The sequence below is a fragment of the Cricetulus griseus genome, chromosome 3 (genome assembly GCF_003668045.3).
Source record: "Cricetulus griseus strain 17A/GY chromosome 3, alternate assembly CriGri-PICRH-1.0, whole genome shotgun sequence".
Lineage (NCBI taxonomy): Eukaryota > Metazoa > Chordata > Mammalia > Rodentia > Cricetidae > Cricetulus > Cricetulus griseus.
The window spans coordinates 168766277-168910455 of NC_048596.1; the positions used below are offsets into that span (position 1 = coordinate 168766277).

The following is a 144179-nucleotide window of genomic DNA, read 5'->3' on the forward strand; positions in this document are numbered from 1 at the left end:
TCATATATGTAATACTAATAATAGAAGGAGGAGGAGGAGAAGATGAAGTCATGAATTAGAAAGGAAGGGGGCATGAGAGAACACAGAGAGGAGTACAAATGATGCAAATAAATTACTCATGTACAAAATTATCCAAAAATTAAACAAAAAAGGAATTTGTTATAACTCCTTATTTGGTACTCTGCATTTATGGTTCTTTCCTCTGGCTGCTTTCAATAGAACCTGTCTGTGTAAGCTCTTCCTATGATGCTTTTAATCCTCCCACCCCAGGCCTTAGTTCTGACTGTGGTGAGGTTCACTCTGCATTTGCTTCTAATGCTTAATCTGTCTCTTGTTAATATGTGCTTTCTTGCTTTTTTGGGTTCTCAATAGGGCATTAAATGTTTTGCATCATGTTTAGGAGTGTGGAAATGGGATCAAACTTTATGAGTGGAAACAGGCATGCCTTCTTGGGAGTACTAAGATCCTTGCACTCACAGATATCACTAGGGGAACCAGGAATGTTAAACATGTAGGGCTGTCTTTTCAAAGAAATAGATGTATAACCTATTTTCTACTGAGAAGGCTGGGAATGGAGGTGGCTAATAGCCTATGTAACTCTTGTACTATTTGTAAGGCCAGGCCACACATGGCTTCTCCCCAGCTCCCCAAAACCAGGCCTGGGTGTCTAATATTCTAGGTGACCTTTGAGCTACCTGTATGGCCAAGGGCTCCCTCAAGCTCCCACAACCAGGTCCAGGGGCGGCTAGTATTAATTCCAGTGGCAAGAATAAGACCACTACCACAGTTTAAAGTCAAATTTAAAGCAGATTTTAATTAAATACTGGCTAGGAAGATGGACTCTAGTCAGGTTCATACCCAGGTCCCTGGGAAGTGGCCCAGAATCAAGTATGTCAAGGGCTTAAGAATGAAAACTCATAATTCATTGCATTTCCCATGAGGTCCAATCTGAGGCAAGCACACCTTCTGAAGTTCTTCCAGCCTGTAAACCTCCCGCCCACATGTGATCAAGTACATCTGGTGCATATAGGTCAAACAAACTTGTTTAGGGGAGTGAAAATGTTGTGACTTGTTATCTCCCATAAACAATAGCCTCAAGTATTTCAGGAACTATCTGTCCTTGGACAAGGGCTTGCAGATCAGAGGCGTTTTTGTTTCATGGATCTCTTAGGCACAGTAATTTAAAGTTAAAATGCAACTTTGGCTTTAACATTGGTAGTCTAGATGGCTTCTGTGCTAGCTGCATGACAGAGATCACACCTGATCCTCCCTTAGGCCCTTAAGGTAACACATGTGGCCTATCTTCAGAACTCATCTTCATGAAAGAAATGTACTTGGAGAAGAGTTTCAAGGTAATTATGCCCCATTGTGAACATGGGATTGTGTTACAGCAGGAAACTGTTTCCAGATTATATTTAAATATGCCTAAAGTCAACCACCCAGTATCAGACTCTATAAGTTTGAACCAAAACCAGCTACTGAGTCGTGTTGAACCATATTTTCTTCCTACCTCACTTGGAATGTTACTCTGCTGGCTGTGGCATTGTAGAGACCCCCATACCTTCTCTTCAGCCGACTGTGTGTGCATGGGTGTGTGTACTGCCTGTACTCATCCCTATTGCCTTGGGTATCTGAAATACAAGTTGATTCACAGTTTTTAGTTTTACTCCATGCTCTGCATGTTTTAGTGTGCTTGTGTAAGGACTGGTTTCTGAAGGGTTTTTTTAATGCATTGTTCTGTATTCAATTTCAGGCTGCTCTGTGTATCTGTCTTTTACAATATCTGCTGACTCAGTCAGTGGTAGTGTCAGTTTTTATTGTCTGGTCTAACTTCAACCTTAGAAGGGCCTTATAGACAGGACATTCTTGGAGATCATACCCATCTGCAACATTGAAATATCTCTAGTGACCTTGACCCAAGACAGTTTTCCAATTTCACACTAAAAGTAATAGAGTTGAAGTGTTGCTCTGTACAAGATGGTTGAAGGATTTTCTTCTTTAAGGGAGAAGGATCTGCATGAGCTTCATGCCTACACTGGAGGCAGGGTTTCTCTAGTCTCTTTCATGAAGTTCCACCCAATAAAGGTCCATGGAGAAGAATTTCTAGAGATGTCAACTCTTCCTTGGCTCTGTGGTTCTATGATCTTATAGTTCTAGACTTTATTCCTGTTTTCTGATATAAAACTTAATCACTAGAGCTATTTGTGCTGGTTAGTTTTATTTCAACTTGACACAAGCTAGAGTTATCTGAAAGAAAGGAACCTCAATTGAGAAAATACCCCATAACATCTGTTGTGGGCAAGCATGTAGGGTATTTTCTTAATTAGTGATTGATGTGGGAGGACCCAGCCCATTGTGGGTGGTACCATCTCTGGGCTGGTGGTCCTGGGTTACATAAGAAGTCAGACTGAGTAAGCCATGGGAATCAAGCCAGTAAACAGCACTCCTCCATGGCCTCTGTATCAGCTCCTGCCTCCAGTTATTTTCCTGCCATATTTGAGTTCATGTCTTGATTTCCTTGGTGATAAACAGTGATGTGGAAGTATAAACTAACTATACCTTCCTCCCGCAATTTCCTTTTTGGTCATGGTGTTTCATTGCAGCAATAGAAATAGAAATCCCAAGACCATGTGTTTTTGTATACTTATGATTTGACTTACAGGATTAGAGGGTGGGATTTAGGGCTGCATGGCCCAGCCACTTGGGGAAGTGAGTGAGACTAAAGGTTGAGTCATCATTTGTGGGCAGTGGTTTAAGAATTTATGACTAACAAAGAAACAGAGGGTCAGGGTTTGAATATGGCTGGATATGTTTAGGGTCTTTTGATTCTATGATTCCTGGATGTGGTGTTTTTTAGGGATTCATAGTCTGCACCTCCCCTCCACACTCCTATAAACTGTTTTCAAGTTCCCTTCTGTGCCTAGTTTTAAGTTCCTTTATATACAGCACCAAGAACTAATGAAAGAGATTCTATATACAGCCCCATCCCTCCTAGCATGATGAGCCCCATATTCTACCTTTGAAGAGAATGTAAGGCATTTCATCTGCCTTCCAAAGTGTCTGTCCTTCCTTGTCTTCTGAGTAATCACTGAAGCTGTAACTTCAGCTCTTCCATGCAGGAGGTTATGGTTTGGGTAGTAATACAGCTTTCTGGGATGCTAGGATAGAGTGAGGCTCCTGAAGTGCACATGTCCTAGGGAATTCAAAATTCTCTCTTCAGAGTTGTTTTGAAGTTTACTTTAGGGAACTACTGCAGTGGAGTGTTTGGATAAGAAGCCCTTCCAGATACAGAAAGGTTCAGAACAGTTGTAGAAGAAATAGCTTCAAGTGCTGCATTCAGGAAGGGACTGAGGAACCATGGCAGCATCATGAAGCAAAGATGGAATCATGGAACCATGAAGCAAAGATTCGACAGTCACCACAGCATCTCTCTATCCTCCTCTTCTTAGACAGGAGGTCAGCTCTGGCAGGGACTTACTGAAGGTCCCTAAAATTGCACATAAAGAGCTATAGGGGGCTCTCTCAAGACCCTGAAACAAATTATAAAGATAACAGTGGTGGTAAACTGGTAACTTGGGACAGATCACAGGGTCCCTAAGACTAGAATGTGAAGAACAATAGAAGGTCATGGTCTCTGACTGGATCAAGGACTTCCCTATTAGGGCATATGAGCTGAGAGCTCCAACCCTTATCCTAGTGAACTCCAAGTCCCTATTTCCTGTCTTATATGTTTACAGACTGAATGCCTGATAACATGAGCTTCCAAGAAGAAACCATCTCCTTCTTGGAAGTTCCTACCCTGGAGGAAGAAGGAGGAAGGGGAAGTGGGCAGAGGGGAGCTATAAGCCTCCTGTCTGTTGGGAAAGGGCCATAGCTTAGCTCAGCACATACTTTTCCTAAAGAGTATATTTTTGTTTCTTTGTTTGTTGTAATTAAACTGAGTACATGATCTACTCTTGTAGTGTGTATTATCTGAATTAATTTCTTTGGAGAACATGAGAACAGAGATTGCTACTGAAGTCAAGTCTAGAGGAAACAGACCTTCCCATAACCATGTATATTGTCATGCTGTCATATCCCATCTTCCCATGTTTCATTGTTCAGTGTTGGGGAAGTCCAAAGTCCCCATTAGCATCTCCAGGCAAGCTTGGATTCAGCCCATATATAGGCCAAGCTATTCAAACAGAGTGGTCTCCCCACCAACGGTGACCTCTCTTTTCACCTTTCTGTCTCTGATGAGGATGGGCTCATCTGGAGTTCAAGACACAGACACTGACATGGTTCCACCCATAAAAACCATCTCATTTATTTTACAAATTGAAAACAAACATTTCTCTTTCCTGGCTTCTGCTCACTCCCAACACACAGTTCTCCATCCTCGGTGATGAGAAAGCTCTTAGAATTATAAACATCTTCTCTGGATGCTTGCCTCTCCCTGGTTGCTAAGGCTTCCCAGGGCTACACCACTACCTACTCATTTCTCAGTGTCTCCTTCACCTCCATAGCTCGGAGATCAGTCCAGAAAGCTACTTCCTTTTCTTTTAGCTTCTGGGCTTGCTGAGTGGTGGCTCCAATCTGCAGGTATCCTTCCTTCTGGTCATACTCTGGCCAGTGTGTCAGTCCCTCCCCATTGGGGTTCCTGAGAACAGAGTCAAATGGAGGTCCTTAAAGCCTCTGTGTGGTCCTCAAATTTCTCTGAGGGTTATGGGAATTCCTTGGCATATAACTAAATGCCAGGCAGTCATATAGCCCCAGAGACACCTCCCATCTTTTGGGGGCAGCCCGTCCATTTTTAGGGTGTTCTCACTGTAAGAACACTATAGCTACTGCTTTGGTCACTCAGACTTTAGAAACGACCCCTTCCCATTGGGAGTCTCTCCAGCACCCCACATCACCCATTAAATCTTCTCCATCCTTTTCATCAGCCTCACCCATTTCGAGCAAAATTGCCCCAAAACTTCATCATCATCTTGCTGAGGTTGATCTCCTCCTCCAGGGCACCCTCTGTGGGGAAGAAGACATAAGACCGTTCCTAATCACGGTGAGGTGCATGAGCAGTGCTAGCATAGTCTGGGGGTGTTTAGAAATGTAGCCTTCACTTCTACCATACACCTGCCGAGGAGTAATCCACACTTGTAGTAGAGTTTGAGTGTTCTTTTAAAGCCTGGAAATGACTAGTCTAGGACTCACAAATGGGCATGAGTTTGTACATGAGCTGGCTGCCTTTGTTTCTCATGGTGGCCTGCTCTTCCCTCCCTACTCAAGGCTACAGTGCCAGAGCCCAGTTTCCTTTGGCTCATAGGTTGCTGACTTCGGTCTTCTCACATTCTCTTAGACTCTGAAATATACCAGAACTGTTAGTGTTCTAAGGATTCACCTAAATAGGAGACAGTCAGAGATACTGGTGTGCTATGAATAGCCATTGTTTGATGAGTCACAGGTCACCTACACATGCTGGACATCCAGGTGCTGAAGATATTTGTGAGAAGCTTTCTTTAAACATTGTTATTAAAATGTATTGATTTTTGATATTTTGGCATATAGGAAGAGATATGGAAAGATATATATATATATATATATTATATATATATATATATGTATGTATGTATATGTATATGTATGTATATATATTAGACCCTACCCAAGCTTAACACCAGCATGAATTCTCTCTTCTCTCACATTCTATAGACCCCTGCAATTAGAAGGACAAACAGTTCTCTTCAAGCCTTGGGTGGAATCCTACAGATAATACTCCACTTGGCCTAATGTTATCATAGGTTAGGATCATAAGGTCCCCAATTTGCCTAAGGGTTCAGCTTCCTGTATGCCTGTTAGAGGAGGAGAAACACTGGAAATTGCCTAACATAGTTCTGTCTTTGTTGTAGTTTGGATGTGAAATGTCCTCCTTAGACTTGTGTGTTAGTACCCTAGGTTCCTAACTGGTAACACTGTTTGGAAAGACTGTTGGAGCTTTTAGGATATAGAGACTTGTAGTGAGTAGGTCACAGTGGTGAGCTTTGAGATTTATAGCCTGACTTCACTCCCTAGTCCCTCTCTGCTTCTTAACTCCTAATGCCTCGCTTTCCTCACTGTGGTGAACTGTGACCCTTTGAAATTGAGTAGGAATAAGCCCTTGCTTTGGTCAAGTATTTTGCCACAGAAATGTATAAAGAGACACTTGCTTAAGACCACTGAATCAGGACTAGAATCCAAGGCTCCTAACTTGAAGTTCAAGCCAACAGAGAGCCATTACCTTTTAAAAATGGTGTCCCCCAAACAGAGTAAACTTCATCTCCATGGTCTGCTATCACCATCTTGGGTCTCATGTCAGACACGAAGCTTGGACGATACGCAAATTCATACATGTAGGTGGGGGCTCCAGCATCTGAGAAGACATGGATTCATGTGCAGTGCATGCTACCAGACACCCATGGGTGATACAAAGGCCTCTGACTGTGCAGAAGCCCCTGCTCACCAGATCAACAGCTAAAGGAAAACAGGGACTTATGGGCTCCTAGGGACTTGCTGCTTGAGTGGAACTTGGATTTGAACAGGATTTTATTGAATGCAGTGAGAGAATACAGTGCAGACAGTGTGTGCCTGGATGCATGTCAGGGAGGATCTCCTGTGCTCCTTCATTCTGAGAAGATCTGCACCTAGTAGGCATCTTCTGTCAGCCTGCTTTTAAGCATCCCCAGTGCTTTCCTTGATCATCCAGAAAAGTGATGTGAACCCAAGCCAGCTGCCTGAGCATGAGAACATTTAAATACAAGTCTTTGAAGACAGCAAGCACTCTGTTTCTTAGGATTCATGCTTCTATGAAACTTGGGATTCTTATTTGAGTCGTGCATGAATGGAAGTGTTAAGGCCTTCAGGTGTAAAGGGAAAGTGAGTTTGCCTCTCCCATTTACCTTCCTCTCTCACCATCAAAGACATCATGTCTAAGCCCCATGGCACCATTGCTCCTGCCGGCTGGATCATTGGATCAAGTAATTACTTCTGCTTATACATCCCATACATCCAGGGAGCTCGGTACCAGTGGTCACAGTAGGGCATAGATGCCCACAGAGGAGCTCATGACTCTGAGACCAGAAGGATAAGGCCCTGAATCAGGGGAAAATATCTGACTCCTTTTTTTTTTTGTTTGTTTGCACATAGTAGGGATATTGGAAACTAGACAAAAAAGAAACAAGAAAGATTTTCCTCATAATTTCACCACTCACAGTCCCTTAATGTTTCGGCACAAATCCTTCTGTATATAAAACTGGGACAATATTATCCAACACATCTTGAAACATACTGCAATCATTTTCCATACTATTAAATATTCATCCATAAAATAGCAGACAATTCTTTCTCCTTAGCATGAAGACATAGAGTGGTTTACTAAATTACCCTCTCAGCCTTCACCACTGTTCCGTGGTTTAGCAAACTGTTTCGAAAAAGCATCTCTCTGTGGGCCATGATCCACTTAGTTAGCAGTCAGTTCAAGATCATGCACAAGAACGGTAACCTAGCTTCTGAGACTGGAATGATGGTGGAAGACACCCAGATCCCCAACACTTTGTGTATGAGAACATTTTAGTCAGTGTGATTGGTTGTAAGCCTCTTGACTAAAACCAATGAGATGAGATCAGTAACATTTCTACAATTATAAAACAAGTCTTCAGTGGAAAGCTGGACATAGATCCTTGGTTAACAACAATCAGGGACAATCTAAGAGGTAGAAAAACACAAAGACACACAAACACTCATATACATGTGCACACACACACACACACACCTACACATATACACATGCACATACCTGCATTCACAGACACACACACACACACACACACACACACACACACACGCACATATATACAAACACACAAGATGCACAGACATACACATGCACAGATAAATACACATACACAAGTACATACATGTACACACATACACAAAATATACACACAGACATACACTTACACATGCACACATAGACACACATACATATATGCAGATATTCACACAGGGTGGGGCACAAAGGGGGAGAGAAGGAGGAAGGAGAGGGAGGGACAAGGAGGGGAGGGGGAGAGAGATCAAACTAATCAACTGTGTGTGATTGTCTTTTAAACTCTTTTTGAAGGGGAAAGCATAGAGATTCAATTTACATTTTGTTACTTTATGCTTGTTTTACCACATGGTACTGAGAGGTAAGAAGCTCATATTCTTACATATGGGAAAGCAATTTCCAATGCATGTTAAGAGCTTTAAAGGGTTCCTGTGATCCAGAATAGTAGTTTCACTTCTAAAAGAAGTCAAAACATGACTAGACACATAGTTAAACATCTATACATTTACATGTCAACACAGTGTTATCTGTGTTCCTGAGATGTGAGCCTCCAGCCTGAGTAGCCAATGGGCCAAGGAAAGTAGACCTCATGCACCCATTCCTGAGCTTGGGGTAGATTTTTCTTCTTGATATATTTTTATTGTTATTTGGGAATTCCCATTATATAGTGATCTCTGAGCAAAACCATCATACAAAAATAATTTATAAATGATATATAAGATGTAGAGAAATTATTAGACAGTACAGAAAAAAATCATAGCAGATGCCTCCAGGTGAGGAATTATGAATGATGTCTAGTGTCTTCTTCATGTGTTAGTTTATTTTTAAAAGTTTCTACAAGTGTAAATACATTAATTTTATAATTAGAAAAGTTATTTTTTTTGTCAAGAAGGGTAAGGCACTATAAGAAAATAACCTGCACTGTTCTGGTTGAAATAACTGAACTCATAGTCATAAATACCAGCTGAAAGACTCAAGTGCAGTGTGGTGGGGAGCACGGAACATGCAGGAGGCACATGCTGGATCCATTTTAGCTAGTTGTGCTGCTTAGTTTTATGTCAACTTGACACAAGCTAAAGTTATGTGAAAGGAGGGAATCTCTACTGATAAAATACCTCCAAAATCAGTGATTGATAGAGGAGGGTCCAACCCATCGTGTGTGGTACCATCCCTGGGCTGGTGGTCCTGGATTCTACAAGAAAGTAGGATAAGCAAGCCATGGGGAGCAAGCCAGCAATCCACATCCCTCCATGGCCTCTACATCAGGTCCTACCTCCAGGATCCTTCCATTTTTGTTCCTGTCCTGACATCCTTCAATGATAGAATCAAATAAACCCTTTCCTCTTCAACTTGTGTTTTGTCATGGTGATTTATCATAGCAACAATAACCCTAATGATGATACAGTGTATATCATGTTTATAAAATACTGAATTAAAAATAAAAACTGAATGAAAGGGAACCAGAGAAATATTCCTTGAAATGAAGCAAATGAGCTGGTAAGAAGAAAGGGTCCTGGAAGACTCCCCAAATGGCACCTGGGAGAGCACATCTCATTTTTAGGTGGCTCATGCATTCATAACATCATACTTTACCTGCAATGCACAGCTTTGAGGGCAGTGTTGGAAAATCCCTCAACCTACCCATACCTATATTACTGAGTTGTACAAAGCCTAGGCATGGAAAATAATCATCTGTAGACACCCTCTCCTCATGGCCTAGCACCCTTTGCCTCTAAGCTTTGGGTCTTGTATAGCCTTTGATACTATGTGTCTCGTTCTACTTTTCCTCCAGTCCCACTACTGTAAAGGGAGAAGACACCTTACAGCAACCTCTGATCTTGAACAGGGTATCTGAAGGTTAGTTTCAGGTATCAGTTTGAGTTAATGAAGGTCTTCTGGAAAACCAGAGAGCATTATTTAGGGTGTGAGCAGGGTCTTTCCAGGGCATACAGGAATGTGAGTTGTTACACTAATGGGGAAGGTCTAACCCTTAGTGTGGACAGTTGTCATCAGATCTAGTAGGCATCATAGAGAATAAAGCAGAGAAAAGGTGACATTCTCTCTCCTGGAGCTTCTTCTCTTGCCCCTGAACTTGTGCCCAGGACTCTAGGATATTCACATTTGGACTTTGAGGCTTACACCAGGTGTCCTCAAGGGCCTCAGGACTCCTGAGAAGCACACCATTGTCCTCTCAGACCCCAAGGCTTTCCACCTTGTGATCACTTTGCCAGAACCTCCAAGTCTCTGATCTGCTCTGGACCCAGAATTCTTGGCCTTAATAATCCTACTAGTCAATCCCCCCACCATATCTCCTCTCATCTGTCTGTCTATCAGTTATCTATCACCTACTGGTTCAGTCTCTTGTCAGACTTGGTCAAACTTTCCAAATGTTTATACTTTATATAACAGCGTGACATCACATAAGGATCCCAAGAAGATGCTGCTCTGTCTCCCATACATCCCATGGTCACAGGCAGGTCAGCTCCAGCACCTGTCGTCTTTGGATGAGGCTTTGTTTCTAGCTATGGATTACCTTGCCCATGTGTGCAAAAGGTCAAGGTGTCAAGGAACTAACCCCTGAAATAGCTTGCTACTGATGGCAAGTGTGTGCTGATGGGTATGCCTACCTCCTTCTCTACTCAGATGGGTCAAGCATGGGATGTGTCCTCTGCATGACAGAACTCTTAGCTCCATCCATTGCAGTGGACACATGCTTGGCAATGGACCACTGACTGGCCTCTTTCCAGTATCATACTCTCACTCCTTAGGAGTGTTTATGAAATTAACTCCCTGTTTTAGAGATTCATGTAAAAGAAAACAATTTAGAACACACCCCATATCACCTCTGGGCCATATGGAATGAGCCTCTGAGTCTTGACCCTCAGCGGTTTCCACAACAGACTATAATGGGAGCTAGTGTCCCTCTTGTGTCCATCCTTGGGACTCACCTCTATGATAGCGGGCCACAATCACAGATGGCACAGTGAATAACACATCTCCCATCATGTCTAAAAATAGGTTCTTCATTTTGTAAGGGCTGTCTGATCCTCCCAAATACTTCTCGGTGGCCACTGGAGTCAGTTCCTTAGAGATGTTCTGTAATAAATCAAGAAAGAGCCCGCCCCCAACAATGAGCAATGTAACTTTTCCAGCCCATTGAGGGGACTTCAGTTGACTATGGCCATCTTCGGTGCTGTGCTAATCTTATCTGGGTTGGGGACTCCATATTCCAGTTGCGTTTACTCTACCATTTAATTGACCTGTGACTAGGGAAAGCTCCCAGCCCTTACTTGAATCTCAGTTTTTCCCCATGATACCACCAGCACTTACAGTAAGTGGGTATGACTTCCATAGGAGGGATGTGGCTGTCTTCTGGTCCAGTTTGCCTTCAGAGAGTGGATAGCCCATCATCTGTTAAAGAAATGGTTAGCCGTTTGTAAATCATTGGGAATTAATGGGAAAAACCTAATAGGATAATCAGTCAATGAAACTGATGCAGAATGAAGGTGTTTACAGGTGTGTGGGTTCTGATGAGTTAGACAGCAGTAGTTAACTTGCTGCATTTATCCAGTAAGTGAAAGAACACAAAAGAAATTCAAAATATGCATAGAAGAAGCTGATTGTGTGTGTATGTGTATACATTTGTGTCCAGTGTGTGAATATGAGTGTTTATCAAGCTGGAACACAGAGACCCTCTATGCAGTGAGGGAAAGCTAAGAAAATTGAGGATCCAAGAACTCAGGGACAGAAGGTACAGGACATGCCACTACAAAATCTGCAGCAACCATTATGGTTGTGTCATTTGATAATTTCTGAAAACCTTTACCAAGACCTGCAGAACTCTTATCATGTATCCATGTGTGCAAACCTCTGCAGCCAGAGACAACCTAACATCAGCATGGCTACAGAAGCATGACCTATCTCTTGGGCATTCTTACTTGGGAAGTTTACTGCTGCCAGGAGAAAACCTGGGGTTGAGCAGACTGTCCCCAACCTCTGCTAAAGCAGCTACTATAGAAAGCTTTCATTTAAAAATCTTTATGATGCTCCTTGAGATATTAATGTCTCAACAAAAATAGTTTCCTCAAGGACCAGGGAGTGATTTTCTTTGAAGTAAGAACATTTGGGGAGATTACTCTTGTTCCCTCTGCTAGTCTTTCTGGAAGGAAACATTCCTGACTTTGGTAAGCGCTCAACTTTAACTTCTAGCTGAGTTCTTCCACAAAGAGAAGGCTGTTTCTCCGGCAAGTAAGTGTGGACTAACACTTCTGTATCTGGCCACACTGAGTCACCCTTTCTATCACAGTGACTCTTTGAGAACATCACAACATTGAAGCCTCTCCCATTATTGGTGCCAGTGAGCCTAGTTAACTGCATACTTGATATCTTCCCTAGTGAGCTCATACTAGTAAATGAACCTCAGCATTCTACTTGAATGTGTATTTTTCAATGTTTATTTAAACAAATATAATTTTCTTTTGTAAATTTTCTTTTGTCAATTTTCACTTGTGTAAAACCAGTCTTCCCTGGTCTTAGTTAGTGTGCCTGTGGAGATCTCAGGGCATGTGAGTTCAAATCCAATGTGGAAGCTGCTGAGTCCCAGCCTGACTTCCACACTTCAGCTTCCTCTCCTTTCTAGGCATCCTTTGTTATTCCATCTGAACAATTGCCATCACTTCTTGCCCTTGGGACTAAGATCAAGAGCAATCTGGACAGCTTTTAATCACTACATATCTCTTACTTGGAGCTTTTCATTGTTATTTAGAGGAAAGCAAACAATGTGGAGAGAGGCACTCCTACCACTGTACTTCCCAGGGAACAGTTGGACCATCTTGGAGAATAGTTCCATGGATATGTCCACTTGTGACCATGGGGACAGCTTCCCTGGATTCAAATAGAAATTTGGAAAAGGCAGAAGTCCTGGTCACAGGTGATGATGGGTTTGGGGATTAAGTCTGTAAGATGGCTACATTCTCACCGTGGGAATAAACCAGCCGAACTCTTGCTTGTTGATTCCCACGATGTAGGGTACAGTGTTGAAATTCTTTTCAGCCAGAATCTCTTCTGGTGCCTTTGGCAGCAGCACTCCATCAATCACAGTGGTCAGGAAGGGGTAGCTCTGGAGAACAAAGTGGCATGTGGTTATTTGCTCCACAGATACATGCGTTCTTTTTGCCATCTGTCTGATAATCAAGTACACACTGCCAAACTGCGTAAGCATGGGCAGTGGGCACAGAAGCTCAAGGCCTCCAAAGGGACAAAGTTTCTGTGAAAGGATAGAATTCTGACTTGTGGTGTCTCTGGTAAGGTGATGGGGAGGTGGAAATTCTGGAATACTTGTATATACATAATGGAGTTCTATAGAGATGTGATCCAACTAAAAACATGAAATTCATTGATATGCTTTTTAAAGATTTAATTTTAGCTATGTGCATGTGTCTATGTGAAGGTATCTTGCTTCTTCAAATAAAGCCTGACTGAAGGTCAGAATGGAGCTTGTCAGAAGCTAACCATAAAGGTCTAGAACTCTGTACAGACAGACAGGAAGTGAGATAGCTAGACAGAAGCAGGATATAAGCAGGGAGAAACAGGAACTCACTCTCTTGTCTGCTGAGATGCTAAGGAGGTAAGATGTGCTATGGCTTGTTACTTCTCTGATATCTCAGCATTTCCTCAATATCTTATTCTGGGTTTTTATTACATAGACCAATTAAGAAACTCTAGTTATAGGGTATGTACATGTGAGTGGAGTTTCCCACAGGGGCCAGAAGAGGCACTGGATCCCCTGGAGCTAGAGTTAAAGGTGGTTGTGAGCCACCTAACACTGGTGCTAGGAACCAAAGTCAGGTGCAACAGTAGCAAGTACTCTCAACCTCCAAGCCACCCCTGTGACTCTCTCATGAATGTTTGATGACATCTAACACATAACGTTTGACTGTTATTTGTGGAATTTTTACTCCTGACACTATGGCAGTGCTCAGGATATTTGGGATTGTGGAGCATAGTGCTATTTAAAGGGGTGGATCACTTTGCACTGCCGTGGGAAATGTGCCTGAAGGAAGGGCTTAACCTGTTTCTGACACAAGGAACAAATCTGTAGGTTTCTCTGGCTTCGTTTTCATAACCATATTGTCTACTGCATGTTTTAAATATTCTCGCCCATGTCATAAACCCACAGATTCAGCCTTTCTCCTCGTTTTGCAGCATCGTCAGACATCACAGCTGTCATATTAGCACTCTTCAGAATAACCGCACTTACACGTAGACAAGTCTCTTCTTGTGGGTCTAATGTGTTGCTGACACTGTCACCAAACTCATAGCCAATAGTTCTGTAACTGAAACTTGAAGGACACTCACTTCACACACACACACACACACACACACACACACACACACACACACACACACACACACACACACAATGCACATTACAGCATTAGTGTGTTCAATTACACCTTCTTCCCTGTTCCCTGGAGCTTTTTAAACCAAGAAATCAGTGACAGTAAAGGAACTAACAGTAAAGGAACACTTCCTAGTGAGGTAGATGGAGAAAGGGGTATGTTGTTTTGATTTCAGATGGAATTGGGTGTCATGGGTCTCAGACATTCACCACTCTACCTGTGAGCAGACACAAAGTTCTTTGAGTTTATTAGAGCACTTAGAAACACATGCTTACAAATGGCTCAACTCATAAGCACAGAATCCATGGTTAAGATAGACCACCTTCACCCACTGGTCTACATTCAAATATGAGTTCTCTCTCCCTGAGGACCAAAACCCCTTGCCTCCAAGTCACCTTCTGAGAGCCACCATAACTGGAATTGACTCACACTACATTGACAGATGTCTTAATTTTATTTCTTACCTTTGATGAAAAGTAGTTGAATGATTAAGTGGAGCCTGTTTTACACATTGGCAGTTGGAAATCTGGTTGTGGGTTTGGTTAAATGCATAATCTAGATCTCTGGGATCCACAGAAGTAAACAATTGAACACAGACAATGTGTACTTGTACCTGGAAAAGGCTCGATAAGTGCTAGATATTATTTTCATTGGCAGAGTTCTTTTATCAGTTCAGTCATTGTGGAACTACTTTTTTATGCCATATTTCTAGCTCCATGTTTCATGTACAATATTACCCTCCTTGGAGAACAGATGGAGCTGGCAGATGCCTAGAGTGAAGATCCTGGTTTCAAGGACCTATGCCCAAACTGAAAATATAATGCCTGACATGTTAGCCCTTGCTGTATGTGGTTCATGAAGCAAAGCAGACCCATCACCAAGGCCCAGAATCTAATCCATGCTAGTTAACAGCAGAGAGTAGGTTCTGGGTGCAATTACTGCTGCCTTAGAGGAGGTGTAGAATGCACAGAGGGCTGACAAAGAAGGCTGCCAAAAAGGACCAGATAATGTGAATGGAACAGGTGTTTTTGTCCTTGACAGTGGACTTTGGTAATGAAAAGTGTTGAAGGTGAAGAAGGATTGGGGCATTATTACTTCTTCTCTTTATCTCTTACTCTACAGCTTCCACCAGCAAATCCTGTCAATTATCCCTAGAAAAACATTCAACTCCAAAACTGCTTCTTGCCACCCTTCTGTCCAGGCCTTGGTATAATTTGCCAGGATCTGGGTAGGCTGCAGTGCAGCCCTCCTGGATGGTCTCCGTACCTGCATGGCCCCTTGGCTACTATCTGTTTCCACTTTGTGATCAGTGGATACTGGTAATATCTAAGTCCACATCAGCATATTTTATTTGCTCTGTAGCACATATGCCTCCACTTGGAACAGAAGGCTTCAGGAAGGTCCAGACTGCTATCTGTTTCACAATTGTATGCCAGCTGCTGAACTGGTTCTTGCCTCATAAAACCTTGAAGAATGGCTGAAAGAATTTCACAGCATTCTCATAGGATCATTAGGGAATGGCTGGGATACCCAGGGAGAGAGCATAGAACTGGACTGTAGACACTGCACAGCAATGTCAGAAGACAAAGTCCACTGCTAGGAGGTGGGCATGCAGGACAGGGTGGGAGGGCAATGTTGGAGTTTCTGCTGAGTGCATCCATCAGTCTTGAGCTCCTCAGTGAAGGCTCCTAAGAACCTTACCCAAACATCTTTTCCCCTTGACATTGGAAGGTTCTAGTGTAACTTCAGCTTCCTCTTACAGGACCATATTGTGAGCAGGAAAGGTAAAGGAAACACCTGAGCCCAGGAGACTGAGCTACTTATTGGGGACACTTCCTGTGATGAAAATCTCTGCTTGTGGTTTTCCTGGTTTCATTACTCTAGCAAGTGAATACCTTCTATGGGCCTCTGCAACATGCCCGCAGAGCATAACTGCCATCTCACAAGGATTAATAGTTAATTGAAGCTTAAAGGCATTAAGACTCAGCACCTGTAATGGAAAAGCAGGGACCCTTACCTCTCTGGGGTCACCATGCAAATCAAGAGCAAAGAATTTCTGTGAAGACAAAGGCAGACAATGTGGTGAGCAGGCATCCTTCTACAAAGACCCCCTAGTTACACTCCCTGAGTTGTCAGGTTCTCTGTACTGGTCCCTTCTTGGCTTGCCCCAGTGTGGGAAGACCTGAGCTCTACCGCACACAAGCACATGGTTGTGGAGTAAGACAAGGCAGGCAGGATAGGCACAAACAGAGACAGACCCTGAGATCCAGAGTGAGGCTCCCTAGCTTTGGAGTTGATACTGCCAGTGTGCCCGCCTTTCCTTTGCCTTTTCTTTCTGTGTCACCAGGAGAATAACTGAAATGTCTATATCCAAGCTTTAGAAACCAATTATATTTATTCTTAGTTGGATCATTTTGTGAGAACCTGGTGTGCCAGAACTTATAGGCAGTGCCCCATGTTAATAGGATGTTATGGGTTCCAGTAGTATCTTCCGGCATTTTGGGTTGAGAAATAATGAAAGCAAGAACAAAGGGTAGGGGAGTCAAAGTTTCAAGACCTCCTGACATTGTACTCACGTCTTCCCAATGAAGGGAATAGGTTACATGGCCCTGGATGCTGTGTTTTCTGAGTGTTTGTTCTGACAAGCCTCCCTATGATAACAGAGCATCGTTATCACCCATCTTCTGTGTCACCTTCCTTTCAAGTGTCTTAGCTGGATGTAATGAATGTGTGCTCTCTGTCTTTGCACCCCTTCTAGCCCATTAAGTACCTGGATAGACTTCTGAATGGATGGATAGTCATATGGTACACTGCATATTGGTGAATCTGATGAATTCATTCATAGAAGATAATGAATAGGTAATTGGTAATATATTATTGTTTTTTTTTTGGAATGCATTGGGAGTATGTATAAACAGCTGGATAAGGCATAGGCATTAAAAAGGTCAAGAAAAGTTAAAACAGTATAGATGAGTTGATATTGCATTTGTGGAAGTATAACATGCTTAACTAGATGGATTTGTGGTTGGATAAATGGACGATGGATGGAAAGATGGATGAATGTATAGTTATGCTAGAATCATACTGCTACTAACTTATAATTGATATTTTCTTGTTTTTAATTATTAACTATCTCCATTCTGGACTCCTCCTGATTAAATTCTTACAGAAAGTATTTAATTAACCAACTGTTAGACACATTGTAGCACTTCTGAAAACCTTTGTACATAGATAGTATCTCCAGCCATAAAATTAAGATGGTTGTTGCTTCTGTGAATTGAAAATGCTTAACCTAGTACAAACATCCACCCATAACAATGCTAAAATTAGTATTTTGATAAAGCTGGGGTACTGTTAAGCACTTTTTTCAACAAGTTACTTTTGTACATTTTTGACATTTTAATTGTTTCACAAAAATACTAACTTGTATCAGAAGGCTGACTCTGTCCCTGAAAGGTCCCCATGTAGTTTGTTCAGGGCATGAGGACGGCTGCACCAGGACAGCACTATGGGGGTGCTGGGGTAGACACACCTACCATTTTCAGTGTTGTTGCTAAGAGTTCCTCCTCTGTCTTCTCACGCAGACAGTGAACTATATCGGCTGATGTAGCGGCCTCACACCCTGTAGCAATGGCGACTTGCTGCAGAGATCACAGGCAACAGTAGAGTTAAATGGCATCATCGTTGTGCTCCATGAATACAGAGAGACGGGCTCTATCTCAAGATTGTTGATGTGGGATGTGGTGGCAGAAAGTGTTCTATACCCGCAGGTGAAGGCTCTGGCTGAGCAATATTGCCCCTGTTACCAACTTGGATTGTGATATGAGTCACTTATATATTTGTGTCTTAGTTGCCTTTTTTCTGATAAAATGGGTATGGCTATCTGAAAGTCTACCATTTTGAGAATGATAGTGTGCAATGGTGGCTTGAAATCCCAAATTCTAGCTTTTGGTTTCATACCCCATTGTTACAAAGAACTGTCAAAGCAATAATGGCCCCCACCCCGATCACAAAACAAAACTACCACTCTTGAATCCTGAGGAAGTTTGTAATCTTAGTGGCAGTGGCAGGTGTGGTACCCATGTGGTCTGGAAATGAACTGGCTGGAGGAGGAGGCACAGATGGATACAAGCTGATGGTGGTTAGCACAGGCTACATGTAGGATCAAAAGTAAGAGATCCTTGGCTCAGTCTGTCCTCTGCTCATTCTGTCTATTTTGTCCACACCAGCCTTTTCTCACTCTCTCACACAGGATTCCTCTTTTCACAGGACATTTGCATACTTACTCCTACTTGGGATATCCTCTGCTCATCAGGTGAATATCTATCTTCTTTCTGAGCTTTCTGCTTACTGATTATGATGGTGGATGCCCTTCTGTATGCTGTTAAGGTATGTTTCTCTTATTGGTTGATGATTAAAACACTGATTGGCCAGTAGCCAGGCAGGAAGTATAGGCAGGGCTACCAGTCTAGGAGAATTCTAGGAAGAGGAAGGCAGGGAGGAGCCGCAAGGCAGACACCATGTAGTTACCAGGAAGATAGGACACTGGGCATTCTCTGGTAAGCCAAGACCATGTGGAAATTTTTAGATGAATATAAATGAGTTAATTATTAAGAGAGAGCTAGCCAATAAGAAGCCTGAGCCATCAGCCAAACAGTTTACAACTAATATAAGTTTCTGTGTTTATTTGGGTCTAAACAGCTGTCATGTTTTCATTATTAAACATTCCTTTTGGATTCTTGCAATTCCATCATATTTGGTTATTCTCTTTGCTCTATTCATTTTTCATTATTGAAATAGTGCCATTAGTTTGATTACATAATTTCAAAAAATCAATCTCTCTCATAAGAATGTATGCTTTCTAGGTTACACACACACACACACAAAAAAAAAATATTGAGTGCATGCGTGTGTGTGTGTGTGTGTGTGTGTGTGTGTGTGTGTGTGTGTGTGTGTGTATGTGTGTATGAATAAATGCTACCCAGGTGACCTACCTCAGCCCCACGCCTGGTATTCTCCCTGAACAGACATGGAGTGAGGGCAACACCACTCTCAGAAATGGCCCTGTGGAAGAGGTTCTTGGTCAAAGGAGATAAAACCTAAGAAGGAAGAGGGAGAAGAATTTATGCTCAAGGGAACAGTGTGTAGAAGGGGGGAGGGAGGAAGATTGTAAGATTAGGGAGTTTGCTGTGAGACTGTATATTCTATAATGTCTGAAGCAACACCTGCAAAGTCTCATCAGCATGACTGCCTGAATATGTGCTGGACAAGAACAACGACAATAGACACGTGGATGGGGAAAAGCCCATGAGACCCCATCCCTACACAAAGAGCTACAGGAAAGTAAGGAATACTGAGAGTGGAAGAAATAGTCTTCCACAGGGAAGAGCACATCAGTCAGTTGTCCAGTGCCAAGTGGTCAGTGCTGAAAAGATACACACAGAGAACATTGTAAGGAATGAGCGGGTTGTGTTTAGCAATGTATGTGCATATACATGTGCATATACATCATACACATATATGCATGTAAAACAATGAAAAAAGAGGCCATAAATTTGAATTCTTACTTTTTTATATTTTAGGTTGTGAGCATAGCCTTTAATAGCTTATCCATCTCTTCAGCCTAGTCATTAATTTTAAAGACAACAAAGAGGGGTTTAGAGTTTGGAGGGAAAAAAGAAAGGGAGAAATAATGTAATTTTATTATAATCTCCATAAGCAAAATAAGTAATAAAAGCAATTTGAAAGAATTTAGATAAATAAATATTCTATTTTACAAAATTTTTCATAAAAAGAAAACTTGTTAGCACTGACAATTTCAAGCCAGACCAAATCTGAGCACAGAGAAGGGGAAGTGGGCACAATGTCCCACTCTTAACAGTGGAAAGCTGCTGGGAGAGATAAAATCAGCCTCTCCAGTGGAATGACAATGCAGGCCCCATGCTCAGCAGTAGTTGATCAGAACAGAATGAATTATATGGCTTTTGTGTGTGCTTTTTATTGTTGTTTGGTTTTGGTATTCTTTGTATTTTTTTTTTGTTTTGATTTTTGTTCTTTTCTCTTTTAAGAAAAAGAACATAGAGTTGGGTAGGTATGGAGGTGAGGAGATCTGGGGGGAGTTGGGGAAGCAGAAAGAATATGATCAAAATATATTGTGAGAAAAATATTTTATAACAACCAACAAATACAAAATAAACTAAAAATAAGGAAAATTCATGGTATATATGATAGTAAAAATGAAGGACAATCTAAGGTTCTAATATTATTGTAGTGGGTGATAAACCATGTTTTATGTTTACCATAGAATGCTATGGTGTTGTAAAAGCAAATATTAAAGAAAGGCATTTAGCATTTAGGGAGTTTACAGCAGTCTAATACTAAAGAAAGTTTTTCTTAAAATGGTGTGTGATACATCAAGAAATAGAGAGATAGGATAGGTAGATGATCAACAGAGACCTGGGAGACAAATAGTACTGTGGAAAAAGACAAGGGAAATACAGGTTAGGATGTCATAGTGACAATGCCTGGATGGTGGGATCATGGATGACTTCTTTCTCCTTTGGCATTATCGGCTCTTTTGCTTAGTTTTAAACTCTGCTTTGAAAATATAAAATATTATCCTGTGTGTATTCAGGTATGAAGTTTATACATGTTTAAAAGATAATGGGGCTGACCCTCCAACTACAGCTTTCTACCATTCCCAGTGCCTTCTATAGCTTCCTTCAATGCACACCCATCTGTACACGAGAAAGACCACCGATGCCTGTAGGCTGTGAGCTCCTTCCACTTTCTACTCTCTCTCTCTCTCTCTCTCTCTCTCTCTCTCTCTCTCTCTTCATCTAAAGTAGGGTGCCTTAGGCCGAAGACTGCTGCCCACCACTTTGGTATGAACAAGCCACATGTCAACCTCAGGGGAGGCTGCACCTGCTATCAGCACTAACCATCTCTTTACCTGTAAATCTGGTCTCCAGACAAACATGGACTTTTTACTGACTATTGGCAAAACCACCTTCAAGTCAGGTGAGTCACAAAGCTAAAATGATTAGGAAGAGGAGAGAGAGACTCAATCAAGTGCAAAGACTAGGAATGCCACAGTCCCAGGCTCAGCTGGACATTCTTTTGGTCCTCAGGACACAATGCTGATGTCTGAGCTTTTTGGGCACTCCTGGTCTTTATTTCTACACTGCCTGATGCTGAGCCATGAGTAGTGTCAATCTGAATGCAGGTCTTGCTAGCCAAAGTGCCTGTGGCTGGATTGAATGATCTCCAAGAGGTCTTACCAGCAGCCACATCAACCTTGGACATGGAGTTGGTGCCAGGAACACTTACAAGGACAGAGACACTTTCCCCTCCTGCTGACTCGCCAAAGAGGGTCACAGAGCCTGGGTTCCCTCCGAAGTTTGCAATGTTGTTCTGGACCCAGTGTAGGGCAGCTACTTGGTCGAAGTGACCCCAGTTCCCTCTGCTGTGTTCATCTCCTGTGCTGTAAGAGAAGGATGAGAGTAGGAGTCAGAGGCACTGTGGCTGGCCTATGATGGGTCTGGATGTGGATCATCCCTCAGTGTTTCATGTGTTAAAAGTTTGGTCTTTAATGTGGGGGTGTTGGGAAGTGGTCTAACATTTAAGAGGGGGAGTCCATTGTTAGGTGATTGGGCTATGGAGGGCACTAGGAAGGATGCAGTTCTAGTAGCATTCTGCTTAGTTCTCATGAAAAAGTCACAGAAAACTGTACTTGCTCCTACTTGCTCTCTGGCTTTCTGCTACTCCCTTTTGTCACAATAGCAGCTGTTGGAATGAACCCAGAGGTCTTTGCCACAGCTGACGCCATGCTGCTTGGACTTTCAGCCTTTGAAGCTGTGTGATAAATAAATCTCATTAAATTTTTTAAATATATTCTATTATTAATTATGTGTGTGCCTGCATGGGTCTGTGCTTTTGAGGATGCTGGTGCCTGCAGGAAGCCAGAAGCATGGGATCTCCCGGGAGCTCAAGTCATAGGCAATTATCAGCTGCCCAATGTGGGTGCTAAGAATTGAACGTGGGTCCTCTGCAAGATCAGTATTCACTCTCCGCAACGCAACCCCAGATTTTACAAAATACTAAGCTTCAGGTGTTTGTTATACCCATGGCAAGCAGCCTAAGACAGAAAATTGGTACCAAAGAGAGAGTTTGTCTGCTGACATCACTGTACTAGAACATGTGAAAGTGGCTTTGGGAAAAGTCTAAAGTGTTTGCAGGAGCAGGCTGGTCATCCTGAAGTGTTGTATGGGAGAGTGCTATAGATGACTCAGGTACAAGCTATGATTAGAATAAAGAACACTCTGTGCATCTTTGCAGAGAACTTGAGGAAGCCATGTCCACACCTGAAAGCCTTACATGAGGCTAAAATTAAGAGTGGTGGAATACTTGACATGGTGGAAAAATTTCTAAATAGCAAAGGCACAGTGTGGTCATTATTGGCTGCTGATAGTGAGATTTTCAGCTGAAGAGTAAAGAGAAACAGAATAGAAATATGTGGGAAATTATTGTGTGGCTAGAGAAGGAACAGATGCAAAGCATTTAGAGTCAAGAAACAACTGGCTAAAGACACTGGCAGGTGGCTGATGATCAGGATAATTGGAAACGGCCTTGAGACCATCTACCACTAGCACAGAGGTCTGCCAATATGTGATGACTTCAAGAAAAGGACTCAAGACCTCTTCTTGGACTTCCTATCCAAAGCTATCTAAAGGTTTTACTCCTAGCTGGCACAATCTCCAACTATAAGCTATAAACACTCTTGTTTGGAAGGTGGATGTGTGTTTTCTGTAAGCACTCGAGCCCAATGAGGAGCAGCCACTGCATGAAGGAAGCAGAGAAAAAGCTAAATGGTCACTACAATAATGTAGACCAGACACAGGGCTTTTATCTTGGTAGAAACAAGGATTAAACCAATGATAGTGCTCTGAATATATTTGGAGGGTAGAACCTAGGCAAAGAGACATGGTCCCTTAAAGGGTGATGTATTCGTTCCTGAGTTAGACCAGAGCCAACTTCTAGATCCATAGTTTCCTCAGTAGTGGCTGCAGCTCAGCTAGACTACTTGGCAACCATCTCAGGGATGCATGGAGTATGTAGAAAGGCCTGCAAGAACTATAGTACAGGAAACCTGGTCCTGACCTCACAGAGTTGATGGAGACTCTAGTCTGGACTCCAACATGTGCCAGATGCTAAGGAGGGAGTGAGCTGTGAGTCCTCTCTGCCACTCTCCAGATAACACTGTTTCCTTGGGTTAGGTCCTCTGACAGCTTCCATCCACCCTGGCCACTCCATTCCCTAATACACAAGCATTGTGCTTTCTGTCCCAGGAGATGTGCAACATTGAACTTCTGTGTTGGTCAGTGACTGATGTCGGGAATGCAGCGTGTTGGGCATAACAGGTGAAAGGAGACACGGGTTTCATAACTGATAAAATAAGAGCTAGGCTTTGAAAGATGAGTGAGATTAAAACAGGCCTTCCAGGCAGAGAGAACAGTATACACAAAAACCCAGAGCATGTGTACAAGTGTGGTTGAGGAAAGAGAAAATAGGCAGGGTCCAAACTGAAGAAACACAGATACTTTAATGAATGCAGATAGAATTACCAGGGATGGGTCCTAATGTTCTGATAAAGGGTTGTTAAAGTACTCTGCAAAAGTCCATTATCTTACCTGAGAAATCCCCAGATGCCCAGGCGGTATTGAATGACTACCACCACCACTTTTTCATGTGTAGACAGGGCCAGGCCATCAAAAGTCGATGCCCCACCAGACAGTAAACCACCTCCATGGACCCACACCATCACCTGGACAGGCATCAAGAAACCATTCAGGTTATAAGACATAGAGAAGGACCGACATTGGATGACCTAGTTATTTCTTGGTTATGACTAAGGAAGCCATTATCCAAAGTTCATGAGTGTCTCCCATGACTATAAAAGGCCCAAATCCCTCTCAGCTCTTTAAACTTAGTCCCAGACCACAATCCCACTCAGTGCAGCCTAGTTACTCATTATCATTACCCTTCTCTCCAGTCTAAAGGACCATGTCTTTCAATAGTTCTTTTTGTTTGTTTCGTTTTGTTTTTCGAGACAGGGTTTCTCCTTGTAGCTTTGGAGCCTATCCTGGCACTCGATCTGGAGACCAGGCTGGCCTCGAACTCACAGAGATCCACTTGCCTCTGCCTCGTGAGTGCTGGGATTCAAGGCACGCACCACCAATGCCCAGCTCAATGGTTCTTCTAACTGAGAATGCTATTATGGGAACAGCAAAACCAAGGATGTCACTTTGTCTCCAGAACACCACCCATCTCATGCCTGATCATAACAAGGGGTGGTGCTTACATTTTGCCTTTACCTCAGTGCAGGGGTGAGCTAACTTTCCTTTCGACTGAGTATTATCTCAGGAAGTACACATGTCCCCAATGGTACCCCTTCTTTAGGTGTCTCCCCTCAACCTTCCTCAAGCCTTCCCATCTCCTAAGCCTAGATACCATCTACCTTTTCAAGAAGTCTTTAGATACTGACCTTAACTGACAGCCTACAGCCCACCAGACACTGCAATATGGATTAAGGATTGTGAGAAAAGGAGTAGGTACAAAGGTACAATTTCTGATTAATTGCTCCCTATGTCACAATTCAAGGAAGAACTAAAAGGCTAAAATCCTACAATGTTGTTAATAAAATAAAAAATAGCTCATGAACTGTGAGATAATTGCTGTTCAAAGTATTTTAAAATTACCTATCCATGTATCAGATAGGCTTGAGGATCCACAGCTCATCAGGGGTGGAGGAGGCAAGACTTGACCTAAGCCCTACCTCTCTATAGCCTACAGCTGCAGCTCAGTGAGTTAGCTGTCGGGGCTATGAGGGCAAAGGGCAGATGCGCTTGAAGCCTTGTGTGTGCTCATCCATGTCCAGAACATGGCTTGAAAGTCAACACTGCATGCTCACATGGATGGTGCCCATGTGAAGAAACAGACTGAAAAAGTTAGAATAGCGGGTCATTCATCTTCTCAAAGGCATGCCCAGGATTAATCCACACTCTGTTCTCTAGGACCTGTGTTTACAGCTGGACCATCTCCTGTCTTTAGACTCCCACATCACCTGATTCTCCGCCCCCTGGCACCCTGACACCCCGAGAGAAGAACTGAGGCAAGAATATCTCAGAGTGAAGGCTGGTGGGCAATGACAACCTGAAGAAACTACTATATGGCATTTTCCATCCTAACTTTCTCCAGAAGACCATCTTCTGTCTATCTTGAGACTTGTAACTAGCAGCCTGCCCCATCTCTGGGCCTTTGTTTGTATGGAAATGCTGACTCACTGGGTAATTCGTCTTTGCCAAAGGCAACTAAGGAGTGAAACAAATTATAGTGATGTCCCAGATGTCTGGCAAAGGAAAAGCTTCTGGGACTGTCCCAGTCTGCATCCCACACACCTTCATCATGGGATCATGATCGTTTTCACAGATGGAACCTGGAGTACTTGGAAGGCCACACACTTGTGTGATTTCCAAGTCCATGTTAAAAGACATGGTTTGAAGATTGGGGCCCTAAGTTCTTGGTCCATTAGCCCATAATTTATAGCTTCCCCCATCTTTACTTTAGTTGCTCCAGCCATAAAAGTGGGACTAGATGAATGTTGGGCTGTTAATTCTTCCTACTTCCTACTTTATGGAGATTATGTCTTAATTCCTCAGTGTCAGATTCCTAAACAGAAATTAAGACAACCAACATTGGTTTCCTAATATGACTGTGAGAGAAAACAGAAGAATTAGGATCTGATTCCAGATACACTGCATTCTCCCACATATGCCGAGTATCATTGGGGAAAACTGAAATAATGAAATAAATTTTTCTGCAGTCAAGGGAATTCAGAGGCCTGGCTAACAATACCTGCACCCCAAGCATCCTTCATCCTCCTCTAAACTGCCTTGGAAAATCCGGGATGCTGAAGTCCCAGGGTGCTTACCGGCAACTTGGCTTTGGTGGTCAGGTCAGTGGGTGAGTAAATATTTAAGTAAAGGCAGTCTTCAGAATACTCAAGAGGAACGCCTTCTAGTTGGTTGGTGAAGACATCAGAGAGCACTGGCCCCACCCCAGTAATCTGGGAGCACCTGAGAAGGTGGGAAAGAAAGAAGAGCCCCAGAGTCAAATAAAGTCCAGGGAGGGCTTTCTACTATCTGATTTAAATTCACAAATTGCATTGACATTACTAGGATTGAGACAATGGCATGGATAGGAAACTATCTGGGTACCCGGGTAAGAATCCCGGAACCCCATGAAGACCATGCAGAAGCACAGACACTCATTACAGTCACATAGCAGATCCAAGGGGGACCTAACATCAACTCTAGGCCTTATTTTGTGATGAAATAGCTGTACAGGTCCTGCAGGGGGATGGATGCCCATCAGATCCCATGAGACAGTGTCTCCACCATCTAACTCACACAGATATTGAGGTGGCACAGTCTCCTCAACTCCAGATGCTCTTACAGCAGTGGGCATGTGTCTCTTCCATTTAGGGAAGTTCTGGGAGGATATCCTTGCCTGGCCACTGGGACATGTTTCCAGGCTTGAATGCCCGGGGAAGCATGGTCATGCAGCACTGGAATTCTCATATGTGCTCTGGGGCCATCTCATCTGGAAAGCCTCAGGACCTACAGCAAGCCTGTGTCAGCATGCCCTGTGTTGAAATTTAAGAAAAGTGGTGCACAAGAGAAAGACGCCATGTGATAGGGTTCAAGCAGTGGTTTTTTTTATTAGGGAAAGGGATCATAAAAAAAGGAAAGGGAAGTTGGGGAGACCAGCTGCTGGAGACAGCAGCAGCAGTAGAGAGGAGAGAGAAAAGAGGGAGAGAGAAAGGAAAGAGAAAGAGGAGGAGAGAGAGAGAGAGAGAGAGAGAGAGAGAGAGAGAGAGAGAGGGACAGAGAGAGGAAGAGAAAGAGAGAGAAGGGTGGGAAGTAGGCAGGGCCCTTTTAAAAGGGAACATAGTGAATATGCATAGGTGGTGCTCTTAGTGGCTGCAGCTGAGGGCATATTCTGTCAGAACCCCAAGGACAGGCCAGTACAGATGCCTGAATGCTAACACTCTGTACTACTGATATGGGTACAGTTGTCACCAGCTTGAGAAACACAGCATCCAATCTACTCTTGGAGATTTCAGGTACATAACTGACTGTAGAGACTAGTAGACAGTTTGGCCTTCAATGTGTCGATGTTGTACAATGACCACAAGCATCAGGAACATTCAGGACTTCACAACCTCAATAAATATACAAAATAGGGCAGCAGAGATGGGCCCCCACAATGACAGGGATGTGGGATCTCTCAGAGCTCTGACTCCAGTTGTTTTTCTGTTTAAGGAAGAATAACAAACTTTAAGGGAACACAAAGAAATGACTCATAAGTTCATCATAGAAGTTTTGTTTGGAAAGAAGTAAAGTTGTCTATGTAGAGATATTTCTATTTGCTTTTTGTTAGCAGATAGAGTTGATACCGCTGTGAAAGAAATTTAACATAGAGATTAAATGTTAAAAAAAATTAAACATGGATGTTGAAACTGAAAACTACAATGAATGAAGTGAAAAATGAACTAACATCAAAGGCACCAAACAGCAGATCAGTGCTTGAAGACGTTCATACTTCCTTTTGTCATTTTTATGATGCTAAGGGCTTTTGAACTTGCTAAGCAAACAGTTTACCACTGAGCCATAACCACAGTTCCAAGGCAGTTTATTTGAAAGTACACATACTGAGAAAAGAATGTGGATGGACAAGAAAACTTGGGAGACCCATCAGAAACATCAAAAGAGCAAACAGGGAGATTATTGGAGATAGTTGACAAAGACAAGGAACAGGGCAGCTTATTCAAAGAACATAACAGAGACTGTTTCAGCCAGGAGGGAGATGCTAAGATCCAAATATAAGGACATATATCACAAGTTCAATCCAACCCAATAAGATCACCTATGACATATTATAAACACACTCAACAATCAAAGGTAAAAGAAAAAACCAGTAAGAACAGCAAGTAACACATAAAGGAGTTCTAATATGCCTGGACAAACAAAAGGGAAGGAATTTATTGCTTTGAGCTTTGCCATACAAGAACTACTAGAGTTTCCAGATAGAAGACAACATGTAACAGGGATTTTAACCTTTGCTCACAGTAAACACAGAACAATTCCATTTGTATTAGCATTGTAAGCATGTTAAATATTCACGCCTACTTTTAAACCGACAAAACTTTTTATTTAATAAAATAATATCTATTGAATTTGGTGATAATATGCAAGACAAAATGTGACATTAAAAATTCAAAATAGAAGGACAGAGTTGAAATTTAGAGTGTCAGTTTTCTTTATGATTGAAAGTGGGGTCTTGTCAGGTTAATACTGTAAGTATAAGGTGTTTGCTGTAAGCTCTGCAGTGACTACAAAGCAAATGCTTATCATGGAGGTACTGGAAAAAAGTCAAAGGATCAAGGGCTACCACTTGAAAAAACTACCTAACTACAAAGGAAGACAGTGAGAGGGAGGAAAGGAAGGAGGGACAGTGTAAAAGCTAGGTGCCTTAGCTGAGAGGCTACCTGGGAACTCTGAGCTGCTGGTCTCAGCTACAGCACTCACAACATTGCACCCCCAACACTAGCAGCTTCATCCATGGAAAGTTCAAGACAGCAGAGATATGATCCCTGTGTTTTATCTTCATATCGGTATTTTATCCACAGTAGATCACCAATCATTTGAACACACCACAGAATTCATTCTCTTGCTTTGTAATTATTCTCTCTCTCTCCTCTCTCTCTCTCCCTCCTCTCTCTCTCTCTCTCTCTCTCTCTCTCTCTCTCTCTCTCTCTCTGTGTATCTCTTTGTCTCTTTGTCTCTTAGAACACAAATTCAATTCTCTGTGTCTTCTAGAATACAATCTCAATGAAGGTAGGAGATCTTTATTTGTTCACTGATGTGTTAACAGAACCTAGAATATGTCTGGAATATGACAGGTGCCCAACAGATACATCTTTGGTAAAAGACTCTAGGGCACTCTAACAGTTATGGACCATCTTTGAGATCTAACAGTATGTTAAGGATATGTAAACAAAGTATAATCAATTAGAGAACCCTCTCAACTCTTTCCTATAGCTCTCTGATGCAGATATCCTTCTGAAAGAGACCCAGGCTCACCCCAGCAGCTTACATGGGAGGGTAGGAGGTGGCATTCTTCACGAAGTTCCAGGGCTCTGGAGGCTCTGGTGGAGCAAACCTCAGGGATCCAAGAGGAGGCTTGGCAAAGGGAACTCCCAGAAAGATGGCCACAGGCTGTGCAAATCCTTCTAAGCTGACATACTTCCCCAGGACTTTGCCATGAGCCGTGTCCACCACCGGTGATGAGGATGGGTGTCCTGATGATCATGGAATAGAAATAAGAATGCACCAGAAGGGTTATCTTACTTTCTACTTTTAGATATGTGGTCATGAATAAGTTACCATAGCCAGGTAGGCATTGTTTCTAATATAAAATTAGGGTGAGAAAAACCATCCTTCCCAATTCAGAGGGATATCAGAAGAGGTAAACTAGAACTGGAGGCAGAAAAGCAGCCATCCCATCGGTGCTGGAAGAAAACTAGCAGGGAACCCCGGAGGCCACACCCCAATTTCATCTTCAGGAAGTCCATTCAGGATTCTTCCAGTCCCTTGGTTTCCTCATCTGTGACATGGTCATGTTAGGGTCTACTTAGGTAGACTTCTTTGGGAAGTAATACAAAATGTAATGCACATCTGGCACATAGTAAGGCTCCCTGTGTTTACATTCCATCTGACATAAGTTGTAGCATTTGCATTCATTTTTGTTTTTTATATTTCCCATCCCAATTGCACATTTTCCACCCTGGCTACTGGCTTCTACCCACTCCAAGTCTGGAAGAGCATCACTGACTAACACAGGCCACAGCTAGTGATTTTGGCTCCTCTTGTACTTCTCCCTTGGTATTCTTTCAGCTCCTCTTGTACTTCTCCCTCGACTTCTCCAGTGCTTCACCCTTCCTTCTGCCACCACTTTGGTGGATGTCCTCAGTTGTGACTGTTTTCATGTTTTGGACTGGCCACTTTTGCTACTTTGCAACCTGGGGTTCCATAAAGACTTTCTAGGGCCATTGGCTGTTCTTTGGTAAGACCAATTTTGAATTATTATTTTCTTCTGACCACACACTTGAGTGGAGATGTTGACACATTGTCTGTATTTAAATGGGGACATTGGAGGATGAGAAAATAGAATCATGTTCTGGGAGGGCTGCTCTGAGATATTAGCCCTCTCCCAAAGCTCCATAGGAGAACATATGATCCATGGTTGTCATCAAGTCCTTCAGCATCAGGGAAGAGGGTCATGGTGGCTTTTTATAGTGCTACACCAAGTAGGACCAAGACAGGGGTGAAGCTGTAGGAAATTGGGAGAAGGATTGTATTCTCCACAAGAATGGAGCCCACAGGATAGACAGGAGCCTGGCCAGGGTGACTGTACTAAGAAAGACCAGAAGAATATTCTTGACTCCAGAATGGTCCCTGCTGTGTACTTGTCTACTAAGCAAAACTCAGTTCCTTAGCTAGGGATTTGCTATCCTTCCCATCATGAACCTGTATATTTCAGGTATCCCCCCCCACCTGCCATGGACCCTACTTAGCAGTATTTGTAGCCCATTTATCCTTCCCAGACAGGGTTTGTATTTTGGCATCTGAGTTGTCCCTGAACTCTTTGCTTTCACTTATGTAACTCCTTTCTCCCTCCCTCTATTTATAAGTCCAGAGACCACAAGTCCCAGCTCCCAATGGTGATCTGAAAGCCTTATTCTCTCTTCCAACTCCTTGTGGTTCCTTCCTGTTTTCCCTCCCATCTAGGTGTATCTATGCCTTCCTCTACAAGGTCAGGCCCCTGCATCTAAGGGCTACCTCTTATTCATCTACTCACCCAGCATACAGTTCAGCACCAACACCTCTTGGGAACTGAGGAAAAAATTATCTTTTCTGTAGGTGGCCATTGGCTCTTAACATGCTGACTTGACCATATTTCAAGTTGTTATTTATATACCCCATTTCAAATACCACCTCCTTAAACCCATCCATTTTTTATGTGCTTCTAGCCCAGACAGTATGCTAAGTGCTACAGAAACAACCACCTATTTCACCCTCACTACAGCCCAGTAAGGAAAACTATTGTTTTCCTAATGCCCAGATTCGTGACCCAGGCATACATAGTAAAAGGGCCTTGCCCAAAGGCACAGGGCTGAGAAGGGCTGAGCTAGGCTCTAGTTCTGCACCTGAACTCCTGGTTTGAGACTGTTAAAACTCTGCTGAGCCTCCTTCCTCATCTGACCAGGGCTGGAGCAAGACCTAGGAGATAGCTCAGGGCTCCCTTAACTCCTCATGTTGAAGCAGAAGGTTAGCTATTGACTTTCTGGCACTTGCAGTCAGAGTATCAGGGTGTTTTCCTTCCCTGCATCTCTGTGGTGGGTAGATCTTGCTGGACTCTGATTCTCAGAGCCCATATTGAAATCCAACTGGTGAGCAGTGAGTCAATATGGAACCTGTCATATATTCTCTTATACCTACCTTCACCCTCCTCAGCCTAGGCCAAGGAGCTTCAGATGTGCCCCAGTGTTTGCTTTTTAGAAGAACTCACCAAAAGCCAGGCAAGTGTTGAGGGATGCCAGGACCAGAGCAAAGAGCCACATGGTGGAAGGCAACCTGCTCTGGCGCCCTGTGAGGTGGTCTTGAAGCTCTTCTGGGGTGCTTTGAATACCCTTCCTGAGATGGTGAGGTCTTGTGACCACCCCCATCCATGTGCAATCCAGTTGTCTAATCATGAGAGGAAAGGCGCTCTCACTTCTACAGAGTTCCTAGGGGTCTGATGACAACCCAGGACAGGCCCAGTCTGAATGCCAGTTCTTATAATTGTTTCCAGACTCAACTATCAGATTACTGATGATCTCAAACTGGTCCAACAACTTCTTACATAAGGTCTCTCCCTTGTGGCTCTCTAACCACCAAGAGCTTCTCAAAGGCAGGCACAGTAAATGGCACCTTCAGGCAGGGCTCAGCTTTGTTCTGAGACCCTCAGAAAAAACTGGAAGGTTTGGAGCAATGCAGAGCTCTAGAACTGCTGTCCTGGGAGTTAGCACACATCTGCAACTTCCCTGGGCTAGGGTGTCAAAGAATTCTGTGTTCTCAAGCCTGCAAGCGAAGTCAAATCTTACACAGTTCCCTTTCTGATGCCTAATTACTTTTTCATGTTCCTGCCAAGTGGCCTGGCCTGCTGCCATCTACTTCTATAGTCAGAAAACTCTGCTTTTTAGCATGTTTAGGATGAATGCTCCTATGTCAAACAAACTCCCTCTCCACAGTCTCCTGCTCTGATCATCCACCTGCCTATTCACCCATAATTCTTCAAGTATTTGTCAAAATATGTTTCCCTCCACTGTAAAATAAAATGCAAAGGTTGGGAAGGAAAAACTTCTGCTCAGGTTTAGAGCTGCCTGCACCTTTCCCCTCTTCTACATATTCCAGAGAAGACATTTGGTATTGGTTTCTATTTTTTGTTTTCTTTTGAGACAGGGTCTGGTGCTGGTCTTGAACTGCCTGTCTGATTTTCCTGCCTCCACCTCCTAAGTGCTGATATCACAGATATGTGCTGCCATACCCAAGGTTTAGTTCTGTCTTGTCTTTGTGTTGAGATTTCTATTCTTGTCCAGATCTGTCCTTCTCAGCCTAGTAACAACCTCCCAGGATCTCTGGAGAGAAGCGGTTCCTTCCTTCCTGTGCTGCCCTCTGCTGGACATTACTCAGGTCAATGAGAGTTTGTAACTTTGGCTTTGATTTATTTCATGGAACAATGGATCAACACCAACATTTGTTGTAGGTAGGGGGAGCTTTCTGAGAAAAAAGAAGTCTACAGTCATGGAAAATATAACAAGCTACTGCTTGATGAAGTGAGGAGGCTCTTTAGGGACATGTGCTTGCAGGATTTAGGAGTGATTGAAAGAGGGCCTGGCCTTGCACTCACCCCATCTGTTGTTGAAAATCTGAATGCCTGAAATCACATTGAAAGATGAAAGTACCAGTTTAAAAGTTGTTCATTAAAGTGCATCTTCTATGTCAAGGACTTTAAAGCAGTAATTTGGATAGCTTCTAGAAATTTGGAAATATGTATACTATTCTTTTCAGACAGTGAGTGATCATAAATAAGAAGTTTGGGTCAGAATTCCTGAAAACTAAAATGATAGATGTCCAGGTCTCATTCAGGAAGATTCCAGTCAGTTGGAATGGGCTCTTACCTGGTCACTGGGTTTTGGGAAAGCCTAAAACAATTCTTCAACTGTTACCCGATAGGAAAATTTTAAAGTAAGCAAGAAAACAGAAAATTGGATGGTGTTATTTATATCTGAGCACCTAGAAAGCTACCTGTGACATAGAGAACTACACTCAGGATTTGTAGGGCTGTGAATAGGAAATACACTGCAGCCGTGTGCATGGGCTGCCCGACTTTCCCTCCAGTATCTTGGTCCTTTCCCTAGGGCCATATAACATCCCTTGATTCCATGTAGGTGGGAGCAGGTACATATATCACACACCTTCCTCTCCTTAGGGGAACCCTGTTACGATAAATCTGTCTGACAAAAGCCACCAGAGCCCTACTGCCACGTGGGCGCTTTCCTCTGGCCAGCCGCCAGAGTTCTGCCAGCCGAGTTAGGGCCCCAAATAATATACAGAGACTTCTATTAGGTACAAATGCTGCTTGGACAAAGACTGGGATTTCTCATCTGTTAGCTCAGTCTTAATTATCACAAACCTATATATTTTATAAGACTTATCTTATAGAGGATGCCTTCCGCTGGCGCCCTCTCTTGCTGGTGGATCACATGGTGTCTCCAGAGCAGAGAGCAGGAGGGAGAAGGAAACTCCTACCATATTATACTGCCTCCTGTTGGTCCCCTATGGGCTGCCTCATTCTTCCACTGAAAGCCTGCTCCCCTCACCTTCAATGGCTGACCCTGGTCTAGCTGGTCTCTTCCCTCTATGACCTGAGCATTTCCAAAAATTACAACAGCACTCAAATTTGTGTTGGGATTGATTTGTTTGTGTGTAGGGTGGAATGGGGGATGGGCAAGGATAACTCGCAAGGTCTGTGACACTACTTCTAGCTATGTGAACACACGCTGAGGACTTCGATGTGTTGGCGAGATTTTTATTCTAAATTGTCCCCCTGTTTCCTCTAGGTGTCTGTTAACCTATATCCATGCAGCCATCACATGTCCTTTCACTATGTGTTTGGTGTCCCTGTCTCCTGCTTTTGACCTATCACTATCTTTTTCAGTGCGTCTCCACTGGGAGTGAGTACTAACCACACCTCCCCTCCCCCAGAGAACTGTGTAGTCTTCTAACATGCAGGGCAAGAAGTCTTGGCCTCCGAGTCAGAGACAGGATACAACTTTCAATCAGGAAGGCAAGGCCATTGTATTAGGACTTTTATGTGGTTGGGGTGGGGCCAGGGCCAGCTTATGAGGCTGGGATCTTACTCTGGCACCAAGGAAGTCCCACGCTTTCTAATCAGCTTTTCCAGATAAGGAGCCAGAGGGGATGGTGATAGGTGAAGTTTAAAAGCCACCAGCAGTCAAAGCTCGGGAAGTGGATCCGGACTCCACATCACTCAGCACATAATTGGGCTTTGCCTTTTAAATCCCAGTCTCAAGATCTTTGTTATCTAATGTGTTTCAGGCAGTTTTATTTATAGGAATTATTCACGAGGTGAACTCTACTCATTATTTTCTGAATGTTCATTTGTTCCACGCCCCATTTTCCATGTCAGCTTGCTTTGAGAATGACAATTCCATTTTATCTCCAACACTGAATTACTATATAGACCTCTTGTGAAAAAATCTAATGCCCAGCACTATAAAAATCTTTAGCAATTGCCTTTCTGCTCTATCTGCAAGCAGCTTAGCATCAATAACATGAGTAGAAAATCACATGTCACTATAAAGTATTCTCTTCTTTGTCCCAGCTTTTCATATGTTCTTCAGCCTGTTGACCTGTGGCTCACAGAGTCTCTCTCCATCCTTTCACTTTCCACTAAAAGTAGACTTCTGGTAGATGGTACCTTGTATCCGTTGACTCAGTGTCAGTATCTGGGGGCAATCTCTTTAAAGAGATTAACTCTTAGATCAGAGTTAACTCTGATCTAATCTCAACCTTAGGAGGACCTTGTATTCCCAGTCATGGAGGTGGGGAGGGGGGTCTTCTCAGCAATCACACCTCTTTCCAGTACAGAAAGATCACTATACAGTTACACAGAACCATGTTCTATACTCTATTAAGGGACACAGAACATCACAGCTCTCCTTCCTTGGCCTCAGTGGGTCTTCACCAGAGCTCTGGGAAGAGAGGGTCTTTCCTTTTTTCTGAAGAGGTTGTATGATTTTGTTTCTTCATGTAAAACACATGTGTGGTGTGGTGTGCCTGGACCCTTAGAGACAGGCTTGGTTTTATCTTCCTATGTGCTATCAATCTTAGTCATGAATTTTGGCAGATAGCCTTTCCCTGCACTATCATTCTTAGTCATGGACACCTGGCAGAAGTTCATGGATATGAGTCAGTGATGGATGCAATCTCCCCCTGGGGTTTGTAGTTATCAGGGGTGTTATACTTTCACAATTGACAATAAGCGTCCATTAGCACCACAGTATGACAATGTTGCAGACTTGGTGGTAAATCATAAGACAATAATCACATCCCATCTTCCCTCCAATCAGCAGTCTCCCTTCAGACTCCAGCAAACATTTCCTAAAAATTTTTAAAAGGGTGTCTTTATTTTTATTTTAAAATTTCCATTCATTTTTGTATACCAACCACAGTTCCTCCTCCCTCCTCTTTCCTAGCTAACCGCACCCACCCCCACCCTACTACCATCCACTCTTCAGAAAGGGCAAGGCCTCCCATAGGGAGTCAACAAAGTCTGTTGAGGCAGGAACAACCCCCTCCCCCCATCAATACTAGCAAGGTATTACACAACATGGAATGGGCTCCAAAAAAGCCAATTCATGCACCAGGGATAGATCATGGTCCCACTGCCAGGGCCTGGATAAACAGACTAAACCATACAACTGCAGAGGGCCAGGTTCAGTCAAAAGGCTGTCTTTTTAGGTCAGCATCTCTCTTCATCCTTCTTCCTTCAATGAGCGTGGATTCATCTGTGCACACAACTCTTGATTTGACTTCCAAATGAAAATTTATCTTCCATATGAGGTACAGATATTCCCTTTCCTTGGTCACATCCTTCCCCCATTATTCAGGCTTGCAGTTTCCTCTGTAAGATCCATGCTTTGGGAACACCATCTTTTGTAGAATAGCCCCATCTTGGCTTCTCTGGTCCTGAGGCTGGTAGAGACTACTGTTCATAGCTCAGTGTGTTCTGTTTGATGTGCCTTCTTAGCCAGGAGTTCAGTCCAGAAAGCAACTTCCTCCCCTTTCAGTCTCTGGGCTTGCGGGGTGGTGGCTCCAATCTGCAGGTACCCTTCCTTCTGATCATACTCTGGCCAGTGTGGCAACCCCTTCCCATTGGGATTCCTGGGAACATAATCAAATAAAATTCCTCAAGACTGCTATGTGGCCCTCCATTTCTCTGAAGTTTGAAAGGATCTCTGGCTTATCTCATTTGAAAGGCAGACAACCTCCACAGACAGAGAGCTTACATCTTTTGGGACAGCCAATTGATTCTAGAAAACTTTTGCCATAGAGCATTATGGTCAGGGCTTTCATCACTCTGACTTGAGAAGTCACCCTTTCCAAAAGTTTGCCCAACTACACCCTAGCCACCCTTTTCACCTTTGCCACCAGGCTCACCCATTTCTAGCAAAGTTGACCCAGTATTTCATCACCATCTTGCTGAGGTTGGTCTCCTCTTCTGAAGTGCCCCCTGTTGGGAAGGTGAAAAGTTTTTGTTACTCAAAGTATGGACCAGATGAAGCATTCTTTGGAAGCTTGTTAGAAGTGGATCTACATACTCACTCTTCAACCACTCAGTCAAATCTTTCAGTGTGAAGATTCTGGTTAATTACTGTGCACATTCAGGGAAAGACTGATAAATGATTCAGCAGTGGGATGTGTGTGCCCATGAGCCAGCTGCCTTTACTGTCCATGTTCATCTGCCTATCCCTCCTTCCCCAGGGTCAGAATGCCATATTCCAGACTGTCCTCTGCTTTGGGGAAGTGCATCTGTGTCTTTTCTCAGTCACTCAGGCACAGTACTATCCACAGGCTCTAAAAGATACCTGAACTACAAAGACTGATGAGCATTCCAGCTAGGAAATGCCCAGGAAGAGCCCTGCAGTTCATTCATGAACTTATGCAAGTGTGGAGAGATAAGGCCCTGTTCACATTTGTGAAAGCCTTTCTTTAAATTTCATGTTGTGGGACTGGAGAGATGGCTCCTTGGATCAAGGCACCTGCCACAAAACATGAGAAATCTGAGTTGTATTACTGAAACTCACAATAGAAGGTAGGGAACTATTCCCAAAACTTGTTCTCTGATCTACACACACACACACACACACACACACACACACACACACACACACACACACACACACGCGCGCACACACACACACACACAATTTAAATATGTTAATAAATATATCATAGATTCCCTAGGAAGATGCCACCTACCTCTCTAGGAAAGGGAAATAGAATAGATAGTTATGGAAAGATGGGGGAGGGGCCAACAAGCTGGGAGATGGACCCCCAACTGACCATCTCTTATCACTAAATGAAGCTTACAGTACTGGGATTGGGTTACATCTAATTGAGACACTGGCCAGAGGTCCCATGGAAAACCCCAAACAGCCCATGTTGTCATCAAGACAATAGGTTGCTCTCCACAGCTGATGGCATGCTCCATTGCTGAAGACATCACCTACACAACTCATTGAACCTGGATAAGTGGAGCTGGTGCCTGCATAGAGACTTCACCCCTACATTCTAGTGCCTTTGGTACGGAAAGTACTCTGCACACTCCCAAATGAGCAATGTAAACAAGGTAGCCACAAACCCTTTGATCTACAATGGTGTCTTGCCTGCAAGATTCCATAAACCTTATTCCAGTAACCAACCAATATGTGATTTGACATAAGTCCCACTCCAGGAGATAGAGTCCATACCAGACACTGCTTGAACGACTGAGAACCTAAGACTAGATATCCCAGAGACCAAGGGCAAAGTCTAATGCTACTGTTGCAAAAAATAAATAACAATTAAAAAAGGTAGCAATAAGTTGACTCCTAATGACATTGTTCTAAATTCATATAGCAGTATCTTGCTCAGCCATCATCAAAGAAGTTTCCTCCTGAAGATGGGATCGAATGCAGAGACCCAAGCCAGACAGTAAGTAGAGGTTGTTTTGTGGGAAATCAGATAGTAGTATTCTAATACTAGATCAGGGAGTTTTGGGTGGGTGATCTACAACCTCTTTTCTGGATCCATAGATCATATTCACAGAATGCCCATGACAGGGACACATAAGCCATCTTTATGTGTGTTAGAATAAGGGAAGGTTGGGGACTGCCTACTGTAGCTCCGTTCTGCCACAGAGTGTCAGGAAGAGAGCGCCATCAGGAGAGGAGGAGAAACTTGCTGAAAATCTCTCAACTAAGACTAGGACCCACTCCTCCTGACTCCCAGATCACACCCAACATAGAGCCAATACCTTTTAAAAATGGAGCCCCAAATACAGAGAAGATTTCATCACCGTGGTCTCCTATCACCATCTTGGGTCTCTTTTCAGATACGAAGCTTGGCCGATATTGAAACTACCTACCTACCTGCATCTGAGGAGACATGGATTCATGCACAGTTCATGTTAGTAGACAGACACCAGGGTGGCACTGAGGTTTCCATCCCTCAAGGAAACTGCTGTTTCTTAGTGCAGGAGAGAGGCAGCTTCTGGAAATCCCAGTGATTGCTTTGTGTTTGCACAGCTGTTTGAAGTAGAGCTGGGATCTGAGTCAGGTGTTGACAGAATGCAGAATGAGAGGATGTAATTCGGTCAGTGAGTGCTTGGGTGCGTTCAGTGACAATACACAGTGCCTGCTCATTCTGGAGAAATCAGCACCTAGTCAGCCTGGTTGTGTGCATCCCCAGTGTTTTCCTCAATCATTCAGCAGAACCATGAAAATCCAATTGCTTGTTGAAATAGGAGGGTATTTAATATAAACACCTACAAATGTATACAAAGACAAAAATCTGCCTTTGGATTTAAGGAAATCACTAAACTTGAAGTTCATACTTCTGTCACCTGCATTACCTTGTTTCCTGCTTGACCTGGAAGAGCTAAGATCTTAAGATATTATAGTGGAGAAAACAGGTATACTTTTGCCCATCTCTACCATCTCCTCTCACCAGCAAAGATGCCTGTTCAAGCCTGAAGAAGTGACTCTTTTTCATGCTGGGTGCATCATTGGAGACACCTGATTTTTTAAGGATACCACTCACTTGGATGAGCCACCAGCCTGGGAACTCTGCCACTGTCCAGTAGATATCTACATAGATAAGCATGTGTATATCTGGTGCTATACTGTTTACGATTTGTTAAATACACCTGAGATCAAAATAACAAAGCAGCCATTTAGTTCACCATAGGAGACAGGCAGTAGTGGCTCACATCTTTAATTCCAGGACTCAGAAACCAAAGACAGAATGATTTCTCTTAGTTCATATCTACCCAGGGCTACACAAGCTTGAATCAGTCTAAAAGAGTAATGGAGTTCATGCCTTTAATCCCAGGACTCATGAGAAGTATTTAAAACAGGAACAGGAGCTCAGAGCTGGCAATCATTCTCCAGCCACATTGAGGATAGGAAGGCATTGATTCTCCAGAAAATCTGAGGCTTTGTGAGGGCTTTTTGCCTCTCAGGATAAGTGGAGACAAGATTGCTATTTCATTTGCATAGAGGTAAGACATACTGGCTTGGCTCCTTTGCTTCTCTGATCTTCAGCTTGAAGCTTAAACCCCAATATTTGTCTCTGGGCCTTTTATTTTTCATACAACATGTATGTGCATGTGAATGGGTATATGTGTATATATATACACATAAACAATACATATGTACATAATATATATGCTCATAAATTTGCATATATGTATGGATGTATGTGTATACACTGGACTGAGAAGTGGACAAGGTAGAGACTTGTTATTGTCTATGTCCTTCCATTCCACACATAAGACTCACCTCTGAGGCCACGGGACATGAGAACAGATGGGATACCCACAAATACATCTCCAAACAGGTCCAGTAGAAGGTCTTTCTTTTTGACAAGGTCATCTGTTTGTCCCAAATACTTCTCAGTGACTGCTGGAATCATATTCTCAGGGATGTTCTGAAACAGATCAGAAAGTGACCACCTGCAGACAGTTAACAAGACTTCGTGGCTTATAAACCACCCAAGTTCTGTGCCAACCAGCTGGTTATACCAGGGAGGATCCACTTGCAGTATGTTATAAACTTTGAGTGTCAGGCATCTGAAAATTATGTTTTCTCCCATCATGTGGGAGAAAAGATCCTTTTGCTTGACAGCTTGGACACTGTTGTCTAGTGAATGCTATCTTCAGCTGTTTTTAGAGGAAATTGCTGTTCTCTGTCTCCCGTGGAGAGAATTAAACCTCCAGTGTCTCTCCCTGTTCTCTATGGGGAAAGACACTGTGAATCCCAGCAAATAGCTTTAGAGTAAGCTATTCCTAGGAAACGAAAGGAAGTCCATGCATCAGAAAAGAAGGAAACCTCCAGTGTGCAGCAGCCACAGAGCTCACCTATCTGATTTGCCTTCTAACTACTAGGTCTTAGGCCTCCAACATGTAAATCTGATGGTCTTTGTTGGTTATAGAATCAATATTTTCTGAGTATAAACTCTCCAAATAGCTTATTATCCTGGAAACTTGTCCTGGACATATGGGAGTGTTTGATTGGTGAACAATGACTGTGAGTTTATTACACTGGGGTGCAAAGTGGAAGAGTAGAAAAGTTGGAGGTGAACCCCAGTCACCACTATTGCTTAGAGCCATTGAATTTGTCTGTGATTAAAAGAAGGCACTGACTGACCTTTGTTTCCCAACCAATTCCCATGATTCCCAAGAGCCTTACAAGGACAGAGTGGAACTTCCACACGAGGGAACTGGCCATTTTCTCATCCATATTTTCTTCAGAGAATAGATCAACTATCATCTGTTAAACAAATAATAAAACATTTATGAATCCCAGGAAATTAAGAACCCAACAGACTAACCAAGGAAACCAAATGGAACAATGGAACTAAGATGCTTGATGTACTTGGGGGTGTTAACAGACGTGGTGGTTTATGTTCTGAAAAAATGAAATCAACAAACAAAACAAATGGACCTCCATAAATAAATCTAAGCAATACAATCAAGTGAGTCTATTTATTACATTGGAGGAACAGTGTTCCTCTAGGCAGTGGAACATTCAGGCCACAGTCAGGTAGAAGCTGAGGACAGAGGACACACCTCTTCAGATTCAGGTGACAGGGAAAACAAAACCAAGTATTATGTCTGTAAGTATGTCTCCCTGTGATGCCCTCTGAAGTCCTTCTGTGTGAGAGCTGCAGGACTCTGGGATGTGCTGACCTGTCCAAGTTTGCACTCAGAACTCTGGTCTGGTTTCATCATGTCTTTGAGGGCTGGTTTCAGCACGACTTCTAGTACTGAAAGCCAGTCCCAGGATGATACCAGGGACAAAGATGCCTGCTTGGAGAGTTAAGCATTGCAAGTGGAAAGCTTGTGGTGGGCAGATAGGGCCCCAAGCCCTATGTTCAGTAGTTTCTTTAGAAGGCTTTCAATTGCTTATCCTCTTCTGCCCCAGGAGGAATAAATTGGCACTCTAAAGGGCTTCATCAGGGACTCTCAGTGCAAATTTACTTGGAAAGTTTTAAGCTTATTTGAAATGTAGTTTATTCGGGTATATAACCCTTGATCAGCGCAGGGAGGATGCTGGCTGAGCCCCTGTGGATTGCATCTAAGAGATCTGTACATTCTCACCATTGGAGCCATCCAGCCAAACACTTTCTTGTTGATGCCCACCATGTAGGGGACAGTGTTGAAGCTCTTCTCAGCCAGGATCTCTTCTGGAGTCTTTGGCAGCAACACTCCATCTATCACAGTGGAGGGATTTTCCTGGGGAAAATAGAAATACAGTGCTTATGAACACCCTACCCTAGGTTTCCTCCATATGTTCCCTTTTTCCTGGCATGAGAGTTTGCCAAGCATAAAAGCCCTTGTGATTATGGCCACAGAAACCCAGTATGCTAAGAACGATGGTTCATTCTGCTTTCTTTTTGTTGGATCTTTAGTATCAAGTTCATATTATTCTAAAATATAAGGATATAATCAAAATCTCTGTTAATAACCCTAATAGTAGTCACAAAAGCAAAATCTATAGTGGCTAAACCATGAGGAATTAGTGAGGAAAGAAAACATGCTGGGTAATATAGCATATGGTAAATCACATCAGGCAGAATTCCCTTCCTCTGAGTTCTATAGTTACTCCCACCAATCTCTGATATTACCGCCCCTACACAAACTACACTCACACTTTGCATCAAGGCCTGCTTTTAAAGAACCACACACAAGATGTCCTGTTGGGCATCTATGACTCTTTTATTAGATGTCTGCATATTAAGGATTGTCATGTTTTCCCGGTGAGGTGACTCTTTAGTCATAACTAATAGTCTCACTTTTTCCTCTATACTGTATTAATTTTCCAGAATTAATGTTGACACTTGATTTTCTCTTTAAGTTTCTATAGGTTGTGTCTGGTACATTTCTTTTACTTTTAACTTATCTAGAACTCAGTGTGTTGTATTTGCATTGCTTTAGAAGGCATTGTTGATGTACACACACACACACACACACACACACACAAATACTGAAAACAGTTTTCTTAAGGCACTCTAGAACTTTGTGAGGGGCAGGACAGGTCTTGTTAGCAGTTTCAAAAATCTCTGGAAGGGACACTGGCCAAAGTGCCCTATGTGGTTAAGGAGGGGGATTTTGCATATTCTGCTGGCACAAAAATAAGAATCTGTCTTGACCACAAACTTTTCTAGAGAAGTGGGGAAGGGATGAGGGTTTAGGGAAACCAAATATCTCTAGCAGTCAAATATCAAAAGTGGAGTCAGACTCATTACAAGTTACATCACTGGGTTGCAAGAGCATAATTGGTCACCATTTGGGAGAGCCTTGACATTTCCCTATTCTTTGATAACAAGACACTCAATCTCTTCAGTTGTATAATTATGCTGTTAATGATAATTTTGAAAATTTATCATTGCATGGCTCTAACTAACTTAGTGCTTTCCCATGCTTTTGTCTTACACTAGAAGTAGCACATGACCACTCTCCAGCATGGCATCTATTACAGCTAGGAACATCTCTCTCTGTTTGGATACAGTGATGTGTTGATTCGCCACCACAAACTTCATAGCCAAAGGCACCATAATTCACAATGGAGAAGCCTATCTACCACATGTGTTGTTTTCATAAGGTTCCTCACAGGCTGCTGTGCTTGGGGACACTGGACACATAAGCATCACTGTGCTTGAAAGCATCTTAAACAGAAAAAAATGGCCACTTAAAAATACTGTAGAAGTGGCAACCAAATAGACCACAAAAAAGATGTATGTGAGTCTGGAAGATGAGAGAGGAAGATAAAGTCATACTCCAAATTGAAGGTGTGGGTGTAGATTTCACTACACCGAAGATAAATGATAAATGGGTGTTTATTGGGGAACACTTACACAGATAAATATAAAGAACCATGGGAGTGCTTCTCTGCCCTTCCTATTGGATCAGCTGACCCAAGAGAAAGGACTGTGCAAAAGCAAGCCATGACTCAAGCTTCCCTCTTTCTGCTTCCATCTGCCTGAAGCCACGCCCAAAGGGGTGTGGCCACCATTACAGGTTCTCTGGCAAGACCGGTGCACCAAATGGGAATGCTGGGACCTCATGACTCAGACTTGCTTCAGACCTTCACCTGCTCTGTGTGAATGTTCATGGGAGCATAGAAATCCCACAAATGTTGGTTTGAGCATTATTAGTGCACATCAGCAAATAAGTTAACTCACAAATGTAGCATCGGTAACTATGTATTTATAAATATTGGAAATGAACTATTTCAAAAATATTAAAAGAAAACATTTATATGGGTGTGTGTATCTGTCGTGTGTGTGTGTGTGTGTGTGTGTGTGTGTGTGTGTGTGTGTGTGTGTGTGTGTGTGAATGCTCATGGAGGCCAGAAGAGTGTATAGGATTCCCTGGAGCTGATGTTACAGACAGTTAAGAGCTGCCCAATGTGAGTGCTAGGAACTGGTTCTCTGAAAGAGCAGCAAGCTTTCTTAAATGCTGAGCCATTGAAATGACCTATTTAAAAAATATATTTGAGCAGGTTGAATAGAGACTAATTGTAACCAAGGGCTGCACAAACAATGGGCAGAGAGAAACAGGATGGCACAGGTGTGGATTGGAGGCTGAAATGTGACCATAAACCTGAATTGGAGATTTTCCAAAGTGTTCAAGGGCTTCCTCCATCACAGCACTCCACAATGACACTGCAAGAATGCTGCTGTAGAGAGGCTGGCAACCAGGGAAAGCATAGCTGTGAATAGAGACAAATCAGACCAGGTCAAGCTGTGAGCCAGAAACTGAAATGCCACACCAAAAAGCCTGGAGCATAGATTCTCTGAGTGCCTGACTGCTCAGGCCAGTGATACCCCATGGGCAGAGAGACTTGGTATCAGCAGAGGCAGCAAACAAGGAAAGGCAATGGAGGGACACATGAGCCTGAACCTGTGCCCTAGGGAGGGTCCTATCACTTCTTAGGCAAGTGAGACATAAACTGGGCAGCTAAAGTACAGAACTCAGCACAGCTGTGGCAGAAACTCAATACAAAAGACAGTTTGTCTAAACTGCTCTAGGAACCTGTTGTCTCCCAAATCAAGTCTGGCAGGTTTGAACTGGAGCTGCTGTGCACAGGCACAGCCTCTATATGACACTTCACAGGGAGACGGGGAATGCAAAAGATATTTCATCAAGGAAGATTGCAGCTGTGGCCCTACTATACTTTTTAAACTCTATTGTACTTTTTCTCATTTTGTGTTTTATTTTGTTTTTTCGTGTCTTCCTTCCTTCCTTCTTTCCTTTCCTTCCTCCTCCTCCTCTTCTTTACTTCTTCCAGGACAAGTTCTAATATGTGTTCCTGGGTGGCTGACAATTACTACATAGACCAGGCTAGCCTTGAAGTCTGCCTGCCTCGTCCTCCTGAGTCCTGGGATTAAATGGCCTTATTTTGACACAACTCTAGAGTCAAGACCCCCTCCCACTTAGGACTACCAACAGGCACCACATAAAGCATTAACCATGGTATGAGGCCTATCCTAAGGCTCATTCCTGGTTACTGTCACTTATCAGAGCATCTCCTTCTGGAAAACATTGTAATAGACCCCAAATTTACTGGGGTTGAACACTACAAGCAGATGAAGGGGATCCAGATTGGTCAACATAAAGTCACTGACCTTGTCTTTCCCAAGTGCATGGTCCTGTGAAGCTTTGTTGGGTGTGGAGGTCCTTTCTGAAGAGTCTGCTGCCTCCTGCCTGGAGCTGTCTCTAAACATCCTTCTTAACCAGCCCAAAGGGGTCCAAAGGCCTCTTCTTAACCTGGAATATTATTTGTTGAGATCTCCTCTGGAAGAAGAGTCTCTCTGGACCTTCTCTTGAAACCCTGCTTCCACAAGGTTACACTTGCTATGAGGACTGATTATTCTTGAGGAGCTGGTTGTATACCTGCTCATGCTCTTTCATCATGCGTGCTGGATTAATCCACTGGGTCTACAGCCCCAAGCATTTTCATCTGCAGGACAGGGCCATATGTATTGACTTGATTTTGCTGATTAGCCTGGGTTAGATGGTCTAGCCTCTAGCCAGTTCCACTCCCCAAAACATTTGAAGACAGCAACTCCCAACAGTTCTGGAAAGCAATTATCAGAGGCTGTATGTACTTATAACAATTTTATTGTTCACCATCACAATCATCAATACAAAACCAAGTGGAGGCTAATTTCACAAGTTTTTTTTTTTGTTTTTGCTTATAAGAAGAATTTCTGTCCTGGTTCAGATAATCATAGTCAAATAAAATTTCTATCTAAAAATCTACAGCTGTATTAATAAGGATGGCAACTGTGTATTAATTATAGTTTCATAGCAGTCACAGAATAAGAAATGGACAGGAGCTGAGGTGTATACTCTACCCTAGACTTTTATGCTTGGAAATGGGGGTTGGACATTTATTGGACATGTTCCTTTGTACCTCAGATTCACTGATTATTGAAGTCTGGGCACTTGCAAAAGTGCCCAGACCTCTGGTTTGGGGAGTATACCAAAGTCTGAGGTTAGGCTGCACATGAACAGAAATATGATCTTCTTGTCCTTCAGTGGCTGGTAGTGTTCAAGGGTGGTGGCGTTTCCATGGTTACCATGCGCATGTCCATGTCATGGGGTCAACTTCTGGGAGGGTTTACACTTCTGTCTTTGTGGATCTCTTTGATTCTCCCAGGATAACCTTGGGCAACTCCACCACCTGGGATGTAATCCTTCCCTTTTCCTGCCAAATAGTTATCTTCTTCACTCAATTATTGAAGGGAAAGTTCTTAATGGCCCACTTGACATGGCCACAGACACAGCAGCATGGGCAATAGCCTTGGCAATGTTGGCCTTGCTGATCTTGGCAGGTCCATAGGGTTCAACCATGTGGTGTTTCTCCTTCCAGAACCCTTCTATCACCATCCTATTAGAATGCTGGGTCATAGCCATTCAGTTAAAAGAGTCCGTTGGAATGCCACTCACTTGCCCTTTTATACCCACAGCATGGCTAAAAATAAACCACAAACATTTTAATCTCACTGGCTATGAGTTGGGGCAATACAAATGATGTCATTCTACAATTATCCTGCCTTCTAGATGCTTTCATCTTTCCAGAGCATGAAGCCTTCCCTACCCGGGACTCTCCAGAAGGAGAGAAGTCACACCTTCAACTATTTGCTCTTTTGCTCACTTGGACTGGCCCCACAAGAAGGGAAAATTAAAATGTGAGGTATACACACATCATTTATATGATATGTAAGAATAAAATGATGTGCTTTACAAAAAATGGAACCAGAGAACAATATATGAAGTTATGTAATCAGATGAAGAAAGACAAGTATCAAAGTTTGAAGCATAAATGGTTGTCTTGAGAATTCAATACCCACCTTTGATTGTCATACTGTTACATCAATATCTGCTATAGTGTAACTGCAATATTACATGAAATTTTAAATTCTGCCTCACACTTTTGGTGCTACTCTGTCTGCCTTGCTTTCTCACCTCCACAGAGTCTTTCCCCCTGGCACACCCAACTCTGGTTTCTGCCAGTTGGTACAGGATATGTACTGAGTCAGCACCAGTTCTCTAGTCATTGTTACCTTAGGACCCTGGGTGGTTTGGTCTTAGATACATAGTCTTTAAGTGACCCTGTTTCTCATCAGCTGTAAAGTCTCTCTGATGACTTGGTCCAGAACTGTGTCCTGTCCACATGATGGGTTACAGAACTTTACAATATTTTTCCTCTGGGGGAATAAGCCTTCGTGTGGTATCTAAGCATTCCCCAAAGTGTATGGAGTACTGATCCTTCATGGAAATGGGACAGTGCTGTCCCATATGCCCAAATGCCACATACACATTCTATAGAGGTCTTGCTACATGTCCCCAGACTTTATTTCTGAAGGCTTGAAGAAATCCACGGATAAATCTGTGCAACCCCCTCCTTGGGTCTGTGGTCCCCAGCAATTTTGCATTCTTAATAGATCACACATTGCCTCTAACATTTAGAAAACTCTCCAGCCTTTGTCTTTTTATTATTAAAATGTCTCCCTGGAGGGGGAATGTGAGACATGTTCACATCTGTTGTGACAGAGTGACCCCTTTGCACAACAGCACTTACCCTCTTGATCAGAGAGTCTAAGAATGTCTGCAAATGACTCTTACGAGACCCTTTAAGAGAACATTCTCTTGTAGAGAAGGCTTGGGGAAGGTCATTAGAACCTCATCCATAATTCCAGCCACTCTATCTGGACTCCCATAAAGTACAGTTTACATCTATGCAGTGATGGGGACTTCTTCTACAACAGGAAGGGCATATTCATAACTCAATTGCTTTCTAGGTAACCTTGGAGGTAACACCTCACCTATGATCCAGTCAATGAGCCAGATACACTCACTCACTGGTTAGTCAAGGTGGGCTTGGTAGAAATAGTTCACTTTTCTTTTGTTCTTTCTCTATCTGGGTGAGTAGATGCTTCTTCATGTCTTCCATAAAGTATTTAAACAACATTGCATGTGTCATTGTTTGTCTTTCTTTAGTTCTCTGGGCAATCATTTCTCCAGCCATCTCCTATAGTGACATCTTTTTTGATGGTTCTCTCTTCATTTATGCTTCTCTGGAGGCACAAAGATTATTGTTGAGCTAAAGACGATATATACATTAGATTTCTATAAGTGTGATATTGACCATGACTAAAAGTAATTTGAAGAGGAAAGGTTTATTTGGCTTAATATCCTGAGTTACCGAGACCATGCTAAGTACTATAGAAACAACCACCCATTTCATCCTCACCACAGTCCAGTGAGGAAGGTACTAATGTATTCCTATTGTCCCAATTCATGATCCAGGCATGCACAGTAGAAGGGCCTTGCCCGAAGGAACAGGGCGCAGAAGGGCTGAGTTAGGCTTTAGTCCTACATGCTTGACTCCTAGTTTGAGGCCATTAAAACTCTGCTGAGTCTCTCTCCATATTGACCAGGGCTAGCTAGAGTCAGTCCTAAGACACAGCTTAGAGATCCCTTAACACCTCACACAAAGGTAAGGGGTTATCTTCACAACTTTCTGGCACTTGCAGTCAGAGTATCAGGGTGTTTTTCCTTTCTGCAAGTCTGTGGTGGGTGGAGCTTGCTGGGCTCTGATGCTCTGAGCCCATATTGAAATCCAGTGGGTGAGCAGTGAAACAATATAGTAATATACTCTGTTATGCTCACCATAACCCATCTCAGTCAAGAGCTTCAGATGTGCCCAAGTGTTTGCATTTTAGAATAACTCACCAAAAACCATGCAAGTGCTGAGGGATGCCAGGACCAGAGCAAAGAGGCACATGGTGGAAAGCCAGCTGCTCTGGGGCCCTGTAAGGTGGCCTCAAAGCTCCTCCGGAGAGCTTCTTATATACATCCATAGATTGTGAGGCCTTGTGACCACGCCCATCCATGTGCTCTTGATCTACTCTAGTTGGGAATTCCTACATACATAAAACATCTTCCTCTCTTTTGGAGAACTCAACCACTTTATACCACCTCCTGGTGTTGTTGTCCCTTGTAGTTTGTCTAATTCTTTAAATAAAAGCCTGCTCTGCTCACAGCAATGACTGAGCCCTGATCTATTCTGTCTCTTTCCTCCATGACCTCAGTATTTCCTGAAATTACAACAGCAATCAAAGTTGTCTTAGGATTGATTTGTGTGTGTGTGTGTGTGTGTGTGTGTGTGTGTGTGTGTGTGTATGTATGTATGTATGTATGTATGTATTCTGTGTTTGTATCTTGCATTCAAAGATATTCACTACACAAGGCCTTTGTGACACTATGGGTATGGAAACACACACTAAAGACTACCTTGTCTTTTGGTGAATAGATCCGATTTTTATTCTTCAATGTCCCCCTGTTTCCTCTAGGTGTCTGTTAACCTGATATCCATGCAGCAATCACATGTACTTTCACTATGTGTTTGGTATACCTGTCTCCTGCCTTTGAGCTATCACTATTTTTTTTTCAGTGTGTCTCCACTGGGAGTGAGTACTAACCACACCTCCCCTTCCCCAGAGAACTGTGCAGTCTTCTAACAGGTATGGCAAGAAGACTTGGCATCGGTGTCAGAGACAGGATACAACTTTCAATCAGGAAGGCAAGGCCATTGTATTAGGACTTTTATGTGGTTGGGGTGGGGCCAGGGCCAGCTTATGAGGCTGGGATCTTACTCTGGCACCAAGGGAAGAAGTCCTAGGCTTTCTAATTGGCTTCTCCAGATAAGGATCCAGAGGGGACGGTGATGGGTGAAGTTTAAAAGCCACCAGCAGTCAAAGCTTGGGAAGTGGATCTGGACTCCGTATCACTCAGCACATAAATGGGCTTCGCCTTTTAAATCCCAGTCTCAAGATCTTTGTTATCTAATGTGTTTCAGGCCCTTTATTCAGAAGAATTACTCATAAGGTGAACTCTACTCATTATTTTCTGAATGTTCATTTGTTCCACGCACCATTTGCCATGTCATTTTGGTTTTATAATGACAATTCCATTTTATCTCCAAAACTGAATTGCTATATAGGCTGCTTTTAAAAAATTCTAATGCCCAGCACTGTAGAAAAAAATCCTGCCAGGCTTTGGTGGCATATGTCTTTGATCCCAGCACTGAGGAGGTAGAGGCAGGCAGATCTCTGTGAGTTAGAGGCCAGCCTGATCTACAGACTTAGTTCCAGGATTGGTTCTAAAGCAATAGAGAAACCCTGTCTCAAAAAACCCCAAAACATAAAGAAAAACCAAAACAAAAATCTTTAGTGATTGCCTTTTGTAAATAATACCAGACCTTTAGATATTACATGTTCTACCTTCAAGCAGCTTAACATCAATTACATGAGCTGAAAGTCCTAAGTTACTGTAAAGTATTCTCTTCCATGTTTGTCCTGTTTTTTCATATGTTCTTCAGCCTGTTCACCTGCCCCTCACAGAGAGTCTCTCTCCATCATTTTCACTTTCCACTACATGTAGACTCCTGGTAGGTGGTACCTGGTATCTGCTGAATCAGTGGTAGTATGAGGGGACAATCTCTCTAGTGTTTGGGGAATTCCATCCAACAGCCAATTGTATTGGATGGCTTGGCCAAGTGGGCCTGGTCTTTTCTGGGAATAAGTGACTGGATAAAAACAGAGGGCATGGGTCTCTTGCTCTCTCTCTTGGACTGTGGAAGATTCTCTGGAATCAGCTTTGGGCAACAGATGCTTGGTGACCTTCCCTGGACCTCCGCATGTCCCTTGGGAATGAGAGGATCAGTGCCGAGGCAGCAGCACATTTGCAGCCTTCTGTATTGTGAGAGTACTTTTCATTTTGTACCTGTTTAATAAACCAGACTTAATCACAGCGATCCACTGCTCTTTACTTTAACTCTGATCTAATCCCAACCTTGGAGAGACATCTTGGAAGTAGGGTCTTCTCAGCAACCCTGCCTCTCTCCAGTACAGAAAGATCTCTATACAGTTACCCAGAACCAGGCCCTATACTCCACTAAGGGGCATAGACCATCACAACTTTCCTTCCTTGGCCTCAGTGGGTCTTCACAAAAAAGGGGTCATCCTTTTTCTGCAGAGGTTGTATGATTTTGTTTCCTCATGTAAATGAGTTTGTGTGTTGTTGTGTGCTTGGACCCTTAGACACAGGCTTGGTCTTACCTTCCTATATGCTATCATTCTTACTCATGAATACCTGACAGATAGCCTTTCTAAGTGCTATCATTCTTAGTCATGGACACCTGGCAGAAATTCATGGAGATGAGTCAGTGATGGATGCAAACTCCCCCTTGGGTTAGTAGTTATCAGGCATTTTATACTCCCACACTTGCCAACAAGTAGCCATTAGCGCTGCAGTGTGACAATTTTGCCCACTGAGAGGTAAATGAAAAGGCAATAAATCACATCCCACTTTTCCTCCAATCAGCTGTGTCCCTTTAGATTCCAGCAACTAGTCTCCAAACTTTTCCCTAAAAATGTTTTTCTTTGTCATCATTTCTCTTCATCCTTCTGCCCTCATGAATGCAGATTCATCTGTGGACCAAGGCACAATACCTGACTTGATATACAAAAGAAAATTTATTTTTCATATAAGGTACAAATATTCCCCCTCTTTGGCCCCATCCTTCCCCCACTATTCAGTCCTGCATTTTCCTCTGTAAGATCCATCTTTTGGGAACACCATCTTTTGTGGAATACCCCAACTTGGCTTATCTGGTCCTGAGGCTGTCAGAGACTCCCATTCATAGCTCAGCGTGTTCTGTCCGAGGTGTCTTCTTAGCCAGAAGTTCAGTCCAGAAAGCAACTTCCTCCCCTTTCAGTCTCTGGGCTTGCTGGGTGGTGGCTCCAATCTGCAGGTACCCTTCCTTCTGATCATACTCTGGCCAGTGTGGCAACCCCTTCCCATTGGGATTCCTGGGAATATAATCAAATAAAATTCCTCAAGACGGCTATGTGGCCCTCCTTTCCTTTGAAGTTTGAATGGATCTCTGGCTTAACTCAGTTGAGAGGCAGACAACCTCCACAGACATTGATTCTAGAAAACTCTTGCCATAGAGCACTATAGTCTCACAAAATGGTCAGAGATTTCATCACTCTGACTTGAGAAGTCACCCTTTCCAAGAGGTATGCCCAACCACACCCTATCCACCCTTTACACATTTGCCACCAGGCTCACCCATTTCTAGCAAAGTTGGCCCAGTATTTCATCACCATCTTGCTGAGGTTGGTCTCCTCTTCTGCAGCGCCCCCTGTGAGGAAGGCAAAAAATGTTTTTGTTACTCAAAGTGTGGACTAGATGGAGTATCATTTGGGAGCTTGTTAGAAAGTGGAATTAAGTGCTTACTCTTTTACTACTCAGTGTGAAGATTCTGGCTAATTATTGTGCACATTCAGGGAGAGACTGATAAATGATTCAGCAATTGTAATGTTTGTGCCATGAGCCAGCTGCCTTTGTTGTCCATGTTCATCTGCCTTTCCCTCCTTCCTCAGGGTCAGAATGCCATATTCCAGACTGTCCTCTGCTTTGGAGAGGTGCATCTGCATTATGGGAGTAACCAACTAATATGTGATTTGACACTCCAGGAGATAGAATCCATACATGACACTGCTTGAATGAGTAGAACCTAAGACCAGATAGCCTAGGGACCTAGGGCAAAACCAATTACTATTTTTGCAAAAAATTAATAAATAATACTTAACTATTAAAATGTAGCAAAAAATGATTCCTATTGATACTCTGCTACAGTCATAGATCATACCTGGTCCAGCCATCATCAAAGAAGGGAGCCAATGCAGAGACCCACAACCAGACATTAAATAGAGGTTGTTTCATGGGAAATCAAATAGTAGTATTCTAGTCCTAGATCAGGGCCTTGTGGGAGACCCACCATCTCTCTTCTGCATCCACAGGTCATTATTTACATAATGAGGATGACAGGGATACATAAGCCATCTTCATGTGTGTTAGAACAAGAGAAAGGTTGGGGACTGCCCACTGTATCTAAGTTCTGCCATTGAGTGCCAGGAAAGTAGCATCAGGGGAAAAGGAAAAGCTTGCTGAAAGCCCCTCAACCAAGACTAGGTCTCACTTCTTCTGACTCCCAGATCACACCCAATATAGAGACAATACCTTTTAAAAATGGAGCCCCAAATACAGAGAAGATTTCATCACCATGGTCTCCTATCATTGTCTTGGGTCTCTTTTCAGATACAAAGCTTGGTCGATATTGAAACTCATACATGTAGGTAGGAACTCCTGCATCTGAGGAGACAGATTCATGCACAGTTCAAGTTAGTAGATAGACACCTGGGTGGCACTGAGGTCTCCAGCCCTGAAGAAAAAAGCTGGTTCTTAGTGCAGTTCAGTGAATGCTTTTGGTTTGTACAGCTGTTTGAAGTAGACCTGGGATCTAATCCAGGTGTTGATAGAATGCAGAATGAGAGGGTTTAATTCAGGTAGTGAGTGCTTGGGTGTGTTCAGTGACAATACACAGTGCCTGAGTATTCTGGAAAAATCAGCACCCAGTCAGCCTTTTTTGTACATTCCCAGTGTTTTCCTCAATCATTCAGCAGAACCATGCAAATCCAGTTGCTTGTTGGAATAGGAGGGTATTTAATATAATCACATACAAATGTATACAAAGACAGAAATATACCTTTGGTTTTAAGAAAAGCCCTAAACTTGGAATTCATACTTCAGTCACATTCATTACCTTGTTTCTTGCTTGACCTGGAAGAGCAAAGGTCTTAAGATATTACAGTGGGGTTCAAAAAGTCACACTCCGAAGGCAAACATGCCCATCTCCTCTACCATCTCCACTCACCAGAAAAATGCCCATTCAAGCCTGAAGAAGAGACCCTTTCTCATGTTGGGTGCATCATTGGAGCTGCCTGATTTTACATAGATACCACTCACTTGTATGAGCCACCAGACTGGGGAGACTACCACTATCCAGTGGTCCTTGTAGGGTATAGATATCCACAGAAGAGTGATTAAGAGGGCAACTGTGAGACCACAAATTAAACTAGAGGAGAAATTATTCAACAATTCTCCATGAAAGGAAAGGGTTAAGCCTTGCACTCACACCTGCACCACTCAGAGAAAGCCTATCCACATTTTGGCTCATATGATTTTATTTATATGAAATTGGAATAATATTGTGCATGCTACTTTAAAACACTGGTATCTGTATTTTGTAGTATTATATATCTGTGCAATTTCAGTTATTCCAACATGAATATGAAGAATGATTTATTTCATCATCTCTCACAGGCCCATGCTTGCAACCTTAGAATTGATCCTTCTTCGCCTCTAAAATCCACTAACTCAAAAGATGCCCATGTGTCAAGCATATTCATGTTAGCTTTAATGATCAACTTGACATACCCAAAGTCACCTGAAAAGAGAATCTCAATTGGGAGATGGCCCAAATTACATTGTCCTGTGAGCAGGTCTGTGGGGAATTTTTCTTGATTATTAACTGCTCCAGCCTACCATGGGGAGCATGGTCCTTAGGCAGGTGGTCCTGAGCTATATAAGAAAGGTAGTTAAGCATGAGCAAGGAAGCCAGTAAACTCCCCCTCCATCATCTCTTCTTCATGTTTCCATCTGAGTTCCAGCTTTGACTTCCCTTAAAGATGCAGCAGCACATGGACTTAGAAGGCAAATAAATTCTTTCTTTCCCTACATAGCTTTTGGTTGGATTTATCACAGATACAGAAGAAACCTGGAGCACAGAGCGTGGTGAAGGAGTGTTTGCACTTGCTCTAACACTCGTTTAATCAAAGAACCCAGACTGTAATTATGGAACAAGGAACTTTCCTGAATGAAAGAGCATTTTCAGTCAGGTTGCTGTCAAGGTATTTTTAGAAATGTTTTCTTAAACCAGGAACATTTATAAAATTCCTGTAATTACATGTCTTGAAAGTAAGTAGGGCATACTTTCAGGCAAATGTAAGAACAACCAAGAAAATAGACACAGTGGTTTACCATTAACAGACTAGATATTTATCTGATGAGAGTAGCTGAGGCAAGTACCTGGCACAAAGCCCATTTCAAAAAGTTCTGGCAAACATGCTTCTTATTTGGGGTTGGTGTTCATGAGCTGCAGAGGACTCCAGTCAAATTCAACCAGATGAAAACAATCAAACCATCAAAAATCCAAGACAAAGGAAGTAATCAGGAGCATCAAGGGATAACTTATATAAAGATGTGTGGTGCCACTGAAAAAATCCTGCAAGCAGGGGAGGGCAGGTCGATTTATTCATTAGCCACTATGTAGAACAGTGTACTAAGATGCCTTTCAGAAATGAGGGAGAAATAACACTCCTCCCCTCTAAAGAAGCTCTTGGAGCTCATTGTCTCTGCAGCTGCCTTGTGACAATTTGATAGAGTCCTTTAAACTGAAAGCTAAATATGCTAATTAACAACATGGAAGTCAGTGATGTAAACTTGTGAAGCCATGTTCAGGCCACTGTTGGACTGTAATCGTAATAGGTAGGGGATTTTATCCCACATAGTACTAGATTCTGTACAAAAACACTGCTAACAACTAACAGTAAGATAGTCATTCAAAATGACATGAATTCTGGCAGCAAAATGAAAAATGTAAAAAGTGGGGCTGCAGAGATGGATGCCTCAGTGGTTAAGAGAACTGAATGGTCTTACAGAAGACCTGGGTTCACAGCCCAACATCCACATCGGGGTTCATAACTCAAGGTCCAGGTACTCATGCCCTCTTCTGGCCTATGTGGGCACCAGGTGCACAAAGTTCACAGACATACACAGGCAATTAAACCACACACATAATATAAAAACAGTAAATTTTATAAAAAGGTCAAATGTAGATAAAATGGTAGAGTTGTTATAGGAAATCAAAGTTATATTGTTATCAACTTAAAGTAGGTTTCATAGGCACAGGGCATCACTGTAAGTGATTCTCATGGTAGCCACAATGTGAAATTTCTTAGCAAAGCACACAATCAAAATAAAGACTCAAAGCATGTAAGTCCAAATACCATCCAATCACCTGCATGGGGCCAAGAGGGTGAGGCTAAAAGAGAGTATTTAAAAAAGTGGTCAGAAAAAAACTCAAGAGAATGGCTTTAATAAGTCTTTGCCTGTCAATAATTCCCTCCAATATACATTCTCTAGTAATGGTGTATGTAGTGACTGAATGGTTTTTTAAAAGATCTGAGATTCTGCAGTCTTAAAACTACCCCCACCAACTTTTTTTAAGACCTATGCAGACTGCCTGTGAAGGGAAATTACATATTATGCACAAATAGGAACCAGGGCTGAAAGAGCAAATTATAGTTACTTCATAAATGGAGTTTAAGTAAAAAAGTACAAAAAGAAAAAAAAAAGACATTTTCTATTGATGAGAAGTAAGTTCATTAATGGAATATCTACACAGATCTAATGCAATGTACATCAACAGATAAAACAAATATGGAAGTGTCAGGAAGGAGAGAGAGAGAGAGGGGGGAGGGAGGGAGGGAGGGGGGAGGGAGAGAGAGAGAGGGAGGGAGGGAGGGAGCGAGGGAGGGAGGAAGGGAGGGAGGGAGACATATAGAAATTATAATACCAAAGCAGAGGTGGATTGCAGTACCCCATTTTCTACAATGATCAGGTCACACAGACAGAAAATTCACAATAAAACACTGAACTTGATCAATGGTTTTTGACCAAGAGTCATGAAGGAACTGAAGAATAGTTAGAATCGTTCACAGCTAACCCCAACAAAATGTGTATTCTTTCAAAGCACCCACAGAACAATTGCTGGAATAGAGCACCCATAGGCACAAGCAATTCTTGCTTCATTTAGGAAGAACTATGTGTAGCCTCACACTCTATCTGTCCAGGCCTACGTCATTGACAGACAGTTCTGTGATGGGTAATAACCCAATTCCCACATTCTCTAACCAGGGCTCACCAAGATGGATACAGGAGTAACAGAGACATCAAATATTTTTATACCTCCTTTCCTTACTGTTCTTTCCATTCTCTCTTTTTGGACTTTCTCATCTCGAAGTAGTTCTTTTCACCCAATCCTATTCCTGACCCTGGGTTTTCATTCTTTTTGTTGCTTTATAATAATGTGTTTTGTTTAGCCCAGGCTATCACTGAACTCCCTATGTAGCCAAAGAAGACCTAACCTTCCTTCCCTGCCTCCCAAGTCTGGGATTACAAACATGTACCACTAGGTCTGACTTATATAGTACTCATGATTTAACCAGACCATCCTGTGTTCTAGCCAGGCTTTCTACTAACTGAGCAACATCCTAGCCACATGTACTATGTGTGTGAGTGTGTGTGTGAATGTGTGTGTATCAATGTATATACAGGTATGCACATATATGTATATACACATGTATATACCCAAATACACACATATAAATGAATATACATGTATGCATGTATGTATATGACCGAATGAGAAGTTGCAAAGTCAGAAACTTGTTGTTGAGTCTATGTCCTCTCATTCAACATGTAAGACTCACCTCTGAGGGCACGGGACATGAGAACAGATGGAATACCCATAAATATATCCCCAAACAGGTCCAGGAGAAGGTCTTTCTTTTTGACAGGGTCGTCTGCTTGTCCTAAATACTTCTCAATGACTGCTGGAATCATATTCTTAGAGATGTTCTGAAACAGATCAGAAAGTGACCACTCCCACCTGCTGACAGTTAACTAGACTTCATGGCTCATGAACCACCCAGGCTCTTAGCCAACCAGGTCATTTTACCAGAGAGGATTCTTTAGATCCACTTGCAGTATGTCATTAAGTTTGGATGTCAGGTGCCTGAAAATTATGTTTTCCCATTAGCTGTGGGAGAAAAGATCCTTTTGTGTGACAGCTTGGACACTGTTGTCTAGTAAATACTATCTTCAGCTGTTTCTAGAGGAAATTGCTTTTCTCTGTCTCCTGTGGAGAGAATTAAACCTCCAGCGTCTCTCCATGTTCTTTGGAAGAAAGACATTGTCTATCCTAGCAAATAGCTTTAGAAAAAGTTTTTCCTAGGAAATGGAATGAAAAAGACATGGCTCAGGAGATTTTCTAGTCAGAAAATCCTTTGTTTTAGATTTACAGAACCCAGACTATCTATCCAGTGATCTATTGACAACAGAAGGCAAAGCAGGAAACCACCAGTGTGTAAAGTCCGCAGTGCTCACCTATCTGATTGCCCCCTAACTACTAGGTCTTGGACCTCCAAAACATAAATCTCATGGTCTTTGTTGCACATGGAATCAATATTTTCTAAGTATAAACTCTCCAAATAAATCTTTCTCCTGGCAGTTTGTCCTGGACTCATAGGGGCTTTTGATTGGTGAACAATGATTGTGAGTTTCTTACACTGGGGTGCAAAGTGGAAGAGTAGAAAAGTCAGGAGTGAACCCCTGCCACCACTATTGTTTACAGTCATTGAGTTTGTCTGTAATTAAAGCAAGCCACTGAAGTTTGTTTCCCCCCAAATCGCCATGATTCCCTAGAGCCTTACAAGAACAGAGTGGAACTTCAACAGGAGGGTACTGGCCATTTTCTCATCCATCTTGTCTTCTAAGCCCATCATCTGTTAAAAAAATGGTAAAATATTTGTAAATCACAGTAAAACTGTAGAACTGTAAGACAACCCAAAATGGAGCAATGGAACAAAGATGCTTCTTGTGTTTGTACAGTTTTAACAGCGTGCTCTGCCGTCTCCAAAATCCACACATGGGGCCCCTAGAGACCCCAACACTGCAGGACTCTGACCTGTTTAGGTTTGCACTTAGAGCTCTGGTCTGGTTTCAGCAGGTCTTTAAGGTCTGGTGTCAGCATGTGTTCTAGCACTGAAAGCCACATCCCAGGCTGATACCAGGTCCCTAAGATGCCTTCTTGGAGAGCTCAGCATTGCCAATGGAAAGCTTGGTGGTGAGCAGACAGGAGTCTAAGACCCTGGTCAGTAGTTACTATGGGAAGCTTAAAATTACTTATTTCTCCTCTGCCCCATGTGGTACAAATTCACACTTTGAATGGCTTCATCAGGGACTCTCAATGCAAATTTACTTGGAAAGTTTTAAGCTTCTTTGAAACATAGTTTATCTGGGTGAAAAATCCTTTATCAGAGCAGGGAAGATGCTGGTTGAGCCTGCAGAGTGCATCTAAGAGATCTGTACATTCTCACCATTGGAATGATCCAGCCAAACTCCTTCTTGTTGATGCCCACCATGTAGGGGACAATGTTGAAGCTCTTCTCAGCCAGGATCTCTTCTGGAGTCTTTGGCAGCAACACTCCATCAATCACAGTGGACAAGGAGGGATTTTCCTGGGGAAAATAGAAATACAGTGCTTATGAACACCCTACCCTAGGTTTCCTCCATATGTCCCCTCTTTGCTGGCATGAGAGTTTGCCAAGCATAAAAGCCCTTGTGACTATGGCCACAGAAACCCAGTGTGCTAAGAACGATGGTTAAATCTAGGAATCTTCAAGGTCAGAAATATGAATTGGATTCAAATGTGTCAATGTGATGGTGGTAGGGAATTGTAGAAAATTTCGACTTATTAATGAGGACTACTTAATAATTTTTACTCATTAATGCATCTGTCTATATATATCTAAACCTGGGGGTGCTTTGGCATTTATACTTGGCTTTGAAATATTGAGCTTATCCCTAGAGGTACCTATCTTGATCTTACCCCTACTTTGAGAAATAAAAGATCACAACAAGAACCAAATCCAACAATAGAGAATACCATCTGGGTGTGTTTACTGCCTGGGTGTGAAAGGCTGAGTATTGAGGAGAGCTTGCTCTAGATTCTGACAGGAGGAGCTACCTATCTGAAGGAGGATGACATGCTAACCACACAATGCTGGTCTTCTTGAAGTCTGGAGAGGTATCTTTGCAAAACACTATAATCAACTGAAGAAAAGCAGGAGAAGGGAATAGATCAAGTTGACAGAGGAGTCTGTGCACAGGGCTAATCACAGGAAAGTCACAAAGACCTGCAGTGAAGACTTCCCTGCAGAGTTGGAGAAAGAGGGCCTCATGTTTCCTTATGTGAAACATTTTTTTCTTTACAATTACTAAAATTCCATCGTGTAACAAGCTACATTTTCATTTTCCATTCTTCTGTTGATAAACAGACATGTGATTCTGTTTCTTTGATATTATGAATAGTGAGTCAAAAATGTAGACATGGAGAGGCAGAAAACAGCAAAGTAAATAGTTTGACAATATTTATAATAAAACCTAATTCTTCACAATACTACATAATAATGTATATATTGGTTTAACAGCCTAGGGTCACCTGAGAAGGGAGTTAAAATTGGAGAATTTTCTAGATCGTACTGGATTGCAGGCATGTCTGTGGAGGAATGTTTTGCAACACCATTTCCTGGGAACATGTCCTAAGCTATGAGTAATGTTAGCTAAGTCTGAGCCTTCCTGTGAACCAGCAAGCAGCCTTCCTCCATGGATTCTGCTGTGCTGATTTCCTGGGCGCTTCAGAGATTCTGCCTCGAATTCCCTCAATGATGGACTGGGATCTAGATCTGGAACACAAAGAAACCCTTTCCTCCACCAGATAGCTTTGGCTCCCAGTGTTTAGTCACAGAAACAGAAAGAAAAAAACCAGAAATATATATGGCACCTTCTGGGAACTCAGGGCTCTTTTGTGGGGACTATCACAATGGAGCCAAGGGAATTAATCCTATGAGCAAAGCCAGGTTTTAAAGAAGGGAAATGGTGTGGGCCAACTTGTATTCTCAAGGAGGAATGGAGTGAGAAGTAAGGTAGAGGCAGAAAACTTCCAGAAGACAGTCAGGGCCAGCATGGATCAGCACCTGAGATTCTGAGGAAGACTCTGATACCAGCAACTGTGAGGTCTACGGAAGCAAGTGCTACTGCTGCCTTGAACACTGATAGCTGACTTTGGAGGCCAGGTGCTTTGCCTTTTTGAGTCAGAGAAGCCAGAGGCATCTTTCCCTCTTCTATTTATCTCATGCTCCACAACTTGGGTGTCAATAAGTCCAGTCAGAAACAAATATTCTCACTTCAGCCACAACTCATCACTCCACTGCTCAGTCCCTGATCTGACCTACAAATCCCTACAATGTAATCTCCCTAACCACCTCCTGGACCTTCTCTGCCCCTTGTCTATACAATGCTTCTCTATCTTTTACTCAGTTTTATGGCTTAGACTTGTAATACTGACATTTTGCAGGCTGAGATAGGAGGATAAAAATTTCTATGCTACACAGTAGGACATTGTCTGGAAATAAATGAAATAAAAACAAGACATTAAAAAAGACCAGAGTTCAGAGTCCACTGACCATCTATCTCATGTTGAATTATAATCCAACCTTTTAGCAAAACTGCACCTCTCACTTCCATAACTTTCTCAAGCCTGCTCCTTCCTCACCACCTCCCTCTAAATGTCTCCTGCTACAGATATAGGGAGGCACAGACCTGCCTTGTGTCAATGGTTTATCTCAGCCATGATTCAGCTCTTCTCACACAGAATCTCATTTCTTCCTTATAGGGTCTTCAGAGAATGTCTGTGATCTCCAGGGATGGAGCCCAGGACAAGGCTGTAGATGCTCATAGCTAATGACACCAGACACAGGCCAGTGCTTGGAAGTGACAGGGCAGTAGGATGAGGCTGTGGGCACTGTTCTGTGATTTTCCTGGGTCACAGGTGGAGGGTGGTATTCTCAGAACTGAATGTCTTAGGCTCCTGTCTGTATAACTCCAGTACTGTACTATAAAGACTACTGAGACTATAGCATGTTATCCAGTTTCCTGACAGCAGAACTTTAGTGCAGCCTCCTCCTATCAGGGCATCTTTGTAGTGAGAACTGTAAATGGGAAGACCTGGTCCAAGTTGCATAAAGATGCTGATGGAGAGCACTCCGCAGGGAGTCAGTTAGCCCCACCCATGGTCCATATACCTAGTTTAACAGACACATGATGTCTCTGGGTGCCTTGGGGAAAGCCTTCATTCATAGTTAACTAGTATTTGATGCTGTTAACATGTAACACCAGTAATCCAGGAGAAGTTCCTTACCTCTCCATGATTTCTATTGTCATCCAGCTCAAAAGGATTCTATGAACACAAAGGGAAATGATGGGTTGAGAACCTTTCTCCTATAAAAGCTCCCCCTTTGCCCTGTGTTCTAGAATATCAGTTTCTCACACATGGGTCTTACATGGGGTCCTTGAGTATGGACACAGGGTATAGCAGAATGGAAATCAAAGCATCATAAAGGGGACAGTTCCCGAGATCCAGAGTCAGGGTACCTGAAACTCTGGAGAACATGTTTGTTGCCTATGCCTGTGTTCCTCTGCAACACCATCCCAAATTTGATCTCTGGCAACAATGTTGTTTCTTCAGGAGCAACAAATCAGTGATGTGGAATTGGTAGCCAGGACTGTGTGTTCAAGAGGAGATGGGGCTGGCGTTGGATTTGATGTCAGGGAAGAACCTGTCCCTTTGGCAGAATCTTGCTAGCCTGGTGCCAGAATGTTAGCAACAAGCCTAATCTTCCCTGGGCTACAGAAGGCCTAGCTCTGGAGAATTGTCCCCTCATTAGAAGATATCATTTTTTTCTCTTGTTGCCCTATGTGAAGCTTGTCTGAGAAATGTAATAATATTATTCTCAAAACAACTCTGAATTGAATATCCCTGAAATTTCGGTTTATAATTATGTTTTCAGGAATATGGGATGTGTTATTCAATAAAGAACATGACAAGAATTTTCAAAAAGCAAGTTTGGAAGATTTACATGCAATTCCTCAACATAGAATATACATTATTAGACTTCCTTTTGATATTTAAGGATTTTAATAATATGAAATAAAATTTCCTGTTGAAGAAAGTCATGAGGCTAACACTCTACCTGAGAGCTGAGAAACTGTCCCCTTAGTGTTTATCCAGAAGTACAACAGAATAGATAAAGTTTGGGACCAAGGTCTTAGAATAGAGGCAAGTAGAATGGACACAGGTACCAATTTCAGTGTAACCTCCAAGAGCTCCTTCGCTGTCTTCTCTTGCAGGCAGTGAACCATGACAGCTGATGTGATGGTTTTACAGCCAGAAATTGTAGCAATCAGCTGAAAAAAAATCACAGGCAATATCAGAGTTCACGAGCAATGACTATATCACCCATCTGTGTAGAGAATGGATTGTAGCCTGTACCCAAGAGTAATAACTATGTCCTTCATCAATGTGGAAAGTGGAATCTAGCCTGGACCCAAGTATAATGACTATGTCCTTAATCAATGTTGATAGTGGGTTCTATCCTGGACCCGATTTTCTTCTTATTCTGCCATCCTCTTCCTTCTTCTTCTCTTTCCCTCCCCCGACTCCCTCCTTTCTTTTTTCTTTTCATTCACCCTTATTTGTTGGTTTGTTTTTGTGATAGAGTTTCACTAAGCATCGAAGGCTGGCCTAGGACTTAGAATATAGACCAGGGTGCCCTCAGTCTTGCATCAGTTCTACTAACTAAATCAGCAGTTCTCAACATGTTCATTGTAACACTTTGGTTAAATTTGGAAAAATAAAAATTATACTTCATAACAAATAACTACTTTATGAGTCACAATAGTAGTAAAACTAGAGTTATGAAGTGGCAGTTAAAATAATTTTATGGCTGGGGATCAACACAACATGAAGAACTATCTTAAAGGGTCACTGAATTAGGAGGGTTCGCAGCCTTTGCTCTAAATTTCCAGATGTAGATATCAAATCTCATGGAATATTGCCTCTATTACTAATTGGAAAATGACATGTTCTGGTTACATAATCAATACCTGAACCTTGTTATCTTTCCTTGATTAAATGGGCACAGAGTCCACCCAAAGTGCCATGTACACACACACACACACACACACACACCAATACTCACATGCACAGACAGTACACTTTTTCCAATTTGAATGTCTCCAAAGAGGCAATTTGCAATGAAGGATAAGTTTTTTTGTTTAAAATGCTACCTCTTCCACTCACTAATACTTGGCCTCAAGTGAGCTATAGAATCCCTTCATGTTTCAGTTTCTGGGCAGAATCACAGGGTGTTGCAGTAACACAATTCACATGAAGGATCTTCAGAAATAGCAGGATGTGTCTAATGTGTGAGACAATTAGCAGTCCTTCTGGCCATCAATTCTTACTTTTAGGATTTTTTGAGAACCTAAGCTGCATTCTACAGCAGTGAGGCTAATGAGAATCCAAAGGAAGCTCAGCAAAGGGTGTTGTCCAAGTTGGGACCTACTTCAGTCACAGACTGGGTGTTCTTCTTGACCAGGCCTGTACTGATCACCACACCACTCTCAGAAATGGCTCTGTGGAAGAGGTTCTTGGCCAGAGGAGACAATACCTGGCAGGGGAGAGGAGAGGAGATTTTATGTGCACAAGATGGTGTCCTTGTTAACATCAAATTGAACATGGATCCAGAATCACCCAGAAATAAACATCAAAGCAATGCTGTGAGGGAATTTCTATATCAGATTAATTAAAGTTGGAAGCTGCATCACAATGACAGCATCATTCTTGTGACCTGTAACTAGCAGCCTGCCCATCATCTGGGCCTATGTTTACATGGGGATGCTACCTTACTAGGTCATCAGCCCAAGCCAAAGAAAACAAGGGAGAAAAACAAACTATAGTTAAGTCCCAGATGGCTGGCCAAATCCATAGGGATTGCCTCAGTCTGCATCTCAAACACACCTTTTCAGAGTACTGTGCAGGTTTGTGTGGGTGAATTTTGTTTTACTTGGAAAGATACTACACTTGTTTGACCCCCCCCCCCCATGTTAAACAACATGGTTTTGGAGACCTGAGGCCCTCAGTGAGTTGAGCATTGTCATTCATTTCTGTTCTGCATCCTGTCTATGGAGTCCTTGTGACCAGTCACATCAGCTCTTGATGTGGTGACCTCATTGCCATGACAAACTGCCTGCATCCTGAAACTCTGCATCGAAGAAACCATTTTTAGCTTTTTTATTGGGCATTTTTCACAAGAAGGAGAAAAGTAAGTACTACTATGATTCATGAGACACTTGACTTTTAGGGTTTCCTCTACTTTTTCATCTACCTCTTCCACACACTTGGTAACCCTGGTACTCTGTGGGTATGAATGCTTCTCACCTATCCTAGCACAAGAAGCTCTTAGTTTTGACATTCTGCAAGATCATATCAGCAAGATGTGGCTTTAGTTCAGAGGGAGAAATTGAATGGAATGGAAACATACTACATCTACCTATAGGGACAAATCCATACAATTGGAAAGGCAATACCAGTAAAAAGCTTGATAATAACTAACCATACAAACTGTCTGTCTCTCTGTTGTGGAATTATCCTAAGACTAAAGATCATGGAAGCCTGTTGAAATTTCTCAGAAAGCTCATGTAATTTTCTAGTAGTAAAAGTGTAATTAGTTCAAGTTATCACTATCATAGTATTCAATATTTTGGACTCATTCTATTTTTTAACTTTCCAATCTCAGTCTCCCTCCCTCCACTCCTCCTGCTCCCCTTATCCCCTGTCACCTCTGATTTGCTCCTTGGAGAGGTTAATGCAACCCCTAAGAAGTCTACTAAGTCTGTCCCATCATCTCTTTGAGGTAGGACCAAGGCACCTCTCTACCCCCTACTCCTGTGTTGAGGCTGGGCAAGGTATCTCTCCATATAGAATGGGCTCCACTAGGTCATGAGATTCCATCTAACACCAATCAGAATGGCTAAGATCAAAAACGCCAATGATAGCCTATTTTGGAGAGGAAGTGGAGAAAGTAGAACAGTCCTTCTTTGCTGGTGGGTGTGCAAACTCATATAGCCATGTTGGAAATCACTATGGAGATTTCTCAGAAAATTAGAGATCAACCTACCTCAAGACCCTGCAATACCACTGTTGGGCATATACCCAAGGGGGACACATTCACACCACAGGGACATTTGCTCAACTATGTTCATAGCAACATTATTTGTAATAGCCAGATCTTGGGAAACAATCTAGATGCCCCTCAACTGAAGAACGAATAAACAAAATGTGACATATTTACACAATGGAGTACTACTCATCAGTTAGAGACAATAATAGTCTAAAATTCATGCACAAATGGACATAACTAGAAAAAAAACATTCTGAGTGAGGTAATCCAAATTAGGACTCATTCTTACAATGCAGTACTATGCATTACAGAAAGGTGGTAATGGAGAAGAGGGCTTACTATTAAGGAATGTGTTTATGTTATATTATATAGAGTTAAACTGAAAACCATTATAACAGAAGATACAATGATGCATGCATGATGAATAGATAAAAAGCATGATGTATATATCATAAATATATGTATATAAATGTATATACAATTTTAGGAAAAGTCTGAAAAAAATAAATGTGACAAAAGCCAAGCGACAATCCCTGGGTCTGTTGTTATGGATGATTTTATTCTTCATTAGGCATTTTATAGATTTTTTCCATTTACTTAAAAATTCTTCCTCTGAGTATTTAAGTATAAACCCAGTGTTAGTTCCATCACGGAATACCTGCTCAGCTTTGCAGAAGCAAAGCTTTCTTATAGTTCCCAGAATATCCAGTAATTTTGCTCACTGTTCCCTTCTCGGTTCCGTGCACCAGCAAGACACCTCACACACCCAGTGTATGCTCGTGACCCACATCCTCTTCCCTAGTCTTCCCACTGAGTCTTCCATCTCTCTTTCTTCCCTTCTTCACTTCCTCACATCCCTAAGATAGCCTGACCCTGCCTTCTTAAGCTCAGGGGAATCCCAGTCTGACCGTGGGTGTTGGATTTCATTAATGTGCAGATGTGACTTCAACCCAGACAAGGACCCTTGGTCCAACTCATTGCTCCTCTCTTCCAATATGTAGTCTGTACCCATCACTGCATCCCAGGACTTGTACAATGAGACCTAATGCTAAAATTATGAGATAATAGGAAGCTGTCAACCAAGTGAAGAGAGAAGCTGAAGATTTTCATGGCCATGTGACAAAAAATCGAATGGTAAGATTATAAGAGCAAAAGAGAGTTAATTGTGTCTGGAGCTGGCCACTGTCTGATGCTGTGCAATGAATAGAGTCAACCTGAACATAGGTACTGGATGAAAAGTGTTGTGCTTGTTTGGCTGTTTTACAAAAGGTCCCTTCCACAGCCATGTCAAATCTCAGCAAGCGGTCTGGAGCCAAGAGTACTTACAAGAACAGAGACACTTGCACCTCCTGCTGACTCTCCAAAGATGGTCACAGAACCTGGGTTCCCTCCAAAGTTTGCAATGTTATCCTGGACCCAGTGTAGTGCAGCCACCTGGTCCAGATGACCCCAGTTCCCAGGGCTATGTTCATCGCCTGTGCTGCAAGGTAACAGGGTACAATAGGCATAAAGATGCCATGACTGGACCCTAAGGTGCTCAAGGTAGCCTCAGAAGGTTCAGGGAGCTTTTCAGAATCAGGTTTGAAGCTGCATTTTGACATGGAGGATTTACCTGCCAATCATCCCTACAGAATTGCTTTATGTGGGGCTGTACACTCATCTTCTAGCAATTATGTGCTGCACTGAGGATCCATGAAGCATCCAACACTGCAGAAATGACTAGGGAGTATCCCATTACAAGACAGATAAAAACTCTGACTATGCCCAGCTTACACTGGAGAGCTGATCAAGCAGACAAAAAGAGAGCCAGTCTGCTGGCAGAAAAAGGTACCTTGGCCAATGTGGGTCTGTGTTGTTCTGTTTCATTTGGGAAAGTGCTTTAAAGCAATAAAATTGTGAAAGCGGAAGAAAGGACCACATAGGTCCCATCAGCAATTGAAAACGCACATTAGTTAGTAGAAGCAGAAGATGCAGAGACCCATGCCATGGGAACAGATGTGTGAAGGTATGAAGTATCAAATGGAGGTAAAACAGAGATTTTCCAGGATCATCCATATCTTTCCAAGTGGGGACCTCTGTGCAGAGACTTGATATGATGCAGTCATTGTCTCCTAGAACACTGGGGCCACTGGCTGGAAAAGTTATTGCATTAAAACTACAGATTTAAAATCACAAGTCATTATAGGAACTATGCATGTCAGAGACATAGGTCTTTGGGTACTGGAATAGTGAAAGGTATTAGTGGCTCCCCAGTCCAATGCTGGGTTCTAGTTTCTGCAATGGTAGTCAGAACCAGCAGAGAAGGAATCAGGAAAAATGAGGCCAAGTGCAAGATGATTATGTCATCGAGTGTCACCCCCAAGAGGGGTCACTGTAGTGCTCCTAGGACCTTATTTAGTTGCTCAGGGCTGCTTTGTTACAAAAAATAGCAAGTCTGTCTCACAACACTCACTTCCTCCCTTGTCATGAGATCTCTGCATGTAACAATCTGATTTCTATCCTTCTAGTATGTTGCTTCTCAGCCAAGGGCTCTCACTAGTGTTTGACCTAGTACTGACTCTGTGTCTGCAGACTATATTAAATAAATGTGTGTTCTTATATCTACCTAGTCTCAGATACTTGTTTTATTGCTAGAGAAAAAAATAAAGACTAGCAGAGAGGAAAATCTCGTATCTTACCTGAGCAATCCGAAAACACCCAGGCGATATTGAATCATGACCACCACCACGTTTTCATGGGCAGAGAGTGCTAGTCCATCATAGGTTGATGCTCCGCCTACCATCAATCCACCTCCATGAATCCACACCATCACCTGGAAAATAATACAGCCATGCAAGCAGTCCATTTAAGACTTGGAAAGACTGCCAATTTCATCTGAATTCGTAGCCTGAACCTAGGATGTGAATCCAAGTTATTGTACAAACCACATCAGTTCTAAGGATTGCTACAAATGGCTTTCTCTCTTGTTTCCAACTCTCTAAGATGAAGTCAAGGATGTCAGATACTCAGTATGCTCTACATTTCTTCTCATTTCTCTTATCCTTGTAACTCATAGAAGTGAGACTTTCCTGGTATCTATAAAGGGTGTTGTTATCATCCCACAATCACATCAATTCACAATAGGACCTTTCAGGCAACTGAACATGAACAAGGGGCAGACATTTTATTTCAGATCAATTTCATCCCAGTTAACGCCTCAGTGGTGAATTAAACCTCTCAATAGTAATGACTGTCTGGTGAGACACCCACTCCCCTAATGCCGCCCCTTCGTAGTGTGCTTCTTCGGCAACCTGAAATCCTCCTAATATTGTAAGCCCAGTTCACATCCACTTCATTTAAGAAGTCTTTGGTCATTTTGGCTAACATTATCTCTGAATCTAAAGAGTACCAAGTACTTTGATGAGTCTTGAGAAGAAGTGATACAATAACTCATAATCTGTATTCTTTGATTTAAATAGCATTCAGATCAGAGATCATATGAGGGTGTGTAAAATCATATAGTGTTAATACTATTCAATAAAGAAAAATCTCATGGGTAATGAACCCAGAAATGATCTATGCACCATAAATCACCTCGTCTTTGGCAAGGTTTAATACTCTCCTGTGTGACAGATAAGAAACAGAGGAGAAAGTTTTTCTGCTGAAAAACTACAGCCAACAAGAGAAGGAAGATGGGCTTGATCCTGATGCTATTTCCCAGCACCCAGATGCTGAACTTCTCAACCCTTGCAGCCCATGACCACAGTGCAGTGAGCCAGCTGTTGGGTCAGGGGGCAGACCCTCCTGCAGGTCTGCCTAGTGTGTCAGCATGGCTGTGTGCACTCAGGAAGCCTGTGATGCAAATCATTGAGATTTCACATGACAATTCCCAAGTGAGGAAGCAAGCTGAGGTTAAGGTAAGTTTCTGCTCTCTCATCCATTCAAAGGAAGATCCAGGATTTATACTCAGACTTGTGGCTCTAGAACCTGTGTCCACAGCTAGTGGGTCTGCTGTTACCATGATCACAAGTCCCCATTTCCTACCATGGGATTTCTGCTACCTCTAAGAGAGATGGAATCCTGGATATCTAAGAGCAAAGGCTGAGTTCAAGGTGGTGGGCAATGATGTCTTGAAAAGGTTATCATATATATATTTAGAGAACTTGGAATGGCCCTTGAAAGCATAGCTGAGTGAGAATGGCTTAAAGTTTTCTTTTCTCTGACCCCAAGTTTGACTCTATATACATGAAACTCTTGGTCTTAGTGGGGTTTCTGCCTGGCCTACTAAGAGTCTACCACTCCCTATTCCAGCGTTTGCTTTTGGCCTCCTGATAATGTGTCTCAAAAATCCAAAGTTTAGTGGAATTGGTAGCAATTGCTGTTTCCTCCCAGAATGTCTTGAACAGAGATGCAAGTTCTTCTAGTGCAAAAGCTATTTACGACTCAGATCAGTCATGGGTATCTATTGCTATCCCCACTTTACTGATGAGGAATTAGAGGTATAGGAATATTTTCAGCCAATCCAAGGACAAATGGAAGATCATATTATATAGATAGTCCCAAAATTCTGGGTCATTTTCAATAAGAACACAGGAAATGGCTTCCTGCCGGGATGCATACTCTGTAGATATTTTAAAGAATTGAGGTCACTGAGACGTTCCCCTCTCTCTATGTGACTGCTAGTACAGGTAACACCAAATCTTAGTATATGAATCTACAATTTCTCCCCTATTCCTGGATTTCATGCAGAGAGTGTCTCTGCAATCCAGGGACAATCTTTTCCAGGAAACTCTTCCCCAAGCTTGTGACCTGTACCTGGCTGCCTGCTCCACTCTTGAACTGTGTTTCCATGTGAAATGCTGACTCACTTGGTCATTAGAGTGTGCCAAAGGCAGCTAGACATGGAAATGATCTAAAGTAAAACCCCAGGGTTCTGTCTATAGACAGGAAACATTTTTTAATGAGATTTTCCCAGCATCCTCTCTCCCTACTTCATGGAACAGTGCAAATTTTCATCTGGCAATGAAAGCTGTCACAGATTACCTGGTAATAAACTATCACACATCTCCATTCAGACCTTCATATAAGAGCATACATATGAAAACCAGGAGACTAAGTCTTGTGAGCATCCCTTCCTTGTACTCGTTTTTCCCCATCCATACCTCAGTTTCTCTACCTGCATCATGGTGTGTTGCACATTTTTTCCTAAGATTTTTTTCAGCAGTGACTATTTTGAAAATCATGACTTATCTCTCATGAGCATAATTCTCTCCTAAGTAAGATCAGCAACTTTTTCTTTTGTCCTGTGATTACTTGGGTAATTACATGTCAGCATTATTGTGATCTCTACCAATATCTGACATCGTTGGAAACACACAAGTGAATATTGAAAGAAGCTCTAGTTCCTGAATCACTCCCAGCCTATATTCTCAGACTGAAAATGTGGAACAATGGTCCAGGCACTTACTGGCAATCGGCTGCTTTTTGTCAAATCGGCAGGGGTGTATATATTCAGGTAGAGACAGTCTTCAGAAAACTGTAGAGGGATGCTCTCCTTTCTGTTGGTGAAAAGCTCTGAGAGCACCTGTCCTCCAACTGCATCCTGAGAACACCTAGGAGGGAAGATGACATCTGAGAATCTACCAGACAGACTGAGCATGTCATCTGGGTCCTGCCATGCAATGAGAGATTTGAGCCTACAAAAGAAGTTTCTGTTACTTTACTGGAACCATCTTCATGGGCAAGAGTTGACAACATGTTAATCTAGGGTCTCTCAGTCCTACGAAGGGAGATGTATTTTGTACAGATCTTTTTCCTGGAGTTTTTAGGATGCTCTGGACAAAGGAGAAAGGTGAACTGCCCCAGGAGATGTTGCTTCCTAGCATGCCTGGACAGAGCTTTGTCCTTCTGGGCTTTTTCATGTGGTCTGTTGTTGACCATGCTCCTGTACCAGGTTAGCATAGTGTAATTCTCCAAAGATGTCCACCAGCCATGAGAGGTAGCTACAATGACTGGCAGGTTGTTGAAGGTGGAAGTTGGGGAGATTATCTTTGTGGGAGAACCTCAGGGGAACTAAATTCTAGTCCTTTCCTAGACATGATGTGCTGAGTGGTTTACGATGCTCTGGACCAAGCTCCCTGGTCTAGATGGGGTGAATAAATTCTCTAAAGTTCTTTCTGCCTAGTCTGCCAAGTTTCAATGCTCTTCTATTGCAAAAATCACTATTGGCTTCTTGACAAAAGGGTCTTAAAAGTATAATGTAGTGTGCTTTCAGTAATAATTACTGACTCTTCACAGTGTTGTCAAGTTTTCCTTGAGTTTGAAGCCATTTAAGAGTCAGTTCAGTGCCAGTTATCTATTATTACTACTTTTAAAAATTCTTTTTACTGTCGTTTTTGTCAGTATTCCTAAATATTTTTATGTACAGGTGCAGAATTGGAGGCACAGAGAGTATTTGCAAATGTCACCAGGACACAAAGCCACAAGATCTTGTTAGTTAGTGCTTCTACTTAAGTTGATAGTCAGCAACATGTTGGTTTCTTTTGTAATGAGAAGGCTGGATGTTCCTGTCCATGTAGTGTAGAGTTAAGTTGTGCATGTTGGTTTCTTTTGTAATGAGAAGGCTGGATGTTCCTGTCCGTGTAGTGCAGAGTTAAGTTGTGCATGTCACGCAAACTGCAGAAGTAGAACAGCAGATTCGCCTGAATCTCCATCCTGGGTAATCTTCCCCACATCAGTGAGAGCAAGTAAACTATATTCATAAAAATATAAGTAGAAATGTCAGATGTGGATACAAGAAATTGATTTCAGGAATATTTAGAGAAAAATGTAGTATAGAGACTAAGATTCATTTTATTAACATTATGATCTCAGTTTGTTTAGACAATGCATACAACAAAAATTCTCCAAGTAAACCACAGTGCAGGTAAGGGCCCAGGGACAGAGGTTTCCATGTTTCCATTGGCAAATTGTGTAGAATCTTGGTTTTGGAGACAAATGTACCTAAAGTGTATGTATTTGACTCAGGAATGTTATCTTTGAAAACTTATCTAAAAATGTTTATGATTGTGTATAATGATGTAGTTAACGAGAATCCATCAACATTTTATTCATCCTCGAGAAAAGCAAAGTACCTTAATGAAGTTTGGTAGAAGATAGGGGTAAATAAATAATACTTTAGTACCCAGTGAAGCACAACTAATAAACCCTCAGCTGCTATATATATGGTCTGCAAGATGCTGATGTTTATGGATGTGTCAGGCTGTCACCTCAGCGCTCTGTATTTGTGATCTCCATTTAAAGCAGGGCATAAACACAGACAAAAGAATGGAAATCACAATCTCAACTGCTAGTAGAATTCTCACTAAGTACTATTGTTAAATAGTACATGATTTTCACTTTTGTTCACTTCTGTGTATCTCCCCTTTGCCTTATAACCTTTGCCTCTAATTTGTAAACATAATGCAAACACAGCAATTTTTTGTAGAAGTAAAACATGGAATGATAAGTAGGATGGAGGAGTGGGATTCTGGAAATCCTCAAGTAACCTGGCTGAGGACCCAAATGTTGTGTGAACTGATTTTAGGTGTTTGATGTACTCTAGGGTGGTTGTGAGGCTATCTGGAATTCTTGGGCCTTTTCACTCAATTACAAGGTTGATGTGACACACCTTTGGTAGTCACTTAGCTTTTGATTAGGTAGAAAGGTAAACCTGGGTGTGAGCAGTTACATTGACCGTTCTCCTTGACCACAAGCCCATACCTACCCCATTCCTAAGCAATGGCAAGTTTCAAATTAGGAGAATATAGCATCTTCTAGTCTCCCTCATCTGATCAATTACTGTTTTCCAAAGCATTTATTTAGTGTATTCTAATATATTATATACTTGATGTACTAACCCACAGGTTCCTCATTTTCTCTTTCCCCCAGTAAGATAAAAGTTATGAAGGTATGGATGCTTTTCTTCCCAATGGTTTCTGAAAATCCAGAACATTCCTGGTTCATCACAGCTTATCAGTAAGTTTGTGCCAAATAAAGGACTTGGGAATCTGTGAACGTAACTAGACCATTATTGAGGATCCACAGTGTTCTTAGGGGTACCAGTAATTCCTATTAACCCAGCTAGTAGGAAGACAGCTTTAAATTCACCCTGTATCACCCTGAGGTAAACATCCCAAGTGAAACGGGCCCTACCCTAGTGACTTACATAGGTGGGTAGGAGGTGGCATTCTTCACAAAGTTCCAGGGCTCTGGAGACTGTGGTGGAACAAACCTCAGGGAACCAAGGGGAGGCTTGGCAAAGGGGACTCCCAGAAAGACGGCCACAGGCTGTGTGAATCCTTCTAAGCTTACATACTTCCCCAGGACTTTGCCATGAACAGTGTCCACCACTGGAGGTGAGGGTGGGTGTCCTGCTGAACAAGAAATATGAGGACCCATCAGAGTAGAGAGACAATACCTGGATTCATGGTTGATTTTGTCACTTTTATATTTTTGTCATTGAAACATCCAAGTTCTCATTTCTTTCTTACATGATACTATGATACAGACAAATATCTTTGTCTACGAGGGCTACCTGAAAAGTCAACTGATTGGAGGCATAAAACTATCCAGTCTAAGCCACTATAGAAAGAGGGTTAAGACACTGTTCTGTGCTTGGCCTGCATACATCTTCACCCACTTTGTCCAGGAAGAAATTTCCAAACAAACTACCCAATGTGTGTAATCCAGAAGAACTTACCCCAAACTGTGCAAACAGCAAGAGAAGCCCAGAGCAGAGCCCGGAGCCACATGGTGGAAGGACAAGAGCTTTGGAGGCAGGGAGGTGCCTGCTGCTCAGAGAGAACGTGTTGTTCCTGCTGCTTTGCTGTAGCCCTACCTCCAGACCATCTAACACAGTTACATAAATCTCCCCCTCCTCCAATGAGCATCCTGGGTGTGTGTTAGGATTTCCAAGCCACTCCCACTAAGAATTTACCCTTCTTTATCTGAAAGACAGGCCTGGACTCTCACATTACAGATAGCCAGGAACTCACCAACAACCTCTTATGTAAGCATTTCTAACTGGAACACTCCCACTCCAGTGCACCTTGAACTTCTCAGGCAGTCACCAGCAAGCAGATGCCTGCAGGCAGTGAGAAGCCTTGGCTTAGGATTCTCACTACAAACCTGAGAATTTAGGCCAGTTCACTTCCCCAGAGTTGCTCAGCTGGAGAGTTAGCTCAATCCCAGCTACATTGCACTGCTATTTCCTAGAAGCTATGCTTTCCAGTGTGGAAGGTGTCTAATCTCACTCTGAAGGAAGAGCCAGTTTGCAGGGAATAGGAGTCCCTGATGGCAGAACATAAGCATTGCGTCAAGTGGCAGCTAGCATGGTTGGGACAGCTGTGAGCTCATATCCTGGAGTGAAAGCTGCAAGCAGAGAAATGATGAGAGTCTTCCAGCTCTCAAAGCCTCCTTCTAGTGATACATGCATGTGTCTCCTCTATGAAGCTACATTTCCTAAATATCTCCAAATAGCTCCACCAACTGGGGATCAGGCCTTCAAATGATGGATAATTTGGGGAACATTTTTCACTCAAACCATTACAATGTTCTCATAGTAAATAAACACTATGGACCATAATCTTTTGCTCTAATCATACATCCACGCATTATTTTGTGGAATCTTTCTTTCTTTGAGTTATTATTTGTTTTTATTTTATGTGCAAGAGTGCTTGCCTGCCTTTATGTCTCTGTACCATTTGCATGTAACACCCACAGAGACCAGAAGAGGGCATCAGGACACCTGGCAATGGAGTTAGTGTTTGTGACACAACATGTGGATTATGGAAACTGAGTAACAGTCCTTTAGAAAAGTAGCAATTACTCTTAAATGCTGAGTCAACTCTCCAGGCATTGTGTATGAATTCCTTAAAATTTCTGAAATGCTTGGTAATTATATAAGAGGATTGTATCCAAGTTGGGGAAAGAGAGACAAGGAGAGAGAGAGAGAGAGAGAGAGAGAGAGAGAGAGAGAGAGAGAGAGAGAGAGAGAGAGAGAGAGAGAGAATATGTAGTTTCTTTTCAGTTTGATTTCTGATTTAATATCAAAGCCTTATTTCTGTTTCTCATCTGCAGGTCCCAGGAGACTTTGAGAGAAGCATGTGTCTGTACTACAGTGTTGTCCTCTGCTGGACACTTGTACATTTTGTGGAGAACAGCGGTGTGATTATAAAGCTTTGCCTTGACTTTATTTAAGGAGTTACAACAAACATCTTTTCAGGGCAGGGGAAAAGGTAGTTTTGGTTGGAGAGTAGTAGTATCTGGAGTGGGGACAAGAATGGTAAAAAAGTAATAATTTAAAAAAGAGAAAGAATTAAATTGCATGGGATGGAGAGATTGGCCCAGTGGTTAATAGCCAGAGCCCTGCTCATATTGCTCAAGTTCTATTCCCAGTATCCATGTTAGGAAATTCACAACTACATATTACTCTAGATCCATGGAATCTGACACCCTCTTTTTTACAAACACACGTGCATACACACACACACACACACACACACACACACACACACACACACTCATGTAAAAAAATCTTTAGAAAGTCAAATTGTTTATTTTACAAGAGGAACATGACAACACATTTTATATTTTACAGTGACTGCAAAGCAGAGGTGAGTGCAAGAGAGGACATTTGCATACCAGGGAGTCTGAGTGCTGTGGCTCTTTAGGAAAGTTGATGAAAGAAAATGGTGGCCAAAATCTCCCTTTAATCTCTCACCACAGCATCAAGTAGTTCAGGTGTTCATGCACAAAACTTAACTCTTGTTAAGGAAACTCCCTGAGTTAAGAGTTAAGGAAACTCAGGGAGCACAGCAGAGATACTTGCTTTTAGTATATGAAAAATGTCTCTGAAGAAGGCAGGTAGGGGGTATGCAACCAAGCCAAAGCACCCCAGAGTCCAGAGAGGCACCCTCCACCCAAGAAGGGAGAGATATTTAAATCCAGCTCTTCAACTTGAAAAATGTGCTTTTTCAACCTAGAGAATGCAGACACCTAGGAAGAGGATTGGCATAAATTTTGTAAACCTGAAGGCATTGACTGAGACCACCCTAGTGTGAACCAGGGACAGGGCTATCTTCAGACAAACAGAAGTGAGAGACTATGTGTCCACCAAAGTTATGATTTAAAACTTTCTAAAGGAAAACTTCAACCTGAAATAAAGGTATGTTAAGGAGTTAGAAGAAAACATATATATAGTCAGAAATAAATGTGATGGCTTAGAAATTATTATACAAACAAACACAAATGTTCTTTTTTTTTCAAAGTACCTGATTTTTAATAATTTCTTGACATGGTAAAAGAGTTTTACATTACAATCCAAGGGTGGTAGGGTGCGGAGGGGCAGTGGAACAATCAAACAAAAAGGGAAGCTAAGAAACACATGGCGGGAGGAGGGAAGGGGTTCAGCTGGAAGGGATCTGATGGGTGGGTAGGAGTACTGCCCAACTGAAATGCAATTGGTTTGTTGCTGAGCACTATTCATGGGAAGAGAGCATCCTGACTCCTTTTCTATAGAATATTGGGAGTGAAAATGATGCATCCTAGTTGGAGTATGATTGGGAGTTGGAAGACAGAGAGGAATAAAAGCCAAATAGACACTGAGAGTCACTGGCAGGTTAACTGCAGACACCAACTCTCATTTAAAAAGCTGGGGGTTGATGGGGTTAACACAAAAGCTATAACAAGTGATATCTCTGCAAGATTCAAAAGAGGAGGCAACTCTTCTATGAGTTTGACCTTTGAAGCATATTTATATACATATACATGCACACACGAATACACACGCACGTTTTTTTTTTTTGTGTGTGTGTGTGTGTGTGTGTGTACAGACACATATACACATGAATTACTGCTTTCCCTGGAAGCACAATACTATAAATATGAGAAATATTTCCCAAAGGGAAAGCACAGTGAGGAGTTGCAGCCTCTGGACCTCACAGTTGCCCACACCCTATCCAATACACAAACTGGTCTGGGAGAAGGGCAAGTGCGGACCAGAGCGCCAGTGTTTGCATAACACCAAAAAACCTGAGCCACAGAGGGAAGGCCTTCATGAGCCCTCTGCACCTCGGCTCTTGGTTCTCCTTCAACTTACCCTGGGCACCAACAGCTACGTTATCAGAAGAGAGGGTGGGCCTGGGACTTACCTGGGTGGATGACTAAGACAACTGTCACATGCTGAGGTGTTGCATGTGTGACGGGCTGAGGAGGCAGGGGTGCAGGAAGGAAGGCTATGTTCTATGATGGAGAAGGAAGCATGTATGCATGTCCTTATGCATGTGTACATGTGTACACATGTATATGTGAAAACCCCAGTTATAAAAACATCCAAAGGAGCTCTAGGGGTGCAGCTGAAGGCCTTAGATATCCCTCGTCATGGTCAGGCTCAAAGTGGAATAGGACAGGTGGAGAACCCTAAGGCATCACTGTTACCATAAATCTTTCTGCCACCTGCTTGAGTTCTGGCTGCCACGTGGATGGACAAAATAATACAGAGACTTATATTAAGTACAAATGTTGCTTGGCCAATGACTAGGATTTATCATCTGCTAACTCAGTCTTAATTATCATAAATCTATATATTTTATAAGACTTATCAGATGCCTTCTGTTGGCGTCCTCATCCCCAGGATCACATGGTGGCTCTGAGCAGAGAGCAGGAGGAAGAGTGAAAGGGAAAAGGAACCACTTCCTGCTTGTCCTTGTCCTTGCTTGAATATGAGTCTCCCTGCTATGTCACTTCCTGCCTGGATCATCACTTCTTTACTACATTTCCCAGAATCCTCCTTGACTCCTAGTCCCATCTTACTTGCTGCCTCATTGGCCAAACAGTACTTTATTCAACAACCAATAAGATGAACATACACAGAAGTGCATTCCCATCACATCACCAGGGCAGCTGTGGTAGGGAGGACATAAAGTCCCACACATAAGCAAGAGACACTGGCCTTATGACAGGAAGATGTCACTTTAACTTCACTCCCCCAGTTCCTAAAATACGCTTTCCCTATTGTTCCTCCAGCTTCTAACCAACTAATTGAAAGGAAGAAAACACAAAACTTAAAACAAGAGGAGGATGGAGGGAAGGGAAGAAAAAATAACCCCCAGATATTCTTGTGCCATATCCTGCACAAGCCTGGAGTTCTCCAGAAATTAAGACAGGCTGGGAATGGGGCTTGGGGAAGGAGATAGAAGAGTTCCTGAGGCCTGAAAAGAGGTAAACACATCACAGAACTAGATGAGAGTTTCATTAGACTCTAACTAAAAACAGAGAGGTGTGATCACTATGTCTAGCCAGTTTCTCCATCATGATAATCATGTAACAAACCAAGGCAATGTCGGTCTTGAGCCAGACTCACAGAGTCCCCTGGTCCTGGAACTGGACCTGGCCTCAGTACAGTGCCTCTGCATTGCTGTTCCAGGGCCGTTTGATTTTCTCAATATTCTTCAGGATCATGTCATGTAGGGTGACATACTGATTCCTCAGCTCTGAGATGATGAGACGGAGGCTGATGTATTCTTTCTCATCAATCTCTGTGATGGGGTGGCGATATTTAGCTATTTTAGAAACCAATTTGGCTCTTCTAATATAATATCTAGAAATCTGGTCCAGCTAAGATACAGCTTCACTCTCGACAGTTCTTAGTTCTGCAACTGTTTCCTCCTGAATAGACACCCCGAAGTTGTTCCCATCTTTTATTCTGGGAATCAAGAGCTGTACCCACATTTTGACCGTATTTCATTTCTCGATCAGCAGCTGAATCTCGGGTTTTACATTCTCAATAATGTCCACCAGCTGCTGGTTGATTTTCAGAATCCCATAAGGCATCACAAACACCTTGGTTCCTTGGAAGGCCTCTTCACATTCATCCAACCTGCGCTTCTTGTAAGTAGGACCATCCAGTCCATCGTGGCTATTGGTGAGGAGAATGGGGTCAGGGACTGGGAGATTCGTCTCTGAGTGGATCTGAGTTAGGTCATGGATATTTAGGATTGGTTCCTTCAAAAAAATCTATCAAGTTCAAATAATTTCTTTGGGAAAAATTTGCCACCAAGTCTTCTGCCTCACTTGTGATCCAATCCCTGTAAGAATCAACCTTGAGGTTCACTTCCTGATCCACCTTCAGCAACCAGGCCAAGGCCGGCAGGGCCGTGTCCGCTCCGCTGGTGCTGGAGGTGCTGTGGACTCCGGAGAGGGCGCCAGAGGTGCCTGAGGAATCTCCACTGGCCTCGGGACCGGCCGCCCTCGCTGGCTTGCTCACTGCTTGCTCGTTCCCTCCCTCGGTGCTGGCTGCTGCCTGCAGCCTGCTAGCTCTCTCGCTTGCCCTCCCCAACGCAAATGTTCTTAATAGGTTTTCTGCAACATGATAATATGTTTCTCTGCCAATGAAGTAATCCAGATCAAGCCAAATTGAAAAAGTAAAAGAACAGGTTTATGTGAGCAAGATAACTACTGGGTTAGTCCTCCAGGCCCAGAGGTCAAGGCAGGAGAAGGAGAAAAGTCAGGAGAAGTCACATGCCTGAACTAAAGCAGGGAGCTTACATATCCTGTAGGAGAGGGGTGATGACTTGTCTGGACAAGCTGGGTTTGTGCCCAAGGGCAATGCTTTAGGTGGGGATTTGGGCTGCTGGCAACATCAGGGAAGGAGCTGCTACAGCAGCCAAGAATGTGGAACTGGGCTTTTTGCATCTTTTTTCTTTAAATTAGAAATAATCTTATTTTACATCCCTCTTCCCTCCCCTTCCCACCCTCCATGGTCCCCACCGACCCACATCCTATGCCCCTTCGGATCCACAGGGTGGGTGAGGCCTTCCATGGGGATTATCAAAGTCTTTCCCATCACTTGGGGCAGGGCCTAGGCTCTCTCCTGTGTATCTAGGCTGAGAGAGTATTCCTCCAGGGGGATGGGCTCCCAAAGTCCATTGGTAGGTATACTGGGGATAAATACTGATTCGACTTCCAGAGGCCCCAAAGACTGCCCAGGCCTCCTAAATGACACCCACATTCAGGGGACCTGCTTCAGTCCTAAGCTGGTTTCCCAGCTGTCAGTCTGGGGTCCATGAGCTCCCCTTTGTTCAGGTCAGCTGGTTCTGTGGGTTTCTCCAACATGGCCTTGACCCCTTTGCTCATCACTCCTCCCTCTCTACAACTGGATTCCAGAGTTCAGCTCAGTGTTTAGCTGTGGATGTCTGCTTCTGCTTCCATCAGCTACTGGATGAAGGCTCTAGGGTGGTCTATAAGGTAGTTATCAATCCCAATATAGGGGAAGGCATTTAAGGTAATCTCTCTATTATTGTTTAGATTGTTAGTTGGGGTCATCCTTGTAGATATCTGGATATTTCCATAGTGCCAGATTTCTCTTTAAACCAATAGTGGCTCCATCTATTAAAGTATCTCTTTCCTTGCTCTTCTCTATTCTTTTCCTGGCTCAATCTTCCTGGTACCTCATGTCCTGCTTCTCCCTTCTCTTTCTACTAATTCCCTCTCCTCTCCCCACGTGCTCCCAATTTTCTCAGGAGATCTTGTTCCTTTCCCCTTCTCCAGAGGCCATGTTTATCTCTCTTAGGTTCCTCCTTGTTTCCTAGGTTCTCTGGAGGTGTGGATTGTAGGATGGTAGTCCTTTGCTCTATGTCTAATATCCATATATGAGTGAGTATATACCATGTTTGTCTGTTTGTGATTGGGTTACCTCACTCAGGATGGTTTCTTCTAGTTCCATCCATTTGTCTGCAAATTTCCAGATTTCATTGTTTTTTTTTTTTTCCCACAGAGTAGTACTCCATTGTATAAATGTACCACATTTTCTCCATCCATTCTTCAGTTGAGGTGCATCTAGGCTGCTTTCGAGTTCTGGCTATTTCAAACAATACTGCTATGAGCAAAGGTGAACAGATATACTTGTTGCAGGTATGTGCATCCTTTGGGTATATGCCTAAGAGTGGAATTGCTGGATCTTGAGGTAGAATGGTTCTCTTTTCCAGAGAACCACCTACTGATTTCTAAAGTGGTTGTACAAGTTTGCACTCTTACCTGCAGTGGAGGAGTGTTCCCCTTTCCCCACATCCTCCCCAGCATAAATTGTCATTGGTGTTTTGATTTTAGCTATTCTGACAGGAGTACGATGGTATCTCAGAGTTGTTTTGATTTGAGTCTTCTTCATGGCTAAGGATGTTGAACACTTTCTTAAGAGACTTTCAGCTGTTTTAGATTCCTCTGTTGAGAATTCTCTATTCAGTTCCATACCCCACATTTTAATTGGATTATTTGGTGTTTTGGTGTCAATCATATTGATTTCTTTGTAGATTTTGAAATCAGCCTTCTGTCAGATGTGTAGTTGGCGGAGAAATTTTCTCATTCTGTGGGCTGCCGTTTTGTCTTGTTGACTGTGTCCTTTGCCTTACAGAAGCTTCTCAGTTTCAGGAGGTCCCATTCATTAATTGTCGATCTCAGTGTCGGTGCAACTGGTGTTATGTTCAGGAAGTGGTCTCTTGTACAAATTCTTTTGAGGGTACTTCCCATTTTCTCTTCTAAGAGGTTCAGTGTCACTGGATTTATGTTGAGATCTTTGACTGATTTGGACTTAAGTTTCATGCGCATCGATAGATATGGATCTAACTGCAGTCTTCTACAAGCCAGAATCCAGTTATGCAGCACCATTTGTTGAAGATGCTTTCCTTTTTCCATTGTATAATTTTAGCTTCTTTGTCAAAAATCAGGTGTTCATAAGTGTGTGGGTTAATATCATGGTTTTCAATTTGATTCCATTGGTCTACCTATTCTTGTGCCAACCAAGCTGTTTTTAGGACTATAGCTCTATAATAGAGCTTGAAGTCAGGGATGGAGATGCCTCTGGAAGTTCCTTTATTGTACAGGGTTGTTTTGGCTATCCTGGATTTTTTCTTTTTCCATATATAGTTGAGTATTATTCTTTCAAGGTGTATGAAGAATTGTGCTGGTATTTTGATGGGGATTGTGCTGAATCTGTAGATTGCTTTTGGCAAGACTGCCATTTTTACTTCTTTGATACTACCTATCCAAGAGCATGGGAGATCTTTCCATTTTCTGGTATCTTCTTTAATTTCTTTCTTTAAAGACTCAAAGTTCTTGCTATACAGGTCTTTCACTTGTTTGGTTAGTGTTAACCTAAGATATTTTATGTTGCTTGTGGCTATTGTTTTTTTTTTTTGCAGATTCTTTTTGCTTTTATTAGAAACAAGATTGTTTTACATGACAATCCCATTTTCCCTCTCCTTCTCGTCCACCTCTACCACCCTTCCAACTGAAACCCTACCTATCACATATCCTTTCTACTCCCCAGGGAGGGTGAGGCCTTCCATAGGGTGTCATCAGAATCTATTGTATCCTTTGGGATAGGGCCTAGGCCCACCCCCTTATGTCTTGGCTCAGGGAGTATTCCTCTATATGGAATGGTCTCCCAAATTCCACACCTATGCTAGGGATAAGTACTGAACTACTACAGGAGGTCCCGTAGATTTCCGAGGTTTCGTCACTGAAACTGATGTTCCTGGGGTCTGGATCAGTCCCATGCTGGTATTCCAGCTATCAGTCTGGGGAGCAAGAGTTCCCCAATGTTCAGGTCAGCTGTTTCTGTGGTTTTCACCAGCCTTGTCTGGACCCCTTTGCTCTTCACTCGTCCTTCTCTGCATCTGGATTCCAGTTCAGTTCAGTGATTAGTAGTGGTGTCTGCTTCTCCTTCCACCAACTGCTGGATGAGGGCTATTGAGTGGCATATAAGTCAGTCATCAATCTCATTATCCGGGGAGAGTATTTTAAGGTAGCCTCTCCTCTGTTGCTTAGATTGTTAGCTGGCGTCATCTTTATAGCTCTCCAGACATTTGCCTAGTGCCTGATTTCTATGTAAACCTAAAATGTTTCCTTCTATTATGGTATCTCCATTCTTATTATCTTATATTCTTCCCCTGACTCAACCTTTCTGCTCCATCATGTCATCTCTCTTCCTGTGCTCCCAAATTGCTCAGGGTATCTTGACCCTTTCCTATTCTCCAGGGGATCATATATGTCTCTCTTAGGGTCCTCCTTGTTTACTAGCTTCTCTGGCAGTGTGGATTGTAGGCTGGTAATCCTTTACTCTATTTCTAAAATACCGATATAAGTTAGCATATATCATATTTTTCTTTTTGTGATTGGGTTAACCTCGATCAGAATGGATTCTTCTAGTTTAATCCATTTTCCTGCAAATTCCTAGATTCCATTGTTTTTTTTTCCACTGAGTAGTACCCCATTGTGTAATTGTATCACATTTTCTCTATCCATTCTTTGACTGAGGGGCATTTAGGATGCTTCCAGTTTCTGACTATTACAAATAGTGCTGATATGAACCTTGTTGAACACATGTCCTTGTTGTATGAATGTGCTTCTTTTGGGTATATGCCTAAGAGTGGAATTGCTGGATCTTGTGGTAGACTGATTCCCTTTTTCTTAAGGAGTTGCCATACTGATTCCCAAAGTAGCTGTATATGTTGGCATTCCCACCAGCATTGGAGAAGTGTTCTCCTTTCTCCACATCCTCTCCAGAGCTATAGTCCTGAAAACAGCTTGGTATTGGCACAAAAATAGACAGGTAGACCAATGGAATAGAGTTGAAAGTCCTGATATTAACCCACACACCTAGGAACACATGACTTTTGACAAACAATCCAAATTTATACAATGGAATAAAGAGAACCTCTTTATTCAGGGATTGTGATGCTTCCACAGGTTCCTTTATTGTACAGAGTTGTTTTGGCTATCCTGGGTCTTTTGTTTCTCCATATAAAGTTGAGAATTGTTCTTTCAGGATCTGTGAAGAATTGTGTTGGGATTTTGATGGGGATTGCATTGAATCTGTTTATTGCTTTTGGCAAGATTGCCATTTTTACTATGTTGATCTTACCTATCCTAGAGATTGGGAGATCTTTCCATTTCCTGGTATCTTCTTTAATTTCTTTCTTTAGAGCCTCAAAATTCTTACGGTACATGTCTTTCACTTTTTTGGTTAGGGTGACCCCAAGATACTTTATGTTGTTTGTGGCAATTGTAAAGGGTGATGTTTCTCTGATTTCTTTCTCCACCAATATTTCATTGGTATATAGTAGGGCTACAGATTTTTTTTGAGTTAATCTTGCATCCTGTCACTTTGCTGAAGGTGTTTATCAGCTGTAGGAGTTCCATGGTAGAGTTTTTGGGTCACTTATGTAGACTATCATATTATCTGCTAATAGTGAGAGTTTGACGTTTTCCTTTCCGATTTGTATACCCTTGATGTCTTTTTGTTGTCTTATTGCTCTAGCTAGAACTTCAAGGAAAATATTGAAGAGGTATGGAGAGAGTCATAGCCTTGTCTTGCCCAAGATTTTAGAGGAATTGCATTGAGTTTCTCTCCATTTAATTTGATGTTGGCTGTTGGCTTGCTGTATATTGCTTTTATTATGCTGAGGTATGTTCCTGTCATCCCTGATTTCTCCAAAACCTTTATCATTTGGGGGTGTTGAATTTTGTCAAAAGCTTTTTTGGCATCCAGTGAGATGATCATGTGGTTTTTTTCCTCAGTTGGTTTATATGGTGGATTACATTGATGGATTTTCTATGTTGAACCATCTTTGCATCCCTAGGATGAAGCCTACTTGATCGTGATGGATGATTTCTCTGATGTGTTCTTGGATTTGATTGGCCAGTATTTTGTTGAGAATTTTTGCATCAATGTTCATGAGGGATATTGGTCTGTAATTCTCTTTCTTAGTTGTGTCTTTGTGTGGCCTGGCTATCAAGGTTATTGAAGCCTCATAAAAAGAGTTTGGCAATGACCCTTCTGCTTCTATTGTGTGGAATACTTTGAGGAGAATTGGTATTAGCTGTACCTTGAATTTCCGGTAGAATTCTGCACTGAAGCCATCTGGCACTGGGCTTTTTTTGGTTGGGAGATTTCTGATGACTGCTTCTATTTCATTAGGGGTTATAGATCTATTTAAGTTGCTTATCTGTTCTGGATTTAATTTTGGTATGTGAAATCTGTCCAGAAAATTGCCATTTCCTATAGAATTTTGAATTGTGAGGAATATAGTTTTTTGAAGTATGACCTGATGATTCTCTGGATTTCATCTATGTTGTTATGTCCCCCTTTTCATTCCTATTTTATTAATTTGGTTGTTCATTCTCTGCTGTTTGGTAAGTTTGGATAAAAGTTTGTCTATCTTGTTGATTTTTTCAAAGAACCAATTCTTCATTATATAGTTCAAATTTTCATAATCAAATCAAATTTCTGTGAAAGTATTTACAACTGAGTGAACATCAGGATGGCAATTGTGTCTCAATTATAATTTCATAGGAGTCACAGACTGAGAAGAAATGGACAGGAGCTTAGGTGCCTGCTCTACCCTAAACTTTTATGCTTGGAAATGGGGGTTGGACATTATTGGACATGCTGCTTTGTATCTTAGATTCACTGTTTATTGAACTCTGGGCACTTGAAAAAGTTATTGACCTATGGTTTGGGAAGCTTACCAAAGTCTGAGGCTAGGCTGCACATAATCAGAAATATAACAGTATTCAAGGGTGGTGGTGTTTCCATGTTACCATGTATGACCATGTGTTGTTTCACCTTCTAGAATTCTTATACCACCATCCTGTTGGATGCTGGGTCATATCCATTCAGTTAAAATAGTCTGTTGGAATGCCACTTACTTGCTCTTTTATACCCGCAGCATTGTTAAAGATAAATCACAAACATTTAATCTCATTGGCAATGAATGGGAGCAATACAAATTATGCCATTTTACAATTCTCCTGTGTTTAGATGTTTTCATGTTTCCAGGGCATGCAGCCAGCCCTACCCTGGACTCCACAGAAGGAGAGAAGTACTCCTTCAGCCATTTGTTCTCTTTCTCACTTGGACTGGCCCCACAAGAAATGAAAATGAAAATGTATGGTATATACACATCATTTTTATGGATTCTTTTTCATACATGAAAATACAATTATGTGTTTTGCAAAAACAACAAAAAAATGGAACTAGAGTACAATATAGGAAGTGAAATAAGGCAGATGCAGTAAGACAAGTATCAAAGTTTGAAACATTAATGGTTGTCTTGAGTATTCAATACCCATCTTTGAATATCACACTTTTACATCAATATCAGCTATAGTGTAATTGCAATGTCACATGAAATTTTAAAAACTTGAGAAAAATGGCACACTTTAATTCTGCCTCACACTTTTGGTGCTATTCTGTCTGTCTTGCTTTCCCACCTCCACAGAGTCATGACCTCCCAACCCCCCACCCCAGCACACCCAACTCTGGTTTCTGCCAGTTGGTACAGGATATGTACTGAGTCAGCACCAGTGCCTAGTGTGGTCTCTAGTCATTGTCATGCTAGGACCCTGGGTGGTTTGTTCTTAGATACATAGTCTTTAAGTGACCCTGTTTCTCATCAGCTGTAAAGTCTCTCTGATGACTTGGTCCAGAACTGTGTCTTGTCCACATGATGGGTTACAGAACTTTAAAATGTTTTTCCTCTGGAGGAATAAGCCTTCGTGTGGTATCTAAGCTTCCCCAAAGTGTATGGAGTACTGATCCTTCATGGAAATGGGACAGTACTGTCCCATGTCCCAAACGCCACAGACACATTCTATAGGAGTCTTGCTACATGTCCCCAGTCTTATTTCTGAAGGCTTGAAGAAATCCATGGATAAATCTGTGCAACCCCCTCCTTGGGTCTGTGGTTCCCAGCAATTTTGCATTCTTAATAGATCACACATTGCCTCTAACACTTAGAAAACTCTCCAGCCTTTGTCTTTTTATTATTAAAATGTCTCCCTGGAGGGGGAATGTGAGACATGTTCACATCTGTTGTGACAGAGTGACCCCTTTGCACAACAGCACTTACCCTCTTGATCAGAGAGTCTAAGAATGTCTGCAAATGACTCTTACGAGACCCTTTAAGAGAACATTCTCTTGTAGAGAAGGGCTGGGGAAGGTCATTAGAATGATTCCAGCTACTCATTCTGGACATCCATGTATGAGGCGATAGGGACTTCTTCTTCCACAACAGGGAGGGCGTATTCATAACTCAATTGCTTTCTAGGTAACCTTGTTGGTAACACCTCACCTATGATCCAGTCAATGAGCCAGATACACTCACTCACTGGTTAGTCAAGGTGGGCTTCGTAGAATCAGTTCACGTTTCTTTTCTTCTTTCTCTATCTGGGTGAATAGATGCTTCTTCATGTCTTCCATAGAGTATTTAACAAAACATTGCATATGTCCTTCATGTTTGCCTTTCTTTAGTTCTCTGGGCAGTCATTTCTCCAGCCATCTCCTATAGTGACATCTTTTTTGATAGTTCTCTCTTCATTTATGCTTCTCTGAGGCACGAAGATTATTGGTGAGCCAAAGATGATATCTACATTAGGTTTCTATTAGTGTAATATTGACCACGACTAAACGTAATTTGAAGAGAAAAGGTTAATTTAGCTTAATATCCTGAGTCACGGAAACTATGCTAAGTGCTATAGAAACAACCATCCATTTCATCCTTACCACAGTTCATGAGGAAGGTACTAATGTTTTCCTATTGTCCCGATTCATGATCCAGTCATGCACAGTTAAAGGGCCTTGCCCAAAGGCACTGGGCTCAGAAGGGCTGATGTAGGCTTTAGTCCTACATGCTTTACTCTTAGTTTGAGGTTGCTAAAACTCTGCTGAGTATCTCTTCATATTGACCAGGGCTAGAGTCAGTCCCAAGAGACAACTTAGGGATCCCTTAACACCTCACACCAAAGTATGGGGTTATCTCCACAACTTTCCAGTACTTGCAGTCAGGGTGTTTTCCTTCTCTGCATCTCTGTGGTGGGTGGAACTTTCTGGGTTCTGATGCTCTGATCCCATATTAAAATCCAGATGGTGAGCAGTGACACAGAAAGGAACCTGTCATTTATTCTCTTATGCCCACCTTCACTCACCTCATCATAGGTCAAGAGCTTCAGATGTGCCCCAATGTTTGCATTGTAGAATAATTCACTAAAAACCATGCAAGTGCTGAGGGATGCCAGGACCAAAGCAAAGAAGCACATGGTGGAAGGCCAGCTGCTCTGGGTCCCTGTAAGGTGGTTTCAAAGCTCCTCTGGAGAGCTTCATATATGCCTCCATAGATTGTGAGGTCTTGTGACCACACCATCCATATGCCCTTGATCTCTTGTAGTTGGAAATGAGTACCTTCCACTCCTCTGGGGAACTCAACCACATTAGACCACCTCCTGTCATCCTTTGTGGGCTGCCTAATTCTTGTACTAGAAGCCTGGTCTGTTCACCAGCAATGACTGAGCCCTGGTCTATCCTGTCTCTTCCCTCCATGACCTCAGTATTTCCCAAAAGTACAACAGCACTCAAAGTTGTCTTAGGATTCGTGTGTGTGTGTGTGTGTGTGTGTGTGTGTGTGTGTGTGTATGTGTGTATTATGTGTTTGCATCTTGCATGTAAAGATACTATACCAGTTCTTTGTGACACTATGGGTATGTAAACACACACTGAGGACTGCCTTGTCTTTTTTGTGAATAGACCCTTATGTCCCCCTGTTTCCTCTAGGTATCTGTTAACCTGGTATCCTTTTAGCCATCACATGTCCTTTCACTATGTGTTTGGTATCCCTGTCTCCTGCTTTTGACCTATCTCTTTTTCAGTGCATCTCCACTGGGAGTGAGTAACCTCTTCTACCCCAGAGAACTGCAGTCTTCGGTGTCCGGGACAGGATAGAACTTTCTTTCTTTCTTTTGGCCTTTTGAGACAGGGTTTCTCTGAGTAGCTTTGGAGCCTGTCCTGGAACTCACTTTGTAGACCAGGCTGGCCTCAAACTCACAGAGATCTGCCTGCCTCTGCCTCCTGAGTGCTGGGATTAAAGGCATGCACCACCAATGCCTGGCAGGATACAACTTTCAACCAGGAAGGCAAGACCATTGTCTTAGGACTTTAATGTGGTAGGGGTGGGACCAGAGCCAGGTTATGAGTGTGGGATCTTACTCTGGTACCAAGGGAGGTAGTCCCAGGCTTTCTAATCAGCTTTTCCATATAAGGAGCCAGAGGGGAAGGCGATGGGTGAGGTTTAAAAGCCACCAGCAGTCAAAGCTCGGGAAGTGGATCCGGACTCCACATTACTCAGCACATAATTGGGCTTTGCCTTTTAAATCCCAGTCTCAAGATCTTTGTTATCTAATATGTTTCAGGCAGTTTTATTTAGAAGAATTACTCATATGGTGAACTCTACTCATTATTTTCTGAATGTTCATTTGTTTCATGCTCCATTTTCCATGCCATCTTGGTTTCATAATGACAATTCCATTTTATCTCCAACACTGAATTACTATATAGGCTGCTTTAAAAAAAATCAAAGGCCCCAAACTATAGAAAAAATTCTTCTAGGCTTTGGTGGTACACACCTTTGATCCCAGCACTCAGGAGGCAGAGGAATGGGGATCTTGTGAGTTCAAGGCCAGCCTAGTCTACAGAGTGACTAGTCCAGGACTTGCTCTAAAGTAATACAGAGAAACCCTGTCTCAAAAAACTAAAAACAAAACAAAACAAAAATACTTTAGCGATTGCCTTTTGTAAACAATACCAGACCTTTACATGTTACACGTTCTAACTTCAAGCAGATTAGCATCAATTACATGAGTTAAAAATTAAACATTACTGTAAAGTATTTTCTTTCATGTTTGTCCTGTTTTTTCATATGTTCTTCAGCCTGTTCACCTGCCCCTCACAGAGAGTCTGTCTCCCTCATTTTCACTTTCCACTACACATAGACTTCTGGTAGATGGTACCTGGTATCTGCTGACTCAGTGGCAGTATGTGGAGACAATCTCTTTAGTGTTTGGGGAATTCTGTCCATCACCCAATTAATTGTAATGGATAGCTTGGCCAAATGGGCATGGTCTTTTCTGGGAATAAGTTGACTGGATAAAAACAGAGGGCATGGGTCTCTTGCTCTCTCTCTCTTGGACTGTGGAAGATTCTCTGGAATCAGCTTTGGGCAACAGATGCTTGGTGACCTTCCCTGGACCTCCGCATGTCCCTTGGGAATGAGAGGATCAGTGCCGAAGCAGCAGCACATTTGCAGCCTCCTTCTGTATTGTGAGAGTACTTTTCATTTTGTACCTGTTTAATAAACCTGACTTAATCACAGAGATCCACTGCTCTTTACTTTAACTCTGATCTAATCCCAACCTTGGAGAGACCTTGTGTCCCTTGTCTTGGAAGTAGGGTCTTCTCAGCAACCCTGCCTCTCTCCAGTACAGAAAGATCTCTATACAGTTACCCAGAACCATGTTCTATACTCCACTAAGAGGCATAGACCATCACAACTCTCATTCCTTGGCCTCAGTGGGTCTTCACTAGAAAAAGGGGTCATCCTTTTTCTGCAGAGGTTGTATGATTTTGTTTCTTCATTTAAAAGAGTTTGCGTGTTGTGGTGTGCCTGGACCTTAGGACACAGGCTTGGTCTTACCTTCCTATGTGCTATCATTCTTAGTCATGAATACATGGCAGATAGCCTTTCTATGTGCTATTATTCTTACTATAAATACTTGGTAGATAGCCTTCCTATGTGCTATCAATCTTAGTCATGAATTCTTGGCAGAAGTTCATAGAGATGAGTCAGTGATGGATTCAATCTCCCCTTTGACTTTGTAGTTATCAGGGGTTTTATACTTTCACAATTGCCAATAAGTGGCCGTTAGCACTGTAGTGTGACAGCATTTTCGACATGGAGGAAAAACATAAGGGGATAATCACCTTCCACCTTCTCTCCAGTCAGCTGTCTCCCTTCAGATTCCAGCAAACATTCCCTAAACCTTCCCCTAAAAGTGCCTTTCTTTGTCATCATCTGTCTTCATCCTTCTGCCCTCAGTGAGTGCAAATTCATCTGTGGACCAAGACACAACACCTGACTGACTTCAAAAGAAAATTTATTTTCCATATGAGGTACAAATATTACCCCTCCTTGGCCTCGTCCTTCCTTTACTATCCAGTCCTGCAGTTTCCTCTGTAAGATCCATCTTTGAGGAGTACCATGTTTTGTGGAATAGCTCCACCTTGGCTTCTCTGGTCCTGAAGCTGGCAGAGACTCTTATTCATCCCTCACTGTGTTCTGTCTGAGGAGTCTTCTTAACCAGGAAATCAGTCCAGAAAGCAACTTCCTCCCATTTCAATCTCTGGGCTTGCTGGGTAGGGGCTTCAATCTGCAGATACCCTTCCTTCTGGTCATACTCTGGCCAGTGTGGCAACCCCTTCCCATTGGGATTCCTGGGAACAAAATCAAATACAATTCCTCAAGACCTCTAAGTGGCCCTCCTTTCCTCTGAAATTATAATGGATCACTGGCTTATCTCAATTGAGAGGCAGACTACCTCTACAGACAGAGAGCTTACATTAATTCTAGAAAACTCTTGCCATAGAGCACTATAATCTCACAAAATGTTTAGAGCTTTGGTCACTCTGACTTCAGAATTCACCCTTTCCAAAAGGCATGCCTAAACACAACCTATTCACCCTTTACACATTTGCACCAGGCTCACCCATTCCTAGCAAAGTTGGCCCAGTATTTCATCACCATCTTGCTGAGGTTGGTCTCCTCTTCTGCAGCACTCCCTGTGGAGAAGGCAAAAAAATGTTTCTGTTACTCAAAGTGTGGACTAGATGGAGCATCATTTGGGAGCTTGTTAGAAAATGGAATTAAGTGCTTACTCTTCAACCACTCAGTCAAACCCTTCAGTGTGAAGACTCTGGCTAATTACTGTGCACATTCAGGGAGAGACTGATAAATGATTCAGCAATTGTAATGTTTGTGCCATGAGCCAGCTGCCTTTGTTGTCCATGTTCATCTGCCTTTCCCTCCTTCCTCAGGGTCAGAATGCCATATTCCAGACTGTCCTCTGCTTTGGGGAGGTGCATCTTGGTCTTTTCTCTGTCACTCAGACACAGTACTATCCGCAGGCTCTAAAAGCTATCAGGACTACAAAGCACTGAGGAGCATTCCACTTAGGAAATGCCAAGTAGGAGCCCTGCAGTGGGGTCATGAGCCTATGCAAGTGTGGATAGGTAAGGCACTGGCGACTTTTGTGAAAGGCTTTCTTTAAATATCATGTTATGGAACTGCAGAGATGGCTTCTTGGGTCAAGACACTTGAGACCAAACATGAGAAGCTGAGTTGTTTTATTGGAACTCACAGTGGGAGGTAGGGAAATATTCCTGCAAGTTATTTTCTGATCTCCACAAGCATGGGTGCACACACACACACACACACACACACACACACACACGCACGCACGCACGCACGCACGCACGCACGCACGCACGAACTCACTCACTCACACACACACAGTAATTTTAAATATGTTAATAAATATATTATGGTTCCCTGGGAATATATCATATAATTTCCCTACAAAAGTGAAATAGAACAGATAGTTATGGAAAAATGGGAAGAGGCCTGGAACAGGAAGATCAAGTGAAGAAAGGGAAGAAAGCTGGGGACATAGACAAGGTATAAAATATGTGGATAGACAACTAAATCAGGGGATATTTAAATGGTATTATAGAAACAAAATACAGTAGAAGCTTTCTAATATATATATATATATATATATATATATACATGAAATCAATAAAAATGAATTTGTTAACAAGTGCAGAGACAGACCCCCAGCTGTTCATCTCTTGTCACTAAATGAAGCTTGCAGTATTATGATTGGGTTATATCTAATTGAGATACTGGCCAGAGGACCCAGAGAGAACCCCAAACAACCCATGCTGTCCCCAAGACAATAGTTGCTCTCCACAAACTGATGTGATTCTTCATTGCTGAAGACATCACCTACAAAACTCAACGAACCTGGGTAAGTCCAGCTGGTGCCTACATAGAGACTCCACCCCTACATTTTATTGCCTTTGGTAAGGAAGGCACTCTGCACACTCCCAAATGAGTAAAGTAAGCCAGGTAGCCGTAAATCCTTTGATCTACCATTGTGTCTTGTCTGCAAGATGCCATAAACCTTGTGGGATATCCAACCCATATGTGATTTGACATAAGACCCTCTCTGGGAGATAGAGGCCATAACTGACACTGCTTGAATGACTCAGAATTTGAGGCCATGTAGCCCAGGGCAAAGCCAATTGCTACTTTTGCAAAAAAATTAATAAATAACAAAAATGTGGCAAAAAGATGACTCCTAATGACACTGTTCTAAATTCATATAGCAGTACTTTGCTCATCCATCATAAAAGAGGTCTCTTCCTGAAGATGGGAACCAATGCAGTGACCCACAGCCAGACAGTAAGTAGAGGTTGTTTTGTGGGAAAACAGAGAGTGTTATTCTAGTCCTAGATCAGGGCCTTGTGGCCTCTCTTCTGGATCCACAAGTCATGATTCACAGAATGACCAGTGACACATAAGGCATCTTTTAAAAATTAATTTATTTTTAAATTCCAATCCCAGTTGCCCCTCCGTCCTCTCCTCCTGCTCCCTTCTTCAATATGCTCCACCCACAGAGAGAGTAAGGCCTCTTATAGGAAGTCTACTAAGCGGGTCCCATCATCTCAGTGAGGCAGGGCCAAGGCACCTCTCCACCCCCACACCCCTGTGTCTAGGATGAGCAAGGTATCTCTCTATATGGGCTCCACTAAGTCAGTTTTTGCATTAGTGTTAGATCTTGGACTCACTGACAATGGCCTCATATATTGTCCCAGCCATACCATTGGCACCTGTATTAAGGAAGCCTAGTTTGTTCCTATGAAGGTTCTCTATTTGTTAGACCAGATCCTCCCTCACTTGAATTGTACTCCAGGAGCTTGGCCCATTGATTAGTTGTGGATTTCTGTATCTACTTCCATTTGTTTCTTTAAGAGGGTTCAAGCTTCTCTGGAGTTATGGATTCTAGGATGGGTATCTTTTGCTTTATGTCTGGTATCTACTTATATAAGCCATCTTTATGTGTGTTAGAACAAGAGAAAGGTTGGGGACTGCCTACTGTATCTCAATTCTGCTACAGAGTGCCAGGAAACTAGCACCAGGAGAGAACGAGAAACTTCCTGAAAGCCGATCAACCAAGATTAGGACCCACTCCTCCTGACTCCCAGATCACAGCCCACATAGAGGCAAAACCTTTTAAAAATGGAGCCCCAAATACAGAGAAGATTTCATCACCATGGTCTCCTATCACTGTCTTGGATCTCTTTTCAGTTACGAAGCTTGGTCGATATTGAAACTCATACATGTAGGTAGGAACTCCTGCATCTGAGGAGACATAGATTCATGCACAGTTCATGTTAATAGATGGACACCTGGGTGGCACTGAGGTCTCCAGCCCTGAAGGAAACTGCTGGTTACTAGTGCAGGACAGCGATTGCTTTGGGTTTGTACAGCTGTGTGAATTAGACCTGGGATCTGAGTCAGGTGTTGACAGAATGCAGAATGAGAGGATGTAATTCAGGTAGTGAGTGCTTGGGTATGTTCATTGACAATACACAGTGCCTGCTCAATCTGGGGAAATCAGCACCCAGTCAGCCTTTTTTGTGCATTCCCAGTGTTTTCCTCAATCATTCAGCAGAACCATGCAAATCTAGTTGCTTGTTGGAATAGGAGTGTATTTAATATAATCACATACAAATGTATACAAAGACAGAAATATGCCTTTGGTTTTAAGGAAAACACTAAACTTGCCGTTCACACTTCAGTCACCCTCATTATCTTGTTTTCTGCTTGAACTGGAAGAGCTAAGATCTTAAGATATTAGAGTGGTGAAAACAGGGACACTCTTGCCCATCTTATCTATCATTTCCTCTCTCCAGCAAGATGCCTGTTCAAGCCCGAAGTAGAGACCCTTTTCCTCTTGGGTGCATCATTGGAGCTGCCTGCTTTTACATAGATACCACTCACTTGCATGAGACACCAGACTCGGGAGACTGCCACTATCCATGGTGCTTGTAGGGTTTAGATATCCACAGAAGAGTGACTAAGAGGGGAAGTGTAAGACCACAAATTAATCTAGTAGAGAAATTATTCAACAATTCTCCATATAAGGAAAAGGTTAAGCCTAGCACTCACACCTGCACCACTCAGAGAAAGCCTATCCACATTTTGGCTCATATGATTTTTATTTATATGAAATTGGGATAATATTGTGCATGCTATTTTAAAACACTGGTATCAGTCTCTTGTAATATTATATATCTGTGCACAAAATAATTTTGTAATGTAAGTTATTCCAACATGAATATGAAGAATGATTTATTTCATCATCTCTCACAGGCCCCGTGCTTGCACCCTTAGAATTAATCTTTCTTTGCCTCTAAAATCCACTAACTCAAAATATGTTCATAGGTCAGTCCATATTAGCTTTAATGATCAACTTGACACAGCCCAAAGTTACCTGAGAAGAGAATCTCAATTGGGAGATTACATTGTCCTGTGGGGAATTTTTCATGATTATTAATTGCTCCAGCCTACCAGGGTGAGCACAGTCCTTAGGCAGGTGGTCCTGAGCTATATAAGAAAGGTAATTAAACATGAGCAAGGAAGCCAGTAAACTCCTTCTCCATCATCTCTTCTTCATATTCCCGTCTGAGTTCCTACCTTGACTTCCCTTAAAGATGCAGTAGCACATGCACTTAGAAGGCAAATAAATTCTTTCTTCTCCTGCATTGCTTTTGGTTGGATTTATCACAGATAGAGAAGAAAGCTGGAGCACAAAGCATGCTGAAGGAGTGTTTGCACTTGCTCTGACACTCATTTTATCAAAGAACCCAGACTGCAGTTATGCAACAAAGAACTTTTGTGAATGAAGGAGCATGTTTTAGTCTGTATGCTGTCAAGATATTTTTAGAGCTGTGTCTACAAACCATGAACATATATAAAATTTCTGTAATTACATGTCTTGAAAGTAAGTAGGACATACATTTAGGCAATTGTAAGGACAACCAAGAAAATAGAGACAATGGGTTACCATTAACAGAAAAGACATTTATGTGATAAGTATAGGTGAGTCAGGGAACTGGCACAAAGTCCATTTAGAAAACTTCAGCCAAACATGCTCCTTATTTGGGATCAGTATTCAAGAGGTGCAGAGGACATGAATCAACTTCAACAAGATGAAAACAATAAAAAAATCAAAAATGCAAGACAAAGGAAATACTCAGGAGCATCAAGAGATAACTCATATAAAGATGTGTGGTGCCATGGAAAAAATCTTGCGTCAGGGGAGGCCAGGTGGATTCATTCAATAGCCATGAGCTAGAGCCCTGTACTAAGATGCCTTTCAGAAATGAGGGAGAAATAACACTCCTCCCCTCTAAAGAAGCTCTTGGAGCTCATTGTCTCTGCAGCTGCCTTGTGAGAATTTGATAGAGTCCTTTAAACTGAAAGCTAAATATGCTAATTAACAACATGGAAGTCAGTGATGTAAACTTGTGAAGCCATGTTCAGGCCACTGTTGGACTGTAATCATAATAGGTAGGGGATTTTATCCCACATAGTACTAGATTCTGTACAAAAACACTGCTAACAACTAACAGTAAGATAGTCATTCAAAATGACATGAATTCTGGCAGCAAAATGAAAAATGTAAAAAGTGGGGCTGCAGAGATGGATGCCTCAGTGGTTAAGAGAACTGAATGGTCTTACAGAAGACCTGGGTTCACAGCCGAACATCCACATCGGGGTTCAAAACTCAAGTTCAGGGACTGGTGCCCTCTTCTGGCCTATGTGGGCACCAGATGCACATGGTGCACAGGTATACATAGGCAATTAAACAACACACATAGTTTAAAAATAGTAAATATTTATTTATTTTTAATTTTTATTATTATTTTTATTTAAATTCTTTAATTACCACTCATATTTACATATGCATCTTCCCCATTGCCTCACTGTCCCATCCTCCCATTTTCCTCACCTACCCCCCCAATCCATCCTCCAACTCCTCCCGAGGGACAGTGAGGCCCTCCACCAGGGACCTTCAAAGTCTGTCATAATGTTTGGGGGAGGGCCCAGGCCATCCTTGTTGTATCTGGGCTGCAACAGTATCCCTCCATAGGGAATGGGCTCCCGACATCTATTTGTGCTTTAGGGTTAAAGACTGGCTCCACTGTTAGAGGTTCCATAGACTGTCTTGGCTTTCTAGCTGGCACCCACATTCAAAGGTCATGGTTCTTTCCAAAGTTGTTTCAGGTCCACTGTTTCTGCAAGTCTCTTCAGCCCCATCTTGGCTCCTTTGCTCATCCCTCTTTTCATAAAAAAAAGTCAAATGTAGGTAAAATGGTAGAGTTGTTATATGAAATCAAAGTTATATTATCAACTTAAAGTAGGTTTCATAGGCATAGGGCATCACTGTAAGTGATTCTCAGGGTAGCTACAATGAGAAATTTCTTAGCAAAGCACACAATCAAAACAAAAACTCAAAGCATGTAAGTCCAAATACCATCCAATCACCTGGTAGGGGCCAAGAGAGTGAGGCTGAAAGAGTCTATTTACAAATCCATCATAAAAAAACTCAAGAGAATAGCTTTAATAAGTCCTTGCCTGTCAACAATTCCCTTCAATATACATTCTCTAGTAATGGTGTATGTAGTGACTGAATGGGTTTTTTTTTTTTTAAAGATCTGAGGTTCTGCAGTCTTAAAACAACTGCCACCAACTTTTTAAAGACATACACAGACTGCCTGTGAAGGGAAATTACATATTATGCCCAAATAGGAACCAGGGCTGAAAGAGGGGATTATAGTTACCTCATAAATAGAGTTTAAGTAAAAAAAAAAGTACAAAAAGAAAAAATAAAGACATTTTGTATTGATGAGAAATAAGTTCATCAATGGAATATCCATACAGATCTACTGCAATGTACATCAACAGATAAAACAAATATGAAAGTGTCAGTAAGGAGACAGAGACAGAGACAGAGAGAGAGAGAGAGAGAGAGAGAGAGAGAGAGAGAGAGAGAGAGAGAGACAGACAGACAGACAGACAGACAGACAGACAGACAGACACAGAGACACAGAGAGATAGAAATTATAATACCAAAGCAGAAGTGGATTGCAGTACCCCACTTTCTACAATGACCAGGTCATACAGACAGAAAATTCACAATAAAACACTGAACTTGATCAATGTTTTTTGACTAAGGGTCATGATGGAACTGAAGAATAGTTAGAATCGTTCACAGCTTAACCCCAACAAAATGTATATTCTTTCCAAGCACCCACAGAACAATTGCTGGAATAGAGCACCCATAGTCACAAGCAATTCTTGCTTCATTTAGGAAGAAGTATGTGTAGCCTCATACTCTATCTGTCCAGGCCTAAGTCATTGACAGATGGTTCTGTGGTAGATAATAGCCTAGTTGCCACTTTCTCCAACCAGGGCTCACTAAGATGGATAAAGGAGTACCAGAGACATCAAATATTTTTATACTTCCTTTCCTTGCAGTTCTTTGCATTCTCTCCATTTGGATTTTCTCATCTGGAAGAAATTCTTTTCACCCAATTCTATTCATGACCCTGGGTTTTCATTCTTTTATTGGTTTTGCTTTAGAAAAGTGTTTTGTTTAAATCAGGATGGTGTTGAACTCATTATGTGGATAAAGAAGACCTAACCTTCCTTGCCTGCCTCCTTCCAAGTCTGGGATTACAAACATGTACCACTAGGTCTGACTTATATGATACTCACGATTGAACCAGGGCATTCCACATTCTAGCCAGGCTATCTACTAACTGAGTAACATCCTAGCCTCATGTACTATGTGTGTGAGTGTGTGTGTGTCTATGTATATACTTGTATGCACATATATGCATATATACATGCACATATACACAAATATATATGTTCATGTATGTGTATTTGCATGTGTATGTGTATATGTATAAGCCTGACTGAGAAGTTGCCAAGTTAGAGAATCATTATTAAATGTATGTCCTCACATTCAAAACAACATAGGACTCACTTCTGAGGACAGGGGACATGAGAGCAGATGGAATACCCATAAATATATCCCCAAACAAGTCCAGGAGAAGGTCTTTCTTTTTTCTGTTTGTCCTAAATACTTCTCAATAAATGCTGGAATCATATTCTCAGAGATGTTCTGAAACAGATCAGAAAGTGACCACTCCCACCTGCAGACAGTTCACAAGACTTCATGGGTCATGAACCACCCAGGCTCTGTACCAACCAGGTCATTATACCAGAGAGGATTCTTTAGATCCACTTGCAGTATGTCATTAAGTTTGGATGTCAGGTGTCTGAAATTACGTTTTTCCATCGTTTGTGGCAGAAAAGATCCTTTTGCTTGACACCTAGGACACTGTTGTATAGTGAATTCTATCTTCAGCTCTTTCAAGAGGAAATATGCTTTTCTCTGTCTCCATGTTCTTTGGGGTAATGACACCATGTATCCTATCAAATAGCATTCAAGTAAGCATTTTCTAGGAAATGGAATGAAAAAGACATGGCTCAGTAGATTTTCCCATCAGCAAATGCTTTGTTTTGGATTTACAGAACCCAGACTATCTATTCAGGGATCTGTTGACAACAGAAGGCCATGCATCAGCAAATCAGGAAACCTCCAGTGTGCAAAGTTCACAGTGCCCACCTATCTGATTTGCCTCCTAACTACTAGGTCTTAGGTCTCCAAAATAGAAATCTGAGGGCCTTTGTTGCTCATGGAATCAATATTTTCTAAGTATAAACTCTCCAAATAAATCTTTCTCCTGGAAACTTGTCCTGGGTCCATGGGGGGTTTTTCATTGGTGAACAATGATTGGGAGTTTCTTATACTGGGGTACAAAGTGGAAGAGTAGAAAAGTCAGGAGTGAACCCCTGCCACCACTATTGTTTACAGTCATTGAATTTGTCTGTGATTAAAGCAAGCCACTGAACTTAGTTCCCCAAAAAAATCCCCAAGATTGGCTAGAGCCTCGTAAGGACAGAGTGGAACTTCATCAGGAGGGAACTGGCCATTTTCTCATCCATCTTGTCTTCTAAGCCCATCATCTGTTAAAAAAAATTGGAAAACATTAGTAAATCACAGTAAAACAGGAGAACTCCTTAGACCAACCAAATGGAACAATGGAACAAAGGTGTTTCTCATGTTTGTGTGGTTTTAACAGATAAGGGAGTTTATGTGCTGAAAATGAAACCAACAAACAAATGGACTGCATGAATAAATCTAAGTAATCCTGCTGCAGGTCTAGGGATCTACAGACCTGCCCCGTGTTAATGTTTTTTATCAGCCAGGAGTCAGCTCTTATCAAACAGTAAAACCTGACTGAAAGAATCTCATTTTTTCCTCACAGGGTTTTCAGGAAATGTCTGTGATGTCCAGGGACAGAGCCCAGGACAAGGCTGTAGATGCTCATAACTAATAACACCAGACACAAGCCAGTGCTGGGATGAGGCTGTGGGCACTGTCTGTGAGTTTCCTGGGTCATGGGTGGAGGGCAGCGTTCTCAGAACTGAATGTCTTAGGCTCCTGTCTGTATAACTCCAGTCCTGTATTCTAAAGACTACTGAGACTGTAGCCAGTTATCCAGCTTCCTGATAGCAGAGCTTCAGGGCAGCCTTCTCCTATCAGGTCATCTTTGTAGTGAGAACTGTAAACGGTGAGAGCTTGTCCAAGTGGCATAAAGATGCTGACTGAGAGCACTGTGCAGGGTGTCATGTAGACCCACCTCTTGCCCATATGCATAGTTTAACTGACAGGTGACTTCTCTGGGAATCTTGGGGAAAGCCTTCATTCATAGTTAACTAGAATTTAATGCTGTTTAGATGTAACACCAGTAATACTCAAGAAGCTCCTTACCTCTCCATGATCTCCACTGACATCCAGGATTCTATGAACACAAAGGGAAAGGATGTTTTGAGAACATTCCTCCTACAAAAGCTTACACTTTGTCCTGTGCCCTGGGGTATCAATTTCTCCCACCTGGGCCTTACATGGGGTTCTTGTGTATGAACACAGGGTAGAGAAGAATGGACATAAGAAGAAGCATGAAGAGGACAGGCCCTGGGATCTAGAGTGGGTGTCCCTGTGACTCTGGAGAACATGTTTGTTTCCTATGCCTGTGTTCCCTCTTCAGCACTATCCCAAGTTTGTCTCTCTGGCAACAATGCTGTTTCCCTCAGGAACAACAGCTCAATGATGCTCAATTGGTAGGCAGGACTGTGTGTTCAAGAGGAGATGGGGTTGTAGGTGTATTTGATGTCGGGGAAGAACCTGTCTCTTTGGCAGAATCTTGCTAGCCTGGTGCCAGAGTGCTAGCAATTAGCCTTAATCTTCCCTGGGCTACACCAGGCCTAGCTCTGGAGAATTGTCCCCTTTGTTTAGAAGATAACCTTTGTTTCTCTTGTTGCCCTATGTGAAACTTGTCTGAGAAATGTAATTATATTACACTCAAATTAACTCTGAATTGACTATCCCTGAAATTTAGGTTAAAAATTATGTTTTCTGGAATATTGGATGTGTTATTCAATAAAGAACATGACAAGAATGTTCAAAAAGCAAGTCTGGAAGATTTCCACGAAATTCCTCAAGATGGAATACATTAATAGTCTTCTTTTAGATATTTAGGGTTCTTCATAATATGAAATGAAATTTCCACTTGAACTCTACCTGAGAGTTGAGACACTGTCAGTGTCCCCTTAGAGTTTATCCAAGGCAAGAACAACAGAATAGGTAAAGTTTGAGGTCAAAAACTCAGAATAGAGGCAAGTAGAATGGACACGTACCAATTTCAGTGTGAACTCCAAGCGTTCCTTCTCTGTCTTCTGGCGCAGGCAGTGAACCATGACAGCTGATGTGGTGTTCCTACAGCCAGAAATCATAGCAATCAGCTTAAAAAAATCACAGACAACATCAGAGGTCATGAGTAACAACTACTTCCTCCATCAATGTAGAGAGTGGATTCTAGATTGGACCCAAGACTATGTCCTCCACAAAACAGACAGTAGACCCATTTTTTTTTATTGCCGTCCGCCTCATCTTCCTTCTAACCTTGCCTTTCCCTCTGGCTCCATTTTCTCTTTTTTCTTTATTTCATTCACCCTTTCTTGTTTGTTTTTGTGATAGAGTTTCACTAACTATACCTTGCTGGACTACGACATAGAATATAGACCAGGGTTGCCTAGGTCTTGCATTAGCTCTACTTACCTACATTGCTTTCCCTGGTATTTGGATTATAGTCATGCATTACCATATTTGGTTTGCACATCTAGTTTTTTGTGGTTATTAAGGGTTTGTAAAGGCCCCATATAATCAGTTCTCAACTTGTTCATTGTAGCCCTTTGGTTCAATTTGGAAAAATGAAAATATATCCTACATACAAATACTTATATTATGATTCACATCAATAACAAATTAGAGTTTTTAAGTGGCAATGCAAATAATTTCATGGCTGGCAGTCACTACAACATGAAGAACTATTTTAAAGTGTCACAGCATTTGGAGGGTGATAACTATTGCTCTAAATTGCCAAATGTAGATATTGGATCTAATAGAATATTGCCTCTATCACTAATTGGAATAATTGTAACAAGTCCTAGTTACATAATTGATACCTGCACCACTCTTAGCTTTTCACTGTTTAAAAAGGTACAGAGTCTATCCCAAGCACCATGTACACACACACACACACACACACACACACACACACACACACACATGCATGCACGCTCTCGAACAATGTTTTCTAACTTGAATGTCTCTGAAGAGGTAATTTACAATGGAGGATAAATTTTGTTTGTTTTTGGATATTACCTCTTCCACTTACTAAATACTTGGCCTCAAGTAAGCTATAGATTCCCTTCATCTTTTAGTTTCTGGGCAGACTCACAGGGTGTTGGAGTAACATGATTCACATGAAGGAACTTCAGAAATCACAGGATGTGTCTAATCTGTGAGCCAAATAGCAGCCCCTTTGCCCAGCAATTCTTACTGTTAGAACTGTTTGAGCATCCAAGCCACATGCCAAACCCAGAGAGACCAGCAAGGACCCAAGGGAAGCTCAGCAAAGGGTACAAGAGTTGTCCGGGACCTATTTCAATCACAGACTGGATATTCTTTTTAACCAGGCCTGTACTGACCACCACACCACTCTCAGAAATGGCTCTGTGGAAGAGGTTCTTGGCCAGAGGAGACAACACCTGTCAGGTAAGAGGAGAGGGGATTTTATGTGCACAAGATGGTATCATGGTTAGCATCAACTTGAACATGGATCCTGAAGCACCTAAAGATAAACCTCTAAACAATGCTGTGAGGGAATTTCTATATCAGATTAATTGAAGTTGGAAGCTGCATCACAACGGCAGCATCATTCTTATGACCTGTAACTAGCAGGCTGCCCATCATGTGGGCCCCTGTTTACATGGGGATGCTGACTCACTGGGTGATCAGCCCAAGACAAAGACAACAAGGGAGAAAATCAAAGTATAGTTAAGTTCCAAAGGTTGTCCAAAGCCAAAGGGGATTGCCCAAGTGTGAAGCTTGAGCACACTTTGTCATGGTATTTTGTAAGTTTTTTTTGAATAAATTGTTTTACTCTGGAGGATACCACAATGTTTGATTTCCACCCCCTGTTAAACAACATTGTTTTGAAGATCTGAGGTCCTCAGTGAGCTGTGCATTAGCATTCAGTCTGTTCTGCATCCTCTCTATGGATTCCATGTGACCATTCACATCAGTTATTTCTGCTGTGACTTCCCTGCCATGTTAACCTGCATCCTGAAACTCTGTGTCAAAGAAACTCTTCTTTAGGCTGCTTTTGTTGGGCATTTGTCACAGCAAGGAGAAATGTAACTACTACTATGATTCATGAGACACTTGCCTTTTAGGGTTACTTCTACCTTCTGGTTTATCCATGCATGCACCTGGTAATCCTGTTGTTCTGTGGATATGAATGCTTCTCACATATCCTAGCACAATTGCCAGGCAGCTATTGTTTTGACATTCCCTAAGAGGATCTCAGCAAGATGTGGCTTGAGTTCAGGGTAAGAAATTTAATGGAATGGAAAAAACACTTCAAGTACCTACCAGGACAAACCCAAACTATTGGAAAGTAAAAAGCCTGAATATAAGTAACCATACAAATTGTCCGTCTCACTGTTGTTTAGAATTATCCTAAGACTAAAGATCTTGGAAGCCTGTGAAAATTTTTCAGAAAGCTCATGCATTTTTCCAGTAGTAAAGAATGGAATCACTCTCAAGCATTACTATCATAAGAGTCAGTAATTAGTACTCATTCTTACAAGGCAATATTGAGTTACAGAAAGGTGGTAATGGGCAAGAGGGCTTACTATTAAGGAATATGTTTATGTTATGTTGTATAAGAGAAAAACTAAAAGAGATTGTAGATGGAAGATACAACGATGCATTCATGATGAACAGACAAAAGAAGATATATATATATATATATATATATATATATATATATATATATATATATATATGAATGTATATACAATTTTAGGAAAAGGCTGAAAATTAAATGTGAAAATAGCCAAATGATGAACCCTGGGTGTGTTGTTATGGATGATTTTATTCTTCATTGGTCATTTTATAGATTTTTTCCATTTACTTAAAAATTCTTGTTCTAAGTATTCAATCATAAAATCAGTGGTAGTTCCATCACTGAATTCCTGGTAAGCTTTGAAGAAGCTAAGGTTTCTTACAGTTCCCAGGACATCCTCTACTTTCCCACACTGTTCCCAGCTCAGTTCTATGCACCAGAAAGACACTTCACACTCCCAGTGTATGCCTGTAACCCACATCTTCTTCCCTAGTCTTTCCACGAGTCTTCCATCTCTCCTTCCCTTCTTCACTTTCTCACATCCCTAAGGTAGCTTGACCCTGCCTTCTTAACCTCAGGGGAATCCCAGTCTGTCTGTTGGTGTTGAATTTCCTTAATGTGCAGATGTGATTTCAACCCAGACAAGGACTCATTGCTCCTGTCTTCCGATTTGTAGTCTGTACCCATCACTGCATCCCAGTGATGTAGAATGAGACCTAATGCTAAAATTATGAGATAATAGGAAGCTATCAACCAAGAGAGAAGAAAAGCTGGATATTTTCATGGCTCCAGGACAAAAAAAGAATGGTCAGCTTATGAGCAAAAGAGAGTTAACTGTGTCTGGAGCTGGCCACCATCTGATGCTGTGCAGCAAATAGAATCAACCTGAACACAAGTATTGGATGCAAAGGTGCTTGACTGGCTGTTTTACAGCAAGTCCCTTCTATAGCCATGTCAAACCTCAGCAAGAGGTCTGGAGCCAAAGCCTGAGTCCAAAGTGGTGGGCAACAGTTCCTTGAGGAGGTTAGGATGTATCTGTGTAGAGCACTTGGAATGGTCCTTGAAAGCTTAGCTGAGTTGGAATGCCTTAAAGGTTTTTTATCTGACCCCAAATTGGATGGCTTAGGCACCTGAAACTCTTGGTCCTGGTAGGGTTGAGGAAAGCATCCAAAGATATTAGTGCCTGTCCTACTAGTATTACCACTCCCTATTCTAACAATTGCTCTTGGCTTGTTTTTTAACATATCAAAGGTCCAAGGTTTAGTGTAATTGAAAGCAATTATATACTGAGTTCTCCATGAGTGTCAGGAACAGAGATGCAAGTTCTCTTAACCATTTCAGACTCATTTCAGCCAAGGGCATCTATTCCTATCCCACTTTATAGGTGAGAAATTGGAGGAATGTCAGCCAGGCCAAGGACATATGGAAGATCATGTTATATAAATAGACACAATATCATGGGTCCTTTGCAATGAGACCACAGGAAATGGCTGACTGTTGGGATGCTCATTCTTTAGATGTTGTAAAGAATGGAGGTCACTGAGACATTCCCCCCTACTCTCTGTGACAGTCTGTACAGGTAACACCAAATGATAGCACATGACTACAATTTCTCCCATATTCCTGAAACTACAATTTCCCACATATTCTCCCAGATTCATCTTTTCAAGTCACCAGATCTTTGTTTCTTTGTATTTTCTTTCAACCACTAAGTGAACATTTATTTCATCTCTGATCTTTCTTATGCTTTCTCATAATTGCTTTAGGGTTTGGGTTGGCACATATTTTTTAACCTCTGACCTCAAGATTATCATTAGGATGTTGAGGTAGCTATGATTTTCATGATGTAGAAATTGAGAGTGATAAATTCATCTACTAGACCTGCTTCTGTCTTTTTACTTCTAGAATCTTGTGGTGGTCCATTCCCCAACTGTCAAGGTGGTGAACATGGAGGAAGAATTTCTACACATAAATCTCTGTGATGGAGATTTACTGTCAATATCAAGAGAACATGTTTCCAGGGTGTCCATCTCCACCATTGTAGATACTATGTGTTCCTTAGGCCCCATGGCTGAAGAAACACTGGAACTCAAATGAACAAGTAGGCTCAATGATGCCCTAGCAAAACCCAATAAGTTTGACAGGAGAAAAAGAGATACTGATATCCTTGGGGAAGTATGGCAGGTTCCAAAGAAGCATTCTGAAGTTTCTCCCACTATCCCGCACACCCTAAGGTGGGCAGGGAGTGAACCCACCTTGCCCACATTTCTGACATTTGAAGAATACAAAAGGCAAGAGTTGAATGAAGTGAAAGAGCCAGAGGTCCTCTATGTCCAGCTGTCCTACAAGCTGCTGGATGTCGCCTGGCCTTGGAATATGGTCCCACAGTTTTCTACTGTGCCTGCATATAACAACAACAAAAAAAATTGGAGGACACAGAGTCTACTACCTTATCTGGTGATAGGGACTCACCTGAGGATCTCCTATCCTGCCTGGAGGAAAGCACTTCTTATAACTCATCTCCCCATGATGCCGAGGAGGCTGAGAACGAGGAGACAGGTAAGAACTTCAGTCTCAGACTCTCATCCATTGATGGGCTTTGGGTCCCTGAAGACACTGGCAACACAGGGATGCCAGCAACACAGCATGATTCTGAGGTTATCACTAGCATCAACACATCTAAAGACCCAAAGCAAATTAATTTACAGTGCAGTGAGAGAACAAATGCTCTATCAACATCATGGACTATCCTCAGAATGAGAACCCTGGATAGGAAAGTGTCCACGAAATAACAGTTGAAGAGTCACCACCCACCTGTAACCGGGACCAGACCCAGTAGGTAGCCACAGGTTCCATGAAAAAGCACAGAAGGGTCTGGAAAGGGGTTAGTCACATAGTTTCCTTTTTATGCTGTTGCCTTCTCACCCCAGAGACAGAAGACACAGTCCCCAGGTAAGGGACAGCAAGGCATGGGAAATGGAGTCCCAAGGAAAGCAAGTAGGCAAGCCCAGTGACTTTCCCTAGTGTATTTCATTTGTGGATCCTGGGCAAGTTGAGCCTGAAGCAGACAAGCAAACGATGCAACCAGGGGCAGTGGAAGGGAGGAGAAGGGAATTGGTCTTGGGGGGGGGGGATGGGAATAGGTAGGGGGAGAGGAATCTTATGGAGAGCTATGCAACTGCAACCCTGTGTTAAGTTTTGCTGATGTCACTGTCACTAACAGAGTCCTTTTCTTGTGTCTCTTTCAAGGTCTGAAGAACAAGCCTGGGTCCATGGTTCCTAAGCTTGGAACCCTGTTCGGCCTGGTGTGGCCTACCAGCCACATGAGGGAGCCAGGCCAGAACCCTAGAGAGTTGTGTACCCCAAATACGATGTTCCCCATCAGAAACCTCCAGCAGCCTGGGCACAAGCTCTCTGTCTGTCCTCTCCATGCAGTGGGAGCTGTTAGCTCCTACAACTTCAACTCAAAGCTGTCCCAGCACCATGGCTGGAAAGAGAAGCTAGCCACAAGGACACCCTGTTTTAAAGAGCCAGCATTCCAGCTTCTGCAAAACCGGCATACAACTGGCGTTCCACATGACTTGAGCTCATTTTGGTCTTTGTCATAGATAGACCAGATGTAAAAAAGTCCATACACCCTGTAACCTAAGAAGGTGAGGAGACCCAGGAAGAGGGGCAGAGAGGAGAGAAGGGTCCTGTGATAGCTGTGAAGAGAGAAGAAACTAAGGGAATGATGAGGCAAGGGCATGAAGCTGGGTGAAGCATAAGGGGGCTTTCCTATAGGAAGTTCCAGTTCCAGTCAGGCAGCTGAGATTAAGGGGGAGCCTGTAGGGTAGAGGCCTGGACCTTGGTAGCGCAGGGTTAGGAGCTAATTCTCTATGGAAGAGAGTTGGGATTGTAGGACATGAGGTCCCAGGAGCAGTAGAGCATGCCATCCCAGGGAGGTCAAGCCAAACCCTTCTCATGACCTCTCTCATTCTGCTCTAACCAATCTTGGATTGATCGTGCAACTAACACCTGTGTCCTTTACTTCACAGCCTCCTTCCACCAGGCATCCATGCTGCTCTCTCCCTATCCCAGAAGGCCAGAAGCCGGTGTAATAGTTTTATCTCAGTGAGTGATTCTTTGTCTTCAATTCACTAAAATGCCAGGATTTTTATGTCTACTGTGTACAGGTAAGTAGGGCTCGAGAGGGCTGTGAAGCATCACTCCAGACAAGACCAGCATCCTTGGACTAGTTTGTGCCCAGTGCCCGCATTCAGGCTGTAGACTAGGAGCAAACATTCTTTGTCAGGGAAGTACAAGATGTCAGCCATGAATATAGAGCATTCTTGCTAAAAGAGGTGTCTGTGGGTCCTCAAGGTCACCATGCACGCTGTGAACAGATCACTGAATCAGCAAGGACATCCCAGATGACAGGTAATCCAGAATCTTGTCTTAGGGGATCATTTAGATCAGTGGTTCTCAATCTTCCTAATGCTGTGACACTTTAATTCATATCCTCATGTTGCAGGGTCCTCTAACCATATAATTATTTTTGTTGCTATTTCATGATTATTTTTGCAACTGTTAGGAATAATAATGTAAATATCTTTGTTTCCTGCTGGCCTTAGGTGACCCTATGACAGACTCCTTTGGCCCCCAAAGAGGTTGACACCCCCTTGTGTAGGGGATGCTGTAGCCATGCCTGCTTATGGTCTGGCTACAGGTGTGCCTGACTATGCCAGTGTGGGAATGGTCAGGGTGATGTAGAATAAAGGACACTTACAAAACAGCTTAGCTTAGCTTAGAGAGTATATGGCCTTGCATTTAAGAGTGAGGCAGATCTACTTTCAGTTTCACCTTTGCCTTGCTGAATAGACTGCTGCCCTGCCTGCAGGCTAGGTCCCTCTCTAAGTAAGGCTTTTCCCTATTAAACTCCTTTATATTTTTACCTGGCTCTGTATTGGTAATTTCCCGCATTACCCCTGTTGAGAACAACTGATTTTGATGAAGCAGTTTGAATTCCCCAAGGGTACCTTTGAGTGGAAGATGAGTTTCTGAAGCCTCATCTTCATGTGATTCACAATGACATTGGGTTTTCTTTTCTATGCTGTGAATTCTGGCATTCTTTTTGGGAGTATGGGTATTGTGTTTGTTTAGCAAATTGCAATCAACTTCCACAGCCACAGCAGAGGACAGCTTGCATACATAAGTCTCTGGGGCAGCCTACACTGCACAGCCCTGATGGCAGTGTTGGTGCCGTGAGCAGGCAAGTCTTGGTAAAGTGGGATTGACACTTGTCTCCCTGTTTCTTGAAATATTTTCCAGATGAGCAAGCATGTGAGATAAGAACTTGGTGCAGGTAGACACAAAATACTTTCTTTTCTGGCATTCACTTACTGAATTTGCCCACTCCTGTCTGTTTCTAATCTACCGCCATGACAAAGCACTGTGAACAAGGCAACTTAGGAGAGAAAGCAGGATCCTTATTGGTCCACATTTGCAGAGGGTGACAGTACATGACCATCTTCTTGGAATCCAGCAATTGGCTGGCTGGCATTGCATTGGACCTGGAGCTACTAGATCATCTCTGAAACTCAAGAATGACACAGACTCAGAGATGACTTCCAATAGGTTTGGTTTGTGAATCTTTAATGCTCTGGGACCCTCTACTGACATCTTCTCTAACAAGACCATACTTCCTCTTCCTTCCCAAACAGTTTCACCTAGTGGGGATAAGTATCCAGACATTTTCATCGATGGGGGCCATTGTTACTCAAACTAACACCAAATATTAACCAGGAACTTGGAAAAGGAAACTCTTAGGGTAGAATTGCCCTGGGATCTGACAGTTGATATCCCAACCCTTCTGCTCTTCTTGAATTCTCAGAGAGTAGATAACACCAGTGTCTGTCTTCCATGCATGTGTTTGAAAGACCCCCCCCCCCCCGGGCCGTAGCCTTTCTACTCTGGTCGGCAGCTGGCGGGGCGCGCGAATACATCCTTCCCTCCTTAGCACTCTCCCCTCCTTAGCACTCTTCCCGACCTTTTGATCTCTGCAGCTGCTGGCCCTCACTCCCCGCCCCACGCAAGGCCAACCCCCCGCAGGATCGCTCCGTCCCAAGGCCAGCCATCTGGACCGGCAGGAGATAAGGCCATTTCGCCTGGCTATTAAACCTTGAGAAAATGCTGATTTGATGCTTTTCACTTCTGTACTATGCCTGTTTTCCCTTATAAAAAGGACCCTCCTTCCGGGGCTCGGGGCTTGGCAAAACAGAAGCTAAGCCCCAGATATCCGTGTTATTAATAAATCCTCTTGTTCTTGCATCCAAAGTTCGTGGTTTCGCTGATTCCTAGGTGTGGGTCTTCTTCCACGAAAGTACCTCTGCGGGGGTCTTTCATGTTCCAATGTTCCAGACCTAAGTCTCCATGCACATCTCTAGCAGATTTAAGAGACTCATGCACTCCACTTTTATTTCTAAAGAAGCTTCTTTTGTGGAGACCTTCAACTAGAGGAGCCCAGTTTGTCTCTCCTTACACAACTGGATGATCTTGACAACCTCCCGAGGTCAGAATGGGCTAGATCATGATACTATGTTGGGAAAAAGATCAAACAACAGGCACTCTCCACAATTCTCATTGGGAGACAGAACTCTCAAGACCATCAGTGTTCTGCCATAACTGACAGTGGAAGAGCCCATCAACCAGCCCATGCCACAGCCTCTGTAGCAAATTTCACAAATATATGGAACATTCATCTCCAGTGACTTCCAGCCCCTGACTATCTCAGATACAGTAGTCAATGTGAACATACATCCTGGGCCAGCACAGGGCACCATGGAGTTCAGGGAGTGTCCAGTTAATCAAGTTCTTGGCTTGTGAAAGACTTGAATGTGAGCAGGGGATGACTTTCACAGTTTTGCTCATGATGCCTTGGAATTGAGGGAAGTGGCAAACTGTGTGTGACTGTAACCTCCTGATCTATTTCCTGTCATGGAGAAGCTGAATGGGGGCCATGGCCAGAGAATTCAGGCTAAGCACCATGGAAGCCATCATATGTCTGGCCATCTGTCCTCTAATCAAAGCTTACTAGTCATGGCCAATGGGAGATAAATCTGTCCCTAACAGACAAGGTCACAGAATCCATTAGGGATACCATCCAATGGGCCAGTCCACTTCCTTTTAAAGGGCCAAAGGCACCAAGCCTGTTCTTCCCTGTGATCATTTCTCAGGAATGCATGTAGTGACTTCTATGCCTTTGTCAGCCAGTGAACCGATGCTGTCCATTTTTACACATATCACCCAAAAGGAGGGAATGCAGGCAAGTCATCTAGAACATAGAGATGAGCCATCCACCACCCACAAACAAAATGTGAGATGCATGAAGAATCATGACTAGAAGAAAACATACATGAAGGTTTCATCTTTCATAAATGATTGTTCTCAAGTATGATATGTTTGTCATCCTGCATTAATTTGTGTTCACCAGCATTCAAACCAAAGATCATGTGGTTTCAATTTACTTTTTGTCTCTTCAGGTGTGTCTGCTGAAAAGCCTGTGTATGGCTGGAATCCCTGAAGAACAGCAGGGTGAACTGTTGTCAGCTGCCTGTGTGTGACTACCACAGAATGACAATCTTAGCTTTGTGTGGGAACCTTCCCAAAGTGACTCAGTACTGTGGACTCTATGGGATATTTCTGCTTGATGGTGACACCTCAGGAATACATATGAACCTGGAGTAGTGTTACACTCTCCATAGTTGGAACAAATTTCCAGGGCTGACTTGGAAATTCCTTTAATTTATTAAATGTTCAACTGATATTTCATCTTGACTCATGTCTTATCCTAAAAAATAAGAACACAACGAAAAATAGGGTATCCTATACCAAGTGTATTGAAATATTGCAACAGCAGGAAGGTCTCAGTCACAATGTTTTAATCCTGTGTGCTCTTCACAGTAGCATGAACTTCTTGCAGTTGTCCCACACTACAACTTTGCCATTGACACTTGTAGCAGCTCTTTGGTTTGGGAACCCATGTCTTATAGGTAGCTGAGGGTTAAGCCCATACATATGTCAAGTGTGCAGCATGGCCACAAGGATGTTTAGTGTTTCTTTTTTTTTCTTTTCTTTTCTTTTTTTTTTCTTTTTGGTTTTTCGAGGCAGGGTTTCTCTGTGACTTTGGAGGCTGTCCTCGAACTAGCTCTTGTAGACCAGGCTGGTCTCCAACTCATAGAGATCCTCCTGCCTCTACCTCTGAGTGCTTGGATTAAAGGTGTGCGCCAACAACCCCCCTGCCCCTGGTGCTTAGTGCTTCTTGATGGCATTGACATGAGGAACCCAGGAGAAGCTATGAAGGCCTGCTGTGCTCAGGGTCTTGAGATCACAGGCCTCCTCTCATCTTGTTGCTTGGGTGGCTGGCTCGGTTATCTCATGACCTTGTCCTTCTATCTCCCTGTATCTCTGTTTGGGTTTCCAACCTAGCCTTATCCTGCCTTGCTGCAGACCAAAGTAGCTTTATTATCAATCTATAGGAGGAATACATATTCACAGCATACAGATGAGTTAGCCCACAGCATTTTCCACTATTTTGTCTAGTCCAAAAGAAAGATTTTATCTTTATATTTTTACAGTGTAAATTCCACTCAACAAAACAGTTATCAAGTAAGAATTATAGTCACAATAACTCATCTATTTCTATTTGATTAGAAACTATAGAAAATTATATGGAAAGTTATTCAAAAGTATGACTATAATCATCTAGTTTTCAACTTCATTAGATTTCCAGAAGAATGAAATGTTACATAATGACAGAGACAGAGTGCCTGGACTGTCATCCAAAAGTATTTTATAACAATGGCACCTCTAATTTTTGGCTTCCAAACCTAGCATTTCTGACAGATGTTTTTGAGAAGCAGGAAAATTTGAAGGAGTGACCTACCTTGTCTTGGTAAAGCTCAGTAGTCACCTGTCTTGTGTTCTGCTGGTCCAGTCAGGAAAGTGCAGTTCCTTTGCGCACACGGCTAGCTTTTGTCATAAAGAAAACAAACTCCATACAGAGTTTCTTTGATGACTATCATATTTGAATTTGATAGGTGTTGCCAGGATCAGACCTGTCTCACTGTCATAAAAATCTTTTATTAAAACATTTGAAAATGCCAGATTCTCTAGGTCTTTGAAATATTTGAAGAATACCTATTTATCTGAAAAATGTCCTTGTATATCTAGAAAACCTAACAGGATTAAGTTGGAGTATTATAGATGACTATATGTACTTTTACAAATCTGTATTTCTAAGTTATGTAAATTACATTTTTAATTGAGCTACATAAACAGAATATCTTAAAGTTAACAAGAGTAGGATTCTACATACAGTATAAAAAATTAACCAAAAATTTATAGTGATACACTAAAATCCATACCAATGTAAAAGGTTTGGAGATTAACAGTTGTTTTTGGATAAATTAGATTCAATAATCTACCCTTTCTCAAATCATTTCTATATCATATCCCAGTTTCTTCTTTTAGAAAGAGATTGACTACTATAAATATCAATTACAATCAACTCCCCTTAAGATCTTTAAGGGTCACCAAGAACATTAAAATTATGGCTAATCCTTGGGTGTAGTAATCTTTGAGACTGGATCATCTCAGTCAATCTCAAAGCTATTTTGGATGCTGGATTCTCCAAGGTCCATTGCTTTATATTGGTGTCCTGCGCCCTTGTTCTAAAAGGACTCAAACATTTAAAGGGTACATACATACCAGTATTAATACAAGACACACTATACATTGTACATAAGCCAGTCAAAGATGAACACCTTGTTCTATGTTTGAGTAGGTAATTAGACATCATGTGTCTTAAAGTTTACTTTAGGTTATTTCTTTATGTCTTAGACAGGATTTCAAGGGGTCTTCCTCTATTGAACCTGATTTTTTTTTTATAACAGAGTCTGAATCTAGAGCCTCTCATTCCCTGTGGAAATGAAAACACAATCTCTCCTCCAAAATAAAATAAGATTGGTTTTACATTTTGAAGTTGAGATAGTTTAAAACATGCAGGTTGGTTCATAGGTCTCTTAGGTCTCTTAGCAGTTTGAAAATTTACCAACACAATGCTATGTGTGTGTTCCATTATTACATGGCTTAGTTTTTATATAACTTTTTTTTTTTTAGAAATCTATGACTGTTTCTACCCTTTCTTTGCCTCTCCCAAAACTAATTACATTTTTAAAACAACCTCAAACATTTCAAGGGTTTCTTTTTGCCTGAATCTGTTTTTACTGTGTATGTCTTTCTATTTCTGACAACATGAGCCTTTAAACTGTTAAGCGAGACTGGGTAGGACCATATCAGTTCCTTTGGAGTTGGGCTTCCCTCGCTCAGGTCATCAAGAGCATAGCTTCATGGTGGAGTCCTAACACATCATTTTTATCACCTCCCAACTCTGGGAATCTGTTGTTTCTACACTGTCCCCATGTAGCATTCAGCCTGATGCCTACAAAAACCGCTCAAGTGCTTCCAAGCTGGACCTCCCAAAAATGCTGTTCTTCCCTCACCACAAACCAGGAAATTGCGCTTTAACGGAGCCTTTGCTCTGTAAAACAACAGCAAACCAGAAAAAAGACAGTTACCAAAAAGCTTCATTTCACCCCATGCGTATGTGTATAGAACCATTTGTTAAGCTTTTAAAGTTCTCATGTGGAAATTTCTGCACCACATTAGGAACCATATGTAAACAGAGGTTTCTCTGTGGCATCCCATCCTGAAGCCACTATTAAACAAGCACTCAGAAGTTTATATTTGTTAAAAGCATTGTCCTATAGCTGAGGCTTCTTCCTAAATAGTTCTTGCATTTATTTCACCCAATTCTATCAATCTATGTACTGCTACATGGCTCTGGCTCTACCTGATCTCTGGCATCTTGTTTCTCAGGCAGCTGGCTCATGTCTCTCATGACTCTTCCCTTATTTCTCACTTTATCTTCATTGGGCTTTCCTCTTAGCCTAATCCTGCCTTGTTAGAGGTCAATTCAGCTTTGTCATCAACCAGTGAGTGGCATACATATTCACAGCATACAGTAAGTTTAGGCCACAGCACAATCTGCTGTCAAGATGTGGAAAAAGGGATCTCCTGCGGACTTGGGATCACTGTGGATGCTCTCAACTCATGGAGTGTAGCTTATATCCCTCATAGCAGACACACACACTGGCAAAGTTAGAAACCCAAGTAACAGGATCATAGGATGAGAAGTATCAATAGACCCCATGGTCACCTGCAATTCCCAATCAGTAAAGCCCCCACAGAGCCTCAGAAGAGACATTTCCTAGTAAGAATGAGGAGGCCAGGAGCTCTGCTGACTCCACCTGGCTAAACCTCTAGTATTTTGATGACAGTTCTGACCAACATGCAGAAAATTTCTTAGTGTTGTTCATCTTTGGTCATCTTTTGGTTAGTGCAGGGTCCAAAGTCACATTGACACAGACAGACAGGCACCACTTATCCTCTGTCCTGGGGAATTGGATATGGGCTTCCACATTCTGATGAACACCCAGCTCATGAGAGTGACAGATAGGAACCTTCATGGTGACCATTGGGCTTAAGAAAGCAGGTAGTAGGGGATTGTGTTGGGAAGATGCCTCAGATGGCAAAGTCTTTGTCATAAAATTATAAGTACCCGCATCCTTGCCCCAGCACTCACATCCAATGTTGGCTTCACCAGCACATGGTGGGAATCCCTACTCTTGAGATTCTCAGCATGTTGTCTAGGAGAACTGTTGAGCTACAGAATTGTTGACAGATTTTCTTAAAATACATGGTGGAAGCCAAAGAGAAGAGAATCTTGAGGTTGATGATTGGATCTATGAATAACTTCACATAGAAATTAACGCATAGGAGTTCAGGCAGAGAGCTTCGTTAGCTAGGGACTGTGGCCTCCTTTCTCCAGGCCGGCCACCGCCTCTGGCCTAAGCCTGGCGAGCCAAGGGACCAGGGAGCAGCTAAGTCCTGTGGACCCCAGGAGCACGAGCCCACACAGCAGTGCTGGCCAGGCCCATCTGCGACCCTACAGCGACTCTTCCTCTGCCAACGAAGTGCCATTATGGCGGCGCCCTCTCCATTCGACCTCCTCGACCCTGCCGGACTCCTGTTCTCCAATGCTGGACCATGCAGAAGTCCCAGCCAGGCCTTCGAGGACTCCCCCAAAGTTGGCAGACGCGGCTTGGAGGGAAGAATGGTGGCCACCCAAAGCCCAAGGTTGGCCCTTTGGGGCCTCTGCAGCCTGAGGCGGCAGATCTGCACAGAACACTAGGCCTTCACTGGGTTGAAATGGCGTGAGACCTGGATCAGAAGAGGTCTCCAGGGTCCTGGAGGAAGCATAGCGGCCTGGAGTAAGGACGGATCATGGGGGCTTGGGTCCTCCTTCCACTTGAAAAAAGCTGTGACATGATGGGGAATGTACTCTGTATGTTTATCTTATTGATTATTAAATAAAATGCTGTTTGGCCGATGAAACGGCAAGTTAGGCAGGACTAGGAGTCAAAGAGGATTCAGGGAAATATAGTAGAGAAGGCAGGAAGTGACATAGCAAGGAGACTCATATTTAAGCAAAGGAGAAACAGGAAGGGCCCTTTTTTCCCCTTGGGTCCTGCTCCAGCGGCATAAAGTGATCCACCGACAAGGAGGGACACCAATAAGGTGTCCGATAAGATAAGTCTTATAAAATATATAGGTTTATGATAGTTAAGACTGAGCTAACAGATGAGAATCCTAGTTATTGGCCAAGCAGCATTGAACCTAATACAAGTTTCTGTGTATTCATTTGGGCCTAACTCGGGCAGGCAGCTGGCATAAAGCTCACACGTGGCAGTGGGGCTCAGGCAGCTTTTGGCGGAAAGATTTATCGTAACAGTGACATGACAGCATATGAGGCCAGTCTGAAACGCTGGCGAAGATGTACCAGCCACCATAGAAGGCCTTGTATATAATATGGAAAAGCTGCTCTCAACCTTTCCCCCAACCCTTATAGAGAGACCTTTGGCTATACCTGGACATCTAGCTGTAGAGATTGCCGACTCAGGGTCAAGTAGATGTAGGATATCACACGTGTGTATCCAGTTGTCTTTAAAAACATCATAGACATGCCTTCTAGAAGTGACTTTGCAATGGTATTGTTTAAGACACCTCTAGAAAAGACCCCAGGAGCGACACTTGTCCTAGTTTGTTCAATAGGTTAGAGGACCCAGCAGGAGGAAGAGCAGGTCAGCAGCCAGATTGGTCGTGTGAAGACGTCTTTTTTTATTGTATTGCATTGTGTATGCATTTTATTCATTTCAACCCCCCCCCCGTGTGTGTATGTGCCTGTGTGCGTGTCTTTGGGGGGGTATGTTGTGGTATGTGTTTGACAATGCCAAGTATTTTTTGGAAAATATCTTTCTAGATACTCTAAAGTGACTGACCTATTTTATAAGTAGTTGTAAAACAATACATTATGCAAATATGTTTTGTTAGGATTCATTTGAAATATTGTTTGGGGAGGAATAGCCAAAGCCCTCCTGAGTTGACCACATTGTGTTTGTTGCCTGGTTTCCAGGAGAAGGAAATGTACAGCTTTAAGTCATTGTGCTCCATGGTTGGAAAAAACCCACTGTCTCATTTTGTTTGGCTTTGCTGTGTATATGTATATAGTATAGATAAAGGACAAAGGAGTCCTATTCACAGCATCTAGTCACTCTAGCTGTTAAAGAGGTTTCCAGTGTATGACAAAGTAGAGGTAGTAGAACAATATTTTGTATTTTTGTGTTAAAATTTTTCTTTTTGTGTTAAATTTTTTGAAATTATTACTCTTGTTCCATGTGTGCTGTTTACTGGACTGCTGTGTACATAGTGGACAACAGTCCTTACTTGAAACGTCTGGTCTATCTAGATGTTTAGAAGTGCCCACCGTATGTTAAATGTAGAGGTAGTAAAATAGCCCTTTGTAAATATCTTTTTGCTAAAATTCATGAAACGCTGTCTTTGGGAGTAGAATTATGAGCCTCTCTGTGAGCAGTACTGTCTGTACTTGCTCAGTGCTCTGAAGGAAGCGATGGAAGACATCGAGTTAGTGTTTTTTATATGGGACCTTTTCAGATGCCACTTCTATATATTTGCATTTTCTTTTCCTCTGTGTATACTACATATAATGCACATATGTCAGCTTCTACTCTGTAAATGTTAAAGAGGTTGCCAGTGTATGACAAAATTAGCACATTGTGTACACTGTTAAAATTTAAGGAAAGATTGCTGTGTAAATGATTTGGGAATATGAATTTGTTCAGTAATTCCTAAGCATTGCATATACCTATATTTGTCTACTGGTTTGAAGGCAGAAAGAAGGGAGAAAAGAAGAAAGTGGTCAAAGCCCAGATGGTTACGTTTAGAAGATAGCTCAGATAATAACCATTGCTTTACATAGATTTATTTACTAGTGCAATGTGAATAGCAGATAAGTTTACATTTAAAAGTAGAAGTAGTAGAATAAAACTTCATGTAATCAGTTTTGAAAAACTGGAGATACTATGTTTAGAAGTAGAATTGCTAACCCACCTCTGAGAACAGTACCAGCTGTACTTGTTCAGTGGATTGAGGAGGTGGGAGGGGGAAGAAACTGCAAATAAGATTCCATTAAGGTGCTAGATAGTTTTAGCTTACCCATCACCCTGTGTATATACTTCATTTAACTTTGCTCTACTGTATATATTTACATACTGGACAAAGGAGTCCTAATTTTAGTTTCTAGGTATTAAAGAGGTTGCCAGTGTATGGCAAAAGTAGAGTCAGTAAACTAGTCCATTCTATATAGTCTGTATTAAAAGTCATAGCAAGGTTGTCTTCTGAAAGGAGTTGTGAAAGTATCATCCAAATGTCAGGTGCCTGTGTCACATGATACAGGGGAGGGGCTAGAGAGAAAGGAGGTGGGAGACCAGAAAGCTCTCAACAGAAGACACTTTGAGATCTACTCATTGTTACATGTGTGTGGTTTTAACACTACTCTGTATATAGGGGACACATTTATGTCCTCATCTGAAACATCTAGTCCTTCTAGGTGTTTAGATGTGCGCAAAGTGTGTTAAAGGTAGACGTAGTAAATAATACATGTTGTAGATTTCACTGTGGATTATTCTGTTTAAACTTGTGGTGAAATGCTGTGTTTTGGAAATGGAATGCTAAAATCACTTCTGAGCAATATAGACGTGTGCTGGTTTGGGAGGGGGAAAGAAAGAAAGAGTTATGAAGGGCCTAATACTAATGCAAGTTTTGGTAATGAAGATTAGCCATTGTCCCTTTTATCTGTGGATCTTATTTTTGCAATGTGTGATGTATAATAAGACCAACAAGTCCAAATATGCAGCACTTAGTTTTCCTAGATGGTGAAGAGGCTGCCAGTGTGTGACAAAGTAGAGTTAGTGAAAAGACATGTTTTAAAGTTGTGTTAAAATTCATAGGAAAATAACTCAAAACCATTTAGGATTTGAAATTGTTAACATCCCCCCAAAAAATAAAAAAAAAAAACATAAGTTACATAAACTGGGTTAAGAGAGATGGGGAGAGGTTCCAGACCAGAATGTAGCTATTTATATGTGTGTGCAGTTTCTTTACTGCACTGCATTGTACATAAGCTGGGGAAACAGAAGTGTTAGTGGAATCATCTAGTCATCTAGAAATTAATACATAGAAGTTCAGGCAGAGAGCTTGGCTAGCTAGGGACTGTGGCCTTCTTCCTCTGGGTCTGCCACCACCTCTGGCTTGCAGCAGGTGAGCGGGGGAAGGCGGGGTGGGGAGGAGCAGCTATTTCCTGGGACCCCAAGAGCCTGAGCCCTCAAGGTAGTGCCCGCCTGGCCGATCTGCGACCTGACCGTGACTCTTCCTCTGCCAATGAAGAGCCACCATGGCAGCGTCCTTGACCCCCCGGACCACTGCTCTCCAGTGCTGGACCATGTAGAAGCCCCAGCCAGGCCTTGGAGGTCTCCCCCGGAGTCGGCGGGCATGGCATGGCGGCAAGAATGGTGGCCACCCGAAGGCCAAGGTTGGCCCTTCGGGGCCTCTGCAGCCTTAGGTGAAGGATCTGAGCATAACACTGGGCCATCGCTGGGAGGGACCCGCCCGGTTGACTAACCATTAGACCTGGATAAACAGAGGTCTCCACATTCCTGGAGGAAGCATAGTGGCCCTGAGGAATGTCGGATCATGGGGCCACATGTCCTCCTTCCACCTGAAAGAAGGCAGGCAGGACTTAACAGCACATGCGGCCAGTTGGAAACACTGGGGAAGTTGTACTCGCCACCATTAGAATGCCTTCTATATAATATGGAAAAGCTGCTCTCAACCTTTCTTCCGACTCTTTTAGAGAGACCGTTGGCTAAATCTGGACTTCTAGCTGCAGAGATTGCCGACACAGGGTAAAGTAGATGTAGGACATCACATGTGTGTATCCAGTTCAAAAGCCCTTAGTGCTGCGCCTATCTCGACCAGCAAGAAAGACGCAACTCGGGAACTCTTCTTCCTGCAGTTTATTTCAGGAGCCTTGTACAATCTTCTTCTGGGGGCCCCGAGGAAACCCAATCCTCTGCTTAAAAGGCCCTTTGCAGCTCACCCCAGACCGCCACGTGGCAAAAGCAGAAGGGTCCACATACACAGAAGCAGGCCTGTAGTCCAGCCTTAGCCAGATAAGAAATTGTCCAGCACAAAGACCTCTCACCCTCGGGATGGTGGGAGGCAGAAGCCTGCGCCATCTTTTGGGCCGACAAAGCGCAGCTCTCCACACCTTAGCATTATAAAAATGACAAAGGAAGTATGAAAGTCTTCAAGCACTGCTCTGCTGTTTAGTGCCTTTGATGTTAGTTCATTTTCCACTTCATTCATTGTAGTTTTCAGTTTCAGCATTCCTGTTTAATTTTTTTTAACATTTAATCTCAATGTTAAATTTCCTTCACAGTGCTATCAACTCTATCTGCTAACAAAAAGCAACTAGAAATATTTCTACATAGACAACTTTACTTCTTTCCAAACAAAACTTCTGTGATGAACTTATGAGTCATTTCTTTGTGTTCCCTTAAAGTTTGTTATTCTTCCTTAAACAGAAAAACAACTGGAGTCAGAGCTCTGAGAGATCCCAAACCCCTGTCATTGTGGAGGCCCATCTCAGAGATGGTCCAGCTGTAAACACAAGTTCTAGAGAACAGAATGTGGATTAATCCTGGGCATGCCTTTGAGAAGATGAATGACCGGCTATTCTAACTTTCTCAGTCTGTTTCTTCACATGGGCACCAATCCATGTGAGCATGCAGTGCTGACTTTCGAGCTATGTTCTGGCCATGGATGAGCACACACAAGGTTGCAAGCACATCTGCCCTTTGCCCTCATAGCCCCAACAGCTAACTCACTGAGCTGCAGCTGTAGGCTATAGAGAGGTAGGGCTTAGGTCAAGTCTTGCCTCCTCCACCTCTCATGAGCTGTGGAACCTCAAGCCTATCTGGAACATGGATAGGTTATTTTAAAATACTTTGAACAGCAATTATCTCACAGTTCATGAGCTATTTTTTATTTTATTAATAACATGTTATTAACAACATTTATTAATACAACATGTTTATTAACAAAATGTTGTAGGGTTTTGCCTTTTAGTTCTTCCTTGAATAGTGACATTGGGAGCAAATAATCAGAAGTTGTACCTACTCCTTTTCTCACAATCCTTAATCCATAATGCAGTGTCTGGTGGGCTGTAGGCTGTCAGTTAAGGTAAGTATCTAAAGATTTCTTGAAAACGTAGATGGTGTCTTGGCTTAGGAGATGGAAAGGCTTGAGGAATGTTGAGGGGAGACTCCTAAAGAAGGGGTACCATTGGGGACATGTGTACTTCCTGAGATAATACTCAGTCGAAAGGAAAGTTAGCTCACCCCTGCACTGAGGTAATAGCAAATTTAAGCACCACCCCTTGTTATGTCCAGGCATGAGATGGGTGGTGTTCTGGAGACAAAGTGACATCCTTGGCTTTTGCTGTTCCCATAATAACATTCTCAGTTAGAAGAACCATTGAGCCAGGCATTGGTGGCACACTCCTTGAATCCCTAGGGAGGCAGAGGCAGGCGGATCTCTGTGAGTTCGAGGCCAGCCTGGTCTCCAGAGTGACTGCCAGGATAACCTCCAAAGCTACACAGAGAAACTCTGTCTTGAAAAACAAAGCAAAACAAACAAACAAACAAATAAAAAGAACCATTGAAAGACATGGTCCTTGAGACTGGAGAGAAGGGTAATGATAATGAGTAACTAGGCTGCACTGAGTGGGATTGTGGTCTGGGACTCAGTTTAGAGAGCTGAGAGGGATTTGGGCCTTTTATAGTCATGGGAGACACTCATGAACTTTGGATAATGGCTTCCTTAGTCATAACCAAGAAATAACTAGGTCATCCAATGTCGTTCCTTCTCTATGTCTTATAACCTGAATGGTTTCTTGATGCCTGTCCAGGTGATGGTGTGGGTCCATGGAGGTGGTTTACTGTCTGGTGGAGCATCGACTTTTGATGGACTGGCCCTGTCTACCCAGTAAAGTGGTAGTGGTAGTCATTCAATACCACCAGGGCATCTGGGGATTCATCAGGTAAGATAATGGACCTTTTGCACAGTACTTTAATAGCCCTTTATCAGAACATTAGGACCCATCCCTGGTAATTTCATCTGCATTCATTAAAGTTTCTGTGTTTCTTCAGTTTGGACCCTGCCTATTTTCTCTTTCATCAACCTCACTTCTGCACTTGCTCTGGGTTTTTGTGTATACTGTTCTCTCTGCCTGGAAGGCCTGTTTTAAACTCACTCATCTTTCAAAGCCTAGCTCTTATTTTATCAGTTCTGAAACCCATGTGTCCTTTCACCTGTGGTGCCCAACACGCTGCATTCCCGACATCAGTCACTGTCCAACACAGAAGTTCAGTGTTGCATATCTCCTGGGACAGAAAGCACACACGATTTCAGAGAATGCTTGTGTATTAGGGAATGGAGTGGCCAGGGTGGATGGACGCTGTCAGAGGACCTAACCCAAGGAAACAGTGTTATCTGGAGAGTGGCAGAGAGGACTCACAGCTCACTTCCTCCATAGCATCTGGCACATGCAGGAGTCCAGACTAGAGTCTCCATCAACTCTGTGAGGTCAGGACCAGGTTTCCTGTACTATAGTTCTGGCAGGCTTTTCTACATACTCCATGCAACCCTGCGATGATTGTCTAGCAGTGTAGCTGAGCTGCAGCCACTACTGAGGAGACTATGGATCTAGAAGAGAGCTGTGGTCTTACTCAGGAACGAATGCATCACCCTTTAAGGGACCGTGTCTCGTTGCTTAGGTTCTGCTTCTCTTTATATTTCACTCAGCCTGCCACATGTGGTCCCTCCATCTCCTCTCTCCTTTTCTCTCCTCCACCCATGCCTGACAGGCTGTGCTTGCTGAAGCCATTAATGACCCCTACTCTCCCCCATACAACTTCTGACCCCTCGATAGTAGCCAGGTGAGGACCCATGATTCTTACTTCCGGCCCTTGGCTGCCTGCCACCTCCCTGGATGCTCATGCTCAGCCTTTTCTTGTTCCATTCTTCCCTACCTTCAGGCCTCTGAATGCCTCCCACTCACTGTTTGGTAATTCCCAGAATTCCCCACTATAATGATGTGAATGAGAAATGACACTCATATGCTTATATGTCTGAATGTTTGGTCCCAGTTGGCGGAACTGTTTGGGGAAGGATTAGGAGGTGTGGACTTGTTAGAGGAAGTCATGGGGGCATGGGTTTTAAAGGTTTCAAAAGTCCATGACACCCATCCCACCGACCCCTCTGTGTGTGTGTGTGTGTGTGTGTGTGTGTGTGTGTGTGTGTCTGTGTCTGTGTTTGTCTGTCTGTCTGTCTGTCTGTTTTCTGCTTGTCAATATGATATAAGCTCTCAGTAACTGCTCCAGTGCCATGTCTGCCTGCTTCCCACCACAATAGGGACTAGCTCTCTGAAACTGTAAGCAAACCTCCAACTATATCTTTCTTTTATAAATTGCCTTGGTCATGGTGTCTCTTCACCAAAATAGAACATACCTGCCTCTCCTTTGAAGCCAAGATACTATCTTTAACTATGTCGTCCTGTTTCCCTGAGTGTCTACCTAGCACCACCTTTCTTCACAGAGACTGTATGAACCCTTGACAACTCGTAGGCCAGAAAATGTCACTTCTTTTTTTCATAGGACCCCATGTGAAGCTGTATTCAGATTTATACTTTTGATTTTTCATAATAAAATCCCTGTGGAAGTCTAGGTTCTTTTTTTATCTCATACATCATACCTACATAGCCCAAAAAACTTCCTAGCTCTACCCTCCAAATACATTCAGAGATCTATCATTGATTTAATCCTTGTTTCTACCAAGATCAAAGCCCTGTGTCTGGTCTACATGATTGTAGTGACCACTTAGCTTTTTCTCTGCTTCCTTCATGCAGTGGCTGCTCCTCATTGGCCCAGAGTGCTTACAGAAAACACACATCCACAGAGGACTCCCCATTTCCTAACAAGTGTGTTTAAAGTTTATAGTCAGAGATTATGCCAGCTAGGAGTAAAACCTTTAGATAGGTTTGGAAAGGAAGTCCAAGAAGAGGTCTTGAGTCCTTTTCTTGAAGTCATCACATATTGGCAGACCTCTGTGCTAGTGGTAGATGGTCTCAAGGCCGTTTCCAATTATCCTGATCATCAGCCACCTGCCAGTGTCTTTAGCCAGTTGTTTCTTGACTCTAAATGCTTTGCATCTGTTCCTTCTCTAGCCACACAATAATTTCCCACATATTTCTATTCTGTTTCTCTTTACTCTTCAGCTGAAAATCTCACTATCAGCAGCCAATAATGACCACACTGTGCCTTTGCTATTTAGAAATTTTTCCACCATGTCAAGTATTCCACCACTCTTAATTTTAGCCTCATGTAAGGCTTTCAGGTGTGGACATGGCTTCCTCAAGTTCTCTGCAAAGATGCACAGAGTGTTCTTTATTCTAATCATAGCTTGTACCTGAGTCATCTATAGCACTCTCCCATACAGCACTTCAGGATGACCAGCCTGCTCCTGCAAACACTTTAGACTTTTCCCAAAGCCACTTTCACATGTTCTAGTACAGTGATGTCAGCAGACAAACTCTCTCTTTGGTACCAATTTTCTGTCTTAGGCTGCTTGCCATGGGTATAACAAACACCTGAAGCTTAGTATTTTGTAAAATCTGGGGTTGCGTTGCGGAGAGTGAATACTGATCTTGCAGAGGACCCAAGTTCAATTCTTAGCACCCACATTGGGCAGCTGATAATTGCCAAAAGAATGTCCAGCTGAGCCTGGGACTGTGGCATTCCTAGTCTTTGCACTTGACTGAGTCTCTCTCTCTCTCCTCTTCCTAATCATTTTAGCTTTGTGACTTTGGGGGTGGTTGTGCCAATAGTCAGGAAAAGGTCCCTGTTTGTCTGCAAACCAGATTTACAGGTAAAGAGATGGTAAGTGCTGATAGCAGGTGAGGCCTCCCCTGAGGTCGCCTGTGGCTTGTTTGTGCCAAAGGGTGGGGCAGCAGTCTTCGGGCCTAAGGCACTGTACTTTAGATGAAGTCAATGAGAGAGAAGGAGAGAAAGAGTAGAAAGTGTAAATGAGAGGAGTAGGAAAGGGGAAGGAGCTCACATCCTACAGGTGTGGGTGGTCTTTCTGGTGTAGAGATGGGTGTGCATTGAAGGAAGCTATAGAATTTGCTGGGAGCTGTACAAAGCCGTCCAGCCACCTCAGAGTTGGAGGGTCAGCCCCATTATCTTTTAAACACGTATAAATTTCATACATGAATACACACAGGATAATATTTTATATTTTCAAAGCAGATTTTGAAACTGAGCAAAGAGCCAATAATGCCAAAGGAGAAAGAAAGATCCATGATCCCACCATCCAGGCATTGTCACTATGACATCCTAACCTGTATTTCCCTTGTCTTTTTCCTACAGTTTTATCTGTCTCCCTGCCTCTGTTGATCATCTACCTATCCTATCTCTCTATTTCTTGATGCATCACACACTTTTTTAAGAAAAACTTTCTTTAATATTAGACTGCTGTAAAACTCCCTAAATGCTAAATGCCTTTCTTTAATATTTGCTTTTATAACAGCATAGCATTCTATGGTAACCATAAAACATGGTTTATCACCCACTACAATAATATTAGAATCTTAGATTATCTTTCATTTTTACTATCATATATACCATGAATTTTCCTTATTTTTAGTTTATTTTGTATTTGTTGGTTTTTATAAAATATTTTTCACACAATATATTTTGATCATATTCTTTCTGCTTTCCTACTCCCCCCAGATCTCCCCACCTCCATACCTACCCAACTCTATGTTCTTTTTCTTAAAAGAGAAAAGAACAAAAATCAAAACAAATGAGCAAAAACAAAACAAAACATAAAGAACACCAAAACCAAACAACAATAAAAAGCACACACAAAAGCCATACTATCCATGCTGTTCTGATCAAATACTGCTGAGCATGGGGCCTGTCCTTGAGTGACATGCAATATATATATCGTCATTCCATTGGAGAGGATGATTTTATCTCTCCCAGCAGCTTTCCACTGTTAAGAGTAGGACATTGTGCCCACTTCCCCTTCTCTGGACTCAGACTTGGTCTGGCTTGAAATTGTCAGTGCTAACAAGTTTTCTTTTTATGAAAAATTTTGTAAAACAGAAGATTTATTTCATCTAAATTCTTTCAAATTGCTTTTATTACTTATTTTGCTTTTGGAGAATAAAATAAAATTACATTATTTCTCCCTTTCTTTTCTCCTTCCAAACTCTAAACCTCTCTTTGTTGTCTTTAAAGTTAATGACTAGGCTGAAGAGATGGCTCAGCCATTAAAGGCTATGCTCACAACCTAAAATATAAAAATGTAAGAGTTCAAACTTATGGCCTCTTTTTTCATTGTTTTACATGCATATATGTGTATGAGTGTATGATGTATATGCACATGTATATGCACATACATTCCTAAACACAACCAGATCATTCTTTACAATGTTCTCTGTGTGTATCTTTTCAGCGCTGACCACTTGGCACTGGACAACTGACTGATGTGCTCTTCCCTGTGGAAGACTATTTCTTCTACTCTCAGCATTCCTTACTTTCCCGTAGCTCTTTGTGTAGGGATGGGGTCTCATGGGCTTTTTGCCATCCACGTGTCTATTGTTGTTGTTCTTGTCCAGCCCATATTCAGACAGTCATGCTGATGAGACTTTGCTTTTCCATTACAGGTGCTGAGTCTTAATGCCTTTAAGATTCAATTAACTATGAAGCCAAGAGTCCTCCTTGTGAGATGGTAGTTATGCTTTGCAGGCATGTTGCAGAGGCCCAGAGAAGGTGGTTACTTGCCAGAGTAAGGAAAACCAGGAAAACCAAAAGCAGAGATCTTCTTCACAGGCAGTGTCCCCAATAATTAGCTCAGTCTCCTGGGCTTAGGTGTTCCCTTTACCTTTCCTGCTCACAATATGGTCCTGTAAGAAGAAGCTGAAGTTACACTAGAACCTTCCACTGTCAAGGGGCCAAGATGTTTGGGTAAGGTTCTTAGGAGCCTTCACTAAGGATCTCAGGACTGATGGATGCACTCAGCAGAAACTCCAACTTTGCCCTGCCACCCTGTCCTGCATGCCCACCTCGTAGCAGTGGCCTTTGTCTTGTGACATTGCTGTGCAGTGATTACAGTCCAGTTCTATGCTCTCTCCCTGGGTATCCCAGCCATTCACTAATGTTCCTATGAGAATGCTGTGAAATTCTTTCAGCCATTCTTCAAGGTTTTACTATGAGGCAAGAACCAGTTCAGCAGCTGGGATACAATAGTGAAACAGATATCAGTCTGGACATTCCTGAAGCCTTCTGTTCCAGGTGGAGGAATATGTGCAACAGAGCAAATAAAATTCGCGGATGTGGACGTAGATATTACCAGTATCCACTGATCACAAAGTGGAAACAGACAGTAGCCAAGGGGCCATGCAGGTACGGAGACCATCCAGGAGGGCTGCACTGCAGCCTAACCAGATCCTGGCAAATTATACTAAGGCCTGGACAGAAAGGTGGCAAGAAGCAGTTTTGGAGTTGAATGTTTTTCTAGGGATAATTGACAGGATTTGCTGGTGGAAGCTGTAGAGTAAGAGATAAAGAGAAGAAGTAATAATGCCCCAATCCTTCTTCACCTTCAAAACTTTTCATTACCAAAGTCTACTGTCAAGGACAAAAACACCTGTTCCATTCACATTATCTGGTCCTCCTCGGCAGCCTTCTTTGTCAGCCCTCTCTGCGTTCTACACCTCCTTTAAGGCAGTAGTAGTAGCACCCAGAACCTACTCTCTGCTGTTAACTAGCATGGATTAGATTCTGGGCCTTGGTGATGGGTCTGCTTTGCTTCATTGAACCACATACTGCAAGGGCTAACCAGTCAGGCATTATCTATTCATTGTGGGCATAGGTCCTTGAAACCAGGATCTTCACTCTAGGCATCTGCCAGCTCCATCTGTTCTCCAAGGAGGGTAATATTGTACATGAAACATGGAGCTAGAAATATGGCATAAAAAAGTAGTTCCACAATGACAGAACTGATAAAAGAACTCTGCCAATGAAAATAATATCTAGTACTTATTGAGCCTTTTCCAGGACATGTACACATTATCTCTGTTCAATTGTTTCCTTCATGTGGATCCCAGAGATCTAGATTATGCATTTAACCAAACCCACAACCAGATTTCCAACTGCCAATTTGTAAAACAGACTCCACTTAATCTTTCAACTACTTTTCATCAAAGGTAAGACATAAAATTCAGACATGGGTCAATGTAGTGTGAGTCAGTTCCAGTTTCTGTGGCTCTCAGAAGGCAACTTGGAGGCCAGGGGTTCTGGTCCTCAGGGAGAGGGAACTCATATTTGAATGGAGACCAATGGGTGAAGTTGGTCTATCTTAACCATGGATTCTGTGCTTGTGAGTTGAGCCATTTGTAAGCATATGTTTCTAAGTGCTCCAATAAACTTAAAGCACTTTGTGTCTGCTCACAGGTAGAGTGGTGAATGTCTGAGACACATGATACCCAATTCCATCTAAAATCAAAGCATCACACCCCTTTCTCCATCTACCTCACTAGGAAGTGTTCCTTTACTGTTAGTTCCTTTACTGTCACTGATTTCTTGTTTTAAAAAGCTCCAGGGAGTAGGGAAGAAAGTGTAATTGAACAGACTAGAACAGACTAATGTGCATATTCTCTCTCTCTCTCTCTCTCTCTCTGTCTCTCTCTCTCTCTCTCTCTGTGTGTGTGTGTGTGTGTGTGTGTGTGTGTGTGTGTGTGTGTGTGTGTCTGTGTGTGATGTGAGTGTCCTTCAGGTTTCAGTTACAGAGCTATTGGCTATGAGTTTGGTGATAGTGTCAGCAACACATTAGATCCACAAGAGACTTGTCTCCGTGTAAGTGCGGTTATTCTTCAAAGTGCTAATATGACAGCTGTGATGTCTGATGATGCTGCAAAATGAGGAGAAAGGCTGAACCTGTGGGTTCATGGCATGACGGAGAATATTAAAATCATACAATAGATAATATGGTTGTGCAAATGAAGCCAGAGAAACCTACAGATCTGTTCATTGGGTCAGTAACAGGTAAGGCCTACCTTGAGGTCCCTTTCCTATGGCAGTGCAAAGTTATCAACCCTTTTAAATAGCACTATGCTCCACAATCCCAAATATCCTGAGTGCTGCCATGGTGTCAGGAGTAAAAATTCCACAAATGGGCTTCAATGGCAAGTTACAGTCAAACATTATGTGTTAGATGTCATCAAACATCCATGAGAGAGTCACAGGGATGGCTTAGAGGTTGAGAGCACTTGCTACTGTTGCACCTGACTTTGGTTCCTAGCACCAGTGTTAGGTGGCTCACAACCACCTGTAACTCCAGCACCAGGGGATCCAATGCCTCTTTTGGCCTCTGTGGGAAACTCCACTCACATGTACATACCCTATAACTAGCATTCTTAATTGGTCTATGTAATAAAAACCCAGAATAAGATATTGAGGAAATGCTGAGATATCAGAGAAGGAACAAGCCATAGCACATCTTACCTCCTTAGCATCTCAGCAGACAAGAGAGTGAGTTCCTGTTTCTCCCTGCTTATATCCTGCTTCTGTCCAGCTATCTCACTTCCTGTCTGTCTGTACAGACTTCTAGACCTTTATGGTTAGCTAGTGACAGCTCCATTCTCTAACCTTCAGGCAGGCTTTATTTGCATAAGCAAGATACCCTCACAAAGACACATGCACATAGCTAAAATTAAATCTTTAAAAAGCACATCAATGAATTTCATGTTTTGAGTTGGATCACATCTCTATAGAACTCTATAATGTATAGACAAGTATTCCAGAATTTACCACCTCCCCATCACCTTACCAGAGACACCACAAGTCAGAATTCTATCCCTTCACAGAAACTTAGTCCCTTTGGGGGCCTTGACCTTCTGTGCCCACTGCCCATGCTTATGTAGTTTGATTATCAGACAGATGGCAAAGGAGACACAGGTATCTGGGGAGCAAATAACCACATGCCACTTTGTTCTCCAGAGCTACCCATTCCTGACCACTGTGATTGATGGAGTGCTGCTGCCAAGGGTACCAGAAGAGATTCTGGCTGAAAACAATTTCAACACTGTACCCTACATCGTGGGAATCAACAAGCAAGAGTTCGGCTGGTTTATTCCCACGGTGAGAATGTAGCCATCTTACAGACTTAATCCCCAAACCCATCATCACCTGACCAGGACTTCTGCCTTTTCCAAATCTCTATTTGAATCCAGGGAAGCTGTTCCCATGGTCACAAGTGGACATTTCTATGGAACTATTCTCCAAGATGATCAACATGTGCCCTGGGAAGCCCAGTGCTAGGAGTGCCTCTTTCCACATTGTTTGCTTTTCCCTAAAGAACACTGAAAAGCTCCAAGTAAGAGATATGTAGTGATAAAAAACTGTCCAGATTGCTCTTGATCTTAGTCCCAAGGCCAAGAAGTGATGGCAATTGTTCAGATGGAATAACAAAGGATGCCTAGAAAGGAGAGGAAGCTGAAGTGTGGGAGTCAGGCTGGGGCTCAGCAGCTTCCACATTGGATTTGAACTCACATACCCTGAGATCTCCACAGGCACACTAAGACCAGGGAAGACTGGTTTTACACAAGTGAAAATTGACAAAAGAATATTTACAAAAGAAAATTATATTTGTTTAAATAAACATTGAAAAATACACATTCAAGTAGAATGCTGAGGTTCATTTACTAGTATGAGCTCACTAGGGAAGATATCAAGTATGCAGTTAACTAGGCTCACTGGCACCAATAATGGGAGAGGCTTCAATGTTGTGATGTTCTCAAAGAGTCACTGTGATAGAAAGGGTGACTCAGTGTGGCCAGATACAGAAGTGTTAGTCCACACTTACTTGCAGGAGAAACAGCCTTCTCTTTGTGGAAGGACTCAGCTAGAAGTTAAAGTTGAGTGCTTACCAAAGTCAGGAATGTTTCCTTCCAGAAAGACTAGCAGAGAGAACAAGAGTGATCTCCCCAAATGTTCTTACTTCAAAGAAAATCACTCCCTGGTCCTTGAGGAAACTGTTTTTGTTGAGACATTAATATCTCAAGGAGCATCATAAAAATTTTTAAATGAAAGCTTTCTATAGTAGCTGCTTTAGCAGAGGTTGGGGACAGTCTGCTCAACCCCAGGTTTTCTCCTGGCAGCAGTAAACTTCCCAAGTAAGCATGCCCAAGAGATAAGTCATGCTTCTGTAGCCATGCTGATGTTGTTGTCTTTGCCTGCAGAGGTTTGCACAAATGGATACATGATAAGAGTTCTGCAGCTCTTGGTAAAGGTTTCAGAGATTATCAAATGACACAACCCTAATAGTTGCTGTGGATTTTGTGGTGGCATGTCAAGTGCCCTCTATCCCTGAGTTCTTGGATCCTAAATTTTCTTAGCTTTCCTTCACTGCATAGAGGGTCTCGTGATCCAGATTGATACACACACGCACACATTCACACACTAGACACAAATGTATACACATACACACACAATCATCTTCTGCTGTGCATATTTTGAATCTCTTTTGTGTTCTTTCACTTTCTTGATAAATCCAGCAACGTAACTACTGTTGTCTAACTCATCAGAACCCACCTGTAAACACCTTCATTCTGCATCAGTTTGGTTGACTGGTTAGCCTATTTGGTTTTTCCCATTAATTCTCAGTGATTTACAAATGGCTAACCATTTCTTTAACAGATGATGGGCTGTCCACTCTCTGAAGGCAAACTGGACCAGAAGACAGCCACTTCCCTCCTATGGAAGTCATACCCACTTACTGTAAGTGCTTACTGTAAGTGTAAGTATCATAGGGAAAAACTGAGATTCAAGTAAGGGCTGGGAGCTTTCCCTAGTCACAGGTCAATTAAATGGTAGAGTAAACGCAACTGGAATATGGAGTCCCCAACCCAGATAAGATTAGCACAGCACCGAAGATGGCCATAGTCAACTGAAGTCCCCTCAATGGGCTGGAAAAGTTACATTGCTCATTGTTGGGGGCGGGCTCTTTCTTGATTTATTACAGAACATCTCTAAGGAACTGACTCCAGTGGCCACCGAGAAGTATTTGGGAGGATCAGACAACCCTTACAAAAAGAAGAACCTCTTTTTAGACATGATGGGAGATGTGTTATTCACTGTGCCATCTGTGATTGTGGCCCGCTATCATAGAGGTGAGTCCCAAGGATGGACACAAGAGGGACACTAGCTCCCATTATAGTCTGTTGTGGAAACCGCTGAGGGTCAAGACTCAGAGGCTCATTCCATATGGCCCAGAGGTGATATGGGGTGTGTTCTAAATTGTTTTCTTTTACATGAATCTCTAAAACAGGGAGTTAATTTCATAAACACTCCTAAGGAGTGAGAGTATGATACTGGAAAGAGGCCAGTCAGTGGTCCATTGCCAAGCATGTGTCCACTGCAATGGATGGAGCTAAGAGTTCTGTCAGGCAGAGGACACATCCCATGCTTGACCCATCTGAGTAGAGAAGGAGGTAGGCATACCCATCAGCACACACTTGCCATCAGTAGCAAGCTATTTCAGGGGTTAGTTCCTTGACACCTTGACCTTTTGCACACATGGGCAAGGTAATCTATAGCTAGAAACAAAGCCTCATCCAAAGACGACAGGTGCTGGAGCTGACCTGCCTGTGACCATGGGATGTATGGGAGACAGAGCAGCATCTTCTTGGGGATCCTTATGTGATGTCACGCTGTTATATAGAGATAAAGTATAAACATTTGGAAAGTTTGACCAAGTCTGACAAGAGACTGAACCAGTAGGTGATAGATAACTGATAGACAGACAGATGAGAGGAGATATGGTGGGGGGATTGACTAGTAGGATTATTAAGGCCAAGAAGTCTGGGTCCAGAGCAGATCAGAACCCGTAGGTTCTGGCAAAGTGATCACAAGGTGGAAAGCCTTGGGGTCAGAGAGGACAATGGTGTGCTTCTCAGAAGTCCTGAGGCCCTTGAGGACACCTGGTGTAAGCCTCAAAGTCCAAATGTGAATATCCTAGAGTCCTGGATATGAGTTCAGGGGCAAGAGAAGAAGCTCCAGGAGAGAGAATGTCACCTTCTCTCTGCTTTCTTCTCTGTGATGCCCAGCAGATCTGATGACACCTGTCCACGCTAAGGGTAGACCTTGCCCATTAGTGTAACAACTCACATTCCAGTCTCCCCTGGAAAGACCCTACTCACACCCAGAAATAATGCTCTGTGGTTTTCAAAAAAAATCTTCATCCACTCAAACTGATACCTGAAAGTAACCTTCAGTGACCCTGTTCAGCATCAGAGGTTGCCATAAGGTGTCTTCTGTCTTGACAGTAGTGGGACAGGAGGAAAATAGAATGAGCCACATAGTATCAAAGGCTATACAATACCCAAAGCTTAGAGGCAAAGGGTGCTAGGCCATGAGGAGAGGGGGTCTATAGATGATTGTTTTCCATGCCTAGCCTTTGTACAACTCAGTAATATAGGTATGGGCAGGTTGAGGGACTTTCCAACACTGCCCCAAGGCTGTGCATTGCAGGTAAAGTATGATGTTATGAATGCATGAGCCACCTAAAGTGAGATGTACTTTCTCAGGTGCCATTTGCGGAGCCTTCCAGGACCCTTTCTTGTTACCAGCTCATTTGCTTCATTTCAAGGAATAGGCCAGGAAATATTTCTCTGGTTCAGACTTCCCTTTCATTCTGTTTTTATTTTTAATTAGTATTTTATAAACATGATATACACTGGTATCATCATTAGGGTTATTGTTGCTATGATAAATCACCATGACAAAACACAAGTTGAAGAGGAAAGGGTTTATTTGAATCTATCATTGAAGGACGTCAGGACAGGAATTCAGATGGATGGATCCTGGAGGTAGCACCTGATGTAGAGGCCATGGAGGGATGTGGATTTCTGGCTTGCTCCCCATGGCTTGCTTATCCTACTTTCTTATAGAATCCAGGACTACCAGCCCAGGGATGGTACCACACACGATGGGTTGGACCCTCCTCTATCAATCACTAATTTAGAAAATACCTTACAGACAGATCTTATGGAGGTATTTTCTCAGTAGAGATTCCCTCCTTTCATATAACTTTAGCTTGTGAAGTTGACATAAAACTATCCAGCACAACTAGCTAAAATGGATCCAGCATGTGCCTCCCAAGGGTCCAGATGAAACTCTTTAGTCAGGGCCACCTGGTATCAAGTCTGTCCTTCTGCAGCTGAGCTATGCCTACTGCATGTTCTGTGCTCCCTACCACACTGCACTTGAGTCTTTCAACTGGTATTTATGAATATGAGTTCAGTTATTTCAACCAGCACAGTGAAGGTTATATCCACTTTCTTATAGTGTCTTACCCTTCTTGACAAAAAATAACATTTCTAATTATAAAATCAATGTATTTACTCTTGTAGAAACTTTTTTAAAAATAAGCCAACACATGAAGAAGACACTAGACATCATTCATAATTCCTCAGCCTGGAGGCATCTGCTATGATTTTTTTTCTGTACTGTCTGGTAATTTTTCTACATCTTATATATCATTTATAAATTATTTTTTGTATGATGGTTTTGCTCAGAGATCACTATATAATGGGAATTCCCAAATAACAATAAAAATATATCAAGAAGAAAAATCTACCCCAAGCTCAGGAATGGGTGCATGAGGTCTACTTTCCCTGGCCCATTGGCTACTCAGGCTGGAGGCTCACATCTCAGGAACACAGATAACACTGTGTTGAAATGTAAACGTATGGATGTTTAACTATGTGTCTAGCCATGTTTTGACTTCTTTTAGAAGTGAAACTACTATTCTGGATCACAGGAACCCTTTAAATCTCTTAACATGCATTGAAAATTGCTTTCCCATATGTAAGAATATGAGCTTCTTACCTCTCAGTACCATGTGGTAAAACAAGCATAAAGTAACAAAATGTAAATGGAATCTCTTTGCTTTCCCCTTCTAAAAGAGTTTAAAAGACAATCACAGTTTATTAGTTTGATCTCTCTCCCCCTCCCCTCCTTGTCCCTCCCTCTCCTTCCTCCTTTTCTCCCCCTTTGTGGCCCACCCTGTGTGAATATGTGCATACATGTGTGTCTATGTGTGCATGTGTAAGTGTATTTCTTTGTGTGTGTGTGTGTGTGTGTGTGTGTGTGTGTGTGTGTGTACATGTGTGTACTTATGTATGTGTATGTATCCGTGCATGTGTATGACTGTGCATCTGTGTATTTGTGAATATGTGCATGTGTGTGTGTGTATGTGTGTGTGTGTGTTTGTGTGTGTCTGTGAATGCAGGTATGTGCATGTGTATAGGTGTGTTTGTGTGTGCACATGTATATGAGTGTTTGTATGTGTGTCTTTGTGTTTTTCTACCTCTTAGATAGTCCCTGATTGTTGTTACACAAAGATCTATGTCCAGCTTTCTGCTGAAGTCTTGTTTTATAATTGTAGAAATGTTACTGAGCTCATCTCATTGGTTTTAGGCAAGAGGCTTACAACCAATCACACTGACTAAAATGTTCTCATCCACAAAGTGTTGGGGCTCTGGGTGCCTTTCACAGTCATTCCAGTCTCAGAAGCTAGGTTACCGTTCTTGTGCATGACCTTGAATTGACTGCTAAATAAGTGGATCATGGCCCACAGAGAGATGCTTTTTCGAAACAGTTTGCTAAACCACGGAACAGTGGTGGAGGCTGAGAGGGTAATTTAGTAAACCACTCTATGTCTTCATGCTAAGGAGAAAGAATTGTCTGCTATTTTATGGATGAATATTTAGTAATATGGAAAATGATTGCAGTATGTTTCAAGATGTCTTGGATAATATCCCAGTTTTATATACAGAAGGATTTGTGCTGAAACATTAAGGGACTGTCAGTGGTGAAATTATGAGGAAAATCTTTCTTGTTTCTTTTTTTTTCTAGTTTCCAATATCCCTACTATGTGCAAACAAGGAAAAGGAGTCAGATTTATTTTGCCTGATTCAGGGCCTTATCCTTCTGGTCTCAGAGTCATGAGCTCCTCTGTGGGCATCTATGCCCTACTGTGACCACTGGTACTGAGCTCCCTGGATGCATGGGTTAGTACATAAGCAGAAGTAATTACCTGATCCAATGATCCAGCCGGCAGGAGCAATGGTGCCATGGGGCTTAGACATGCTGTCTTTGATGGTGAGATAGGAAGATAAAGGGGAGAGGCAAACTCACTTTCCCTTCACACCTGAAGGCCTTAACACTTCCATTCATGCATGACTCAAATAAGAATCCCAAGTTTCATAGAAACATGAATCCTAAGAGAAGGAGTGCTTGCTGTCTTCAAAGACTTGTATTTAAATGTTCTCATGCTCAGGCAGCTGGCTTGGGTTCACATCACTTTTCTGGATGATCAAGGAAAGCACTGGGGATGCTTAAAAAGCAGGCTGACAGAAGATGCCTACTAGGTGCAGATCTTCTCAGAATGAAGGAGCACAGGAGATCCTCCCTGAAATGAATCCAGGCACACACTGTCTGCACTGTATTCTCTCACTGCATTCAATGAAAACCTGTTCAAATCCAAGTTCCACTCAAGCAGCAAGTCCCTAGGAGCCCATAAGTCCCTGTTTCCCTTTAGCTGTTGATCTAGTGAGCAGGGGCTTCTGCACAGGCAGAGGCGTTTGTATCACCCATGTGTGTCTGGTAGCATGCACTGCACATGAATCCATGTCTTCTCAGATGCTGGAGCCCCCAACTACATGTATGAATTTGTGTATCGTCCAAGCTTTGTGTCTAACATGAGACCCAAGATGGTGATAGCAGACCATGGAGATGAAGTTTACTCTATTTGGGGGACACCATTTTTAAAAAGTAATTGCTCTCTGTGGCTTAAACTTCAAGTTGGGGGCCTTGGATTCTAGTCCTTGTTCAGTGGCCTTAAGCAAGTGTCTCTTTATACATTTCTGTGGCAAAATATCTGACAGAAGCAAGGGCTTATTCCTACTCACAGTTTCAAAGGGCCAGAGTTCACCACAGTGAGGAAAGCATGGCAATAGGAGTTAAGAAGCAGAGAGGTACTAGAGAGAGAGACTAGTCAGGCTCCTACACCTCAAGACTCACCCCTAGTTACTCACTACAAGTCTCTATACCCTAAATGCTCCAACAGTCTTTCCAAGCAGTGCTACCAGTTAGGTACCTAGAGTTCTGACACACAAGTCTAAGGTGACATTTCACATCCAAACTACAACAAAGACAGAATTATGTTAAGCAATTTCCAATGTTTCTCCTCATCTAACAGTCATACAGGAAGCTGTACCCCTAGGCAAAGTGGTGCCCTTATGATCATAACCTATGATATCATTAGGCCAAGTGGAGTATTATCTGTAGGACTCTGTCTGAGACATGAATGGCACTGTTTGACATATGAGAGAAGAGAGAATTCATGCTGGTGTTAAGCTTGGGTTGGGTCTAATATATATATCTTTCCATATCCCTTCTATATGCCAAAATATCAAAAATGTATACATTTTAATAAAAGTGTTTAAAGAAAGCTTCTCACAAATATCTTCAGCACCTGGATGTCCAGCATGTGTAGGTGACCTGTGACTCATCCACATCATGGCTATTCATAGCCCACCAGTATCTCTGACTATCTCCAATTTAGGTGAATCCTTAGAACACTAACAGTTCTGGTATATTTCAGAGTTTAAGAGAATGTGAGAAGACTGAAGTCAGCAACCTATGAGCCAAGGGAAACTGGGCTTTGACACTGTAGCCTTGAATAGGGAGGGAAGAGCAGGCCACCATGAGAAACAAAGGCAGCCAGCTCATGTAGGGACTCATGCCCATTTGTGAGTCCTAGACTAGTCATTTCCAGGCTTTAAAAGAACACTCAAACTCTACTACAAGTGTGGATTACTCCTCGGCAGGTGTATGGTAGAAGTGAAGGCTACATTTCTAAACACCCCCAGACTATGCTAGCACTGCCCATGCACCTCACCGTGATTAGGAAAGGTCTTTTGTCTTCTTCCCCACAGAGGGTGCCTTGGAGGAGGAGATCAACCTCAGCAAGATGATAATGAAGTTTTGGGGCAATTTTGCTCAAAATGGGTGAGGCTGATGAAAATGATGGAGAAGATTTAATGGGTGATGTGGGGTGCTGGAAAGACTCCCAATGGGAAGGGGTCGTTTCTAAAGTCTGAGTGACCAAAGCAGTAGCTATAGTGTTCTTACAGTGAGAACACACTAAAAATGGACGGGCTGCCCCCAAAAGATGGGAGGTGTCTCTGAGGATATATGACTGCCTGGCATTTAATTATATGCCAAGGAATTCCCATAATTGTCAGAGAAATGTGAGGACCACAAAGCAGCATTAAGGACCTCCATTTGATTCTGTTCTCAGGAACCCCAATGAGGAGGGACTGACACACTGGCCAGAGTATGACCAGAAGGATGGCTACCTGCAGATTGGAGCCACCACTCAGCAAGCCCAGAATCTAAAAGACAAGGAAGTAGCTTTCTGGACTGATCTCCGAGCTATGGAGGTGAAGGAGACACTGAGAAATGATTGGGTAGTGGTGTAGCCCTGGAATCCTTGGCAACCAGGGAGAGGCAAGCATCCAGAGAAGATGTTTATAATTCTAAGAGCTTTCTCATCACCGAGGATGGAGAACTGTGTGTTGGGAGTGAGCAGAAACCAGGAAAGAGAAATGTTGTTTTCAATTTGTAAAATAAATGAGATGGTTTTTATGGGTGGAACCATGTCAGTGTCTGTGTCTTGAACTCCAGATGAGCCCATCCTCATCAGAGACAGAAAGGTGAAAAGAGAGGTCACCGTTGGTGGGGAGACCACTCTGTTTGAATAGCTTGGCCTATATATGGGCTGAATCCCAGCTTGCCTGGAGATGCTAATGGGGACTTTGGACTTCCCCAACACTGAACAATGAAACATGGGAAGATGGGATATGACAGCATGACAATATACATGGTTATGGGAAGGTCTGTTTCCTCTAGACTTGACTTCAGTAGCAATCTCTGTTCTCATGTTCTCCAAAGAAATTAATTCAGATAATACATACTACAAGAGTAGATCATGTACTCAGTTTAATTACAACAAAGAAACAAAAATATACTCTTTAGGAAAAGTATGTGCTGAGCTAAGCTATGGCCCTTTCCCAACAGACAGGAGGCTTATAGCTCCCCTCTGCCCACTTCCCCTTCCTCCTTCTTCCTCCAGGGTAGGAACTTCCAAGAAGGAGATAGTTTCTTCTTGGAAGCTCTTGTTATCAGGAGTTCAGTGTGTAAACATATAAGACAGGAAATAGGGACTTGGAGTTCACTAGGATAAGGGTTGGAGCTCTCAGCTCATGTGCCCTAATAAGGAAGTCCTTGATCCAGTCAGAGACCATGACCTTCTATTGTTCTTCACATTCTAGTCTTAGGGACCCTGTGATCTGTCCCAAGTTACCAGTTTACCACTACTGTTATCTTTATAATTTGTTTCAGGGTCTTGAGAGAGCCCCCTATAGCTCTTTATGTGCAATTTTAGGGACCTTCAGTAATTCCCTGCCAGAGCTGACCTCCTGTCTAAGAAGAGGAGGATAGAGAGATGCTGTGGTGACTGTCGAATCTTTTCTTCATGGTTCCATGATTCCATCTTTGCTTCATGATGCTGCCATGGTTCCTCAGTCCCTTCCTGAATGCAGCACTTGAAGCTATTTCTCCCAAAAACTGTTCTGAACCTTTCTGTATCTGGAAGGGCTTCTTATCCAAACACTCCACTGCAGTAGTTCCCTAAAGTAAACTCCAAAACCACCTCCAGACAACTCTGAGGAGAGAATTTTGCATTCCCTGGGACATGTGCACACCCAGGATCCTCACTCTATCCTAGCATCCCAGAAAGCTTTATTACCACCCAAACCATAACCTCCTGCATGGAACAGCAGCAGTGATTACTCAGAAGTCAAGGAAGGACAGACACTTTGGCAGGCAGATGAAATGCCTTACATTCTCTCAATAGGTAGAATATGGGGCTCATCATGCTAGGAGGGATGGGGCTGTATATAGAATCTCTTTCGTTAGTTCTTGGTGCTGTGTATAAAGGAACTTTAAACTAGGCACAGAAGGGAACTTGAAAACAGTTTATAGGAGCAAGGAGGGGAGGTGCAGACTATGAATCCCTAAAAAACACCACATCCATGAATCATAGAATCAAAAGACCCTAAGCATATCCAGCCATTTCAAAGCTATTCAAACCCTGACCCTCTGCTTGTTTGTTAGTCATAAATTCTTAAACCACTTCCCATAAATGATGACTCAACCTTTAGCCCCACTCCCTTCCCCAAGTCCTGGGCCATGCAGCCATAAATACCACCCTCTAATCCTGCAAGTCAAATCAGTATTATAAAAAACACAGGGTCTTGGGGGTTCTATTGCTGCAATGAAACACCATGACCAAAAAGGAAATTGGGGGGGAGGTATATCTAGTTTATACTTCCATATCACTGTTAATCACCAAGAAAATCAAGACAGGAACTAAAATAGGGCAGAAAACTAACTGGAGGCAGGAGCTGATACAGAGGCCATGGAGAAGTGCTGTTTACTGGCTTGATTCCCAAGGCTTACTCAGTCTGACTTCTTATGTAACCCAGGACCCCCAGCCTAGAGATGATACCACCCACAATGGGCTGGGTCCTCCCACATCAAACACTAATTAAGAAAATACCCTACAGGCTTGCCTACAGCCAGATGTTATGGGGGTATTTTCCCAATTGAGGTTCCCTTCTTTCAGATAACTCTAGCTTGTGTCAAGTTGACATAAAACTAGCCAGTACACATAGCTCTAGTGATTAAGTTTTATACCAGAAAACAGGAATAAAGTCTAGAACTATAAGATCATAGAACCACAGATCCAAGGAAGAGTTGACATCTCTAGAAATTCTTCTCCATGGACCTTTATTAGGTGGAGACTCATGAAAGAGACTAGAGAAACCCTGCCTCCAGTGTAGGCATGAAGCTCATGCAGATCCTTCTCCCTTAAAGAAAAAAATCCTTCAACCATCTTGTACAGAGCAACACTCCAACTCTATTACTCTTAGTGTGAAATTGGAAAACTGTCTTAGGTCAAGGTCATTAGAGATATTTCAATGTTGCAGATGGGTATGATCTCCAAGAATGTCCTGTCTATAAGGCCCTTCTAAGGTTGAAGTTAGACCAGACAATAAAAACTGACACTACCACTGACTGAGTCAGCAGATATTGTAAAAGGCAGATACACAGAGCAGCCTGAAGTTGAATACAGAACAATGCATTAAGAAAACCCTTCAGAAGCCAGTCCTTACACAAGCACACTAAAACATGCAGAGCATGGAGTAAAACTAAAAACTGTGAATAAACTTGTATTTCAGATACCCAAGGCAATAGGGATGAGTACAGGCAGTACACACACCCATGCACACACAGTCAGCTGAAGAGAAGGTATGGGGTTCTCTACAAATACCATAGCCAACAGAGTAACATTCCAAGTGAGGTAGGAAGGTAATATGTTTCAACTCGACTCAGTAGCTGGGGTTAATTCAAACTAATAGAGTCTGACACTTGGTGGCAGATTTAAATATA

At 42.4% G+C, this 144179-nt stretch overlaps 4 protein-coding genes and 1 pseudogene across 6 annotated transcripts; all 5 read right to left on the reverse strand.

The window, feature by feature from the left end:
* Positions 1–4470: 4470 nt before the first annotated feature.
* LOC100766630 (liver carboxylesterase 1-like) lies at positions 4471–31981 on the reverse strand. Its single transcript, XM_027405601.2, has 14 exons — positions 31930–31981; positions 29455–29659; positions 26228–26372; positions 23928–24061; positions 21568–21721; positions 19233–19337; positions 17775–17879; positions 16256–16294; positions 12816–12956; positions 11168–11248; positions 10786–10933; positions 6254–6385; positions 4932–5004; positions 4471–4639 (listed from the first exon to the last, which is right to left on the reverse strand). Exons 1-14 carry the CDS (start codon positions 31979–31981, stop codon positions 4471–4473), a joined length of 1683 nt encoding a protein of 560 aa, XP_027261402.2.
* Positions 31982–36697: 4716 nt separating this feature from the next.
* On the reverse strand, positions 36698–47145 carry LOC113834680 (carboxylesterase 1C-like). The gene is given in 9 exon segments (XM_027406083.2): positions 36698–36869; positions 37146–37218; positions 39004–39106; positions 40476–40676; positions 41438–41518; positions 42349–42483; positions 43408–43411; positions 43862–43916; positions 47022–47145. Coding segments are annotated over 9 exon segments (948 nt in total).
* A 5317-nt stretch (positions 47146–52462) lies between these two features.
* On the reverse strand, positions 52463–75367 carry LOC100765464 (carboxylesterase 1C-like). Of its 3 annotated transcripts, none has more exons than XM_027406107.2 (13): positions 75316–75367; positions 74782–74986; positions 72043–72187; positions 69275–69408; positions 67923–68076; positions 64980–65084; positions 63715–63819; positions 59892–60032; positions 59226–59297; positions 58224–58371; positions 53851–53982; positions 52897–52969; positions 52463–52634 (listed from the first exon to the last, which is right to left on the reverse strand). In XM_027406107.2, the coding sequence occupies exons 1-13, from the start codon at positions 75365–75367 to the stop codon at positions 52463–52465; spliced, it is 1638 nt and encodes a 545-aa protein (XP_027261908.1). The 3 variants fall into 3 exon arrangements, with proteins under 3 accessions (XP_027261908.1, XP_035297302.1, XP_027261907.1); XM_035441411.1 differs by having other exon boundaries at positions 63709–63819; XM_027406106.2 differs by having other exon boundaries at positions 74782–74989.
* A 4642-nt stretch (positions 75368–80009) lies between these two features.
* On the reverse strand, positions 80010–89602 carry LOC100766920 (annotated as a pseudogene).
* Positions 89603–92759: 3157 nt separating this feature from the next.
* On the reverse strand, positions 92760–117619 carry LOC103159713 (carboxylesterase 1C-like). The gene is given in 10 exon segments (XM_035441679.1): positions 92760–92931; positions 93204–93276; positions 95789–95920; positions 100620–100703; positions 100706–100757; positions 101600–101665; positions 103400–103504; positions 104663–104812; positions 108427–108495; positions 117614–117619. Coding segments are annotated over 10 exon segments (909 nt in total).
* Positions 117620–144179: the final 26560 nt, after the last annotated feature.

Coding starts and splice junctions, on each gene's coding strand:
- LOC100765464 (XM_035441411.1), bottom strand. CDS start 75,367: ATGTGGCTCCGGGCTCTGCTCTGGGCTTCTCTTGCTGTTTGCACAGTT. Junction 65,085..67,922: donor GTGCAAGTGTCTCTGTTCTT/GTAAGTACTCTT, acceptor CTCCCCTGCCAG/GTATTGTCTCCTCTGGCCAA. Junction 52,970..53,850: donor TGGGGCTCCATTTTTAAAAG/GTATTGTCTCTA, acceptor CCTTCCTCACAG/GGGGCGCTGCAGAAGAGGAG.
- LOC100766630 (XM_027405601.2), bottom strand. CDS start 31,981: ATGTGGCTCTTTGCTCTGGTCCTGGCATCCCTCAACACTTGCCTGGCT. Junction 24,062..26,227: donor CCACCAAAGCCAAGTTGCCG/GTAAGCACCCTG, acceptor ATGCCTGTCCAG/GTGATGGTGTGGGTCCATGG. Junction 5,005..6,253: donor GGGGACACCATTTTTAAAAG/GTAATGGCTCTC, acceptor TCTTCCCCACAG/AGGGTGCCCTGGAGGAGGAG.